This window comes from Microcaecilia unicolor, chromosome 1, assembly GCF_901765095.1.
Source record: "Microcaecilia unicolor chromosome 1, aMicUni1.1, whole genome shotgun sequence".
Lineage (NCBI taxonomy): Eukaryota > Metazoa > Chordata > Amphibia > Gymnophiona > Siphonopidae > Microcaecilia > Microcaecilia unicolor.
The window spans coordinates 641,116,013-641,260,191 of NC_044031.1; the positions used below are offsets into that span (position 1 = coordinate 641,116,013).

Sequence of the window (144,179 nt, forward strand, 5' to 3'; positions counted from 1 at the left end):
GGAAAACTCTCTATGGACTCAAAACTTAAGAATTCTAAATTTTCCATGGAATGATTTCATGTCACCGAAAGAGATGTTTTTTAAATTTTTGAGAGAGGAGTTTAAATATTCTGAACAAATGTACCCTCCTGTTCAAAAAATTTATTATTTGCCAGTTAAGCAGAAAAAGACACAAGAACAGGAACGAGGAACAACTAGTCAAGCCACAGATCAAACACCGTGCTTGGACTTAACTGCCTTCCTGGAACAATCTATAGAAGAAGAAAAAAAGAAGAAGATAAGTGCATAAGTGCATAAGTAATGCCACACTGGGAGAAGACCAAGGGTCCATCGAGCCCAGCGTCCTGTCCACGACAGCGGCCAATCCAGGCCAAGGGCACCTGGCAAGCTTCCCAAACGTACAAACATTCTATACAAGTTATTCCCGGAATTGTGGATTTTTCCCAAGTCCATTTAGTAGCGGTTTATGGACTTAGGAAATAAGTACATAAGTACATAAGTAATGCCATACTGGGAATTTTGTTTTTCTTCAAGACAAGGAAGCTTTCCTGAAACTGTATTTTCAAAGATCCAAGATTGATTTCTTGGGAGGTAAAATTCTTATCTTCCCTGATGTATCTAGATGGACACAAATCCGAAGAAAGAAGTTTCTTGAATTTAGGCAAGAGGTGGTATCACTCCAAGCAAAATTTCAATTGCATTTTCCGTGTAAATGCGTTGTTATGTATAAGGACAAGAAATATATTTTTTATGAGGTTGAGCAACTTTCTGACTTTATAAAGGCCAGGAGGCAACCTGGACAATCCTCTTAGTAATTTGGGCTATAAGAGATAAGAGAAGCCATAATGTTTATTTGATATATTTTTTGTTAATTACCAATTCCTCTTGGTTTATATTAGGACACCTTGGATCCTATAATGTGGGCTAATTAGAGTTTCTGAGTTATTATATTTTTTGGAAATATTTTATTAAATTTATGAGTATCATGAACTCTGTAATATTCCTTCAAAGATATTTATCTTTGTAATTCAGTTGATTAAAATGAATAAATAAATAAATAAAAATAAAAAAAACAAAATCTCTTTCCAGGGAAATGAAAGATAATACTAAGCTCAGAGAAGTAAAATGTGCCTGGAGTATAAGGACATTTCTAAGCTGTTTCTTTTTCTATTGAATAGATAGAACTCCCAGAAAGGCTTTAGAAAAGGTGATGAGAGAGACGCAGCCTCCACCTTTCTATAAATTGTATTATTGTAAGAAACAAATCAAACTCAATAGAATTTCTTTCAGCTGGATGAGCTCCTGAAGTTCATTTTATATGCTGGGTTGACAGTTAATCTGTTTACTATTTTTATTTGCTACCAAGAAATCTGATCCAATAATTGCTTTGTTGTTTTTTTCCCATCAACACAGTGACTTGGCACTTTGTGCAGTGTGAACCCTTCTCTAGGACACAGCGCATTTCCTGGTTATCCATCTCAAAATGTGGGAGGGAGGTTGCTTTGCAGCAGTACTTTGTGGGGGTTTTTTTGGTTTGTTTTTTACTGCTTGATGTATGACCAATTGTTTTTGCCCAGGTGAGCATCAGGCGGGTTACTTTACATACAGTTTTAAAGGGTCATTTTCAGCGTGGTTTAAATGTAGTGTGTTATATCTAGCAAAAAAGGTGCTGGTACTCAGTACCCCCAAGTACCCCCTCAAAAAAGCCATGTTTAAATGGGCAGGGGCGGCTCTTTCCTGCCTAAACCATGCTGCGGAGGTCATCTCTGGATTATCAGCAACAGTTAACTGTGCAGTGCTGCAGAAAATCTGGTGTGACCGCCACAGCACTGCTTGGTCAGTGTAAGCTTGGTCTGGGAGCAGAGTCATGGCAGATCCGGAAGATATGTTGGCCCTTCAGTAAATGTGCATTATTTAGGGAAGCAATAGCCAAGCCTCTTCACCTCACTGTAGTGGTTCCTTGGCCAGTGAAGTAGGAGCTAAAGGAAAAGATACAGTTTTTCTCCAAGAGTCGCCTCCTCCTAACACTGTCAATTACAGGCACTTAAAACAACCCCCTGTTCCAAAATCTGTGGGAATAGTCTACAGTCAAAAAAATCAAAAAGTACTTCCTGGTAAAGTCACTAGATGTCTCTGCACATCCCTAAAGGAGCAGAACCTGAGTGTCTCTGCATCAGTTTCCTGTAGTTTAATTATTGTATTCTTTATACTGCCTTTTCAAATGTAGAAAATAACAAACAATTCACAACAATAATATGCAGCTTTAAATATATATATAGTTGAACGTCACAGAGTGCCCTGAAGAAAGCTTTCTTTTTAGATTAATTTGCATATTGGGAAGGATCCATTCATCTATTTGTGTGTCCATCTGTACACATAAATACAAAGACCCACAATACAGACACAGATACACACACACACATGCTTAATTGTTATCTAAACCTCCTTGATTGATAAGAAAGGCAGTAAATCAAGTTTTTAATAAACGCAAACATATACACACACACATCCACCCATGAAGGAAAATTCTATAAAAGGCATTCACTTTAATTGGGTGTTCTGTCCTTGGAAAGTAATACTTATACTAGGCTTGACATTCAGTTTAAAACACAGTATAGAACATTGTACTGTTCTAGGCAAAATATAGTGTAGCTTAAACAGCCAGCATAAACCATCCCCAAGCAGAAGCTTCACCAGTAGACTCTCAATTCTTAAGCAAATCTTCTTTGTTGTAGTACTCAGAATAAAGAAAGAAAATCCAACTTACAGTTCAGTTGCTCGTAAAAGAATTGTGGCCTTCTACCCATAGAGTCTGTATCTAGCCACCTTGGAGGCAAGGGGATGGCCAGAACCTCAGCCCAGCTGAGAGGAAAAGCTGTAACACTCAAGGAAAATAAAGGGGAGAACTCAGAGAAAATAAATGGGGAATGACATGGGGTAAGATGACTTTGGGAGATGTCTTGAGAAATGTCTTGGGGAATGACTTTGGGAGATGGTGAAAAATCTTGATGGAATTACAGTAGATTAAGGAGGGATCAGCCCCTAGAATAGCTGCCAATCACAAAGGATTGCTAGGAAGACTGGGCTCTCTCAGAAAGCCATTGTTGCCAGGTAGTTGTGGGGAAACAAGCACATTTTGCCTAAAAAAACAAGCCTAAAACAAGCGACGTCAGTTCAAATGGAAGCCCAAGAATATATCCAATTATTTTGCATGATGTGAAATTTAGTCATACGCTAAAACACTCTTTAAAACATTAAACATGTTTATATATATAAACATAATATATCTCAAGTATATCGATTGCACATTCTCAGCCCAGGCCAATCGTAATCTATGTCAGTCACAGAGAGGGTGGTGGACGCTTGGAGTGCCCTCCTGCGGGAGGTGGTGGAGATGAAAACGGTAACGGAATTCAAACATGCGTGGGATATGCATAAAGGAATCCTGTGCAGAAGGAATGGATCCTCAGAAGCTTAGCTGAAATTGGGTGGCGGAACAGGTGGGGAGAAGAGGGGTTGGTGGTTGGGAGGCTAGGAAAGGGGAGGGCAGACTTATACGGTCTGTACCAGAGCCGGTGATGGGAGGCGGGACTGGTGGTTGGGAGGCGGGAAATACTGCTGGGCAGACTTATACGGTCTGTGCCCTGAAAAAGACAGGTACAATTTCAAGGTAAGGTACAAATTCAAGGTAAGGTATACACATATGAGTTTATCTTGGGCAGACTGGATGGACCATGCAGGTCTTTTTCTGCCGTCATCTACTATGTTACTATGTCAGTCAATCAAAATGTCCAAGACATCGTTATCATCAGTATTGTCTGATGCAATACATCTCAATGTAGCCAACTCAAACACTGGCTATAATGAAAGACTTATAAGCTTGCCTCCCCCTCCTCTCCCCATCCATGGTCTGGCATCTTTCCCTCCACTCCACTTCCCTGCCCACTGTCCGCCCTCTCTCCCTTATTCTCAAACCACCTCCCTAAATCCAGCCACTTGGTGTCACTTTTTCACATTGACTGGTACTCCAGGTCCTAGAAGATGCATGCTTGCAAGCTAAGGCATATCTCATCTACATAAATACATTTTCTGGACTGAGTAACTTGGAGATTGTCTATAAATTGAAAAGTGCTGGAGAAAGCACTGATCCTTGAGGCAATGCATTCTTCTGATGTTTCCAAGTGCTCACTTTGTTATCAAAATGACCTTGAACTGACAGTTGCAAATTAGGAATTCCAGTGCTCTGATAACCAAGTAGGGGATGTTTCAATCAGCTGTATCACTAGACCAGTTTGCCAGATGGTGTCATAGGTTGCTGTGAGATAAACACTATGCCAGATCTGAGGTTTTTCTGGGATCTGTTTTCAATAAGGTCAGCACCTGATCACCAGTGCCACATTCTTTACAAAAGCCAACTTGGTGTACTGATAAGACTAGATTGGTTTGGCTTTTTGGCCAGGGCTTGGGATCCTGGTTTCTTAGGCAAAAACAGTATTTTTCTTATATTTTGCTCTTTGTTATTATTCCTTTCTGCTCTAAAATGTTATTTTTTAAACTTATAATATGGAATTGTAAACTACTATGATGCCTGCCATTTTCTTCCTGCCTCTACCTTGTTGTAAAGGTACAGGGAGGGGCAGGGGTCGGGTGCGGGAGGGAGCGGTGTGTGCCTGTGCAGGGGAAGGGGTTTGCGCCTGTGCAGGGGAAATAAAATGATGCGGGGGGGGGGGGGGGGTTGTGCTTTATTGGACCACCAGGGAAATTTAAAACAAAATCAGGGGGGGGGGGGGGTGCTGGGAGGTAAGAGGTAGGAAGCACAAGCTGGCAGCCTTTATAGCTTCCTGCTTGTGCTTCTCTCCTGTCCGACAGCTCCACAGCAGTTGTAAAATTTGCTTGTTAAATTAGGGCTGCTGTGGAGCTGTGCATCCCCTGGAACACACATTAGATTACGAATGAGTCCATTGGAATACTAATGAGCTCATTGGAATACATTTGCATGGGGTTCTTATCTAGATTGTAAGCTCTTTGAGCAGGGACTGCCTTTTTGTGTATGGTGTACAGCACTACGTATGCCTTGTAGCGCTATAGAAATGATAAGTAGTAGTAGTAGTTCTCGGTGGCTGCTAATGGCATACATTAGAGCCACAGAAAACCCTTTTGTGCATTCCTGGCTATAAAGCAAGCATTAATAGCAAAGTAAGCTTTGTGAATCTGGCCCACTGTTCTGTCACAGCCCCTAACCTGCCCTTGCAACTCCCATGGCCATGTCCCCTTTTGAGTTGTACACTATGAAATTTAATCCGTTGTCATAGATCTGGGTGCAATTTCTAATTTTTGCCAGTTAAGTGCTTGCTAATTCTACTTTATTTATTCATTTTGACATTTATACTCCACATTATCCCAAACATACTTGAGTTCAATGTGACTAATAGTAAATAAACAACAGACAAGGTTTACAAAGCCATAAACAAAATATCAAATATAGACTATCGATGGCCAGTTGCAATCTAAGATACTCCATCAATGGATAGAAATCTCTCAAACAGGAAAAATTTCAGCCTTTTACAAAATACCAAGTAATCAGACTGACCCGTGATTGCCATTGTCAGGGAATTCCACCACCTAGCACCCTGGTATCTAAAGTCATCAGAGTGAACTTACTTATAACACACTCTCTTGCAATCTGGAAGATGAAGTAATCTCTAACAACTGTTAAATGTAAGCCACATTGAACCGAAACTTGTTTTTGGATAATTGTGGATACAAGTATGGATAAATAAATAAAGTCTAAAGCAGTCCCTACGACCAGAGTTTATATTGTGTAGGGGAATAGTTATTAAGGGCTGCAAATAATCCAGAGTCATGCCGTATAATATTAGAGAGATCAAAACATATAATTTAAAAATAATCCTGGCTTTAATGGGCAACCAGTGGAGTTTGCATAATAATGGAGTGACTCTATACCTTGAAGACAAACCTAGCAGCAGCATTTTGGGCCTGTAAGACACCCAAATCAGGTTTGGGCGTGGGTGGGTAAATAATACAACCAGACAGAAGGTATAACTTCAACATAAAAGTATTTATTTACAATAACACAGTTCCTGGTCCTGTTAACTCACAGGGCCAAGTCATAGTAAGGTCTTTCTTAGCACACATCCAAGTTCTCTATAATTCAAGAACATAATTATTAGTTTTATATTCAAGTTTTATATTCATGTACTCTTGGGCTTGTTTCCTCACAGAGTCTGAGGCATACAGAGGGGCGCCACACTGGCGGTTCAGCAAGCAGCCGTAAGCCAGCCTCTGGCGGCAGCTCACAACACAGTTTGCGGCTGTGGGGTTGTCACGCGCAAACCACAGACTCTTACTTCTGCTTCATGGGTCGAGTCTCACCCAAGCCTGGCCTACAGCACACTTATATAGTTCATTGTAAGCAGTACCAACCGTTCCAGTTCCATATATGAAAATAAGAGGACTCAGTTCTACCATGTAAATCTACCGGAGCCCTGAAGGGTGGGAGGCATTCGTTGTAAGGGAATGCAGGTTAAAAAAAATGTTTGTTCAGTTTCTCATGTTATTTGTATACCTTATTTTGCTTTATTTATTTACATATGCAAGTTTGGTCTGATTGGGTTTTTTAGGATTTGTAAACAGTACTAATAATGCAGTACTCTTATGCAGTTTAGTTCCTTAACTTTCACATGCACACGGGCTTATCACAAGTGTAGAGTAATTACATATCCTCTGGGCTTTACCCCAGCTATACACTAGTATTTATACTCAAAGCTTATGGTAATTTTCAAACAGGTCACAAACAACTCAGAGATACTCCTAGCTTACCTCAGCCAGGCCTCATTACTCCAGTCATCTCAATTCAGGCACTGCTTTCCCTTAGGTTCACTTCTCCCTCTCCAAGGTCTCTGATCAGGACCTTGCTCCTCCTGGGCTCGCTCCTCCCGAGGCCTCTCTCTCCTGCTCTGTCATAGGGCTTTTGACTTCTTGTCTATTTGGAAAGCCACTCCCCCCTCAGTTCCTCATAATGCACCGGTTCCTCCCATTGTAGTTCTGCAGTTCAGCCAGGGACAAAGCAGATGACCATCCAACACCACCTGCTGTAGGATGGCCTCATAGGGTCATTTGTAGCCTTAATTTGATTCTTAATTTGTAATTAACTAATAAGTTTGTGCATGGATCTGGGATCCTCTCCCCCATTTGAGTGACCTACATAGAAGCCAGGAGTTGTTGCTTTGATAGGCACCTACTGAAGAACAGCACACATCGTTGTGCAATAGTATATTCATGAATTTGCTCACAAATTAATCATAAATAATAGTTTAATAGTTTAAAACACTTGCGGGCTCATTTCTGAAAGAGGACGCCCATCTTTCGACACAAATCGGAAGATGGGTGTCCTCACAGGGTCGCCCAAATCATCATAATCGAAAGCCGATTTTGGGCGTCCCCAACTGCTTTCCGTCGCGGGGACAACCAAAGTTCACAGGGGCATGTCGGAGGCATAGCAAAGGCAGGACTTGGCGTGCCTAACACATGGACATCCTTGACCCATAATGAAAAAAAGGGCGTCCCTGACGAACACTTGGACGACTTTACCTGGTTCTGTTTTTCTTACGACCAAGCCACAAAAAGGTGCCCGAACTGACCAGATGACCACTAGAGAGAATCGGGGATCACCTCCCCTTACTTCCCCAGTGGTCACTAACCCCCCTCCCGCCCTCAAAAAACATCTTTAAAAATATTTTGTGCCAGCCTTAAATGTCATACTCAGGTGCAGCACAGCAGTATGCAGTTCCCTGGAGCAGTTTTAGTGGGTGCAGTGCACTTCAGGCAGGCGGACCCAGGCCCATCCCCCCCCTACCTGTTATACTTGTGATGGTAAATGTGAGCCCTCCAAAACCCACTGTACCCACATATAGGTGCCCCCTTCACCCGTAAGGGCTATGGTAGTGGTGTACAGTTGTGGGTAGTGGGTTTTGGTGGGCTCAGCACACAAGGTAAGGGAGCTATGTACCTGGGAGCAATTTCTGAAGTCCACTGCAGTGCCCCCTAGGGTGCCTGGTTGGTGTCCTGGCATGTCAGAGGGACCAGTGTACTACAAATGCTGGCTCCTCCCACGACCAAATGGCTTGCATTTGGTCATTTCTGACATGGACGTCCTTGGTTTCCGTTATCGCCGAAAATCAGAAACAACCAAGTCTAGGGACGACCAAATTTAAGGATTTGGATGTCCCTGACCATATTATTGAAACAAAAGATGGACGTCCATCTTGTTTTGAAAATACGGGTTTCCCCACCCCTGGATAGGGACGTTCTGCGAGGACGTCCAAATCGAAACGAGGACGTCCCTTTCGATTATGCCCCTCCATGTGTTTTTGCCTCTAACATAATTTTCTTTTTAAAGTCTGTCTTTGCCTTCCTTATCAGTGTTTTATATTTGACTTGCCATTCCTTATGCTATTTCCTGTTATTTTCAGTCGGATCCTTCTTCCATTTTCTGAAGGATTTTCTTTTAGCTCCAGTAGTTTCTTTCACCTCGCTTTTAACCATGCGCCTGTCGTTTGGCCTTCCTTCCTCCTTTTTTAATACATGGAATGTATCTGGTAATTTTGTTGACATAGCTTTGACTATTTTACCCAGCACAGACATCAGGCTCACAGGTCTCCTGATATTTGTTCATACCTTGAGCCAATTTTAGAATTTAGTTACTATTATCCTTTTGTCCTCAGGTACAGCGGTAGCTTTGCATAATGGATTACAGCTTACCAGTAGCAGTTCTTCAATTTAATTTGAGTTCCTTTATATCTCTTGGATGAATTCTATCAGTTCCCATTTATTTGCTATTATCTAGCTCATCAGTTTTCTTTTGCACCTCCTTCATATCTATTGTATTTATTAAAATTTAGCAAATGTCATACAGGGAGTCACAAAAGCCCAAAACAAATATTACAAATATTTCATGTACAACTAACAATATTTAAATACCAATAGATAATCACAGAGAGGCTCTTTTATGAAAAGGCGGTAAGCCCAATGCGGGCTTACCGCATGCTATTACGGGACTACCGTCAGCCCAATGTGGCCACCGGCGGTAGATCCGGGTCAGCGTGCACCACTTCTGTGGAAAAAATAAAAACTATGGGAATGGTTAGCATGGCGGTAACCCGCTGGTAATTGGGCATTGCTGTACGCTGCCCGGATACTGTGGGAGCCCTTACCGCCAGCCCAGGGTAAGTGCTCACTGCCGCATGGCCACGCAATAAGAGTTATCTTATCGTGTGGTCATTTGGGAGGGGGCTTTTTACCCGCTGTGGTAAAAAGGGCCCTGGTGCACAAGAAAAACGGCTCCCACCACTACCCAAGGGCCCCTTTTCCCGCAGCTTGTTTAAAGGATCCCATAATAACCAAAGCACAATTAAAAGAAAGAAAAACAAATCCCACACAAATAGTAAAATTCCAATTGTGAGCATAAATTATTGTTAGCACATAGACCTGTTCCAGTCTATCAGTTTAATAACTGATTTCAATGCTCGTAGGAAAAACTAAACCTGGACCTCAGCTTCACTAAAGAAAAAGAGATTTGCCCTAATACAGTGAACTAGGATAGAGAAAAAGCAGATAAAAACATCTTTTTTTTTCTCTATCTCAAATAAAATATAAAGACCCAAGAAGCATTGTCGGCATTGCTGTGGTGGGAATCGCTTGCGTGGTTTGGTAAATGAAGCCCTTAATTGCTGACTAGTGCGTGACAACTGCAAAATTAACACTGGTGTTTTCCCTGTATCATGTATTGCAGGCCATGTGTTAATATTCTGATTAACACATGGTACCTGCTCCCCGTTAATGCAGATGCACTTAGCACCTCATATTTGGGAAGCAGGAAGTGATCCCAAATTAACTGTGTGTTAGTCAGTTGGTATACGATAAGTGCATCGTGTTAACTAATGCTTCTACATGCACTCTCCACTCATTTATTTATTCATGACATTTATATCCCACATTAGGCTGTGGCTTACAAACAAACAATAAAGTGAATAAAACATAATAATGTACAGAATATAACACAAATTACAATAAGTTGAAGAAGCAAATTAATACATGTGCAGTAAGTAACCAGGGATTTAGAATATCTCAAGGACATACAAATAATTAAGGATGGATAGTTGAAAGCATAATTAGGCAGGACTAGATGAGAAATGAGATTAAGAAAAGGGTGTGGGCAAAACTCAAATAGATTTATTTGTATTCAGAAAGGCCAGACTGAAGAAATGTGTTTTTAGAAGACTTCTAAAAGTTAGGTAATCACCTGTAAACCACTTTTGTCTATTGTTCACTGTGTGAACATGGGGGTGAGTGACGTTCCCAGCTGTGGATAGCTTGAACAATCTTGGGAGGCAATGTGGTATCTGCACCAGTTAGAACCAGTTCTACCCTGAACCATTTTGAGGGACGCATCTGGAACACTGACCATCATGGAACTGGTTTTTCAGACTCTTGATCAGTGCAGTGAAGATCAACAGGGCCACCGATAGGGGGGGACGGGGATAAAACAGGAAGTTGCAGTAGAGAGTGTGGGACACGGCAGAAGGAAAGCCTCAGTGACGGCCTCTGACTGAATCGCTGCCAGGTGCAGGAACCTGTAGGTGAGAACAGTGGGGAGGAGGAAGAAAGGGGAGAAAAGCAGCAGTGTCGGGAGGGGGGGTGGGAGATGGTGAAGGCAACAGCAGTGGGTTGGGGGGGCAGCGGCATTGGGGCCCTGAAGATCTTTTGCCCTGGGTCCAGCTTTGTCTCTTGGCAGCCCTGAAGATCCAGAGTCTCAGCTAGGCAAGAGAAGCTGTTTCTATCCTTTTTGTCATCAGACAGGTTCTCAGAGGAGTTGCATGAAGAACTTGGTTGACACTCTGGATTCTGTGCCACATCAGAATAACTAAGATTTTAGCCTCTCTTTAAAGGTTGCTTGACCAGGAACAGAGAAGACACTGCAGAAGTGATTACAAGTGCTGAAGACAAAAAGAGATTTGTAGTTAGGCCTCTGATCCCCATACACCAGAGAAGATTGAAATTCCTGGCACAGTGGAAAAAGTCTTCATTGTATTCCTGGCCATCCTGTTATGGCAGTCTTTGCTCATTCTTCTAATACCAGCTACAGCCAGGAGGATTGACCCCATCTGACTTGGAGATGTGAACAGTTCTTGTACTCAGTAACCCACAACGTTGAGCCACGATCACACCTATCGTTTTGGAAAAGCTAGAGATCTTTTTTGGACAGACAAAAGTGAAGTTAGACTAATTGGCATGTGTGGGCTGCGTAGTTTCACTTGCACTGGTAATGTTTTTATTTTGTGTGTTACAATCCACTGTTAGGAATTACCCAATTGTTATAACAAATCAGGAATTATTAGTGCACAGTAACAAATCAGTGTGCTGCTGCGGCTAAGAAAGCAAATAGAACGTTAGGTATTATTAGGAAAGGAATGGAAAACAAAAATTAGGATATTATAATGCCTTTGTATAGCTCCATGGTGCGACCACACCTCGAATATTGTGTTCAATTCTGGTCACTGCATCTCAAAAAAGATATAGTGGAATTAGAAAAGGTGCAGACAAGGGAGACAAAAATGAGAAAGGGGATGGGACGACTTCCCTATGAGGAAAGGCTAAAGCGGCTAGGGCTCTTCAGCTTGGAGAAAAGGCAGCTGAGGGGAGATATGATAGAGGTCTATAAAATAATGAGTGGAGTTGAACAGGTAGATGTGAAGTGTCTGTTCACGCTTTCCAAAAATACTAGGACTAGGGGGCATGCGATGAAGGTACAATGTAGTAAATTTAAAACGAATCGGAGAAAATATTTCTTCACTCAACGTGTAATTAAACTCTGGAATTCGTTGCCGGAGAATGTGGTAAAGGCAGTTAGCTTAGCAGAGTTTTAAAAAGGTTTGGACGGCTTCCTAAAGGAAAAGTCCATAGACCGTTATTAAATGGACTGGGAAAAATCTACTATTTCTGGGATAAGCAGTATAAAATGTTTTGTACATTTTTGGGATCTTGCCAGGTATTTGTGACCTGGATTGGCCACTGTTGGAAACAGGATGCTGGGTTGATGGACCTTTAGTCTTTCCCAGTATGGCAATACTTATGTACTTATGTAGATCTATATTTTGTGATTTATTTGTTGCAAAAAAAAAAAAGATATTTTTGTACACTGGCTTTACAATTTGTTGATCATATCTTCAATAAAACAAATTTATTTTTGTATCTGAGCAAGATCCTTCAGTAGATCAGATGTCTATTTGAACCTGCAGGGAACTTTTATTTTTAGTAACGTAGCCCTAGACATTCCTTGTGTGCTAATTGCTCCTTAAGGTAATTACACTACACCCTTGTGTTACTGCAGATCAGGGGAGGTAAAGTAGATACACAAGTTGCATTTTCAAATCTATATACAGTAAGTGCATAAGTACATAAGTAATGCCACACTGGGAAAAGACTTAAGGTCCATCAAGCCCAGCATCCTGTCCACGACAGCAGACAATCCAGGCCAAGGGCACCTGGCAAGCTTCCCAAACGTACAAACATTCTATACATGTTATTCCTGGAATTGTGGGTTTTCCCAAGTCCATTTAGTAGTGGTTTATGGACTTGTCCTTTAGGAAACCGTCTAACCCCTTTTTAAACTCTGCTAAGCTAACCGCTTTCACCATGTACTCAGGCAATGAATTCCAGAGTTTAATTATGCGTTGGGTGAAGAAAACTTTTCTCCGATTTGTTTTAAATTTACTACACTGTAGTTTCATCACATGCCCCCTAATCCTAGTATTTTTGGAAAACGTGAACAGACGCTTCACATCCACCTGTTCCACTCCACTCATTATTTTATATCTCTATCATGTCTCCCTTCAGCCATCTCTTCTCCAAGCTGAAAAGCCCTAGCCTCCTTAGTCTTTCTTCAAAATTCTATCAGAACAAAAATCAAGCAAATAAATAGTTGGCATCCACAACAATTTTATAAGTATATAAGCATAGACCTACTGGGACAGACCAAAGGTCCATCAAGCCTAGTATCCTGTTCCAACAGTGACCAATCAAGGTCACAAGTATCTGGCAGATTCCCAAAGAGTAAAACAGATTTTATGCTACTTATCCCAGAGTGGATTTTCCAAAGTCCATCTTTAAATCCTGATTCACTAACTGCTCTTACCACATTCTCTGGCAACGAATTCCTGAGCTTAATCTCTTGTCAAGTGAAGAAAGATTTTCTCTGATTTGTTTTAAATTTACTACGTAGTAGTTTCATTGCATGCCCTTGTACTTTTGGAAAGAGTAAACAAGTGATTCATGTTTAACTATTCCACTCCACTCACAATTTTGTAGACCTCTATTTCTCTTCTGTAAGCTAAAGAGCATCTTTAGCCTTTCCTTATAGGGAAGTTTCCCTTCCCTTTTATCATTTGGTCGCCTTTTATGTACTTTTGAGAAATGGTACAAAGTCTATCAGTAAGATACACAAAATTGGCATTAATTAAATCAATATGAGATTTGCCCACAGTACTGTAAAGGAAAGAAATTAGTCAATCAGACAGCAGTAGGCAACTTGATTCATTGTAAGTGTTTGGATGGAAGATAGGACAGATTTGTGCTGAGATTGGACATGGCACCTACTATGAACAACTATGTTGGTATACTAAGAGAGACAGAGAGCTAAACTTGAGACTGAAAATGGAAAACAAGCTAGCAGAGAGAATTCCAGATTAGAGTGGACTTCTGATTGGTCGGCAGGTCCACTGATACCAGTTGCCCGGAGCAACTTGAAAACCTCCCTTAACTGTAGCTCGTTGTGAAATTTCATTGATATCTGCCACATGACCGTAGGCTGGAGCATCCTTCACAAGGAAAGATGGCTTGATACACAGTTCAATTAAGCGACTCATTAACCCAATATTGCGAACCTCAGGTAGAGTATATCCCATCCTGTACTCTGCAGACTGTTCTGTTACGGCCCAACAGACAGGGTTCCCATCTGAATCCACAGCACTAAAACTAGGGAAGTGGTGGATACAGCGCTGTATATAACGCAAACTGCGCTCATTCCCTCCAAATCCCCAACCCTGGTTTACTTGATCGGCGTGGCACTCCTTCAAGGGAGCTATTCGAAAGATCTGACCATCTCTGCAAAACAAATAAAACAACAAGTCAGACTCTGCCCAGTGCTGAACAAGGAAAGGCAGGAATGAGGAATACCATAGTACAGAACTTTATTACTGGTCAGTCACTGGATAAGTTTACTCTAGTAAGTACTATGAATAAACACATGACATTTATCCAGACCAGGGTTACTGAAGTGCAGCCTGCTTACTGTGACTATATGATATGAAAAGGAGCCTTTAATTTAAATGTATTAACTGTGGCTATTTCTATTAGAAAAACTAACCCCCCAATATTCAGAAGGCAGTGGGCAGCACTTTGACTGCCTGCCGCCGGTGTTAAACCCAGATATTCAATGCCAGGCCATTTCTGGTGACTGACTGAATATGCGGGTTAAATTGGCCACTAAACATTTAACCAGTTAAGCCAATATTCAGCAGCTGACCGGTTAAGTTATAGCGGTACAAGATAGGACTGCTATTTATGTGGTCCAATATAACCACTAATCATATCCGGTCTGGTGCTGAATATCCACGCCTAACTGGATAAGTCATGCAACGTAGCCAAAAGTGTGATGAGATTATGAAGCTTTATTTTCCAGCAGCAACAGAAATAATAAGACAAATCAATTGAAAAGTGAATTATAAATATTTTAGAAGAAAAAGATCTTGGTGGGTATGATGATACAACTACATAGTCAGAAAAAATGCCAAACTATGTAGTTACCACACTTGTGGTCAGAGAGGAAATTATTTTTTTTCTGTGCTATACAATATGTCAATTTTCCAAATGATTTAAGGTGGCAGTGGGTTCCAAGTGCTTGCATGCTTTCAGATTTTAAAAAATGCCAATCTATGGCACAGATAACAGATGGCTTTTGAAGTTTTTCAAAGGCCAAAAGTTATGTATTTTTGATTTGTATTCAAAATGTGTATAGCACTTGAAAGAGTGCAAGAAAACAGCAGGGTAATCAATCTACAAACTCCAAGATGGACACCAAACGAAGCAGATATGTATGTGGAAAACAATATTTAATTGATATGGATATCTATATCAATTAAATATTGTTTTCCACATACGTATCTGCTTCGTTTGGTAGCACTTGAGAGAGACAATTTGGAATCATTCATATTTGCTTGCTTTTTATTTAAATATAGCCACTTCTCCCTTTTTCACAACTTCTCTATAAGGATCTTTTAACTTTCCACTTTCCCAGTATCTGTTGAAGATACTTCACTCCAATGTGCCATTGAGCAAGTGTCACCATTCACCTGTGCTCTAATTAGATTAAAAGCTCTGTCGAGCAGGGACTGTCTCTTCATGTTCAAGTGTACAGTGCTGCGTACGTCTAGTAGCACTATAGAAATGATAAGTAGTAGTAGTTTAAAAATGTTTTATCTCCTTTGAAAATGTGAGCAGATGCAGCTGGGTTCTAACTCTTGTCAAGATGAAGTGCATTGTTTTAAATTAGGCTCTCCTTTCTCACAAAAGGTCCTTTGATGCCTAACAAATGTATAAGCCTCTTCTCTGCACCATTGTCTAATCCATGCATTGAAACAACAGCATTTAACTTTTGGAGAAGGCGGCCATTTTGCTCTCTTCTTTCACCACGTGCTGCTAGCCGGCTATCAGATCAGCCTTGCGGTCACGATACCTCGCGCTACACGGCAGCCACGTTTTGGCCGTCTTTCGGAGAGGCCGGCCATTTTGTTTTCTTCACTCACCACGTGCTGCTATACCCTTGCGAGTCACGGTACCTGCACGGCAGCCACGTTTTGGCTGTCTTTCTGAGAGGTCGGCCATTTTGTTTTCTTCATTCACCACATGCTGCCATACCCTCGCGGGTCACGCAACCTCGCGCTGCACGCCAGCCACGTTTTAGCCGTCTTCCGGAGAGGTCGGCCATTTTGTTTCCTTCATTTACCACGTGCTGCTATACCCTCGCGGGTCCCGCTACATCTCAAACATGCCTCGTCGGCCGCGCGACACAAAGACCAATTCCAGCCTGGCTGCAGCAGCGCAACCACAACGTGCATCCTCAAGGCAGATTAAACACTCACAGCGGTTTACCAACTCCGACTGCCCCCCGCTGCCACGTGCCTCTATACCGCTGACATCAGACATGCCTGCTTCCTCTGCTCTTCCCTGCCAGCCGGATAACACTGTACCAGGTGCTGTGTTGTCTGGTAGCGATGCAGCTGACACGCTGCGCCCACATGACCTACCAGCCAATCCCTGCCTACATGGCTCCAACATCAACCCATGTGACGGCGGCGGACCGGTGCTCGAACCCGGCCCAGGTTCGCAACCTTCATCCCGACCTTCCTCAAGCCGCAGATCATCATCCTCAGGCAGGCAGGCGCTGCACGTACACAGCTCCAAACGAAACAGACACAGGTCGGTTTCCAGATCCAGTGTGGACAGGCCACTGCACAGACACCACAGCGATTGGGATGACGGCCTTCACTTCAGCCACGGTGCAAAATCCTGCAGCTCCAGAAGCAGCTCTGGCGCCTCCAGGTCCCGCCGCTGGCACCACAGATCGCCTTCCACCTGCAGGCATCGTACTTGCTGCACGTCCCATCACTGTCGCAGATCCCCTCCCTCACCCACACAAGTCCGGCTTATGGCTACAGCGGCGAATTGGGAGCGTCTCCGGTCTTCTGCCTCACCACATCGCAGACCTGCAAGCGCGCCTTCCCGGCCGGCATAGGCGCCCGGTATGGGAGGCTAAGCCTCCCCAGCCAGAAGTGCAGCAGGGGCAGTGGGCGGACCGTGCGATCCCCGTCTAGTGCGGTATCGCTTCTCCCCCGCCGCTCTTGTCACGTCGGCTTTCAACTTCGAGGCTTCCGATCTTTGCCCCCCCCCCCCCCCCCCCGTCTGGTGCGGTGTCGCTTCTCCCCCTCCGCTCCTGTACGTCGTCTTTCAACTTCGAGGCTTCCTTCCGGCAGCAGCAACATCAGCAATGATGTAAACGCTGCTTTCAGCCTGCCCCGGAAGCACTCTCTGTACAGCTTCCCGCGTAGGAGGGACGCTGTCCAGAGAAGGCTTCCGGGGCAGGCTGAAAGCAGCGCTTACATCATTGCTGCTGCTGCTGCTACCGGAAGGAAGCCTCGAAGTTGAAAGACGACGTACAGGAGCGGAGGGGGAGAGCGATACCGCACTAGTCCGGTTGGTGGGTGGGGGTGGGAAGCGATGCCAGCCAGCCAGCCAGCTGCCAGACCAAAGGGAAAGGGGGGTGGAGAGAGGAGGATGTGAGATGCCACATCTAAAGGGAAGAGGGAGGAAGGAAAGCAATGGCAGGGCATTTGAATAGGAAAAAGGAGGGGGTGGAGAAAGGAGTGAGAGTGATGGAAGCAAGAAGGGGAGGCAAGAGAAAGGTGGGATGCATGAAGGAGAGGAGAGATGCATGAAGACGCTGGAGGAGAGAGAAAGAGAAAGTGGACAAATGCAGGGGAGAGTCAGGGACATGGAAAAGAGCAGGGGAGAGCCAGAGAGAAAATGCTGGATGGAAGAGGGGTACAGAGAGAGAGATTAGTGGAAAGATGGGGAGAGAAAGAAGGGACATGGGCAGGAGAGAGAGAGAGAGAAGCTACTGGGGGAGACCCTAGCTGTCAGACGGAGAAATGCTGAATGAAAGGAGGGAGAAAGAGGGAAAATGCTGGAAGGAGGGGGCAAAAAGAGGGAAGACACTGGACTTAAGGGTAGGGAGTGAAAGAGGAAAGACACTGGAAGGATGGGGATAGAGAGGACATGCTGAATGGAAAAGGGTCGAGAGAGAGAACTGTTTAGAAGGAAGGGGAGATAGAGGGAGACAATGGATGGAAGGAGAGGGAGACAATAGACAAAAGGATTGGGAGAGGGTAATGGGTAGAAGGATCGAGAGAGAAAGAGGGATGACACTGGATGGAAGGGTAGAAGAGAAAGAGGGAAGGTGCTGGACATGGATGGACGGAGGGGAGGAAAGAGAGGAGAAATCTGGACATGGATGTAGTGGAGGGCAGGGAAGACAGGAGAAATGTTGGATAAGGATGGAGGGAAGGAAAGACAAAGGAAGGAGATGTACACGGATGGAGTGGAAGGGAGAGAGGAGAAATGCTGGACATGGATGGAGGGGAGGAAAGACAGGAAGTACATGCACATGGGGAGGGGAGAAATGCTGGATATGGATGGAGGGAAAATTGCTGAATTTAAGGGCTGGATTGGAACACTTTGAGGGCAGATGCTGAAACTGGAGAAAGGATAGGGACAGGGCTACAGGTGGTAGACAGGACGCATAAGGACACAGGAGGATGGTGGACAGAGAAAAAATATCAAATGGAAAGAAGACACTGGGACCAAAGCGAATAGAAAAACTAAATGATCAGACAACAAAGGTAGAAAAAAGTATTTTATTCAGAATTTATTAACTGGAATATGTCAGCTTTTGGAAATATGCATCTGTGATATTGCTGCATGCTGAGTCTGACTTCTTGAGGTAACTTTCCAGTTTTGCCTTCATATCAGTTGTGTCATGTGTTTTTCATGTGTAATCAAGGTGCAGTATTCTACTAGTGTGTAGTATTTACAGCCCTTTTTGGTTTGTTTGTTTTTTGTTTCACTTGGTTGTGTACTGGTGTTTTAGAGCCCAGAGTAATTACAGTGCTGCCTTTCCACGCATAAGGTTGTAGCTCGTCCTGTCCTTGGAATTAGTGCTGTTATGGTTTGCTAAGGTTATGAGTGTGTTTTTGCACAAGTTTGTGTATAGTGTTTTGCAGTGGAGAGATTGTGTATTGGCTTTACTGAGGTGGCACCAAAACATCGGAAAGGGTTTTAGAGCCTAAATCATGACACACTACCTCTTGAAGGATCTACATATAGTCGTTAATAAAAGGAGCTCATTGTGAACACTATCCACCCTAAAAGGGTGTTTTGTGGCTCTACATGAGAATTGTGATATTATGATCCCTTGTTTCATATTGTCTGCATTTTCCATATGGGTGGTATATTGGTGTATTAGGGTCTGCCTAGTGTTATGATACAGTAAGGTTCTGAGTGTGTTTTTGCACAAATTTGTGCATAGTGTTTTACAGTTGAGTGATTGTGGTTAGTATATGCTTTGAGCAACCACTTTATTCTTTGACATATGATATATATCTAATATCTAAATTTAATAAAAGGTATTAATTGTGACTATTTTATTTTTACTTATTTTTTTTCTGTTAATTGTGGCTATAAGCTCCGCCCCTGGCTCCACCCCTAACCCCGCCCCTTTAGCCTCCCCAAACAGTTGGGCCACCGACCGCCTATGCCGGCCGGTGAGCCACAAAGCTGCCACTTTTGCAGATCAACGTCAGGGCCTCCCAAGCCCTATGACAGACAGCATTCTTGACTCCCAGCGGCTCAACCATCAGGCGCCTAAACGGAGGAAGAAAGGTAAGAAGCCCAAGCACTCCAGGCGGTCCAGTACCTCCTCCTCCTCTGATGCTTCCTCCTCCTCTTTGTCGTCCTCCTCCTTTTCCTCCTCTCTATCCCCTGCCAGAGGACGGCATGCTATTCCCGTTGCTTCGGCACTCTCATATGCTATTCCCCCAGAGCGCTTATGGCAGCGGGTCCCAAGGTCCCTGCGAAGAAAGGTCCTACGGAGGCAGTACTTCGACATCTTCAAGCTGGTCGAAGGAAGACGCAGACGACAAGCGAAGAACTGAGCAAAAAAGGGCGATCTACTACCAGAACACAACAAAATATTGCCATGCAACTTGGCGTGTTGGGTCACATCCTATGCGTGCATGGTGAGCATCGTGCATAGGAAACAGCCTGACCAAAATGACCCCATGCTCTGCTACCTGGAAACAGTGCTCACCATCTATCGGGAGCATGAAGGCTATGCCTGGCTGGCGTACGATGAGCACTTAAGGGACAAAATGGAAGCTAATCCTACCATGGCGTGGGATATGGATGACGGAGGTCTATGGTTACGCAATGTCCTCACCAGACCCAGCACCTCTACCGTGCATTCCACCCAACTCAGGGCACCTCCCCTCCCCGGAAATAAAAAAAGGGAGGCCTGTCATGCTCTCCCGAGAGGTGTGCTGGAAGTACAACAAAGGCAGCTGCACCCTACAGGACTGCAAATACAAGCACCTGTGCGCAACGTGCGGTACTCCACACCCCCTTGCACAGTGTCCTAGAAATGTTGCTACCCAACACGCCGTCCCCTCCAAACCTTGACCTCTTCAACAAGGCACCCACTCCCATCCGCTTAGATGCAATGAGGCCCTGGCTGGCGCGATATCCAGACCAGCAAGCTGCAAACCTAATCCTCCAAGGCTTCCAGGACGGGTTTCGTATACCATTTCAGGGCCCCATCCCTCTATGTGACCAAGCCCTGACAGCACGCTCCAGAACCCGCCTGTCACACATCATCTCAGCCAAACTCTCAGTGGAGCATTCAGCTGGCCGAATCGCAGGCCCCTTTCTCCATCCGCCCTTCCCGAGAATGTTTGTCTCGCCCCTTACAGCTGTCCCCAAGAAGGAGCAGGGCAAATTCCGCCTCATACACAACTAATCATATCCTCCTGGACACTCTGTGAATGACTCCATACCGGAGGGCGCTGCAACAGTCCAGTATATGTCTTTTGACTCCGCTGCGTCCCTGGTTCGTGCAGCAGGGCGCAATGTGCTTATGGCCAAAGTAGATATTGAGTCTGCCTTCTGACTACTGCCAGTACACCCTGACTGTTTCCCCCTACTTGGATTCCGACATGACAACCACTACTTTTACGATAAATGCATGCCCATGGGGTGCGCAGTCTCTTGCAACCTGTTTGAGGCTTTCAGTACCTTCTTGCATTGGGCGGTGTCTCAGCGCTCCACTACAAAAACCATCGTGCATTACCTCGATGGCTTCTTCTTCGTTGGGCCTCACCAATCTAGTACCTGCAGAGACCTCATGGATGTCTTTCACACTGTTGCCCTGGACTTCGGAGTACCCGTCGCCAGCACCAAAACCTCTGGCCCATGCACGACCATCACCTTCTTAGGTATTGACATTGACTCCACAACCCTTACCATCAGACTCCCAGAGGACAAGTTGCTCGGCCTTTCACAAAAGATCCTACACGCCCTACACTCGCCCAAGCTCACCCTATACCAGATGCAGTCCATTATTGGCTCCCTCAACTTTGCCTGCAGGGTCATCCCTATGGGTAGAATATTTGTTCACAGGCTCGCCGCCTCAACTGATGGCATAGCGCGTAAGCACCACCACCTGCGCATTTCACGCCCCCTCCAGCTGGACCTGCACATCTGGCTTCGTTTCCTGAAGGACTTCAATGGTAGAGCCATGATACAATCTCCCCCATCGTCCAGCGTCGACCTTTGCCTCTATACTGACGCTGCAGGATCCTCTGGGTGTGGAGCCTATTTCAACGGTGATTGGTTCGCAGCCCCTTGGCCACTACATTGGACCCACTCCGCCCTTACCAAGAACATCACCTTCCTTGAATTGTTCCCCATTGTTGCTGCTGTACATGTTTGGGGCCTCGCACTGGCCAATAAAAGTGTTGTTCTTTGGTCAGACAATGCCGCGGTCGTTGACATCATCAACAGGCAGACGGCGCGCTGTCCTCACACTGCTGCACTCCTCCGGCATTTTGTCCTCCGGTGCTTGCAACTTAACCTGACTACCCGCACGAAGCACGTGCCCGGAGTTGACAACCGTATTGCTGATGCCCTCTCACGTTTTCAATTCTCCCTCTTTCGACAGCTGGCCCCCACGGTGACCAGGCAGCCGACTCCACTTCCCGAACATCTATGGCACCTGACCTCAACACCATGCACCTACTCATTACAAGCTCATTAGCTCGTTCTACACTATGAGCCTACCAGAGTGTGTTTCAACATGTTTCTCAATACCTGGTACGCCAAGGATGGACAGAGGGTGCGGTTCCCAACCTTCTCATTGCACGTTACGTCACGGATTCCTTCGAGCAGGGCGCCTCGAGGACAACGGTCACTTTGCGCATCACAGGCTTCTCCTTTTTTGCCAAGCTCCGCAGCTGGGGCAATCCTCGTGCCAGCTTCCTGATTCGAACTTTGTTGCGAGGGTGGGCACACCACAACCCGACGCCACTCGACACCAGGCGGCCTGTCACCCACGAACTCCTCCATTGCCTTTGGCTTGCCCTCGAGAGAGTGTGCAGGGATAGCTACGAGACTGCATTGCTCAGAGCGGCCTTCTCTCTGGCCTTCTTCGCTGCCCTACGCATCGGCGAGTTCACCGCGCACTCCAAGGCCAAACCATCGGGCGGCCTGCGGCTTGCTGATGTCTCCATTACACAGGATACCATCTGCCTGCGACTCACCAGATCCAAAACTGATCAGCAGGGAAAAGGTCACACCATTACCCTACATGGCGTCCCTAGTTTGCCCACTCGCCAACCTCAAAGCATACCTAAGGATAAGGCCTGCTGGATCGCTCCTTCTCCTACATCTGGATGCAACTCCGCTCACGCATTTCCAGTTCACGGCTGTCTTCCAACAAGCTCTCCTCGAAGCTGGCCAGTGCCCCAACAACTACGGGACCCATTCGTTCCGTATAGGCACAGGAACGACCGCCTTTCAACAGGGTCTCCCCCCATGCCATACAGCACCTGGGACGATGGCGGTCCTCTGCATACCAAACGTACATCAGGCCACAGCACTAAACTAATCATTCCCTTCCCTTGCAGGTCTACAGTCGCTGACAGCTACAGAGTGGATAATTGGCCACTTATACATCGCCCATGCCTGCATGCGCTTGACGTCCTGGAGACCAGGTTTACACCTTGGCCTAGATGCAAAAGGTGTAGTGCTGACATAGATTGGCATCCCCAGTATAAGATGGCACCAGCTCCTTCCCGCTGTCCGCCGCTTGCTCCTCACGGCATCCCAGCCAGATGTCCAGCTCATTCACCTGGGTGGCAATGACATTGGACACACCTCATGCCGCCGCCTCATCACCATGGCCAAGCAGGATCTCCTGCAACTGTCCACCTCTTTAAAAGACACCACTATCCTCTGGTCGGATATCATCCCGCACTGGCATGGATTCGCTTCCAGACTGTGGTCCAGAGGTGTCACTAAGGTCAACCGACAGCTTGGCATGTGGGTGCAGCACCTCGGCGGCGACAAAATCTTTTACCATTGAGCTTCCCCGCTCACCCCAGGGCTCTTCTACCCCGATGCTATCCATCTCTCGGAGGTGGTGGACTTCCTCCTCCTTAATGACTTCCAGGAGGCACTAGAGTAACACTTTTGAGGGGGAGCAAGGGGGGGACCCGGGGACCCTAATTCTCAGGCTCCCCGGGTTGTGGCGGAGGCACTCGAGCCTGGGAACTCTGGGATGTGTTGGAGCAACAGCCGAAAGGCAGATCACCCGATTCAGGCAAAGGGCTGGCTCGCACTGCTCGCAGACCAATCAACTCGCTGGTTCAGGCATGGCAGGTGGGGCTCTGGTCTATGGGGGGCTGCCCCAGGCAGATGGAGGATGGGCCACGCTGGGGGCGGAGTAAGGCTGGCCGTAGCATGGGCTGGGATGCTTGCTCTCTAGCTGGATAAGCTATGGCGGAGAACGTAAGCATCCGCAACGGCAAACCCAAGGCTCAGGTGCTTCCTAGGGATTGTTTAATGTCTTTTCAATAAAAGCTGTGGCCATTTATTCCCAAAACCTGTCTCATGTTTGGTCTGTCAGTGCGCTAGGGGAAAAGTGAGGGCGGGAGCGAGAGGGAGTGCAGCCTGCCTATGTTAATGAATAGGCAGCACTAAAAATAGTACATTGGTTCCTAAAGCACCAACACACCTACCACAGGTAAAACAGAACAAGTGGGACAGACAGTTACAGATCTCAGCACAGAAACTACTGGCAAACAGAATACCACACCTAGATACTGACCTGGGAAGGAGGGTTGGAAGAAGAGATGCCAGAAACCGCGGAATGGAGGGGGGGGGGGGGGGCTGGAAGAAGAAATGTTGGAAACTGTGAATGGGGATAGGGAGGAAAGAGAAGAGAAGACAATGAAGGAAGATATGCTGTACTGCCGTCAGAGAGGAGGGGTGTCGAAGACAGTAGAAAAGAATGGTAGAGATATGCATGCATTGCATCTTGCTCCTGCTTGCCGCTTTTCTGTGCAGCTGTTGAGCACTGAAGATTTCAAATTCTGTTTTCTCCTTTTATTAACTTTCTGATTAGGATTCAGCTCCTAGAAAAGTGCCACCTGTAGGCCCCCACCTCAGCTGACCTAATGACAGAGCTGCCCATAAGTATTTTATGACTGTTGTGTCCTTCCATAGGTATCCATATTTATTGTGCTTCAATACACAGAACACCTATTTTTATTATAACACAGACTTTGCAGAAATGATGTTCTGAAGACTTTAGTATCTACCAAATGCAAAATAGCATTACTAATGATGGAAATACGCACGTGCTTTGAAGAACATGGGGGATTTTTATTCCTTCCTTTGCCTCTGGAGCATTATGTTCTTTAGTCATATCCAATGGGTCTATGGTCTTTTCTTTGAAAAACAGAATATTCTTGGCTATATCCATCTGGACCATCTTGCTTGCAGCGATGTCCTTCAGCACTCTGTCCACACTCGACTGGAATCCTGGCAAGACACGGCAAATACTGAATTATAAACAACAGATAGTCAATTAACTATGGTGAAGATATGGTGAAGAGAGGTTATCTATCAAGAACCTCAGACATTTAATTTATTAATTTAAAACATTTAAATCCGGACCATCTATGATTCTGGGCAGTCATCACAATTAGATGGTGACATGCGTAAAATATATACTGAGAGCTTTGGAATAAATACATCTAAGAATCACTTCACTACTTACAAGATATTGCCTCTGCACCATACTACTCTGCTAAGCAAGAACACTGTATCTGCAGTAAATTACATTTCAAGGAATGTGAACATTCCTTCGCTAACCTGACATTATATTTTCTTTCCAAAGGTTTTCATAAAATACTCCCCCAGAAAAAAAAATAAAACCTTTGGAAACAAAATGCATTGTCAGGTAACCACAGAAAGGTGGTATATCAAATCCCAAATGCTAAGACCCCCATAGGTATAAGCTGAGCTTCTTAGCATTTAGCACACCCTAAACTTTAGTAAAAAGGCCCCTCAGTAACTGCATAACTTTGTCTGTCCTACAATAGTTATTTCTATGTACAATGTAGTAGGACAAAGCTACACATAGAGAAATGGGAAGAGAATAATAGTATTTCAAAATACAGGAAGGTATAAAAGACATCACACTTATTTCTGTATATACAGTGGGGAAAGGAAGTTAACCAGATAGATCAAAGTTTTCATAAATGGTCTATGGCTCATTGGCTAATAAGCTGCAGTAAAAAGTGGCTTTAGTGTGCCCTTATGCTAAACAGGATTACATAAAAGTCAGTCATATCTCTTTGCAGTTTACCATAGCCAGTTAAGTGCTGAATGTCACACTTATAAGAGTAGCCATACTGGGACAGATCAATGGTCCATCTAGCCCAGTATCCTGTTTTCCAAACAGTGGCTAAGCCAGGTCACAAGTACTTGGCAGAAACTCAAATCATAGCAACACTTCATACTACAAATCCCTGGGCAGCAGTTGCATCCCATGTCTTTCTCAATAGCAGACTATGGACTTTTCCTCCAGGAATTTATCCAAACCTTTTTTATACTCAGATACACTAACCGCTGTTACCACATCCTCTGGCAAAGACTTCCAGAGCTAAACTATTCATTGAGTGATAAAATATTTCCTCCTATTTGTTTTAAAAGTATTTCCATGTAGCTTCCTCGAGTGTCCCCCCAGTCTTTGTACTTTTGGAACGAGTAAAAAAAAAAATCGATTTACTTCTACTCGTTCTACACCACTCAGGATTTTGCAGCCCTCAACCATATCTCCCCTCATCCTTCTCTTTCCAAGCTGAAGAGCCCTAACCTCTTTAGCCTTTCCTCATATGGGAGGAGTTCTATCCCCTTTATCATTTTGGTCGCTCTTCTTCGAACCTTTTCTAATTCCACTATCAGGCTTATGTTCGAAAGAGAAAGACAACCATATTTCGACCCAAATCTGGAGATGGGCGTCCGTTTCACGTGGGCGCCCAAATCGGTATAATCAAAACCTGATTTTTGGCGTCCTCAACTGCAGTCCGTCACGGAGACAAACAAAGATCACAGGGGCGTGTCAGAGGCGTGGCAAAGGTGGGACTGGGGCGTGGTTATCGGCTGAGGAGAGATGGGCATCTTTAGCTGATAATCGAAACAAGAAGGGGTTTTTGACGAGAATTTGGTCCGCTTTATTTGGACCCTTTTTTTCAGGTCCAAGTCCCAAAAAAGTGCCCCAACTGACCAGATGACCACTGGAGGGAATGGGGGATCACCTCCCCTGACTCCCCCAGTGGTCACTAACCTCCTCCCACCAAAAAAAACCCACTTTACAAACTTTTTTCTCCAGCCTGTATGCCAGCCTCAAATGCCGTACCCACCTCCATGACAGCAGAATGTGTTCTATCCTGTGACAGCCTTTCCCTGGTTCTGATGTGGGTCTCGGGTGAGTGTGACACCTTTTCTGTTAAGGGCACTGCAGAGTCACATCAGCAATGCATTGTGGTGGGTGTAGGGTATTGGGCTCCGTGATTCCACTAGCTTGTGTTAAATGCTCACGATGTTGGTAGTTGGTAGGCTATACTCCCATGGTGCTTTTCCCTCTGCTTACTGGGTCAGAGTGTGTCCTGTTTTGTTTCTGGTAGTCCATGAGGTAGTGGCCATTTGTGTAAGACAGTTTTAGATCCCTTTCATGTGTTAGCCACGTTACAGCACTTAGTTCTTACCTTGAATGTTGCTGAAAGAGGGCATTGTACACCATTCTGCCAGCTCGTACCTACTGCTCATCTCAGTACCAGCAAGACTTGTTGCCAGTGGGGCACAAACTCTGATCTGCAGTTAACTGTGAGTAAACGTGCTTATTCCAATAAAGGACTTTTCAGCAAGATTAGTCTTCAGGTGTGAACTTCTGTGCCAAGGTTATACACCAGCAACAAGTCCTGTCCCTGGAGCACCTTCAGTGGGTACTGCAGTGCACTTCAGGCAGGCAGACCCAGGCCCATCCCCCCCCCCCCCCCACCTATAACACTTGTGGTGGTAAATGGGAGGCCTCTAAAACCCACTGTACCCACATGTAGTTGCCCCCTTCACCCCTAAGAGCTATGGTAGTGTTGTACATTTGTCCCTCCCATGACCAAATGGCTTGGATTGGGACGTTTCTGAGCTGGGCGTTTTTAGTTTCCATTATCGCTAAAAAAAAAAAAAAAACCCGCCCATCTCAGAAGGGACCAAATCTATGGCATTTGGTCCGTCCAAACCGTATTTTCAAAACGAAAGATGTACACCCATCTTTTTCGATAATACAGTCTGTCCCACCTCTTCACATACCCGTTTTCGGACATAGACGTCCATGGAGATGGGCGTTCGCGTTCGATTATGCCCCTCTATATCTTTTTTGAGATACGGTGACCAGAACTGAATGCAATACTCAAGGTGCGGACACACCATGAAGTGATGCAAAGGCATTATACTATTTTCAGTCTTATTCACCATCCCTTTTCTAATAATTCCTAGCATCCTGTTTGCTTTTTTGGCTGCCACTGCACACTGAGCATTGTATTATCTACAATGACATCCAGGTCTTTTTCTTAAGTGCTGACCCCTAAGGTGGACCCTAGCATCAAGTAGCTATGATTTGGATTATTCTTTCCAATGTGCATCACCTTGAACTGGTCCACATTAAATTTTATCTGCCATTTGGATGCCCAGTCTTCCAATTTCCTAAAGTCTTCCTGCAATATTTCACAGCCCACACGTGTTTTAACAACCTTGAATAGTTTTGTATCATCTATAAATGTAATCACCTCACTCGTTGTTCCAATTTCCATATCATTTATAAATATGTTAAATATGACTTCCGGTGATGCTGTGAGCGGAGCAGCAGCAGCTGAACTTGGCTCCGAGGTTTCCCGCCCCTGAATGCGAAAATTAATCGCAGTTACAAAGTCATAAACCGACTAAATCATGAATGTGCGACGAATAATTTATGGAAAAGTTCTTACAAAAAACTCCACCTGGGATGGCACAGAAATCAACGCGGAAAGAGAAGAACAAGGCAGGAGGTGGCAAATCTAAAATGGCAGACAACACTACGATGCCGACTCCGATATTCACTGACGCTCAGTTGGAGTAGTTAACCGCGGCAGTGATAAAAGCGCTGGACCCGCGCTGGAGTGCGCTTTCACAGCAAGTGGAGGAAATTAAAACCGGCCTCGATGGGCTGGGAATCCGGACAGGGGACCTGGAGACGAGAGTAACAGCACTCGAGGATGATGTCCGCTCGCAGGCCCCTGATATAGTGAGCCTTAAAAAACAAGTGGCAGCACAAGCTATGAAACTGGAGGTCGGAAAGAGGAAGCCAAAAATCGCCCCAGAGTAATAGTAGCAAAAATCCTCAATTTTAGACATAAAGTGGAAATTATGAGGGGCTTTCGCATCAAAAGAGAAGAGCTCAGATATGATGGACATAAAATTTTAATCTTCCAGGATTATTCACAATCTGTCCAAGAACAGCGAAGAAGCTTTCACCCAGTGTATACCTGGCTAATCAAAAAGAACATAAAATTTGCCCTAATTTTCCAGCCCGCTTGAAAATTCTGCACCAGGAGAAATGGCACCATTTCACAGCAGTGGCTGAGGTGAAATCCTTTTTAACAGATAAGGGGTATGAAGTTGAAAGCTGAAAGTTATTTGTTTGATGAATGTTTCACTGCCATGTTAAAGGTTTACCTGTTTAAAAGCATTGTCGGTTTACTACTACTACTACTACTTAACATTTCTAGAGCGCTACTAGGGTTACACAGCGCTGTACAATTTAACAAAGAGAGACAGTCCCTGCTCAAAGAGCTTACAATCTAATAAAGTGTAGACAAAAATGTTATCGGAGGGACACGGGGGTGGGAGCCTCTTGCCTCTAAAGGGAGTGGTCATTTTGCGAGTAGCACCGCGAAATGAGAGGGGTGATAGAAGAGGGAATGAGAAAGGGATAAGGGCTGTAGGGGGGCGGTTTAGATCAGAAAGGGGAATAAAAGGAAAGGGAAGTTTAGGGACGAAGATGGGGGAGGGATGGGGCGGAGGGCAGTTAGGGGGGAGGGATGGGGAGGGAAGAGGCAGGGAGGATTGTCGGAACAGAAACACAAAAAAAGGGGAGGATAGAGGGACAGAAGCAACCTTGCACCACTCAAAGCAATATGATGGAAGTTTAGAAATCATGGAGGTGATACTTGAGGGGGAGGCGGGACTCCCGAGGGAAGGCTTAAATATTGGGGACCATTGTTGGAACTTGCATTTAGCTACCTGTACCACAAATTAAAAAAATTCCTTTCACTTCATGGAATGTGGGAGGAATCACATCTCCTATAAAGCGGGCAAAAATTTTGTCGGCTTTATGCCGCCAAGGGATTGATATAGCATGTATACAAGAGACCCGCCTCTCCGAGCTGGAGCATTAAAAATTAAAAAGGTCATGGGTGGGAGAGGTCTATTCAGCGTCAGCAAATGGGCGGAGAAGAGGAGTGGCGATATTGATAGGACGGGGGGTGGCCGCTAAGGCTGAGCTACTCTCCAAGGACCCTCAGGGACGATATGTGCTGGTGCGGCTATGGCTGCAGGGGAGGCAAATGGTGTTATTAGGCTTATACGGCCCCAATGTATATGATCCGGGCTTTTATCGGTCCCTTGTACGGCAATGTGCAGTATTAAAATACCCACTAATAATAATGGGCGACTTTAACTTAGTGGCGGACCCAGCACAAGATTGCTCGAGACCGAATGGAGAACAGAGTGGCGGCCAAAGAGCACGGGCCCTACGTACGTTTATGCGTACCCTGGGAGTCCTGGATGCATGGCGTACACTACACCCAGGCGAGAGGGACTTTACTCATGTATCCAGGGCTCATGGGACCCTTTCGAGGATTGACTACATCATGGTTAGCAGAGAGGTATTCCCAGAAATAGTACGAGCAAAGATAGGCCCAGAAGAGATATCCGACCATAGCCCGGTGTGGGTGGATGTGGAGGCCCCTAGTTACTACCAAGCGGGTAGGGGATGGAGGTTTCCGGGGTACCTATACAGGGATAAAGAATTTTCACAATACCTAAATCAAAAATGGGAAACCTATGCAGTATCTAACGCGCAACATATAGATAACCCTAGTCTCTACTGGATGACTGCAAAGGCAGTTTTAAGGGGTGATGTGATAGCGTATGTGGCAGCACGAAATAAAAAGATAGCTAGAGCCATTACACAATTAGAAAAACAATTTCAGAGAGCCAAACGGCAGTATGTGGGCAACCCAAATAAAAAGACCTGGGAACGGCTAAAAATGACACAAGTAGCTCTTAACTCCCACATACATGAGAGAGCTACCAGAGCGATGTTTTATCACAAATACAAGCTGTACAGGTACGGCAACAAAGTGGGCTCAATGTTAGCAAAGCTGGTATCGAATTGGAAACCTCATAGGGTGATTACAGCGGTGAAAGATAAGCAAGGGAAGATAAAGACTAAAAATGAAGAGATAAAGCAGATATTTGTTCAATATTACTCTCAACTATATAAAAAACAGCAAGGGCCCAGAGAGACATCGTTAAATGATTATTTACGGGAGGTGGGCATCACGCATTTGACAGACCAGGAGATACAAAGGTTGAATGAACCCATCCAAGGGAAAGAGCTTCAGGGGGTGGTCCGAGGGCTGGCGCTGCACTCAGCGCCGGGCCCGGATGGGTTCTCGGGAGAGTTTTATAAGTTGTTGCCAGCGTCATTTATGGGAACTTTGGGAGCCTACTTTGACAGTGTAGTTCAGACTAAGAGTTTCCCCCGTTACGCAAATAAGGCACTCATCACCCTATTGCCGAAGCCGGGTAAATCAGAGGACCAAGTGGAGGCATATCGGCCCATTTCTTTATTAAATGTAGACAATAAGATTCTAGCGAAAATCCTAGCAAACAGACTATCAAACATATTGCCTAGGCTGATAGGAGAAGAACAAACGGGGTTTGTGAGACAGAGGCAGGCAGGAGGGAATGTCCGTAAACTATTAATAGCAATGGCTCGGAGTAAGGCAGAAAATGTAACAACATTACTCCTCAGTCTCGATGCTGAAAAAGCTTTTGATAAAGTAGATTGGAGGTTCATGTTTGGCACACTGCAACATATGGGGTTTCAAGGGTGGTTTTACAATGCCATAAGGGCCCTCTACACTGAGCCAACAGCTGAAATACTTATTAATGGGGTGAGAAGTGAAAAGTTTGAGATTTGTAGAGGAACGCACCAGGGATGCCCCCTTTCACCCTTATTATTTATTTTGACCTTAGAGCCCTTACTTAGAGCAATAAAATCGGAGGAGGGGATACAAGGGGTTAGGTTGGGAACTCACAATATAAGAGCGTTGGCATTTGCGGATGACCTGCTGATCTTAATCACGAACCCGGATAGCTCCATACCGAGTCTGTTAAAAATAATCGACAAGTACAGTAAGTTATCGGGTTTCACTTTAAACTTCACAAAATCAATAGCTATGATGGTGCAAGGGGAAGGGGCCAAATGGCAAAGAACTCTTAGGATGACCTGGGCGGAGGAAGAATTCAAATATCTTGGGGTCCGGGTACCAAAGGATTTATCACAACTATACGCATTAAATGTTACTAGGCTAATGGGAGACACATGTGCTAGGTTACAGCTTTGGCAGGCATACCCACTTTCTTTAATAGGGCGTATTGCCATAATAAATATGATGATAGTGCCAAGATGGCTCTACGCATTTCAGGTATTGCCACTATACCTTTCCCTAAAGGATGAAAAAACATTAAACAGGGCCATTAGTAGATTTCTCTGGCGGGGGAAAAAGCCCCGAATACCCCTGTCGATTTTACATACACCAGTGGAGTATGGTGGCCTGGGACTCCAGAACATAAGATATCTGACGGTGGCAAGTGGCATGCGCCACATAAATGACTGGTTGAGAGGCACTAACTATTTCTCAGCCACCACATTGGAGCAGTCAGCACTGCAAAATATGCACTTTGGATATCTGTTACATGCACCAAGGACAAAAGTTCAAAATGAGTTTGAGGACACAGGTATTTTTACAACAGCACGCGCAGTTTGGAGGTGGGTTTGTAGATTGCACCGATTCTCAGCAAGGACAACACCATACCTACCTATTAGTGGGAACCCAGACTTTCAGCCAGGACAGCTACATAAGGCCTACCGGAGATGGAAACAACAGGGCTTGGTGTATCTGGTACAGGTGCTGACAGAAGATGGGAAAATTAAACCCTTTCGTCAACTACAGTCTGTATATCATCTACTGTTGTCGGATCTGTTTTACTATTATCAGCTGAAACATTACATAGCTAGCTTACCCTGGGATTCCCTGACAGAGGATGTCCAGGAGGAACTGGCAGAAGCATTCACTATTAGATCACAACAGAAAGTACTACTCACATTCCACCATAGACATATACAAGATACAATCCCTGAGCTGGACTATAAGAAATTAGCAGAGGTGTGGAGTGGAGAACTGGATGGGACTATAATGGCAGCAACTTTGAAAGACTACATCCTAGGGTTGAGGCGGACGACTGCAATGGCAGGGCATTGGGAGCTCCAATACCGGATGGTGATGCGAGCCCATATACCGCCGAGGAGGGCCTTTCACATGGGGCTTTCCCCGGATGGAGCATGCCCAAAATGTGGAGCTGAGGGAGCTACACTTGGGCACATGTTCTGGACATGCCCAGCCACGCGAGCATTTTGGGAGAGACTGTTACAATGGATCTCAAGCATTTGGCAACTCGACTGGTGCCCTGGACCGGAGATGCTGTTTGGGAAACTACAAATGCAAGGCCAGGTGGCTCCGGGCATGCGGGAGTTTGCGGCTTGGGCCATCATTGTGGCCAAGAAAACTATACTTACAGCTTGGTTGTCCCCGAAACCACCTCAAAACCAACTCTGGCGAGGGGAGATGATACAGCTGATGAGATTTGAAAGATTAGAAATTAATCGTTGGCCCCCAGACGGAGATCTGAGATTTCAACGCAGATGGGGCCCCTTTCTAGACTCTATGTCACCTGCGGCCAGAGGATACTTATTGAATATGTAAAAAAAAATCAAACAAAAATGGACGTCTACAAAAGGACAATGAAACCTGCCTCTAAATGGGGGGGGGGGGGGGGGGAGAAGGGAGGGGGGATGGGTAGTAGACCCTGGGGGGGGGGGGGAGGGATGTTTAAATTGAGGGAGTGGGTGTTATGAAATTAAGTTGTAAAGAGAGTCCAGACACTGATAAAAATATAGAAGTGACTGTATTAGCGGAATACATTGCCTGGACATTATGCATTATAAGTATGTTGTGCTAAGTGAAAAGTTAATAAAAATCATTTAAACATAAATATGTTAAATACCACTGGTCCCAATACAGATCCCTGTGGCACTCCACTGTTCACCCTCCTCCATTGAGAGAAATGACCATTTAACCCTACCCTCTGTTTTCCTTCCAATAACCAATTTCTAATCCCCACCAGAACCTTGCCTCCTATCCCATGACTCTAATTTTCTCAGGAGTCTCTCATGAGGAACTTTATAAAAAGCGTTCTGAAAATCTGATACACTACATTTACTGGCTAACTTTATCCATGCCTTTAAAGAAATGAAGCAAATTGGTGAGGCAAGACTTTCCTTGGGTGAACCCATGTTGACTGTCTCATTAAACCACGTTTGTCTATGTGTTCTGTAATTTTATTCTTTATAATAATTTCCACCATTTTGCCTGGCACCAACATCAGGCTTACCAGTCTATAATTTCCCAGATCACCCCTAGAACCCTTTTTAAAAATTGGCATCACAGCGGCCACCCTCCAATCTTCAGGTACTACGGATGATTTTAATGACAAGTTACATATTACTAACAGCAGATCACAATTTCATGTTTGAGTTCTTTGTGTACTCTTGGATGTATGCCATCTGGTCTAGGAGATTTACTACTCTTTAATTTGTCAATTTGGATCACTGAGATTTCTTTCAGTTCCTCTGCATTATCACCCTTAAAAACCATTTCTGGTACATGCAGATTTCTTACATCTTCTTCTGTAAAGACAGAAGCAAAGAATGCATTCAGTTTCTCCGCTATTGCCTTCTCTTCCCTGAGCTCCCCTTTTGCTCATTTGTGAGCTAACGGTCCCATGGATTCCCTCGCAGTCTTCCTGTTTCTGATGTACCTAAAAAAGTTGTTACTGTGAGTTTTAGCCTCTGCGGCAAGTTTCTCTTCATATTCTCTTTTAGCCTTCTTTATTAATGCTTTGCATCTGACTTGCCAGTGCTTATGTAGCTTCTTATTTTCTTCATTTGGGTCCTTTTTCCATTCTTGAAGGACAATCTTTTGGCTGTAATGGCCTCTTTTACTTCACCTTTTAACCATGCTGACTGATGTTTTCTCTTCTTTCCACCTTTGCAAATACGTGACATGCTTCTGGACTGGGCTTCCAAGATGGTATTTTTGAATAACGTTCACGCTTGATTTAGTGTCCTAAACTTTGCAGCTAATCCTTTTAGTTTCTTTTTTTCCTCTTTTTATTGTAGTCGCCCTTTTGAAAAGGAGGAGGAGGTTTTTTAGGACTGATGAAGAAGTAGGGCAGGTCATTAGTCCAAACCTTATTTCAGACATGACCTAAGCCACTGAAGTCCTTTTTCCTCCTTTTACTTTTATTCTTAGCAAATTGGATGTTACTTGCTCGTACTTTATAGTGATACACTCAAGACAAATTTTCCCAGAAATCAAATTTTCATGTAATATTTCTTCTTCTCAATCACTTGAGACTCCACTATTTTCCCGTGGGGCTCTCCTCATTCATCCTCAGCTCTAGCTGCCCTTTGCTGACAATTACAATACTGTAATCTAAATTATCTCCAGCTACACACATCAATATTTCCCAAGTGCTCCCTGTTAACCAAAAATATGAATTCTGTCAGATTTTGATAATTTTGAGGTTTTACAGGGGTCAGTAGGACACACACATCCACTCTCATCAAAGTCTACCTCCCAACTGCCAACTTCTTCTTCAATGACAGTTTAGAATACTGACCCGGGGAGTCAGCGTATATGAGGCATCTCATGACAAGCTACATTCCATTGTGTAACAGCTTGCCTCTCAAACTTTCTTTTACTTCTGCATCACAACTGCTCAAGACGAACACTTTTAAATAAATAAAATAAAACTTCCCTTCCCCATCCTGCCACATACCTTGCTAGGACGTTACATCAGTTCCTGAGCTGTCCACTTGCTACTGTTTGTGCTGGCAGTGAGCAGCATGCTTTCCTGAACAGCTCTGCCCTTGCTCGCTCCCATATAACCTTAGGCTCGTGCATGCTCCTCCTTTCATGGCCACATTTCCCAGAACCATGGGGCTCTAACATTCAGCAGCTTCTTCTGGGTTTTCCCCTAACTTGGCTGTCATGTCCACCATAAAAATAGGGCTGTTCCATGGTCCAAAATCACCCCTCCTGCAAAGCTCCTAGTGTGAACCAGTCCTTCCACTGTGCAAGCACCAGCTCCATGTGCGTACGCACATGTGTTTGACATCATGGCACATATGCATCACACTCACCCATGCCGACAGCCACGAGGGAAACCTGGCCACAGAGCCCTGCACACACCACTGACTTCAAGCTCCACTTGCCTGCTCTTCTCCCCACAGACCGGACATACACCCCGCATAAGTGTGATCCACTTCCAGGTTTGAGGGGAGAATACAACAGTGTCTGCTTTGGCCTTCTGCAGCTCAGATCTTCCCTAGGATGCCCACCTGGCAACAGCTGTTTTTTTTAGGATCCTTTGGGTTTATGGCCATTTGGAAGTAACCAGCTGTGAAGTCATAAACAGAAAAATACCTTGCTCTCCCTATGGCATCGATTCATGGCAGGGGATAGGCATATTTAATGGTTATGAATTAAGCTTGCGATAATCACCACAAAACCTTATGCTTCTGTCCTTTTTCTTAAGGATCCCTTGCTGAACTAAATCAGAGATGTGCTTCTTGAATTTATCGAAAATAGTGGTGAAACTCGGTGATGCCACTGTTTAATAGGCTCCGGTAAAAATGCTGTGAGTTACCACATTTGTATATGTAATTGTCATGGTTGTGACTGTGCCCCTGCATCCAGACTCACCTATTTTCAGTGGTCTGGCTCTGAGGCTTCTCTGGACTGCTTTGTCCCTGCATTGCTGCATCTGCTGTTCAAGCTTCGCTCTGGTGTTTTCCTGTTGTCCAGGCCTCATTCTGGTGTTCCTGCTGTCCAATCAAGACTCATTCCAAGTTGTGACATCATCAGCAAAGTCCTTTATAAAGCACCTTGGAACTTTCATGCTTTTGCCTTTGCAAAGAGGTCTTTTAACCTTGTCTTTGTGTTTCCTGTTTAGATCCATTTCCTGCTTGGCTTTGCTCCTGTATGCCTTGATTCCAACCTAGCTTTGTTCCTGTGAGTCTGTCCCTGAATGTCTTATTTCTGAACCATGTTCCTGCAAGCCTTTGTAAACCTTGCTCCTGAAGCTTTACTCCTGTGCAGTTTTGTTCCTGCTTACTTGTGTTTCTATGAGTCTTGTATCTGAAAGCCTTGTTTTAATAAACCTTGTTCTTGAAGCTTTACTTCTGTGTAGTCTTGTCCCTGCCTATCTGTGTTTCTATGAGTCTTGTTCCTGAAAGCCTTGTTTCTGTGTGTCTTGTTTCTGAACCTTGTTCCTGAAAGCTTGTCTATTGCTTTATCCAAACCCTGCTCTTTGTTTCTGTTACAGTTTGACTGTACCTCTGGCTCCTGCTTTAGTCTAGCCCTGCTCTTGACTCTTGCTACAGTTAAACTCTGTTTCTGCTTTTTGTTAAAACCAAGCTCTGTTCCTGTTCCTGCTATGCCAAGTCTGTTCCTGAATCCTGTTCCTGTTGCCAAGCCAAGTCTGTTCCTGGTTCCTGATCCCGCCAAGCTAAATCTGGCTACTGCCTTGTCTATAGTATAGCTTCTTTCTTGCCCATCTGTCTTGTCCATTTGTGCCTAGCCTTGCCTCAACTCATCTTGTCCTGTCTGGATCCAGTCCTTACCTTGTCTTGCCCTTTTCTGGACCGAGTTTTAATCTAGTTCCGTGTCTTGTTATGCCTTGCCTGGTATTGCCTGGGTCCCAGTCTCAGTTTTAATCTAGTTCTGAGTAATCTTATCCTGCCTGGGTTCCAGTTCTGGCCCTTTGCCTTGCTTTCCTTGCCTCGTCTGGATCCAGTCCTTGTCATGTCTACTGTATCTGGTTACCTCTGCCTTGCTTTAAGTCCTGTCTTGTCTAGCCCAGTCTTGCTTTGTCTTGCCTAGTCCTGATTTGTTCTGACACTTGCCCTGTGCCAGCCCAGGTTACTTGTCTGCCACAGCTTTGGCTGTGGTCCAAGGGCTCACTATCCCCGAATCTGTGACAGAATCCCCGAATCCATGACAGTAATATTTGTGTCAGACTGTGAGAATACCTGCTTTTGCTTTTGTAACAAGGCTCTTAATTGTTCAGCTTCAATCTGTAATGATTATAATATACAGGCAAATAGTTGGAGTATTCACCAAACAAGTCAGTTATTTTTGTACTTTTATGACATCAGAAATGACATTATCATGTGAATTAGAAATTGGACCTGATATTTCAAAGTTTTTTATGTTTACAACTTATAAATGGCTGTTATATGTAGAAAATATGCTGAAATTTTCTGCCCAGTGTGCAGTGGTGGCCAAAGAAGCAAACAGGATGCTAGGAATTATTAGGAAAGGATGGTAAATAAGACCAAGAATACTATAACGCCTCTTTATCGTTCCATGGTGCAACTTCAACTTGAGTATTACATTTAGTTCTGGTCGCTGTTATCACAAAAAAGATATAGCAGAATTAGAAAAGGTTCAAAGAAGAGTGACTAAAATGATAAAGGAGATGGAACTCCTCACATATGAGAAAAGGCTAAAGAGGTTAGAGCTCTTCAGCTTGGAAAAGAGACAGCTGAGGGGAGATATGATCAAGGTCTACAAAATCTTGAGTGGTGTAGAACTAGTAGAAGTGAATAGATTTTTTTTTACTCTTTCAAAAAGTACAAAGACTAGGGGACACTCAATTAAGTTAAATGAAAATACTTTTAAAACAAATAGGAGGAAATATTTTTTAACTCATTGAATAGTTACACTCTGGAACTCTGCCAGAGGATATGGTAACAGTAGTAAGCTTATCTGGGTTTTAAAAAGGTTTGGACAAGTTCCTCAAGAAAAGGTCCATAGTCTGTTATTGAGATGGACATGGGGGAAGCCACTGCTTGCCCTGGGATTGGTAGCATGGAATCTTGCTACTATTTGGGTTTCTGCCAGGCAGTGGCGTAGCCAAGGGTGGGCCCAGGTGGGCCCAGGCCCACCCATTTTGGGCTCAGGCCCATCCAGTAGCAGTACACCTATGATGTGGCTGGCAGGCATTCTTCCCAAGCCCCACCAGCTGAAAACTCCCAACAAGTGTCCCTCCTGCATACCTTGTAAATAGAACTTCACCTGCAGCAAAGTAGCCACTGATACATGCTGTAAGGCCAACATGAGCAGTGTGTATTAGTTGCTTCTCGCTGCCAGTGAAAATCTATTTAAAAGGTATCTGGGGGGGGGGGGGGGGGGGTTTGAGAGACCATATGGTATGTAGGCAAGAGAGGGAGAGACCAACTCACTTGTGGGACAAGGCGGAGTTCTTCTGCCCACCCATCTTGTGCCCAGGCCCACCTAAAATTGGGTGTCTGGCTACGCCCCTGCTGCCAGGTACTTGTGACTTGGATTGGCCACTGTTGGAAAGAGGATACTAGGCTAGATGGACCATTCGTCTGACCCAGTGTGGCTATCCTTATGTTCTTATATATGACTTTTACCTAATAACCTACTGCTGTGAGTTATATGCATAAAATCTATAGGCTCTACAGTAGTTCAAGTGACCCTTAAGGTTACCTCCCCATTCTGTCTCTGTTTTGATGAACTGCATCTTCTTTTCTCTGGTCCCCCTTACCTCCCTGTCCCTCTCTCACTCACTTATCTTCCCTTGATATGTTCCTCAGTCACCTTTATACCTGGGCTCACTCCCTCCCCTCCTAGTACCTCTTCATCACTAGCATCTTCTCCCCGGTACCATGCATTTATTTATTTAAAAGGCTTAATATACTGCCAGAGAACCATCTCATGCCATTTTTAAATGAAATTTGAGATGCCTAAAACTGTTGCTGATGTCCTGGATCACAGAGAAAACTAGTAAGAGCAGATGTTACTTCCCTCCCTTGTCTCATACCCAGGGCATGATGCCTTCCCATCTCACCTTATGTCTCTATAGAGACAGTGGTTACAGATGTTGCTTCCTTACCTTGTATCTGCAGGACTTGCTTCCAGTTAATGACATCTGTTTTTGTCAACATTTCTCGCAGATTTTCTGGGTCTTTGGTGAACATGAAGTAACTATTTGTGTAATTATCCAAGTCATCTTTCATTTCCTGAGGGAAAAGTCATAATGAAATCAACAGAGAAAGAAGACTGAGCACATGCAGTGTCTCTTCTTTACTCTTCACAGGCATTATTATTAACGAGATCCCATTGCATTATATGGGACCTCAATAAAATAACGTATGTCAACGGAGTTAGTGCACAGTAAAGCAGTGACACATAGTTCACCTAGCTGTACGTTCCATCATCACAGAAGACATAACAGGTATAGCAGAAAGGACAGCAATAGGGGAGAGAAAGAAAGAAAAAGCTTATCCCACATGAGGTCACAGATCTTAGATCCACATGTAAACTAATTAATCAATGTATGTGCTAACAATCAATTGTTGGCATTAACAAGCACTTGGCAGTAATTAGGCATTACACGTGGATCTGCCCTACACCCTATTCTATGACATGCATGCCTAAATTTCATAGTGTGCAACTGAAAAGGGGGTATGGCCATGGGAGGTTCATGCATGGGTCATGCAGATTCCCAATGTTACAGGCATGCAAATGCTAGTATTCTACCATCAGTTGAGTTTGAGCATTTACACCAGCTTTTGGCAGCCATAAGTGCTCGCACCCAAAGTTAAGCACAAGAAGCTAGTATTCTATAAAGGGCACTCAGAGCGCCCATTACAGAATACTTGCTTACCATGGATTTTAGCAGCATCTAACTTTGAGCACCATTTACTGACTGGCCCTATGTGTGTATCATACTTAATACTGGATGTATTTAAGCAGCTCTGGTGCCTTCTAAGAAGGCAATGAGAAGAACTGAAGTGAGGCAGGTAACACTAGGGTTACCATATTTTGTCTTCTCAAAAAGAGGACACATGTCCCGCCCCCTGCCCCGCCCCTTTTGCATCCTCACCCCGCCCCCTTCCACATATTCCCCTCCCCTGGGTCACATATTCCCCTCCCCTTAATATCTACTGCCCTGGTGGTCTAGTGACCTCTTCGGGGCAGGAAAGAGCCCCCTCTTTCCTGCCCGGAGCGCTGTCCTTGCCCTACATCCTGTTGCTGTGACGGTCTCGGGATTCAAAATGGCCGCCGAGAGTTGCAGTCTCGCAAGGCCGCGTCAACTCTCGGTGGCCATTTTGAATCCAGAGACCGTCACAGCAACAGGATGCAGGGCAAGGGCAGCGCTCCGGACAGGAAAGAGAGGGCTCTTTCTTGCCCCGAAGAGGTCACTAGACCACCAGGGCAGTAGATAGTAAGTAAGGGAAGGGGAGGCTAGGATAGGCCCGCCGCCTGCCCGCCCATTTGTCCAGAAATCCGTACAAACGGGCAGACTGGCAAAACCCGTCCGGACGCCCGCACATGTCCTCAAAAAGAGGAAATGTCCGGGTAAATCTGGACATATGGTAACCCTAGGTAACACTCTCTAGCAAGGAAACCTCTTGTTACTTCAGCTGGCACCTTAAGTATCCCTTGTGTTCTCCACAGCTCTAGGGCACAGCAGGAGAAACTGGAGAAAGAAAGTGAAAGTAATAGATAAACAGAACACAAAGGTGATTACACTTTCATGAGGCCTAGTGATCACAGTGTTGAACTGGGGCCAGGAATCCACCACCACTTCCAGGTTGAAGGGATTTCCATGATTAATATAATAAACAGTGCCATAAACCTGCAGGAAAAAACACAAACAAACAAGCATCAATCTCAATGTCTGTGTGCTCTGTAGTATGTATCTATCGTATGTCTAGGGGTGCAGTAAAATTTGAAACTATGTGTGTCCTGTTGTTAATTCTTGTTCTGCTTTTACACAGGAGATGACATTTGCTGTTTGCTGAGCTGTTAGCTACTGATGCAAATAAAAAGCTGCTGATATACTTGTCTAGATCAGTTCTTGTGCAAGCTGATGCTCCCTACAACGATGAAGCAGAAAGTTGTGCCATAAGGGGATGGGACACAGCAAAGAGCAGGCTCCAGTGGATCGTTGCCACTGCCGTTGACTTCTGCATAGACATAGGGGAGATGCCAGTCCATGGGCGGGGCGAGAGGGGTTGAGAGAAACAATGCCTGATCCAGGGGTGGAAGAGAGAAATGTTGGACACATGGGGTGCGGTAAGGGAAGGAAGAGAGATGTTAGACTTGGGAGTGGAGGGGAAGGAGAGAGAGAGAGAGAGAGATTGAATATGCAGAGTGGAAGGGGAGGTAGAGATGAAGAGAACTTAGGAGTAGTGAGGAGGGCGGGAACAGAGAGGGAGAGATATTGGACCATGGGGAGGGAGGGGAGATGTTGGACTTGGAGGGGGAATAGAGAAAGAGGGAGGAGATGTTGGACTTGGAGGGGGAAGAGAGAGAGAGATATTGGACCCCATGGGGTGGAGGGGATAGAGAGATGTTGTTCCCTGAGGGAGAAGAGAGAGAGAAAGCGAGAGAGAGAGAGAGAGACAGAGAGAGATGGACTTTGAGGAAGGGAAGAAGGGAAAGAGGGAGAAATAGATATATTGGCTCCTAGGGCAGAAGGGAGGGAGATGTTGGACCCAGGGGAGGGAGAGAGAGGGGGAGACAGAGAGATATTGGACCTGGGGATAGAAGGAAGGGAAGAGGAAGAGATATTGGACCTAGGGACAGAGGGAGAGATGCTGGAGAATGGGAAAGAGGATGAGAGAGACATGTTGGACCTGGAAGCAGAAGGGAAGGAGGGAGAAATACTGGACATGGGAAGGAGAGAAGAAACAGATGTAGGACAGTCTTTGTATTTTTGGAACAAGTAAAAAGTTAAAGTAAAAAAAGAGATGGAGAACTGGAAGGTGTGAAAGAGAAAGTGAGATATGAGTGGACAGAAGCAGAAAAGAAAAAAAAAGGAAGAGCTAAACGGAAAGCTCAATGTGTCAAAGGTGGGTGTAGTGACGGAATGAACAAGGCAGGAGAGAGGAGGAGGCAGAACCCTGGAACCAGCATGATAGGAAAATAAAATGTCCAGACAACAAAGGCAGAAAATAAGTGCTTTATTTTGAATTTGTTAACTGGAATATGTTAGGTTTGGGAAATGTGCATTGCAAATAGCTTTGTATTAACTCACTTTGAGCTATTACAGAAAAGGTGTGTGCAAAATCCAAATAAATAAATATTAGGCCAAGTTTGACTTATTGGGGTTCTTTCAATTTTTGATCCTTTGCTCTGTATTTGATGAGGGTCTGTTTGTGATTTGGATATGACTGAAGTGTGGTATTCTGTCTGCATGTAGTTTCTGTATAGAGATCTGTAACATTGCCACTTGTTCTGTTTACCTGTAGTAGGCGTACTAGTGTTTTAGGGCACAGTATTGCCTATTTATAGGTAGGATTCTTGTTGTTTGAATCATAGGATTAGTGCTACTGTCATATGCATGTTTGCTACAAGTATGTTGAGCTAGGATTTTTTCAGGTTTTTGTATTATTTCATAACGTGTCCGGTGTTGGAGACATTTATGTTGGTATTGCTCAGATGACAAGAGATTCAGATTTTTTTTTATGGTGACTTCCATAGATAAATTTCCTAGTCCTGGTATGCATCTGTTCTTGGGGGGAGGTTGGAGTTTTGTGAATGCAGAGCATGTTTACATTTAACTCATAAGAACTGCTATACTCTGTCAGACCAAAGGTCTATGAGGGTCATGTATGCAGTGTGTCACTTAATAGGCCTTTTACAATACCTCTTACATTAAAAGAGAGCACATTACAGGCTAGCTAACTGTTGCAAGTGTTGCCGTCCAGATGTACATCTTAGGTGGTGAACCAGATTAAACAAAATAGTAGTTTTCCTGGAATTATAAGCTATTTGTGTCTTACTACTATTTATCATCACCTTATCCCTAATAGCTATCTCCATTACCTAGATCAAATAGTTTGACTCCCATTCACAGTTTACAGTTTATTAGATTTGTTGTACTGCTTTAGATAATTCAAATATCAAAGCAGTTTACAATACTCATTCATACCATACAAAAACTTAAACATGGCCACCGTCTGTACAGCTTAACTCTCCATCTAGAGAAGATGAGGTACTTTCTGTAGGTTCACCCTCCCCCCCCCCCCCCCCCCCCCCCCCGTTCAAGTTCAGGTTTTTGGACTCAAAATCACGTTCAATGTAATTCACTCGTATATAAAACTGTCTGCTGAATAAAGAAGTCTTCATTTACAGTTGTAAATCAAAAAATGTTTGCTACTTTTGCTAAGAAACAGCAGAAGCAGCTACTGTCTTCACTTACTTGTACCTGTACAGTATTTTCAAATGACTATGGTCCTCATTTTCAAAGTAACCTATGGTACTTTGTGTGTCTAAGTGCTTTGAAATAAGCCCCAGTGGAGGGGCATAATCGAACTGGGCGCCCATCTTTAGGGGCGCCCTGGCGAAGGGGCGGGGCATCCCGTATTATTGAGACAAGATGGGCGTCCATCTTTCGTTTCGCTAATACGGTCGGGGACGGCCAAATCTCAACATTTAGGTCGACCGAAATGTTGAGATCACTGACCTTAGAGATGGCCGACCTCGGTTTTCGCCTATATTGGAAACCGAGGACGGCCATCTCAAAAACGACCAAATCCAAGCCATTTGGTCATGGGAGGAGCCAGCATTTCTAGTGCACTGATCCCCTCTCACATGCCAGGACAGCAACCGGGCACCCTAGGGGGTACTGCAGTGGACTTCACAAATTGCTCCCAGGTGCATAGCTCCCTTACCTTGGGTGCTGAGCCCCCAAACCTCCCTAAAACCCACTACACAACATTACCATAGCCCTTAAAGGGTAATGGGGGGCACCTAGATGTGGGTACAGTGGGTTTCGGGTGGGTTTTGGAGGGCTCTCATTTACCACCACAAGTGTAACAGGTAGGGAGGGATGGGGCTGGGTCCGCCTGCCTGAAGTGCACTGCAGTACCCACTAAAAACTGCTCCAGGGACCTGCATACTGCTGTCATAGAGCTGGGTATGACACAAATGAAAAAAGCAACACTAGGCCTTCAGGAAAGAGTGATGGAGTGATGGAGCTGGGTATGACATTTGAGGCTGGCATAGAGGCTGGAAAAAATGATTTTTAATTTGTTTTTTGGGTGGGAGGGGGTTGGTGGCCACTGGGGGAGTAAGGGGAGGTGATCCCCGATTCCCTCCGGTGGTCATCTGGTCAGTTTGGGCACCTTTTCGAGGCTTGGTTATGAACAAAAAGGGACCAAGTAAAGTCGGCCAAATGCTTGTCAGGGACGCCCTTCTTTTTTCCATTATCGGCCGAGGACGGCCATCTCTTAACTACGCCCTGTCCCACCTTTGGTACACTGCCGACACGCCCCCTTGAACTTTGGTCATCCCCGTGACAGAAAGCAGTTGGGGCCACCCCAAATCGGCTTTCGATTAGGCCGATTTGGGCGGCCCTGATAGAAGGATGCCCATCTCCTGATTTGTCATCCTTTTCTTTCGAAAATGAGCCCGATAGTCACTTATCAGTTGTTGCTTTAGTAAAACTAGCAATGATATAAATTGGCAAACTTTGCCAGGACAGTTCCCATCATTCTGCTTTCACTTTTTCCATAATGACTATGATTCAGGACAGGCACAGAACTTTAAATATTAGTGGATGTAGCAGTGTTTGCCCTGCTGCCAACTTCGTTGTAACATGGTGTGCTTGTTCCTTCTTCAGGGCTGATTCAATTTGTAAATTGAGTAAAGTTGGCAGCCATTGCTCAAGAAACTGAGGGGCCCTTTTACAGAGCGGCATTAAGCCCAATGCAGGCTTACCACTCTTTTAGGACTGCCGCCGGTGGTAATCCTGCTCTGAGTGCGCGCACCATTTCTGGGGGAACCCCCCCCCCCCCCAGAAATGGCTTATGTGGAGGTAACCCGGCAGTAGTCGGGCATTGACACATGCTGCCATGTTACTGCCGGGTTAGCATGGGGGCCCTTATTGCCATCTCAATGGGTGGTGGTAAGGGCTCCCTGTCACACTGCCACACGGTAAGAGTTCTCTTATCACATGGTCATGTGTGCTGGGGGGCTTTTTTACCCGCTGCAGTAAAAAGGGCCCTGGCGTACAGGAAAAATGGGCCCCACTGCCAGCTCAGGGCTCTTTTTCCCGCAGCTTCGTAAAAAGGGCCCCTGAATCAGTTTAGAAAACCCTTTAGGAGGCCAAGTAACTTCAGGTTATTTATGCAGTCTCTATCACCCATATCTTTCATCACAGATTCAAAGGCTTGAGGAAACTTATGGTCAGTATTTTGCTGTCCTGCCACCTCGTCTATGAGCTGATCTTTGTCTCTTGCACCCCCCTCCCTTTTTTTTAAATAACATTTAAGAACAAGGCAAAAAAAAAAAAAATAGTAACAGGGGTGTGAATATTTTCACATTTCAACTTTATTTGATATACCACAAATAAATAAAATTATATTTATCTAAATGGTTTACATTAAATTTAGGGGCGCAGAGAAAGGGAAAGGACTGATTAGGAGGCCTGGGTTACAAAGAATGATGATAAGAGGTGCAAGTCTACCTAAGATACAAAGGGGAGGGGAGGGATTGCCTTAAGAGACAACAGACAGTGACAAATACAGACAAGCTACTGCCAGAAGGCCTATATCCAAAGTAAAAAAAAAAATATAAGCAAGCCCACTTAATATCACATTCAAAGGGCCGTTCAAATCATGTGACATTAAGGGGAGTTGACATTAACAGAAGTAGACATTTACAGTGCACAACAAGCAGAGAAGACAGAACCAGAGGTTGTTTTTCATATTTCAGCTTTTATTCAACTGAGCTGATACACTATATAGTGGTATAGAAATGTTAAATAGTAGTAGCAGTAGTAGTAGTAGTATACAGAACATGAAAGGGCAGTAACATTCAAATCAAATACGCTGATCTGCAGCGGAAAAAAAAATTATGTGTGTGAATACAAGCCACAGCACTGAAAACATCCTCCTGTACATCTGTGAAACTACCAATAAAAGCACCTACCATTTTGAAAGCAGTCTCAGACTGAGCAAGTTAACAGTGGTCGTTTTGCTAAAGGTTCACTTTAATTTACAACTGTTTGTGTGTTGCGCAATCACCTTGCAAGTTCTATGCAGATTACAGTATGATAAAGCCAGTCACTGGGAATAACTCATTTGAACCTACAATATACAAGACTTTTAGAGAATTACACTGCCAGATATTTCATAAAGAAATACATTTTCAGTGCTTTCCTAAATAATAAATAATTCATTATAACTCTAATTTGGAGAATTCCAAATGACCGGTGCTGGATACGTGAGATGAAGTAAAAATGGATTTATATCTCAACCCCTTCAGTATGGGAAAATATATCATACTGTCTCGAAAATATGAACAGATACAATGGAGGATGACCATAAAATATTTTTTAAACTATTATACATACCTGAAATAAATAAATAAATCAAACAAACAAATATGGGCTTCAATCAGCAGCCAATGCAAACGTAAGAAAAGGGAACTATCATGTAAATGTGTATGGTATATTAAACATTCTGCTATATTTTGAATAATTTGAACTTCAAGTAATCTTGTGGAAATACTTTTTAAAACAAATAGGAGGAAATATTTTTTCACTCAAAGAATAGTTAAGCTCTGGAACTCGCTGCCGGAGGATATGGTAACAGCGGTTATCATATCTGGATTTAAAAAAGGTTTAGACAAGTTCCTGGATGAAAAATCCATAGTTTGTTATTGAGATGGACATAGGAGAAGCCACTGCTTGTCCTAGGATTGGTAGCATGGAATGTTGCTACTAATTGGGTTTCTACCACGTACTTGTGACCTGGATTGGCCACTGTTGGAAGCAGGATACTGGGCTACATGGACCATTGGTCTGACCCAGTATGGTTATTCCAATGTTCTTTTTGGCTACCGGCATAAATACTATTACTAGATCTAATAAAAATAAACTGTGCACCACTAAACTGAAAACTGGCGATCTAGAGGATAGCGAATTCTTCTTAGTTTCTTCAATACAAAGAAGGATTTTTTTAACAAGTATATTGAGTTTCCAGTGTAAAAAGGTTGACCCTGAAAAGGGTGATGTCAGGGATCATGTGAGGGCCATGGCTTCATCAGTAGCCCTCTTGAGGTCAGCCTCTAATGAGATTTGGAAGGCGGTAACATGGTCTTCAGTCCACACATTCACATCTCACTACTGCCTTGAGCAGGATACTGACGTGACAGCTGGCTTGGTCAGACAGTACTGCAGAATTTGTTTGGTGTCTAGAATCCAACTCCACCCTCTTAGGCCCAGTTTTCTTCTGTTCCAGGCTGCACCTCCACAACTAGATTATATATAGTTTAAGGTTGATTGACTACAAGGCATCGACGCTTCGAGTCCTTATTATCCTAGCATTGTTGTTTTCAATGAACCCGATAGCTAGGGATACCCAGTTCTGAGAATACCAACAGACTGCTTGTCCTCGGAGAAAGCAAAGTTATTTACCTGTAGCAGGTACTCTCAGAGGACAGCAGGCCAAGTATTCTCACATACCCTCCCCTCTCACCTTCCCTATGAGTTGTATTCCTTCCGCTATATTATCCTACTAAGAAACCTGCTGCTAGAAATTTCTAACAGCTATATATGCTAGGCAGCATCTGCACCAGGCTCAATTGGATGACATCACCCAGATGTGAGAATACTCAGCTTGCTGTCCTCGGAGAACACCTACTAAAGGTGAGTACCTTCATTTTATTTGAATTTACAGCCATATTTTTGATTTTGGCTAAAAATAACTACATGTTTTTGTTGGAAGCCAAAAATTTGTGCTTTGTCTCTTTATTTCCCTCCTTCTCCCCTCTTGAATGCCTCTCTCACTTATTCATCCACCTGTAGGTCCCCCTGGGCCTATCTTATGATCTCTGGTGGTCTAGGGTTGTAGTAGGAACAGTCACTCCTACTAAGGTCAGCTTTGCTCGGGGGGGTACTCTTTCCTTTCATTTGTTTTTTTGCAATGTGGTTATTAGTAATGCAGTTATAATCTTGCATAGTACCAAATATGGTAAATAGAGTGCTCCAAATAAATGCTTTTGATACAGGAATTAAAATCTGTATATCTGGGGTGATAACTTCATCCCTAAGGAGGTTATGACGTCAGCTGTCACTTTGAGTGTGGTTCAAAGTCAGCCATTGTAAATGCACTGTAGCAGTTTCAGTTGTAATTAGCTGAGATCCATGGGTGTCGAGACTATTTTGCTTGGAGGTAAAATACAGTCTTTTATTATCTAAATTATCATATTAATTCTGGCATGGATGTAATTTGTGTTATTCTAAAGAATTTCCAGGCGCTGTTGGGTAGGAGGAAGATGCAGCACTTTTCACAAACTTGTGGCATGCAGAACCTAGTTTCTATCTGAGAGGAACATACAGCGATTCTTTTCACAAGTACTGCATAGCTTATATTGTTAGTAGGGAAATCATATTACAGTGAAATGATGTGTATATATTAGAAAATAAACTGAGAAGTGTATTGCTCTTGATTATAATTTTCAGAGCATATTTTTCAATTCATTTCATTTATTACTATTGTATACTGCCCTTATCCAGAGTGGTAAAAAACAAACATCTATATATATAAAACGCACCTCCAACGTTCTGAAGCCTTCACAAATCCCAACGTTCTATCTGCATGGTGGTGAAACCACAATTTGCCCATGACTGTTTGCCTCGCCCTCGCGTCAAACGTGATGACGTCGAGGGCGGAGCAAACACTCATGGGCAAATCGCATCACCCACCAAAATGTGACATCAAACAACCCACAGAGCACCCACCCCACCGGTGAAACAACCAAGCCACTCCGCAATGGCACATCAAACAAGCACCTATCCCCCCCCCCCCCACACACACATCACGCAAGCCCCTCCCCCGGCACATAACCTCCCCCCCCAGCAACATCAACCCCCCCACCACTAGCAGCAGCAAAGACTAAGGCTCTCTGGCCGCTGCTGCTTCTCCTGCTCAGCAGCAGCGCCACCCGTACAAAAACAAAAAAGCAAAACATGCGGAAATAGGAAGTTGCGTCAGCAGAGGGCGGGACAGATAGCGCGAGGGAAGGCCCGACGGTCCACATTTCTTTTACGTGCAGGGCAGGCGCGAGACGCTGTGCCTCGCCTCGGATTCCGATATTCTTTTTAAAGGTAGGGTGCGGGAGCTGGTCGGGGGAGGTGTCGATGCGCCGAGGGGGGGGAGCTGGCAGGTAGCACCCCCCCCGAGCCGACACCCGGGGCGGACCACCCCTCCCACCCCCCCTTGCTACGCCACTGGCTACAAGGCATACGCAGCGCTGTACACAACCCCAACTAACTGAATAATAATCACATCAGGAAATGCTAAGGAGTTAAGTTCCTAGATGAAATAAATAACTGCTTCATAGAGCAGTTGCTTCAGGAACTGACAAGTTTGGGGGGGGGGGGCTAATTTAGATTTAGTTCTTAGTGGACTACAGGACTTGGTGGGAGAGGTAATGGAGTGGAGTCCACTTGGCAATAATGATCATAACATGATCAAATTTGAGTTAATAACTGGAGTGAAGACACTAAGGAAATCTACCGTTATCAGCATTTAACTTTCAAAATGGCAACTATGATAAAATTAGGGAAACTGTATAAAAAAGTGAAAAGGAACCGCTGCAAAGATTAAGAGCTTAAACTAGGTGTGGCCATTGTTTAAAAACATCAACTTGGAAGCCCAGGCCAGAGGTTCAGCTTCCTTCCATCACTTTTTAATATGTGGAATACAATAGCCACAATGGTTAAAATTTAGATGAAAGAGAGCCTGAATGTAACTCACCTTGAGCTACTACTGAAAATGGTGTGAACAAAATCCAAATAAATAAAGAACATTAAAAAAAAATAGAACAATTACTGTTTTCTTCTATCAGATAGAAGAAAACAGTAAACAGCAAAAGCACTGGCAAGATAGATGAAAAGTACTGATAAGGAAGGCTAAAGGAGAATTTGAAAAGTTGCTTGCCATAGTAGCTTGCGGGAATGTAGGAATGTCTCTGGTATGGTCTTAAGAATTTCTTTATTGTTAGTTTATTTGGGTCCTTCCTCCTGAACCAATAGATTTTCTGCCTCGCCTCCCATTAGGATATTTTTCGCTTGTTTTAGATACTGCTTAAAGAAAATATAAAGAAATAATGCTACAAGATGCATCTGTAGAAATGTACTGTAATTTATGCCTTGTAAGGTCCAGCATGACCAGGTCTAAGGATCTGAAGTATTGAATAAAAATAGATGGCTTGTAAGTTCCCTTGGTGTGTTTGGCCAGCTGTGGGCAATCATGTGCTGGAGACATAAGCTATGCTGGATAGATAAGTCGTTAATAGCAAACAAGACAAAGGGACAGTCTGAAGAAATCTCTAGGGCAGTGATGGCGAACCTTTCAGAGACCGAGTGCCCAAACAGCAACCCAAAATCAAATTATTTATCGCAAAGTGCCAGTACTCATTATGGGCGGGGTCACCACATATGACTCCACCCCTATGATAGCCACACCCCTTACACCAGCCATGGCGCATATAAACAGACTAAAGAGAATCCACATATAGTGGAGAACTCAATAGATCCCACGGGTCGTGAAACAAAAAATAAAAAAGGTGGGAAAAAAAAAAAAAAGTCAGGCTATCCAAAGGATGGAACCAAATGTTTTTTTGTAAAAAAACAAAATGTATTAATCTTTAAACAAATAATGATATAATGATATAATAATAACACATTAAAATTGACTCGACACAACGTTGTGTTTCGGCCGAAAGGCCTACATCAGGAGTCTTATTAGTCAAATTGAGATTAAGTATGTTAATTCAAAAATAATCTCGTAACGCAGCTAAAAGATTCCAAAGATCTGCAAGTAAGATCTTAAAAATGGTCTTAAAAAAGACCGTTATGCAAATGGACCGTCTGGCGCGGTGATCTCAAAGGTACAACGTTGTGTCGAGTCAATTTTAATGTGTTATTATTATATCATTATATCATTATTTGTTTAAAGATTAATAAATTTTGTTTTTTTGCATATAAACAGACATCATTGAAAATATTATACTAGTATAGGAGAAAAAAATAACATAATTTTCTTCCATTATAAATCATTTCTGTAAGCTGTTACAGCTCCAGTATACCCAGTGCAAAATAAGATAGCAGATGTAAATTCTCAAATTCGATATATTCCAAACACTAAAATGAAAATAAAATGATTTTTCCTACCTTTGTTGTCTGGTGATTTTGTTTTTCTATCCATATTGGTTCTAGCCGCTGATTCTGCTGCTCTCTATCTGTTCTCTTAACTCCGTTTCCAGGGCTTCCTTTCCATTTATTTCTTTACTTTCCTCCTTTCTTCTTCATTTCTTGCCCTCCATCCATGTCCAGCAACCCTCCTCTCCCCTCCAGCCACAAATGTCCAGCCACCCTCCTCTCCCCCCTGCCCTCCCTCCCAGCACCCGGCAGCTCCCAGCACCTACCATCGGGCCTCCCTCCCACCCAGCACCCAACACCAGGCCTCCCTCCCACCCAGCACCCAACACCAGGCTTCCCTCCCTCCCAGCACCCAGCACCCACCATCGGGCCTCCCTCCCACCCAGCACCCAACACCAGGCCTCCCTCCCTCCCAGCACCCACCATCAGGCTTCCCTCCCTCCCAGCACCCAGCATCAGGCCTCCCTCCCTCCCAGCACTCAGCATCAGGCCTCCCTTCCACCCAGCCCCCAAGACCAGGCCTCCCTCCCACCCAGCACCCACCATCAGGCCTCCCTCCCACCCAGCACCCACCATCAGGCTTCCCTCCCTCCCAGCACCCAACACCAGGCCTCCCTCCCTCCCAGCACCCACCATCAGGCTTCCCTCCCAGCACTCAGCATCAGGCCTCCCTTCCACCCAGCCCCCAACACCAGGCCTCCCTCCCACCCAGCCTCCAACACCAGGCCTCCCTCCCTCCCAGCACCCACCATCAGGCTTCCCTCCCACCCAGCACCCAACATCAGGCCTCCCTCCCACCCAGCCCCCAACACCAGGCCTCCCTCCCACCCAGCACCCACCATCAGGCTTCCCTCCCACCCAGCACCCAACACCAGGCCTCCCTCCCTCCCTCCCAGCACCCACCATCAGGCTTCCCTCCCACCCAGCACCCAACATCAGGCCTCCCTCCCACCCAGCACCCACCATCAGGCTTCCCTCCCACCCAGCACCCAACATCAGGCCTCTCTCCCACCCAGCACCCACCATCAGGTCTCCCTCCCAGCAGCACACAGACAGCACCAGGCCGGCCTCCCGCCCTCCCTTCAACCCAACAAGCATCAGGCCGCCCGCCCGTCCTCCCTCCCTCCCAGTACCAGGAACCCCCCTCCTCCTAAAATTTAAAAAGCGTACCGTCCTCGGAGTCGGGGTTATAGGCGGGACCAGAGCTTGAGAGACAGGAAAGGCCGAAGGCGCATCGAGCGAAGAATACGCGCTTCGCTGCCGCTGCCGACGCACGTCGCCTTAACCCCGACTCCGAGGACAGTACGCTTTTTAATTTTTAGGAGGAGGGGGGTTCCTGGTGCTGGGAGGGAGGGAGGGAGGACGGCGGGCGGCCCGATGCTTGTTGGGTTGGAGGGAGGGCGGGAGGGAAGCCAAAGGAAGGGAGAGTGGGCGGACCAGCGACGGCGCGCATGCCAAGGGAGAGGGCTCTGCGTGCCCTCTCTGGCACGCGTGCCATAGGTTCGCCATCACTGCTCAAGGGTATTGTGTGTAAGAAGATGGAGCAATCTAGGTGGTTAGAATAGAATGAGCCAAGTATGCGAAATGACAGGAACATATGTTTATGCAAGAGGGGGAAGCAGAGGTGGTGGAGCAGGTGAGTGGAAAAGCACATCTTTCTGTCTCAAAGTTATGTTTGAAGTTGTTGAAATGAAAATACAACAAATACAAAGTAAAAGGATTAGTGAACATACCATGATGTTAAACAGGAGAACATATTTGTTTAATCAATGCATAATTAAGCACTGGAAGTCAATGCCAGAGGATGTGGTACAGAAAGTTCATATAGCTGTATTAACAAAAAAAAAAGTTAATAAACCATTATTAAACAAGGCTACCCATCTAAAGTAGTTCGTAGGGAGATGAAACGGGCCCGAATGGTTCCATGCTTCTGTCCCGGCTGAGACTGGGACGGCGTCTCATCTAACTTGTGTTTTGCCATATGCACACGTCTAAGAAGGTAGTGCACATTGTTAGAAAACATTGGACGATATTAACTATGCATGCCCAATTTCAACAAATGTCTATGTTTGCTTTTACCAGAAGTAGTAATCTAGGGGAGAAATTGTTCCCCCGTATCACTACTGAATGTGTGAATTCAAATGTAATCAATGCATATATTGCCAATATGCTATACAAACAGCAGAGGTGCATATTCCTCATACACATAATAGCTGGTTTAAATTGTATGGGAAGACAGATTGCAATTCATCACAGTGTGTCTATGGTGTGCGCTGCCCTTGTGGGTTATGGTACTTGGGCCAGACCATACATAAAATTAAACGAAGGATCGCACAATATTTGAGCAACCTACAATTGCAACGGGTGGAGGCTCCCTTGGTTGCACATTGGTTGGAAGCACGACATGAGGTGCATGAGTTAAGGTTTAGTGTCCTGCAACAGGTAGTGGCCCCGAGAGGTGGTAATATATCTTTAATGTTATTGCGCAGAGAACAGCGCATGATTTTCAATTGGAATACTGTGGCCCCTATGGGGCTTAACAGGGAAATTGATTGGATCAGCGTTTAGGGAGTGACGTATTTAAGGAGTGATTTCCCGAGGCACCTCATGTGCATGTGCGGGCGTTTGTCCGTTTGGAACCCCGCCATCTTCTATGGTGTGAGAGGCATCCCAGGCGATCCAGAGTGGCTGGTAAAGTTTGGTTGTTTGTATTTTTAGTAATTTGTGTTTTGTGATGTATGAGAATATGAGTGGTTAAAGGGTATTGTGTTATTTCATTGTTATGTTGTAGGTGGTGACCCCTGATGACGCTTTTGGTGGCGAAAGACAGACTGTGTAGGGTCTGATGGGCCAAACACATGCAGTTAATCATGATCATTATCTGGAAGGCATTATAGCAGAAGATGAAACTAAAGTAATACTGAGACATGGTATCAAGCAATTACGGTGGGAGAATTACATTGATGAACACAATTGTTGTTGACATCAGTGAAACTGTTGGAAGTGATTTACACAACCGGGGAGGATTGTGTCATCCAGGGGCATATCTGCGTGGGGCCACAGGGGCCTGGGCCCCCGCAGATTTCGCCCTGGACCCCCCTACCGCCGCCAACCCTCCCCCGCCATTGCTGTCGCCTACCTTCGCTGGCGGCAACCCCTGCCAGCCGAGGTCCGCTTCCTCCTGCCGCTGCCGGCTGCCTTTAAAAGAATTCCTTCAGCTGGCGGGGGACCCCCAACCCCCGCCAGCCAAGCCGAGGTCCTTTCAGACTCAGACTCAGAAGAAACTTTTGGCGCCAGCTTTGCAGACTGCAGTGGAAGAAATGAAAGGACCTCGGCTTGGCTGGCGGGGGTTGGGGGTACCCCGCCAGCTGAAGGAATTCTTTTAAAGGCAGCCGGCAGCGGCAGGAGGAAGTGGACCTGGGCTGGCGGAGGTTGGGGTCCCCCGCCAGCAAAGGTAGGCGACAGCAACGGCGGGGGGAGATTGGCAATGGCAGCGGCTGGGGGGAGGGGGATCGGCAATGGTGGCAATGGTGGCGGCAGCGGCGGCTGGGGGGGGCTATAATGTGCCCCCTCACTCTGGCCCTGGCCACCCTACCGCCGCAGTTCAGATACGCCCCTGGTGTCATCATATTGGAATGCTTAACAACAGGTCGAACCATAGGCGCCCGGTATAAGAGGCTTGGACAGGCTAAGCCTCCCCTGCTATGGTCTGAGAGGTTTAAATTGTTGATTTACCTCCATCCTCACAGCAGGAGCTGCAGTGAAAGCCCTCTCTAGCCTTGTGTAACCAATTGTAGAAATTGGTTTATGGTTTGTTTACCTTACTGCTGGGAGAGCAGGGGGAGGGGAGGTTGGCTGGGTTGCCAGGGAGATATTTAACGAGGATGACTTCCTGACCTGCACTGAGAACAGATAGCAGCAGAATCGGACAACCAGACAACAAAGGTAGAAAAGATCATTTTATTTTCATTATAGTGTTTAGAATATGTCCACTTTCAGAATCAGGTGCTCAACATTAAAAGTTTATATTTTCTTTATTTACTTATTTATGGCATTTTATCCCACATTAAACATGAATTAGGGTCTGCATTTTCCGTATGGGTGGTATATTGGTGTATTAGGTTCTGCCCAGTGTAATATTTATGGTACAGTAAGGTTCTGAGTGTGTTTTTGCACAAAGTTGTGCATAGTGTTTTGCAGTTGAGCGATTGTGCTTAGAATATGCTTTGAGCAACCACTTTATTCTTTGACATATGATACATATCTAATATCTAAATTTAATAAAAGGTATTAATTGTGACTTTTATTTTTATTTATTTTTTTTGTGTGTTATCAGACAATTATGGATTTAAGCTCCACCCCTGGCCCCACCCCTAACCCCGCCCCCTTTAGCCTCCCCAAAAAGTTGGCCCACCGACCGCCTATGGGTCCAACGGATGTATTAGGATTTGATGTGTATGTGAAAACATCTAAGGGACAGTCTGATCCAAGGACTTGGTCTCTGTATATATATATATATGTGTGAACACTGTCAAAAGAATTATTCAGCTTGCTGAATTGCCAACATGATGAAAGAATTTATGTAATTGTGCTGATTGGAGATATGTGATCTCCGTGTTTTTGCAATTTGTGCCATTCAGTATCTTAACAGTTTGAATTAAGGGGGTAAATGCAGAGATGTGTGTGGGTAATTGTTGATTGGATGCATGTGTTGTGTTGGGGGGAGTAGGAGTGGTGATAGTGGTATGTATGAGGTATGAGTGGTTTATGGGTGTAACAGAGTACTATTGTTAATGTATAATTTACAATAAATAAGAGATTGATCAATAGTTGTCAGAGATTTTGTATTTTAATATCCTTAGTGAGATATGGCCACCAAAACTGAACAAAATACTTGAAGTGAGGCCTCACTAATGACCTGTTCAGGGGCATTTCTTCTGGTAATGCCTTTTTTTCTATGCAGCCTAGCATCTTTCTGTCACACTGTTTTGCTGCCTTGAGATCATCAGACACTAATACCCAAGGTTCATCTCCTGGTCCGTGCATATCAGTCTCTCACCCTCTATCACATACAGCACCTTTGGATTTTTACTCCCCAAGTACATCACTCTTCACTTATATGCATTAAATTTTATCTGCAAAACATTAGACCTTTCTTCTAATTTTTGCAGATCACTTTTCACACTGTCCACTCCTTCTGTGGTGTACACCCTATTGCAAATCGTCAGTCATCTGCAAAAAGGCAAATTTCCATCCAAACTTTTGGCAATATACTCCCTGAGGCACTTCACTACTCACCTGTCTTTCCCCTAAGTAAATTCCATTTACCACCACTCAATGTCATCTGTCAGTTAACCAGTTTCTAATCCATTATACCACTTTGGGTCCTAACTTCAGCCCATTGAGTTTAATAATGAGCTTCCTATGAGGAACTGTGTCAATGGCTTCACTGAAATCCAAGTACTACATCTAATGTGTTCTTGATCCAGTTCTCTGGTCACCCAGTCAAATAAATCAATTGGATTCATTTGGCACAATTTTCCTTTGGTAAAAACCATGTTACCTTGGATCTTGTAACCTCTTGTAACCCGTTGAATTCTAAAAAGTTCACTATCCTTTCCTTCAGCAGTGCCTCCACTACTTTTCCAAGCACTGAAGTAAGGCTTACCAGCCTATAGTTACCCACTTCTCTATCATCATTCTTATGAAGAGGAACCACATCTGTTTCTCTCAAGTCCTGCAGAACTTTTCTTATATCTAAGGATTTATTAAACAAATTCTTAAAATGGCCTGCCAGAACCTCTCTAAACTCCCTCAATATCCTGAGAGAGAGAGAGAGAGAGAGAGAGAGAGAGAGAGAGAGAGAGAGAGAGAGAGAGAGAGAGAATGGCATTTGTATAGACAGTGCATGACATGTGAATGCATTATCCCATGAATATACTGTAGATATCTTGGGAATTGCAAAGTATGTGGTATTTACATTTGTTTTCTAGAGCAACAGAACACGTTGCTGTGGACAGAGTCTGGCTAATATCCAGATTTGTTAGAAGGATGTTGATGGTCAGCAGTGAATGAATGAGAAACAAAGTGGTTAAACTGAAGAAAGGAAGAAGAGAGGGAGAAAATGAAAGAGGAGAGAGAGAGGAAAAGAGAGAGGAAGACTGTGTTTGGTACTTACTTTCAGAGATTCAGGAAAGCTTTTCATCAGAATCTTCTCCAGAGCAGCCAATTTCTGAGAACAATGTAAGAGCATCATACTGGGAATGAACAGGATCAGTGAACCTGGAGGAAGCGGAAGGTATTCAGAGAGGGAGAGAAAGACAAATTATATAAGAAAGCAATGTAATTAGTTAAAGTAATTCTTACAGTGTAATTCAGAGAGTTTGCCAACTAGATGAAAGGATGACTTTATCAATGCTCTGTGAAAAAGTGTTAGATATTCAAAGTGATTTAAAAAGCCAGGAGAGGCTCCTGACCCTTGAAATGGCTTGTGTGGAGCTATCCTGGGATATTCAGCAGCACTGTCTGCTTAAGTGTCTCCTCTAACTGCCCATGCCAAAACCAGCTAGTTTGTGAGCAGTCTGGGTGCAGAGTTAGAGTGGAGTGGAAGCTTGGCCAGTTAGTGGCAATTTTCAGTCCATCAACTGGTTGAGTAACTGCATAAAGTTAGGAATGTGGGGAGTTAACTGAGCACTGGTCTGAATATCAGCCAGTACCCAGTTAACTTCAGGGTCCCAGCCTGAAGTGTTGCCAACCCCCACTCCCTCCAGTTCTCCCTCTCTTTCACCCCCCCTGGAAGCACATCATATCCCCACAATTCCAATCTCCCTCCCTCTCATCCCCTCCCACCTAGAAATCAAGACCCCCCCCCTCCCCATCTGATCCCTCTCCCTCCCACTGACCCAAATGCACATAGCACCCCTTCAAATCCCCCTTCCTCTCTTCCACCCAGCCCCACCCCCACCTCATGAAATTCTTAGGGAACAAGGAAAGCAGCAGACCTTTTCTAAGGGCATTGATTAATAAGTGCCACAAAATAGCAGGATATTTCCACTGGAATTTGAAATGTGGATAATCAACAGAATTAAACTCAGAAAGCTGCAGAGGGACCTGTGTACCAGGTCATTCAAGGTGTTAGCAACAGATGGAATTTCACTTATCTGATACTGGAAGAAAACTAGTGATTACAGTGGAGCAAAGGACACAGAGGCAGACGGGCAATGGGGAAACCACAGGGAGAAAAAGTAGACATACAGGTGCCCTGTCAACTACCATTTCATCCTCTCACCTTTATCCACCAGTCTACAATGGGCACCACAGACCATCTTTATTCACACAGGCTATAGCTACAGTAATAAGTGGCAGAGACAAACATCAGTCTGTGGCATACGAGACCCCTACATACTTTTCTGTGAGAGCTTTAAGCCATGGTCATAGACTTGTTGACATAATGCAGCTCTACAGATAGGTTACAGCAAACACATTCCAAAGGTCTTAAGCTTTCCCAGAAAAATGAAAAAAAAAAAAAAACCTGTTTATATCTACTCTGCTAATATTGTGATTTGCTTGCTGGTTTGATATCTGTTTAATCTGAAAACTAGATATAATTACCAAAAGAATTAGATCTTTTTTGTTTGCTTCCTAAAAGTGTGCTGAGCCCTCCCCCCATCTGGCTTTGTAACAGACAATTTGTAGGCTCAGGTGTGGCTGATAGCTCTGTTGAAGGAGGTGCATTTTTTTTAACCCACATGGTCTTTTCTTGACTCCTGCCTAAAGGACACTCACAAGATAAGAATTGCTCTGGCTTTAATTTTGCATTTATATCTTTATATCTTTCTAAAAAAAAAACCTGTTATCTACTCTGCTAAAATTGTGATTTGCTTGTCCCAATCCTTAGAGCTGTGGACTTGGACATTTCTTCTGGTACATTTAAATGCAGCTCTACAGATAGGTTACAGCAAAACACATTCCAAAGGTCTTAAGCTTAAGCCCACCCACCCTACCCCACAACCCAGCCACCCCAAGACTGACACTTCATAAATAACTTTCCCAGATACACTACTTATCACAAATTAACTCCACCCAAATTACAACTGTCTCTGAAAAGAAAACCCCTCATTATCACAGGAATCCCCAGACTTCTACTCACCAGCTAAGGAATACTGCTCTAGATAATGAGGACCTCTGTTAACATATCCATAGGCTGCTATTCTCACTATATATCACATAGGATACCATTATACCTTCTCTTCCTTAAACTTGTTCATCAAGCTTCTCTCGCTGTTGGCAGTACCATATTGGCAGGATAATCAAAAAATCATTGTTAATCAACTATACCCATAGATCTACTATCTTTCCTTTCCTGCCTAGCTCTTATAGAGAATAGACTTTATAACTGCTTCTGGTCCTGTAGCATTCTAACTTTGAGGAAAGGCTCTACCAGTCCTAGTTATATTATAGTGCAATTTGAAAGTTAAATCAATTGAAAATTCTTGATCAGACTGTAACAGTTCTGGTCATACCTAGAGAACTTTTTAACACAGCACTTGGCTGACTCAATGGGAGTAATAATCCCACCCACCCAGGGTTTTCCAGTCATATATAAAGCGAAAACTCGTTGGCTTTACTCCTCGGTCACACACAGGCAGTCTTCCAGACTAGTAACTCTATCATAGTACACCTGTTCATACCCATCAGGATCAACCAATCAGGATGACTTTTATTCTCTGTAATAATTGTGATGCTTTTGTTTCAAGACCAATCATCTGGAGACTTAAGGCTTGTCCTATCTGTCTACAGCTCACTAGATTAAAACACGAGCTCAGTAAAGTAAAACAGGAACTAGATTCACTTAAAGCAACATCTAGGACCGCACAATAACATACTGCACAGAATCATACCAAATTATCACCACTACCACAAAGGATAAAACCACCTAAGAATAGATGGATCACGGTAGGTTCAGGCAGACTTCGTTATGTGACAAGAAAGCATCCGCCCTCACAAGTGTTGCCCCTACAAAATTCTTTTGCTCCATTACAGCACCGTGATGTTCTTGAAAACAGAACGGAAGCCGAAGAAAAAGCAATGAAAGTGGAACAAAAAGATATGAAGTTACCCAAAGAGAAAAGAAACCCCCAAATCACTAATGTTGAAACGCATACCAGGAAATGTAGATGGAAAGCGATGACCACAAATGCTCGCAGTCTAAGCAATAAAGTTCATGACCTTCAGGCCCTGATGTTGGAGGCAGACTTGGATGTTGTTGCAATCACGGAGACGTGGCTCAATGGTTCCCATGAATAGGATGCAAACATACCAGGCTACAGTCTATTTAGGAAGGGTAGAGAGGGTCATAAAGGTGGAGGAGTAGCTCTGTATGTGAGGAATGATATCACGGCGACTGAAATGACAGGGACCTGGGGAAAGGAAGAAGCGATATGGATCACCTTAAAAAGAGAGGATAGAACCTCTGTCCATATGAGTGTTGTCTACAGACCCCCAACACAATTAGAGGAACTAGATAAAGATCTGATCGCAGATATTCAAAAATTGGGAAAGAAGAAAGAGGTTCTGTTGATGGGAGATTTCAATCTGCCGGATGTAGACTGGAAGGTTCCTTCTGCGGAATTGGAAAGAAGTAGACAGATAGTGGATGCTTTTCAAAGTGTTCTGCTCAGACAAATGGTGACGGAACCCACGAGGTAGGGAGTGACGCTGGATCTGGTGCTCACAAATGGGGATAGTGTGTCAAATGTCCAAGTGGGTGCCCACTTGGGCGGCAGTGACCATCAAACGGTTTGGTTCAATATGACAGCTAAAGTGGAGGGCGGCCGCTCAAAACTCAAAGTCTTAGATTTCAAGCGTGCTGATTTTAGTAAAATGGGGGAATACCTGAGGAAGGAGCTGATGGGCTGGGAGAACGAACATAAAGTGGAAGGACAGTGGTCCAGGCTAAAAGAAGCTATAAATAGAGCCACAAGCATTTATGTAAGGAGAGTAAATAAAAGCAAGAGAAAAAGGAAACCGATATGGTTCTCCAAGCAAGTGGCCAAGAAAATAAAGGCTAAAGAGTTGGCGTTCCTGAAATACACAAAAACTCAAGAAGCCGAACACGGAGAGGAATACCGGAGGAAACTGAAAGAAGCCAAGCGAGAGATATGTCTGGCGAAAGCGCAAGCGGAAGAAAAAAATGGCTAGAAATGTAAGGAGGGGTGACAAAAATTTCTTCAGGTATATTAGTGAAAGAAGGAAGACAAATAAGGGAATTGTGAGACTGAAAGACGCTGCGAGCCGCTATGTGGATAATGATGAAGAAAAAGCAAATTTGCTAAATAGATACTTTTGTCCTGTTTTCACAGAAGAAAATCCTGGAGAAGGACCGTGATGGACTGGCAAAAGTACAAATGAAAATGGAGTAGATATAGCACCGTTCACGGAAGAGAGTGTGTATAAACAACTTGAAAAGCTAAAGGTGGACAATGCCGTGGGACCTGACGGGATCCACCCCAGGATATTAAGGGAGCTCAGAGAGGTTCTGGTGGGTCCTCTTAAAGATTTGTTTAATAAATCATTGGAAACAGGAGAGGTTCCGTGGAATTGGAGAACGGCGGATGTGGTCCCTCTTCACAAAAGTGGTGATAGGGAAGAAGCTGGAAACTACAGGCCGGTAAGTCTCACTTCAATTATTGCAAAAGTAATGGAAGTGATGCTGAAGGAAAGGATAGTGAATTTCCTGGAACACAATAAGTTGCAAGGTCCAAGACAACATGGTTTTACCAAAGGGAAATCGTGCCAAATGAATCTCATTGAATTCTTTGACTGGGTGACTGGAGAATTAAATCAGGGATGTGCTATAGACGTAATCTACCTAGATTTCAGTAAAGCTTTTGACACGGTTCCCCACAGGAGGCTCTTGAACAAACTGGATGGGCTGAAGATAGTACCCGAAGTGGTGAACTGGATTAGGAACTGGTTGATGGACAGACGCCAGAGGGTGGTGGTGGTAAATGGAATTCGTTCGGAGGAGGGAAAGGGAGTAGTGGAGTGCCTCAGGGATCGGTGCTGGGACCAATTCTGTTCAATATATTTGTGAGTGACATTGCTGAAGGGTTAGAAGGTAAAGTTTGTCTTTTTGCGCATGATACTAAGATTTGTAACAGAGTGGACACCCGGGAGGGAGTGGAAAACATGAAAAAGGATCTGCGGAAGCTAGAAGAATGGTCTAAGGTTTGGCAATTAAAATTCAATGCGAAGAAATGCAAAGTGATGCACTTATGGAGTAGAAATCCACGGGGGACGCATGTGTTAGGCGGTGAGAGTCTGATAGGTACTGACGGGGAGAGGGATCTTGGGGTGATAGTATCTGAGGATCTGAAGGCAACGAAACAGTGTGACAAGGCGGTGGCCCTAAGTAGAAGGTTGCTAGGCTGTATAGAGAGGGGAGTGACCAGCAAAAGAAAAGAGGTTTTAATGCCCCTGTATAAGTCGTTGGTGAGGCCCCACCTGGAGTATTGTGTTCAATTCTGGAGGCCGTATCTCGCTAAGGATGTAAAAAGAATTGAAGCGGTGCAAAGAAAAGCTACGAGAATGGTATGGGATTTGCATTACAAGACGTATGAGAGACTTGTGGACCTGAACATGTATACCCTGGAGGAAAGGAGAAACGGGTGATATGATACAGACGTTCAAATATCTGAAAGGTATTAATCCGCAAACGAACCTTTTCCGGAGATGGGAAGGCGGTAGAACTAGAGGGCATGAAATGAGATTGAAGGGGGCAGACTCAAGAAAAATGTCAGGAAGTATTTTTTCAGAGAGAGTGTGGTGGATGCTTGGAATGCTCTCCTGCGGGAGGTGGTGGAGATGAAAATGGTAACGGAATTCAAAGATGCATGGGATAAACATAAAGGAATCCTGTTCCAAGGGAATGGATCCTCAGAAGCTTAGCCGAGATTGGGTGGTGGGAGGCGGGGATAGTGCTGGGCAGACTTATATGGTCTGTGCCAGAGCCGGTGATTGGGAGGCAGGGATAGTATAAGGTCTGTGCCCTGAAAATGACAGATACAAATCAAGGTAAGGTATACACAAAAAGTAGCACATATAAATTTATCTTGTTGGGCAGACTAGATGGACCGTGCAGGTCTTTTTCTGCCGTCATCTACTATATTACTATCCAGCTTATTTTCGAAAGTGATCGCCAGCAATCTTCCGACATAAATCGGGAGATGGCCGGCGATCTCAGAAAAGCGGCGAAATCGGTATAATCGAAAGTTGCTTTTTTGACAGCATCGCCGCTTTCCCGTCACCTCGCCGGGGAAAGTTCAAAGGGGCGTGTCACCGGCGAAGCGAAGGAGGGACATGGGCGGGCATGGGCGTGGCTACCAGATGGCCGGCTTTTGCGGATAATGGAAAAAAAAAGCGGCGTTAAGCAGTATTTTGCCGGGTTTACTTGGTCCTTTTATTTTCACGACCAAGCCTCAAAAAGGTGCCCCAACTGACCACTGGAGGGAATGGGGGATGACCTCCCTGTACTCCCCCAGTGGTCACCAACCCCCTCCCACACGAAAAAAATAAAAATAAAGCACTTTTTTGCCAGCCTGTATGCCAGCCTCAAATGTCATACCCAGGTCCCTGACAGCAGTATGCAAGTCCCTGGAGCAGTTTTTAATGGGTGCAGTGCACTTCAGGCAGGCAGACCCAGGTCCATCCCCCCCTACCTGTTACACTTGTGGTGCTAAGTGTTGAGCCCTCCAACCCCCCCCCCCCAAACCCACTGTACCCACATGTAAGTGCCCCCCTTCACCCATACGGGCTATGGTAATGGAGTACAGGTATGGGGAGTGGGTTTGGGGAGGATTTGGGGGGCTCAGCACCCAAGGTAAGGGAGCTATGCACCTGGGAGCTTTGTTTGTATTTTTTTAAACATTTGTAAAAGTGTCCCCTAGGGTGCCCTGGCATGTGAGGGGGACCAGTGCACTAAAAATGCTGGCTCCTCCCACGACCAAATGCCTTGGATTTCGCCGGGTTTGAGATGACCGGCATTTTTTTCCATTATTGCTGAAAAACAAAACCGGCCATCTCAAACCCGGCGAACTCTGGCATTTGGCCGGGCTATACCGTATTATCAAAAAAAAGATGGCCGGCCATTTTTTTCAATAATACGGTTCTGGCCAGCTGTTGCGCCGCCGCCAAAATAGATCGCCGGCGATCTATTTCGCCGGCGACGTTCGATTATGCCCCTCTATGTATAACAAGGTATATAATTCCACAATGTGGCCAGAGCTGGCAAAGGTCACCCAAGATTTCTGTCCTGACCTCCTGCTAGCATCCCCGGTGAATGGATATTTTGAATGGTAGAAGATATCATTTATGCTTATTAAAAATTTGCTAAACTGCTCTTCCTGTGACATGTGAAAGTGATTTACATATTATAGCAAATAAAACAAAAAAGCACGTAGAGAACATACTAAGAGTAGGAAGAAAATTTGGTGTGTTGCTCACCAGGATAGCTATCTGCTCAGGTAACTCCCCCCACTAAACCAATGTAGAAAATATGTTTTTAAACCTATATAAACACTTTTAGAACTGGTTTTATCTCTCAGATGCTAAGGTACCATCAAGCTATGCTTTTGCCGCTGTAGGAATCACAAGATGATTTTGATCCTGCTAATGAAGATAGGTCGTATGGTATAAATATGTCAAATAAATCGGTAATATGGTTTGAAATGCTTTATGTGATATACTTATTTTAAATCTTATACAGTATTAAGTTATTGGAAGCCAATGATATTGTTTGAGCAAAGAGGTAAAATTTATATGAGTAATTAAGGTTACCATACTTTACAATATTTGGATATTTATTTATTTATTAGGATTTATTAATGCTAACGAAAGGAAACATTAAGATTATTGTATAATGAATTACAGTAGTCAAGCCAGTTCTTCAAAGCAGCATAAAATAAATAGAGCAGACATCAAGAAACGATTAACACTGAGCATGCACAGAGTGCCGGTATCAGTGGCTGAAGTATGCCGCCACCTTCCTCGCTGCTCAGGGACAATGGAGCTCAGGGCTTGGATAGCGGACCTCTTCAGCTGGTGAGGCTTTGGCAGCCAACCACAGTTTTGGAGATTGTTTATGCATGTAGCTCTCCTGTTAGTTCGCTTTGGCACACAGTTTGGGAATTGCTGCTGTAGTGGGTTGGGGAGAGGTGAGAATTTCTAGTGTGAAGGAGGGGGCAAGAAGATGGAAAGGAATTCTGGAAGGAGGGGAAGAAAGATGGTGTGAAAGATCTGCTGGAGATTGAGAATCAGTATAAAGAGACAGGAACGTGGAACAACAGAAAAAATGTGGAAACGAGACTAGGGAGAAGTTGAAAGAGGAAAAGTAGGAAGCTAGGTAGAGGGTAAAAGCAAGGACAAAGGGCCTAGGTAGTAGAGGGAGATGACTTACAGGTAAGGCATTGGGGCTGGTTAGAGAATGAGAATCAGAGGAGGGTAGATGAGGACTTGGGAAGTGGTGAATACAGAGGATGGAAGTGGGAGCCCAGGGAGGGAAGGAGTGAAAAAGGGAAAATAGGCTGGGAAAGGAAAGCGAGAAAGAGAAAGGAAGAGGACAATGTGAAGAGGGGCATTAGTGCATGGCCAAAAATGAAACAAATATTTTAAAAAGGCTATTTTACAGCCGTTGCTAGATATGGGCTTAGCGCGCAGGAATGTCCTCGTAACAGATTGCTAAGCCCATTTATTAGTGCAGCTTAATAAAAGGTCCTCTAAATGTTTAGAGATTGGGATGCCTCAGCTTTGGGAAAATGCTTCTTTTCTATTTTTGCATTTTACAGAGTACATAAGAACATAAGAACATAAGAGTAGCAATACTGAGTCAGACCAATGGTCCATCTACCACAGTATCCTGTTTTCCAAACAGTGGCCAAGTCAGGTCACAAGTACCTGGCAGAAACCCAATTAGCAGCAACATTCCATGCTATCAATCCCATAGCAAGCAGTTGCTTCCCCATATCTGTCTCAATAGCAGACTATGGAAGATGTAATGGGGCGATTTGACAAATTGAAGAGTAGCAAATTGCCTAGACTGGATGGCATACACCCCAGAGTACTGATAGAACTAAAAAATGAATTTGAAGAGCTATTATGTAATTTAGCTTTAAAATCAAGATGATACCAGACATTTGGAGGATGGCCAATTTAATGCTAATTTTTAAAAAGGGTTCCAGAGGTGATTCAGGAAATTATAGACCAGCGAGCTTGAAGTCGGTGCCAGGCAAAATGGTAGAGACCGTTATAAAGAACAAAATTACAGCAGAGCATATACATAACCTTTTGTGACATGTCTCTTATTATGAATGTGTATTGTTCCACATCAGGATTGTAGACAGGCGGGTTATAAATGTTTAAATAAAAAAATGTTTCTAATGACAGAAGGAAGGCTATTCCAGGATTCTGGGGTGGTGCCTGAAAAAGTGCATTTTTGGGGGGTACAGCTTAGATGACAAACAATCAATGAAGGAAATGCCAACAACAGTTCAATCGCAGATCTTAAACATCTAGAGCAGTGGTTCCCAAACTTGGTCCTGGAGGCACCCCAGCCAGTCAGATGTTCAGGATCTCTATAACGAATATTCATAAGAGAGATTTGCATGCACTGCCTCCACTGCATACAAATCTCTCTTATGAATATTCATTGTGAATATCCTGAAAACCTGACTGGCTATGGTGCCTTCAGGACCAGGATTGGGAACCAGTGATCTAGAGGGTTTGTACACACTCACCAATCTGGTCAAATATGCAGGCCACAGACCATGTACAATTTTGAAAACAAAAGAAATTTTAAATTCAATTCAGGCCCGAATAGACAGCCAGTGCAAATCCTGATAAAACGGTGTTGCATGATCATATCTGCTAAACTGGTACTGAATTATAGTAGACGCATTCTGTAATACTTGCAAGCTGTGCAATCGCTTTGCAGGTATCCCTAGTAAACAAATATTTCAATAATCGAAAGTTGTGAGAATAACTGCCTGGTTATCATCTGAAAATAACATCTCTCAGTCTCAGCATTTGCTGAATGAAATTTACTGTGTATATGAAAGTTTTTGGGAGGCCAACTATATAAAGGTTATTTCATTGACTCCAATTGATACTATCTTCCAGCTCACTTTTCAAAGAAGTAATAAGCTTGTAATGGGCAACTGGCAAAAAAAAAAAAAAAAAATCCAGTTTCTCCATGGAAGAGCAGGATATAAATCTGCCACCCACATGGGTGATATCACCCTATATTGAGCCAGGTCAGACCCACTCTACTGGAGCCCAAAGAAATCTAGTAAACTCTAGCATTTGTGAGTGAATCCTTATTTGCAATCCTTGCTTCTCCTCTCCCCTAGCAAGACAAGAACAGATCTGTTCTCTCTTACTCACTACTACACTCATTTAACTAAAAATGAATAGAGTTAAACCTGCGCTTCACCTAACGGGCTCACTAGCTGTACCAATTTGTTTAAAATTGGACAAAGCTACCTTGATGTAAAAAAAATAAAATAAACTCACAACTCTGCCCCATCCCATGGCTTATTTCTAGGATACTATCAGGCTCACTTTTGAAAGAGAAGGACGTCCATCTTTCGACATACAACGGAAGAGGGACAACCTTCTCACACAGACGTCCAAATCGGTATAATCGAAACCCGATTTTGGACGTCTCCAACTGCAGTCCGTCACAAGGACGTCCAAATTTCAAGGGGGCGTGTCGGAAACGTAGCAAAGGTGGGACTTGGGCGTACCTAACGCTTGGATGTCTTTGGCCCATAATCGAAAAAAGCAGGATGTCCCTGACGAACACTTGGACTTTTTCAACCGGAGCTGTTTTTTTTAAGAATAAGGCACAAAAAGGTGCCCGAAATGACCAGATGACCATCGGAGGGAATCGGGGATGACCTCCCATTACTCCCCCAGTGGTCACTAACCCCCTCCCACCCTCAAAAAACATCTCTAAAAATATTTTGTGCCAGCCTCAGATGTCATACTCAGGTGCATGACAGCGCATGCAGGTCCCTGGAGCAGTTTTAGTGGGTACTGCAGTGCACTTCAGACAGGCGGACCCAGGCCCATACCCCCTCTACCCCCTTTACATTTGTGGAAGAAACTGTGAGCCCTCCAAAACCCACCAGAAAACCACTGTACCCACATATAGGTGCCCCCTTCACCCGTAAGGGCGATGGTAGTGGTGTACAGTTGTAGGTAGTGGGGTTTGGGGGGGTTTGGGGGGGTTTGGGGGGGTTTGAGGGGCTCAGCACACAAGGTAAGGGAGCTATGTACCTTGCAGCATTTTATGAAGTCCACTGCAGTGCCCCCTAGGGTGCCCAGTTGGTGTCCTCGCATGTCACGGGCACCAGTGCACTAGAAATGTTGGCTCCTCCCACGTCCAAATGGCTTGCATTTGGACGTTTTTGACATGGACTTCTTTGGTTTTGAAAATCGCCGAAAGTCAAAGACATCCATGTCCAAGGACATCCAAATTCAAGGACGTCCTTGGTATTTTCAAAATGAAAGATGTACGTTCATCTTTTTTTGAAAATATGGTTTCCCCGCCCCCGGATTTGAACGTTTTACAAAGACGTCCAAATCCAAACATAGACGTTTCTTTCGAAAATGCCCCTCTATATTATCAGGCATATTTAGACAATCCAGTGGGATATTAACTCAACCTTTCACTGTAAGCCACCAGAGTACAATACAAGATAATTATATATTGTTTACCTAAGCGGTGCAACTCAATTAACTTAATTGTAATCAATGGGATTTATAGCACTCGTCTCCTTATCGGCAAATCAATATGAAACTTTTAGGTACATTTTAGAAAATATTTTATATTGATAATTCAAAATAAGCTTATAGGCTTATATTTAACTCATATTCACTGATCTTCTTCTAGGAGACTGTTTTGATTAGGGGTTCAGAGACCCCTGAGTTCTGTCCGGTACTGGAGTTCAGCTGTCCAGTAGCGGAGAGAACCTCAAAAGAAGGCTGATTGGACCTCGAATCTGACTACATCTCCACATAGAATATTAATTACCATTCCTTAACCAACCCAAGAGATTACTAACAAATATTAGTGAAGACAAGGGAAGACATTATAGCTCCAAAGATTATGAATTTATTTACTCGCCCAAAGACACCAAAGGATATACAAATGGCATGTACAATCAATTGGTTCTAGGAATATAATTCTCCAGCTGCAAACAGGTGTTAGCTAGTTCCTAATCTTTTATAATTTCTTTTACCACTTAAAGGTTTTACAAGGGAAAGCAATTAGGTAATTTGTCAATTCTGCTGGTCACATTGGTTTCCCTTGGAGAGAGAGAGTGGCAACCCTTCTCTCTAGCTTAAACCAGGAAATACACTAACTTTTATATGTTCATACAGGGTATCAGTAATATGACAGTAAGCCCATCTGATTGGATCTAATTTATGTCATGGTTGTCACTGATTGGCTTATGCTAATGAGTAGCTTCATCTCGTGAACATGTTCTCATCTTTAGCTTGCTTAACCACAAACTTAAGCACGACCTTATACCTAGTATGAGGAGCCATTTGTATCCTGTTTATGAGGTTTCTGCACCCTAACTTCTTCCTCATTCTGCTGCATGGTCCTTCCTCATTTAACTCTGGAGCTTGCTGGAACTTCAGAGTTCAAATTTCGGCTAAAGGCCTGTACTTTTCCTGTCATTTTTAGAGCCTGAACCTAAGTCTCAGGCCTGGGCTTCCAAATAATTATACAAGACCCATCATTTAAAGATGGAAACAATTGCCGGTCAGGGACTCATTATCCAACATGAATGTTTAGCTATACCAAGTTGTCTCAAGGACTGTCTGCTTAAAATATCAAGCAGAGAAGAAAGTTACACAAAACTCTGCCCAATCAAAAAACCAAACTAAACCCTAAGAAATTTTATCATATACCTTTTGCATTACGATGCAAATATGGCGACAGCATCTATTGTACCTAAATACTACATGCTGACCTAATACGTAACATTTGGCTCCTCCCACGGTCTTTAATTCAGAGTAAAGTCATCTACTCAGTTTCTAAATTCAGCCTCCACATTGTCACTGAATTAAGTTGGAAAATCCAATGCTGTTATCTGAAATTCAATTGTCTTTCCAGAAAACCTCCCTCCCGCCCTTCATTTAAATGATCAATAACCCGCCTGTACAGTATCAGAAAGTACATGTTTTTTAGCCAATGTTTTTTAATGGCGCCTGCTCATGTTGAGATGAAATTCTAGATTTATGTTCAGTCAGACGGATACATATAGGTTGATTGCTACGCCCCACATACACCTTGGTAGCCTAGTGGTTAGTGCAGTGGACTTTGATCTTGGGGAATTGACTTCAATTCCCACTGCAGCTCCTTGTGACTCTGGGCAAGTCACTTAACCCTCCATTGTCCCTGGTACAAATAAGTACTTGAATATACTATGTAAACTGTTGTGATATGAATTATTGAAATATGTAGCAGAATTATTGATTGTGCTGAATCAGATACAAATATATACCAATATAAAAATACAGTTTTAAAAGATGTCACATCCTTCGCTCCCTCTGGCTGCTCCTCTGCGGGAAGCAAGGGCCGGGAGGAAGGACCCGCAGCCAGAGAGGACTTACCCGACGGTTCCCCGGATGGACGCCTGTCTCGAGTGCAGTCGGGGCCGAGCCAGTGTCCCTTGCGGCGATGGTCGGCCATTCTGAGGCCGCAGCTGAGAGCCAGGACCCGTCGCAGCGGTGGCCGCCTTGTCCGGGGCCAGGCCTGTGGGCCGGCGATCGCAGCTTCCGGGCTATCGGTCGCCGGCTGCGGAGTCCACGCTTGCACCAGCAGGGAAGATGGTGCCGAGACGCAATGGCCGGCGTTTTCTCCACGTTCGGGCGTGGGAACCCGAAGCTTCACCTCAGAGGAACCAGATTGGGATGCCGGTACTGTAGTCCCGCTTGGGAGGCCGCACGGAACCAACCAGAGGGATTTCTTCAGTAGCCGAGTTCCGATTGGCCGGCCATGTCGGCTGGGGCTGGGCGGTTGAATGCTGACAGTATTTAAGGAGCAGGGCTGGAACAGGACGTTGCTTCAGGTTCTGTTTCCCGAGGCCAGTCTTCGTGTGTTCCTGTTCTCTGTGCGTTCCCTTGCTCTCCTGGTTTGACCTTTGGACTGTTACTGGACAACTCTGATAGCTGCCTGCCCTGACTTATTGCCTGTTTTTGGACGACTCTGATAGCCGCCTGCCTTGACCTGTTGCCTGTTTCTGGACTTCTCTGATTTCCACCTGCCCTCCCCGCTCCCGGTTCCGGTGCTGGGTCAGTCCGTCAATCCCGTGGTTCCGGAAATCCCGTTGGCCACCTGCAGCTGGGGGCTCAACCCCCGGTGAATGGCGGTCGCCGCGAGTGAAGACTTGGGGTTGCACGGCTGTCCTCTGAAGTCCTTCGGGGCCTTGCGGGACCTGAGGGCTCACCCTCTTCCCAGACAAGACAAAAGACTTATTGAAACTGCAACAGGGAAACTGATCTGAACTCCAAATCCCTCTTTCCCCCTCCCTCTGGGAACACTTAACAAAGACAAAAGGCACTGCTTCAAAAGGTTTTCCAAACTTCCTCTGCCCTCCCACCTAAAAGAACTGGTAACAAAAGCTGACTGGGTGGATCACCAAGACATCTCCAAAGATCAAAGACACAAGGAGACAGAAAGGCTGGAGAAGGTGTAGATCCAGCTATTGAAGACAAAGGCTTCAGAGGAAACCATAAACAAAACCATTTGCTTGTTATCAGATGTATATCTGCCCCCTCCCATCAGCTATCAGACAGGAAGACGCCAGGACATGTGCAGAAAGGAAAGAGATATAACATGTGATCATGTGAACAGACTACATTAACAATAATGCTTTGCAATTACCCACAGTCCAGTGCAAACCAGGAAGCAAGTGCATAGATTCATGTGATCATGTCTTCCTGCAACTTGCAATGTGTAAAAGGCAGAAGCTGTTCCACACAGAGACAGATTCTTCTCTTCGGCTGCAGCCCAGATTTTCTTCTCCTCTGCTGAAGCCCTGCTACTGCTACAGACTCTCTCTCTCCTCTTACCTCATGCTGCTCATCAATCAGCTGGACCACAGCATGCTTTGTAACAAGGACTTTCTTGTAAGTTAACCTGATTTAAACCTGTTGCCTTGCTTTATTTTAAGCACAAATTCTATGTTCTAAGATTCTTAAAACTACCTCTTGTTTGCAACATTGATTACATTAACCATATTATAAATAAACCCCTTTTCTGAAGCTAAATATATGGTATTTTCCTGTTCTTTGCACATGTTCTTAGACCTGGCAATGAAGGTTAATGTAATCTAATAAATATAGCATTTAATTCCTCTTATTCTTGCAATTGTGAATCTTATTGACTTAATAGGTAATTGGTGGAGAAATAACTAATAAATATATATATATATCTTTAAAAATATAAATACAGCGAATGCGCTGAGCAATTTCCCCAAATTAAATATTATTTCTTGTAACATAAACCACTTTGAATGTAGTTGCAAAAAACACAAAAAGGTAGTATATCAAGTCCCATTTCCCCTTCCCTTTCCCTTCCCTTATTACAAGGACATACTATGATGTAAACTACATTCTTACTATTGCAGGTCATATGCGAGCGTGACTTAATCTGCACCCGAGTCTGGCTATCAAACCAAGAGATGCCTGATATAATATAGGGGCACCATTGACAGTGCCCATATGGTTCATGAGAAAAAGGTGTTTTGGGCAATCCTACTTGTGGAGAATCATATCTCTGATTCATCAAGCAGTTGTAGGAATATCTGTAAAAAACATATGAAGTTGTACGATGTGCCAGTAAACTCTCATAATATTAACTAATCATTTAGAAATAGTAGAAAATGGCAAGACACAAGTTAGCAAATCTTCTTTCTCTTATGCTGATTCTTGTAATAGAAGATCTCTGTGTGCAAATCTTGCATAAAGCAGCATAAAACAGGATCCAGGGCTTGATGCAGTGGCATAACCAAGGGTGGGATTGGGTGGGCCCAGGCCCACCCACTTTGAGCTCAGGCCCACCAGTAACAGCACAACTATGATGTGGCCAGCAGAGATTCCCAAGCTGAAAACTCCCAACAACTGTCCCTCCTGCATACCTTATAAATAGCAGATCTTTGCCTGTAGGAAGCAGCGACTGATACATACTGCTTACACTGGCCCCACAGCCTTCCCTCTGACGTATTCCCACCTATGCGGAAACAGGAAGCTGCATCAGTGGCAAGGATGTGGGGCCTACATGAATAGTGTGCATTAGTTGCTCCTCACTTTAAAAGGTGTGCAGAAGAGGAGGGATATTTGAGAGACCATATGGCATGCAGGCGAGAGGAGAGACCAAATCACCTATGGGATGGGGTGGGGTTCTCCTGCCCACCCATCTTGGGCCCAGGCCCACCCAAAATTGGGTGTCTGGCTATGCCCCTGGCTTGATGGACTTTTGGTCTGTCCCAGCCTGGCAGTGCTTATGTTCTTATGATCACTTCAATGAACTCAGGCCTCTAGACTTTCCCTCTGATGCCAACCTCATTCTCCTTTCTCTGTCTAAACCAGAGTGAAAACTACTGCTAGCACAGAACTCAGGTCAGGGTGTCCAGCTCCTCTTCTAATACTTTCCAGCCTCCTCTGTTTCTTTTATCTACTCCAACGATTCCCAAAGCTGTCCTGGAGGAACCACAGCCAGCCAGCTTTTCAGGATATCCATAATGAATATTTATAAGAACAATTTGCATTCACTGATTCCTTGGTATGTAGATCTCTCTCATGCATATTCATTGTGGATATCCTGAAAAGTTGGCTGGCTGGGGTTCCCTCAGGATAGGTTTGGGAATGATCTACTCCCTCACATGGTGCCTACATATCACATAGGGGACTGTAGCACATAGTTCTGTCTGGTGGGTAAGCAGTTCACAATGTTAGAAAGCTTTCTTTATAAAGCGGATCTCCTTATACTCACAGTGAAGGGAGGATACTTTCTGTGGGGTTTGTTTTTTTCTTGGCATGCAAAGTAAAATTGTCTTGGTTATGATGAGAAAATAGAATTTCTGTGCAACGTCCATAGCTATGAGGGTTATGTAAGGCTAAGCCTAATCCATTTGTTTCTTCCTCACTAGACTCACACTTCTCTTCTTGAAATCAGACACCAGGCTGCATGCCATACCAAAATCCTCACACACTCAAAGATCAACTTCTCTGCTTTAGCAAGACAAAAAGTTTAAGAAATATACCATCATTTTACCTTCCCTGGATTGCTCTCAGAGACAATCCAGGGAACAATTAGGAGAAAGTTGGATTTAATTGACCTCTGGTCTTTTTTTAAGATAATCACCCCAATAGTTGTTTTATGGACATGCTCTGCATTTTAAGGCTGACAACTAGCTCTGTTTTCAGGACAGGATGATGCAGTCTTGGTTTCAACCCAGATGCATATGTGGACAAACAGCCCTCTTTCCCTAAGAAGTTAGACTTACTTAAGAATGCAGTGTGGTAAAAACCAGAACTGGATTCCTCTGTCTTGAAAAAATGAATCCATTTGGTGTCCTTATTTGTACAGTTTACATAATCAGAGGCCCTGTACTTCCAACAAAAGTGTCACAGAAAACTCTCACTCACGCTGCGTGGACTTGATCGAATTCCTGGAATCACTGCTCAGGAGCTGCATTCAAACACAGAAAAGAGTTTATCACAAACTGTCCAGCTTACCAAGCAGCTGAGCTTCTCTATGAGCTGGTGGTTAAAGTGGAGAAGTTGATCATTTTAATTCAGCACTTTAATCCCTTCTGAATTAACTATTAACAGAACAGGAGGTTTGCATTCACACACCTGGAAGGCTTCCCGCTAAGGAGAGTGCAGCACGATGCTGCTAAAATAGTGTCATGATTGCATAATTCTTTTGAGAAGCAGGGCCGAACAATAGAAACTGTACCTTGCCACCAGGGCAGAATATAATGGGGATAATTTTCCAAAGTACATGCTAGTTTGAAAGTCCACAGATCCATTAGTACCTGTGGAATTTAACATTAGTTTTTAACAAGAAATTGCTCATGTAGTTTTTCCTTTGAAAACTAGGATGCATGGTCTGTGGTTGCGAAGGTACCTGTGGACAACATCATGCGTGCATTTTGTATGGGGTGAGTCCAGTGAGGCAGCCTGCTTTCCCACAACTAACTTGTGAGCTCAGCAGCCCTAGAAGATGTAGACACTGAAAGGGGAGGGGCAAATTCAGAGTTATTGAGTTACCCAGTTCCAGGAAGATTTCAGGCCAGCCCTGGATTTCTGCCAGACCTATTCTGGTGCATCAAAAGACTTGCAGTGCTCATTTCAATGAGTGCAATCAGGGTGACCACACACTGCTTTAGGATGTAGCCAGTCAATCTGGTCAGTGTTTTATTTTTAATTCTTGCTGCAGTGGTAAAAAAAAATATCTGGCGCCCAATATTTAACAAAAGCTGAGCTCTTAAATGTATACTTCAAAATTCTGCCCTAATTTCAGCCAAACATTTGAAGTCTAAGCTTTTTTTCTTGTATCCAACATTATGGGTCTCTTTTATCAAACCATGCTAGCAATCCCAGTGTGGCAATACCAACAAAGCACATTCACTGTGGGCTTTGTCGGCATTGCCATGCAGAAACCGCTAGCACAGTTTGGTAAAAGAGGCCCAAAATTACAAGAGAACAAACAGCAATAAACAAATAAGAGAATAAGGAAAACAATACATTTAAAGGGGTCCTACTAAGCCATGGTAGGCATTAGCATATGCCTACTGCGTGCCAAAAAGCACTGCCACAGGGTGTCCTGAGGCATCCTGCGGTGATGTGCTGATCACCGCACGCTAATCCCACACTTAAAAAAATAGGTTTTATTTTTGTAGCGTGGGAGGCATGTTTATGGGCAGAGAGTAGGCATGCCCTGCAATAATCAGTTAGCATGGTTACATTGCTGCACGCTGCCCAATTAGCACAGGAGCCCTTACCACTTAGTAAATAGATGGTGGTAAGGGCTCACGCACTAATGGCCATGCACTAATTGGCAAATTAGCAAGTGGCCATTACCACTGCACTAAAAGTGTCCTCTGTGCCTGGGAAACCCATGTGCTAAAAGTAGCATGGCCCACTTTTTAGCTATAGATTATATATATATATATATATATATATATATATATATATATATATATATATATATATATATATATATATGCTTCTAACTATGACAAGAGCTTAGGGATGACTGTGTCATGAACACAGCAGTGGTAGTAAGCCCTTGAACCATAGCCACAACCCTGACTGTGGCAGACAAGTCCCCTGGGCTGGCACTTGGCAGGAACCAAGGCAAGGTGATCCAAGGCAGGAACTAAGACCCTAGCAGACAAGGCTAGGCAGTATACAAGACTAAAACTAAAACAGGACAAGGCAGACAAGACTAGGAAAGGCAAGGCAGGAACTAGAACAGGACAAAGCAAGACAGACAGGAACTGGAGAACTGGATCCAGATGAGGCAAGGAAAAGCAAGGCAACAGGGCTAGAACTGGACCCAGACAGGACAAGACAAGGAAACAAGGCTAGAACTGGGTCCAGAAAAGACAGGGCAAGGCAAGGCCACGACTGGATCTGGGCAGGACCTAACAGGACTAGACAGGACAAAGGACAAGACAGACAAGACTAGGACTAGACGCTGAAGGCAAGACAGGGCATGAAGCAAGGCAAGATCTAGACAACACAGGACTTGGCAAGGCAGGAACAAGGTCCAAGCAAGGCAAGGTCTGGAGGCAAGGCAGGATGGAGTTTGGCAGGAACTCGGAAGCAAGGCAGGACTGAAGCTTGGCGGAACTCAGAGGCAAGGCTGGGTGCAAGGCTAGGCAGGAACTGAAGACACAAGCAAGGCTGGAACTTGGAGCAAGGCAGGAACTTGAGACACAAGGCAGACCAGGGCAAGAAAGGAACACTTGCGAGGGCCTTACTTAAGTACAGTGAGGCAGGAAGAGATGCTCCCCGCAGGAACTTCCAACGATGCTGCAGCGAGACTATAAGACAAGTCCCGTCAGTGCGCACGCATCCTAGGGGGAGGCACATGGTGCACCACAGCTGACACACAAGAGCAGGCCACCACCTGAAGGATGCCATGTGACATGAGGGACCCGAGGTTCGCTGGGGTGAGAGTCATAGCAGGGCTATGACAGAGTGGTTCAGGGTGAATACTTCTGAACAGATGCTTTTCATATGTATATCACAGTGGTTTACAACATAAAATATAATAGTAGAGGAGAGAAAGAGCTAGAAAACAAGAAGAGGGCTAAACACTGTTTTTTTTTTGTCTTTTTTTTTTTTTTTACCACATGCCAGGGCCTGAATCAGCTCTCTCCAAACACCTTCCTGAAAAAAATATGTCTTAAGGGCACACTTAAATCTTGGTAGAGTGGGTTCCAGAAGAATGTGTTTGTGCAGAGTTCCATAAAAGAGAGACAAGATTATAAAATGCAGACTTTGGTTGTGGTCCACTGAACTTGTTTATGTTTATTTACGTTCTTGATATACTGCCATTTTTAATACAATAGATCACAGTGGTTTAAAATAATATACATTTCTTATACAGAGGCAAGAAAGGAACACCAAAATGAATAGGAAAGATTCGGGGGCAAGATGGCGTCTGAATAGGACGTGTGTGAAACAGCTCCTCACTCAACTCAACCGGAGAAAATAACCCTAGAAAAAATTTGAGATGCTTTGGAATGTTTAGAAGATTCTTTAACCCAGAAACTCTCTTCAATAGTTAAAGTTACTCAATCAAATCAAGCTAAAATAGCAGACTTGGAAAAACAGTTGGAACAATCTAAAACTTTTGAACAAACAATTATACTTGAAACAAATCAAATTAAAGAGAGTCAAATAACTTTAATAAAAGAAAATGTATACTTACAGAGGAAAATAGAAAATTTAGAAAATTTACAAAGGATGAAAACATTGAGATTTATAAATTTTCCTAAAGTTCCAGCAGTGGCTCCTTTAATAACATTCAAAAGATATCTTTCTGAAGTATTAAAAATTACTGAACAATTGTTTCCACCTGTAGCAAGGATTTATTATTTGGCTCCCTATGTTAAGAAACCAAGTGAGCGCATAATACCATCTATGGAAACCCCATTTGAGGAGCTAAATTTGAATTTATCACAAACAATTGAAGGTGAACTATGTGGAGTACAACCTGCTACATTAATTATAGACTTTGTTCTACAGCCAGATCGGGACTGGATCTTGAAAACTTTCTTTAAACATAGACATGAAGTCTTTCTGAATTGCAAAGTCAAAGTATTTCCTGATATTGCTAGACAAACTCAGAAAAGACGTCAATCTTTTTTGAAACTTCGTGATCGTGTATTGTCACAGGGGGGAATTTTCTGGCTTAATTTTCATTGCAAATGTGTTGTTAAATTTCAATCAATTAAATATGTTTTCTTTGAGAGTGATCAGTTAGCAAAATTCCTGGACTCCAGACAAGAACCAGCCATAAACTCTCTTGTGCTTCCTCCATTAGTATCTACTCCGTGATAGGATAAGTGGGAACATGTTCTACTCATTTTTTCCTATGTTAACCAATTTTTGAATTGTGCCTTGCCTATAATTGTGGACTTTAGCAGTAATTATCATTCAATAGATTTTCTTTATAAAATATTTTCTTGTATGGTATGGTAATACTCCTTTTCTGTACAAGTGTTTCTTGTAAAATTCATTAAAATTACAAATAAATTAAAAAAAAGGGAAAGATTCAAACACACCACACATACCAAGGAGTTAATTATTCACACATATTAAAATAGAAACACATCTATCACCATTATTTGCAACCTTCTCCATCTTAACCAGTTGCAGGGAAAGTAATCCTAAATGCCAATTGAAAATAATGAGTTTTAAGGAGGGGTTTAAATTTAACACAAGGTTCACTGAAGAACTGAAAAAAAACTCAAAACACAAGTTAGAAGGTTAGAACGTGCGTGGAATAAAAAGAAAGACAACCCAATACTTAACGCCTGGAAACAACTTCAAAGAAAATATAAATATACCATAAAGCAAACTAAAAGACTATTTTATAAAAATGAAATCGGACCGAACTACAAAGACACACACAAACTCTTCCAACTCGTGAATAAACTACTAGATACCACACCAATCACAATCAACAACAAAGACACACCAGGAGCAGACAATCTCGCGAGATACTTCAATGAGAAAATCGTACAACTGCGACTTAAAATACCAGTCAGCACCATCGAATACGCTGAACTCCTTGAACCAGACCCTGGTGTATACCCAGCAGACAGAACCTGGACCAAATTCGAGATATTATCGGAGGATCTTATCTCCCAAACGCTTAAAAGATTTGCCAAATCTCACTGCAAATTAGACATATGCCCAAATAACCTTATGACATTTGCCCTTCATCAATTTATAACAGACCTCACGAATCACGTAAACTATATGCTACAAATTGGACTCTTCCCAAAGGAGAAAGGAAACATTCTACTTACTCCTATACCAAAAGACGCAAAGAAGAGTGCCAGTGAACTAACTAACTACAGGCCAGTAGCATCCATACCCTTAATAACCAAATTAATGAAAGGGATGGTAACCAAACAACTCACAAACTATTTCAATAAATTCTCAATACTACACGACTCCCAGTCAGGATTTTGGTCTAACCACAGCACGGAAACGATACTAGTTACTCTCATGAATAAATTCAAACAAATGATTGCAACTGGCAACAACATACTACTGCTACAATTTGATATGTCTAGCGCCTTCGATATGGTTGATCATGGAATACTATTACATATCCTCGAGTATTTCGGAAGTGGAGGAAATGTTCTCAATTGGTTCAAGGGATTCCTAACCACACGATCATACCAAGTAACATCTAATTTGACTACATCAGCTACATGGATACCTGAATGTGGAGTCCCACAAGGATCCCCCCTCTCACCGACTCTATTCAACCTAATGATGATACCCTTGGTGAAACTACTATCAAACCAAAACCTTAACCCATACATATACGCAGATGATGTAACGATCTACATCCCATTCAAACAAGATCTTAAGAAAATTGCCAAGGACATCAACCAAAGCCTACATATCATGCACACATGGGCGGATGCATTTAAGCTAAAACTCAATGCAGAAAAAACCCAATGCCTAATACTCACCTCGCAACACAACACGGACAAATTCACCACCATTGACACACCAAAATTGAATCTCCCGATCTCGGACACCCTAGAAATTCTTGGAGTTACCATTGACTGACACCTAACACTTGAGAGTCATGCGAAAAACACAACCAAGAAGATGTTCCACTCAATGTGGAAATTAAAAAGATTAAGACCTTTCTTCCCAAGAACCGTCTTCCGCAACCTGGTACAATCAATGGTACTGAGTCATCTAGATTACTGCAATGCACTCTACGCTGGATGCAAAGAGCAAATAATCAAGAAACTTCAGACAGCTCAGAACACTGCAGCTAGACTCATATTCGGTAAAAGAAAATACGAAAGCGCTAAACCCCTACGAGAAAAACTACACTGGCTCCCACTCAAAGAACGTATCACATTCAAAATATGCACCCTAGTTCATAAAATTATTCACGGGGACACACCAGCCTACATGTCAGACCTGATAGACTTACCACCCAGGAATGCTAAAAAATCATCCCGTATATTCCTTAATCTTCACTTCCCAAACTGTAAAGGTCATAAATACAAACTAACACATGTGTCAACCTTTTCCTACCTGAGCACACAATTCTGGAATGCGCTGCCATGCAACTTAAAAACGATGTATGACCTAGCTAACTTCCGAATTCTACTGAAGACCCATCTCTTTAACAAAGCATACAACAAGGATTAACAAATATGAACTCCTGTATACATATCCAGAACTGCATTGACAATATTTGCTTCCTAACTTCTATCATGTTTTTCGTTAACAAGATCCTTCTGCCATTACTAAATGTATATTTTCTTATATAATTCTTATATATTTCTTAAATAATTCTTATTATATCTGCTTGTTAAATTACTATCATGCCTTATCATCATCATGTTACCAAAGACCCTGTTGTTATTACTAAATGCATATTTTCTCATGTATTTCCACTATTCATGATGTATTGTAAGCCACATTGAGCCTGCAAAGAGGTGAGAAAATGTGGCATACAAATGCAACAAATAAATTAAAAAAAAGTTTTGACCAAATGTAAGTAGGTAAATCATTCCACAGTTTTGAGGAAAGAAAAAAAAAGGCAGGCATTCTAGTTCAACACACACCATGATGACCTTGTAGATCTCCAAAAACAACATGCGGCTTCATAGCAGTGGTGCAAGAAGTTGTGAAGCTGCAGGTTGTTTTTCGATCTACAAGATCATCATGGTGTTTGGTAATTACCACTCAGACATGAGTGCAGACTCCTGATACAGGCCATTCAGCTATAGCATAGCCCATGTCGAGACATTTTGGAAGGCAACTAACACAAGCCAGCTATATACCATTGACTTACTGGTCATCTCCACTGCTTCTTGTGTGCGATTTGTGCTGTAGAGCTTGGTTCTCCTGCTGTTTGTGGTTCAGACATTCTAGTTGATTCATAATTTGCCTTTTTGTGTTGAGGAAGAACTAAGCGACAGCCATCTACAGAACAAACGGCATGGTTTCGAGTAAAGGGAATTGTCATTGAGTATTTGCTAGTGATTGGCTAGGATAGGTAAAGGGGAGTACTTAAGTGGAAAAACCTGTGAGCAAGATAAAGGATTTTAACCCACATACAGTAGCATACTGGTAACCAGTGAAACTTGATCAATAATAGGGTGATATGATGATCATATTTCCTTGCTTGACACAGAAGTAAGGCAGTAGAATTCTATAAACTTTGTAAGTGATGTAATTGATATTGAACTATGCCAGAACATATAGTGTTACAATAATCTAATCGAGATATTAAGAATGGTGAACAATTGTATGGAATAAAGCAATATGTAACAATTTCTTTATTGACAAAAAGTGGCGAAGAGAAAAGAAACCCTGTTTAATTACCTGAAAATTTTATTTTTCAAATGTGATTCAAAAATCACCCACAGATACTGGAATGATTCAAACACATGAATGAGTAAATTGAAAAGTAAAGGAGTAAAAGATGGCTTTGAATGCACCCCTTTGAACCAACAGGCTGTCATTTTAGATAGATTCAACATCAATCTGTACCTAGCTAACCTGTCAGAAACAGCCAACAGACATAATTGTAATGTCTCTAAGTTTGCGATATCAGAGAAGTTGGAAAAATTGAAAGAACATTGTCATTGTTGCTAAGGGTCTCAAAAAGATATTGAAATGTAGTGGGGACAAGACAGAGCCTTGTGATATGCCATGTTTCTACTGAGGCTGGATAAGGAGTAATGATTGAAAAAGATCAACCAATGAGATATGAAGAAAACAACTGGAGAGTACATAAGTACATCATGGAATCGTTTACATAAGTACATAAGTACATAAGTACATAAGTAATACCACACTGGGAAAAAACCAAGGGTCCATCGAGCCCAGCATCCTGTCCACGACAGCGGCCAATCCAGGCCAAGGGCACCTGGCAAGCTTCCCAAACGCACAAACCTTCTATACATGTTATTCCTGGAATTGTGGATTTTTCCCAAGTCCATTTAGTAGCGGTTTATGGACTTGTCCTTTAGGAAACCGTCTAACCCCTTTTTAAACTCTGCCAAGCTTACTGCCTTCACCACGTTCTCTGGCAACGAATTCCAGAGTTTAATTATGCATTGGGTGAAGAAAAATTTTCTCCGGTATGTTTTAAATTTACTACACTGTAGTTTCATCGCATGCCCCCTAGTCCTAGTATTTTTGGAAAGCGTGAACAGACGCTTCACATCCACCTGTTCCACTCCACTCATTATTTTATATGCCTCTATCATGTCTTCCTTCAGCCGTCTCTTCTCCAAGCTGAAAAGCCCTAGCCTCCTTAGTCTTTCTTCATAGGGAAGTCGTCCCATCCCCGCTATCATTTTAGTCGCCCTTTGCTGCACCTTTTCCAATTCTACTATATCTTTCTTGAGATGCGGCGACCAGAATTGAACACAATACTCAAGGTGCGGTCGCACCATGGAGCAATACAACGGCATTATAACATCCTCACGCCTGTTTTCCATACCTTTCCTAATAATACCCAACATTCTATTAGCTTTCCTAGCCGCAGCAGCACACTGAGCAGAAGGTTTCAGCGTATTATCGACGACGACACCCAGATCCCTTTCTTGGTCCGTAACTCCTAACGTGGAACCTTGCATGATGTAACTATAATTTGTTTTCATTTTTACCACATGCATCACCTTGCACTTGCTCACATTGAACGTCATCTGCCATTTAGCCGCCCAGTCTCGTAAGGTCCTTCTGTAATTTTTCACAATCCTGTCGCGAATTAACGACTTTGAATAACTTTGTATTATCAGCAAATTTAATTATCTCGCTAGTTACTCCCATCTCTAAATCATTTATAAATATATTAAAAGCAGTGGTCCTAGCACAGACCCTGAGGAACCCCACTAGCTACCCTTCTCCATTGTGAATACTTCCCATTTAATCCCACTTTCTGTTTCCTAACCTTCAGCCAGTTTTTAATCCACAGTAGGACATTTCCTCCTATCCCTTGACCCTCCAATTTCCTCTGTAGCCTTTCATGAGGTACCTTGTCAAACGCCTTTTGAAAATCCAGATACACAATATCAACCGGCTCCCCTTTGTCCACATGTTTGTTTACTCCTTCAAAGATCTGAAGTAAATTGGTCAGGCAAGATTTCCCCACACAAAAGCCGTGCTGACTTGGTCTCAGTAATCCATGTCCTTGGATGTGCTCTGTAATTTTGTTTTTAATAATAGCCTCTACCATTTTCCCCAGCACCGACGTCAGACTCACCGGTCTATAATTTCCCAGATCTCTCCTGGAACCTTTTTTGAAAATTGGCGTTACATTGGCCGCCCTCCAATCTTCCGGTACCACGCTAGATTTTAAGGATAAATTGCATATCACTAACAGTAGCTCTGCACGCTCATTTTTCAGTTCTATCAGTACTCTAGGATGAATACCATCCGGTCCAGGAAATTTGCTAATTTTCAGTTTGCTGAACTGCCCCATTACGTCCTCCAGGTTTACAGTAAAGTCAGTAAGTTTCTCCGACTCGTCCGCTTGAAATACCATTTCCGACACCGGTATCCCACCAAAATCTTCCTCGGTGAAGACTGAAGCAAAGAATTCATTCAATCTCTCCGCTACGTCTTTGTCTTCCTTGATTGCCCCTTTTACCCCTTGGTCATCCAGCGGCCCAACCGATTGTTTTGCCGGCTTCCTGCTTTTAATATACCGAAAAAAACTTTTACTATGTTTTTTTGCCTCTAATGCTATCTTTTTTTCGTAATCCCTCTTGGCCTTCTTTATCTGCACCTTGCATTTGCTTTGACACTCTTTATGCTTCTTCTTGTTATTTTCAGACGGTTCCTTCTTCCATTTTCTGAAGGCGTTTCTTTTAGCCCTAATAGCTTCCTTCACCTCACTTTTCAACCACACCGGCTGTCTTTTGGATTTCCGCCTTTTTTTTCTAGTTCGCGGAATATGTTTGGCTTGGGCCTCCAGGATGGTATTTTTGAACAGTGTCCATGCCTGTTGTACAGTTTTTACCCTCTCAGTTGCCCCCCTAAGATTTTTTTCACCGTTCTTCTCATTTTATCATAGTCTCCTTTTCTAAAGTTAAACGCTAACATATTTGACTTCCTGTGTATAGTTACTTCAAGGTTGATATAAAAACTGATCATATTATGATCATTGTTATCAAGCGACCCCAGTACCATAACATCCCTAATCAGATCATGCGCTCCACTAAGGACCAAGTCTAGAATTTTTCCTTCTCTCGTCGGCTCCTGCACCAGCTGCTCCATAAAGCTGTCCTTGATTTCATCAAGGAATTGTACCCTCTCTAGCATGTACCAGCAAGACCAATTGCTTGAAGAGATGATAGTGGGAGTGAATGATCCACTAGATAAATGCTGCAGGGAGATCAAGTGATACAACTTGTGATGGGGTAGGGAGTAATTGCTAGCAGTTTGTCATTATAGGAGTGAAGCAGATGATTGAAAACAAATGAGATTAGTGAGTCAAAATCCAGTAGATTACTGGGAGTCAGAAATATTGCAGAAAAAGTAATATGCTGTGCTCATAAGTGCAGAGCTCAATTGTAGCTGCTGTAGGGTTTTTGGCACGTGCATTTAAGTAGTAAGCTGCAATAACTGAGTCTGCTAGTGATGAGTGTATGCAATAGGGTATGGATGGCATCTTTTATAAACACGCTGCAGACTGAGCATATTTGCTGAAGGACATGGAAACAAGTTTGACCCACAGCTGAAGTATGGGATGTGTAGTCAGGAGTACCATTTGTCCCATAAGATGTGGAGAAGCAATAGGAGTAGCAGAAGAGACTGTTAGCCATATGGCCTGGCACTTGATAGGGTTGAGAACCATCTGATCATGCAGAGACCTTAGTGCAGTGTTCTTCAATGCAAGGTTCAGGAGTCAATGACGATCCTCGGAGACCTCTGTTTAGCGGCCCTCATCATCAATCTGGCATTTTTCTGCTACTCTCTGCCTCTCTAAACAAGTTCATGACAGAAAGGGGAAAGAGCCACATGCTTGATGGACAAGGCATTTCTTGATAGGTGAGGAGAATGTATTTGGAAATGCTCACCTTCTTGAGGATACACCCAATAAACAGCTTGAAGGTGGACTGATGAGGTGAATGTCATTGACACATACTGGTCAACAATATAATGGCCTCACATGGGAAGATATCTCATGGCTCTTCTTCACCTTATTGGATCCAAAATGGTCCCAATTTAAAAATTAGTGAAGACCACTGTCAGGGTATATATTCAGGAGGACAACTCCTAATATATACACGGAGGAGGAGCAGACACAGCAGGCTGGCGGGGGGCCACGCCAGCAGAAGAGACCTTCCTCCATCATTGCTCTTCTTTACTCTGCTGCAACATTGCCTGCCAAACAAGCAGCTGCTTTTCCCCTCAAGTTGCGCATGCTCGGTTTTGAAACTGAGCATGCGCGATGTGAGAGAAAAGCAGCTGCAGGGGCAGGCCATGCGGCAGAGTGAAGAAGAGCAGCTCTGGAAGAAGATCCCCACCAGCTAAGGTATTTACAGTTGTGGTGAGCGGGGGGGGGGGGGGGGCAGCAGCGGCGATGACGATCCTTGAGGGGGCGGCAGCCCTGCCCCAGGCCTGGCTCAGTCTCTCCGCGGCCCTGGGTCTGAATATCGGTCAGCACCAGGATAATTTCCGGCCGCTACTAGATATTCAGTGCTGGTGCTGGTCTTGGCTCCACTATAAGTGCCTGTACCATCACCAAGCCCTTCTCCCCTTTACAGTTCCTTTCTGTTTCTTCTAGCCTTTTAGAGCAGCATTCTCACTCCCAGGCAGTAACCCCTTCCTATTCCTCTCCCTCAGTGCATTTTATCTAGCAAAAAAGGTGCTGCTACTCAAATGCCAGGCCACCCTTCAGGGGTGGGGTAATCACTGAGGGACCCATCCCACAATAGCCAGGTACCCTGCAACTAGTCACAGAATCTATGACAAGGCAGAATTGGTATGTAGAGCCTGAGCTCTTTCATTAAAACTTGGGGTCCATGGGTCAATTTTAACAGACAATGGAAAAGGTGCCGGTACTCAGTACCCCCAAGTACCCCCTCAAAAAAAGCCCTGCTCTTCCTACAGCTCCACTCTCAGCCTGTTCCCATTACCCAGCTTCTCTTCCTCATACAGATCCTTTCTGTTTTTTTTCAGCCTTTCACAATAGAATTCTCTCTCCTTGTCCGTAACCCCTTTCAATCCCCTTCAACCCTTCCTAGTCACCTTTATCCCTATCCCACAGCTCTACTCCCAACCTCTGCTTACTGCTGGGTGATCATTTAAGGTTTGTAGAAAAGTTGGCAACCGTAGCTAAACCATTAATAAATCTCTAAAAAGATGATGCAGCGTATAAGTTTGGAAACTAGACAGCTAAGTCCTTTTGAAGAATGACTCCATAGTATACTAGAAATGGAAAAACAGATTGTCATCTATTTGCTCAATACGTATTTATCATAAAAAAACAAAATCTTGATCCAAGATGGCCGCTAGATAGGACGCTGAGATATTAGCGCTCTCACAGAGTTTGAAAGTTTCTATAAATTTAGTGGACAAGTTTACCTTCTGCTTGAGCTATGCCGAAGAGAAAGGGAAAGTTGAGGGGACCTCTTCCTTCCAAGACTGAAACTCCTTCTCTCCGCCAAACATCAATCTCAACGTTTATGGCTTCAACACCGATGGGCGCTTCCGCTGCTTGTGCTGAGGAGAGCACAAGCTTGGAGGGTGATTTTTCACTAAGCCCAGCTGGCCCATTGACTCCTCCGTTCCCGCAGCAGACCACGATGTTAGTATCGGGGAAAGAGAATTCTGTATCCACGAAGGAGAGGCAAACCACGGAAGAAGCGCGGGAGAAATGGAAGATTCCCAGCATTCCCAGCATTCTCTGGCTGCAGAGGTGATCCCGATGCAAGCAGTTACAATATCGCAAGCTGAAACAATGTTGCTTTTGGCAGGGACACAGCCTCTTGTAAGACCGACCGAGATTTTGATGGAAACTATTTGGACTGCGCTAGAAAGCCTCCATAAGGTCTGTTTATCCTTTATTTCTGTCTCTTTAAACAATGCAACGCAAGTAAAAAATATGAAAACGGAGTTTGAAACTATTTCAGTTAAACAAGTGGAATTGGACGGAGAGATAAGGAAGTTGAGTGAAGTCCAAACGCAGATAGTTAGTGAAAAACTGATGACTTTGAGAAAAATAGAAAATTTGGAAAACTCTCTATGGACTCAAAACTTAAGAATTCTAAATTTTCCATGGAATGATTTAATGTCACCGAAAGAGATGTTTTTTAAATTTTTGAGAGAGGAGTTTAAATATTCTGAACAAATGTACCCTCCTGTTCAAAAAATTTATTATTTGCCAGTTAAGCAGAAAAAGACACAAGAACAGGAACGAGGAACAACTAGTCAAGCCACAGATCAAACACAGTGGTTGGACTTAACTGCCTTACTGGAACAATCTATAGATGAAGAAAAAAAGAAGAAGATCTACATTGATAGTGAATTTTGTTTTTCTTCAAGACAAGGAAGCTTTCCTGAAACTGTATTTTCAAAGATCCAAGATTGATTTCTTGGGAGGTAAAATTCTTATCTTCCCTGATGTATCTAGATGGACACAAATCCGAAGAAAGAAGTTTCTTGAATTTAGGCAAGAGGTGGTATCACTCCAAGCAAAATTTCAATTGCATTTTCCGTGTAAATGCGTTGTTATGTATAAGGACAAGAAATATATTTTTTATGAGGTTGAGCAACTTTCTGACTTTATAAAGGCCAGGAGGCAACCTGGACAATCCTCTTAGTAATTTGGGCTATAAGAGATAAGAGAAGCCATAATGTTTATTTGATATATTTTTTGTTAATTACCAATTCCTCTTGGTTTATATTAGGACACCTTGGATCCTATAATGTGGGCTAATTAGAGTTTCTGAGTTATTATATTTTTTGGAAATATTTTATTAAATTTATGAGTATCATGAACTCTGTAATATTCCTTCAAAGATATTTATCTTTGTAATTCAGTTGATTAAAATGAATAAATAAATAAATAAAAATAAAAAAAACAAAATCTCTTTCCAGGGAAATGAAAGATAATACTAAGCTCAGAGAAGTAAAATGTGCCTGGAGTATAAGGACATTTCTAAGCTGTTTCCTTTTCTATTGAATAGATAGAACTCCCAGAAAGGCTTTAGAAAAGGTGATGAGAGAGACGCAGCCTCCACCTTTCTATAAATTGTATTATTGTAAGAAACAGTTCAAACTCAATAGAATTTCTTTCAGCTGGATGAGCTCCTGAAGTTCATTTTATATGCTGGGTTGACAGTTAATCTGTTTACTATTTTTATTTGCTACCAAGAAATCTGATCCAATAATTGCTTTGTTGTTTTTTTCCCATCAACACAGTGACTTGGCACTTTGTGCAGTGTGAACCCTTCTCTAGGACACAGCGCATTTCCTGGTTATCCATCTCAAAATGTGGGAGGGAGGTTGCTTTGCAGCAGTACTTTGTGGGGGTTTTTTTTTTGTTTGTTTTTTACTGCTTGATGTATGACCAATTGTTTTTGCCCAGGTGAGCATCAGGCGGGTTACTTTACATACAGTTTTAAAGGGTCATTTTTCAGCGTGGTTTAAATGTAGTGTGTTATATCTAGCAAAAAAGCTGCTGGTACTCAGTAACCCCAAGTACCCCCTCAAAAAAGCCATGTTTAAATGGGCAGGGGCGGCTCTTTCCTGCCTAAACCATGCTGCGGAGGTCATCTCTGGATTATCAGCAACAGTTAACTGTGCAGTGCTGCAGAAAATCTGGTGTGACCGCCACAGCACTGCTTGGTCAGTGTAAGCTTGGTCTGGGAGCAGAGTCATGGCAGATCCGGAAGATATGTTGGCCCTTCAGTAAATGTGCATTATTTAGGGAAGCAATAGCCAAGCCTCTTCACCTCACTGTAGTGGTCCCATGGCCAGTGAAGTAGGAGCTAAAGGAAAAGATACAGTTTTTCTCCAAGATTCGCCTTCTCCTAACACTGTAGTGTCAATTACAGGCACTTAAAACAACCCCCTGTTCCAAAATCTGTGGGAATAGTCTACAGTCAAAAAAATCAAAAAGTACTTCCTGGTAAAGTCACTAGATGTCTCTGCAGATCCCTAAAGGAGCAGAACCTGAGTGTCTCTGCATCAGTTTCCTGTAGTTTAATTATTGTATTCTTTATACTGCCTTTTCAAATGTAGAAAATAACAAACAATTCACAACAATAATATGCAGCTTTAAATATATATATAGTTGAACGTCACAGAGTGCCCTGAAGAAAGCTTTCTTTTAGATTAATTTGCATATTGGGAAGGATCCATTCATCTATTTGTGTGTTCATCTGTACACATAAATACAAAGACCCACAATACAGACACAGATACACACACACACATGCTTAATTGTTATCTAAACCTCCTTGATTGATAAGAAAGGCAGTAAATCAAGTTTTTAATAAACGCAAACATATACACACACACATCCACCCATGAAGGAAAATTCTATAAAAGGCATTCACTTTAATTGGGTGTTCTGTCCTTGGAAAGTAATACTTATACTAGGCTTGACATTCAGTTTAAAACACAGTATAGAACATTGTACTGTTCTAGGCAAAATATAGTGTAGCTTAAATTCGCCGATGACACAAAATTATTCAGGGTCGTCAAGTCGCAGGAGGAATGTGAACGATTACAGGAGGACCTTGCGAGACTGGGAGATTGGGCGTGCAAGTGGCAGATGAAGTTCAATGTTGACAAGTGCAAAGTGATGCATGTGGGTAAGAGGAACCCGAATTATAGCTACGTCTTGCAAGGTTCCGCGTTAGGAGTTACGGATCAAGAAAGGGATCTGGGTGTCGTCGTCGATGATACGCTGAAACCTTCTGCTCAGTGTGCTGCTGCGGCTAGGAAAGCGAATAGAATGTTGGGTGTTATTAGGAAGGGTATGGAGTCCAGGTGTGCGGATGTTATAATGCCGTTGTATCGCTCCATGGTGCGACCGCACCTGGAGTATTGTGTTCAGTACTGGTCTCCGTATCTCAAAAAAGATATAGTAGAATTGGAAAAGGTACAGCGAAGGGCGACGAAAATGATAGTGGGGATGGGACGACTTTCCTATGAAGAGAGGCTGAGAAGGCTAGGGCTTTTTAGCTTGGAGAAGAGACGGCTGAGGGGAGATATGATAGAAGTGTATAAAATAATGAGTGGAATGGATCGGGTGGATGTGAAGCGACTGTTCACGCTATCCAAAAATACTAGGACTAGAGGGCATGAGTTGAAGCTACAGTGTGGTAAATTTAAAACGAATCGGAGAAAATTTTTCTTCACCCAACGTGTAATTAGACTCTGGAATTCGTTGCCGGAGAACGTGGTACGGGCGGTTAGCTTGACGGAGTTTAAAAAGGGGTTAGATAGATTCCTAAAGGACAAGTCCATAGACCGCTATTAAATGGACTTGGAAAAATTCCGCATTTTTAGGTATAACTTGTCTGGAATGTTTTTACGTTTGGGGAGCGTGCCAGGTGCCCTTGACCTGGATTGGCCACTGTCGGTGACAGGATGCTGGGCTAGATGGACCTTTGGTCTTTCCCAGTATGGCACTACTTATGTACTTATGTACTTATGTACTTAAACAGCCAGCATAAACCATCCCCAAGCAGAAGCTTCACCAGTAGACTCTCAATTCTTAAGCAAATCTTCTTTGTTGTAGTACTAGAATAAAGAAAGAAAATCCAACTTACAGTTCAGTTGCTCGTAAAAGAATTGTGCCCTTCTACCCATAGAGTCTGTATCTAGCCACCTTGGAGGCAAGGGGATGGCCAGAACCTCAGCCCAGCTGAGAGGAAAAGCTGTAACACTCAAGGAAAATAAAGGGGAGAACTCAGAGAAAATAAATGGGGAATGACATGGGGTAAGATGACTTTGGGAGATGTCTTGAGAAATGTCTTGGGGAATGACTTTGGGAGATGGTGAAAAATCTTGATGGAATTACAGTAGATTAAGGAGGGATCAGCCCCTAGAATAGCTGCCAATCACAAAGGATTGCTAGGAAGACTGGGCTCTCTCAGAAAGCCATTGTTGCCAAGTAGTTGTGGGGAAACAAACACATTTTGCCTAAAAAAACAAGCCTAAAACAAGCGACGTCAGTTCAAATGGAAGCCCAAGAATATATCCAATTATTTTGCATGATGTGAAATTTAGTCATACGCTAAAACACTCTTTAAAACATTAAACATGTTTATATATATAAACATAATATATCTCAAGTATATCGATTGCACATTCTCAGCCCAGGCCAATCGTAATCTATGTCAGTCACAGAGAGGGTGGTGGACGCTTGGAGTGCCCTCCTGCGGGAGGTGGTGGAGATGAAAACGGTAACGGAATTCAAACATGCGTGGGATATGCATAAAGGAATCCTGTGCAGAAGGAATGGATCCTCAGAAGCTTAGCTGAAATTGGGTGGCGGAACAGGTGGGGAGAAGAGGGGTTGGTGGTTGGGAGGCTAGGAAAGGGGAGGGCAGACTTATACGGTCTGTACCAGAGCCGGTGATGGGAGGCGGGACTGGTGGTTGGGAGGCGGGAAATACTGCTGGGCAGACTTATACGGTCTGTGCCCTGAAAAAGACAGGTACAATTTCAAGGTAAGGTACAAATTCAAGGTAAGGTATACACATATGAGTTTATCTTGGGCAGACTGGATGGACCATGCAGGTCTTTTTCTGCCGTCATCTACTATGTTACTAAGTTACTATGTCAGTCAATCAAAATGTCCAAGACATCGCTATCATCAGTATTGTCTGATGCAATACATCTCAATGTAGCCAACTCAAACACTGGCTATAATGAAAGACTTATAAGCTTGCCTCCCCCTCCTCTCCCCATCCATGGTCTGGCATCTTTCCCTCCACTCCACTTCCCTGCCCACTGTCCGCCCTCTCTCCCTTATTCTCAAACCACCTCCCTAAATCCAGCCACTTGGTGTCACTTTTTCACATTGACTGGTACTCCAGGTCCTAGAAGATGCATGCTTGCAAGCTAAGGCATATCTCATCTGCATAAACACATTTTCTGGACTGAGTAACTTAGAGATTGTCTATAAATTGAAAAGTGCTGGAGAAAGCACTGATCCTTGTGGCAATGCATTCTTCTGATGTTTCCAAGTGCTCACTTTGTTATCAAAATGACCTTGAACTGACAGTTGCAAATTAGGAATTCCACTGCTCTGATAACCAAGTAGGGGATGTTTCAATCAGCTGTATCACTAGACCAGTTTGCCAGATGGTGTCATAGGTTGCTGTGAGATAAACACTATGCCAGATCTGAGGTTTTTCTGGGATCTGTTTTCAATAAGGTCAGCACCTGATCACCAGTGCCACATTCTTTACAAAAGCCAACTTGGTGTACTGATAAGACTAGATTGGTTTGGCTTTTTGGCCAGGGCTTGGGATCCTGGTTTCTTAGGCAAAAACAGTATTTTTCTTATATTTTGCTCTTTGCTATTATTCCTTTCTGCTCTAAAATGTTATTTTTTAAACTTATAATATGGAATTGTAAACTACTATGATGCCTGCCATTTTCTTCCAGACAGGCCTGAGGCAGGAGCTATTGCTCCTTCTCTCCTGCCTCCACCTTGTTGTAAAGGTACAGGGAGGGGCAGGGGTGCGGGTCGGGTGCGGGAGGGAGCGGTGTGTGCCTGTGCAGGGGAAGGGGTTTGCGCCTGTGCAGGGGAAGTCCACTGGACCACCAGAAATGTTTTTAAAAAAGGTTCTAGAGTCACGGGGGGGGGGGGGGGGTCATGGTCCACTGGACCACCAGGGGAAATAAAACGATGCGGGGGGGGGGGGGGGGGGGGGGGGGTTGTGCTCCATTGGACCACCAGGGAAATTTAAAACAAAATCAGGGGGGGGGGGGGGTGCTGGGAGGTAGGAGGTAGGAAGCACAAGCTGGCAGCCTTTATAGCTTCCTGCTTGTGCTTCTCTCCTGTCCGACAGCTCCACAGCAGTTGTAAAATTTGCTTGTTAAATTAGGGCTGCTGTGGAGCTGTGCATCCCCTGGAACACACATTAGATTACGAATGAGCTCATTGGAATACATTTGCATGGGGTTCTTATCTAGATTGTAAGCTCTTTGAGCAGGGACTGCCTTTTTGTGTATGGTGTACAGCGCTACGTATGCCTTGTAGCGCTATAGAAATGATAAGTAGTAGTAGTAGTTCTTGGTGGCTGCTAATGGCATACATTAGAGCCACAGAAAACCCTTTTGTGCATTCCTGGCTATAAAGCAAGCATTAATAGCAAAGTAAGCTTTGTGAATCTGGCCCACCGTTCTGTCACAGCCCCTAACCTGCCCTTGCAACTCCCATGGCCATGTCCCCTTTTGAGTTGTACACTATGAAATTTAATCCGTTGTCATAGATCTGGGTGCAATTTCTAATTTTTGCCAGTTAAGTGCTTGCTAATTCTACTTTATTTATTCATTTTGACATTTATACTCCACATTATCCCAAACATACTTGAGTTCAATGTGACTAATAGTAAATAAACAACAGACAAGGTTTACAAAGCCATAAACAAAATATCAAATATAGACTGTCGATGGCCAGTTGCAATCTAAGATACTCCATCAATGGATAGAAATCTCTCAAACAGGAAAAATTTCAGCCTTTTACAAAATACCAAGTAATCAGACTGACCCGTAATTGCCATTGTCAGGGAATTCCACCACCTAGCACCCTGGTATCTAAAGTCATCAGAGTGAACTTACTTATAACACACTCTCTTGCAATCTGGAAGATGAAGTAATCTCTAACAACTGTTAAATGTAAGCCACATTGAACCGAAACTTGTTTTTGGATAATTGTGGATACAAGTATGAATAAATAAATAAAGTCTAAAGCAGTCCCTACGACCAGAGTTTATATTGTGTAGGGGAATAGTTATTAAGGGCTGCAAATAATCCAGAGACATGCCGTATAATATTTGAGAGATCAAAACATATAATTTAAAAATAATCCTGGCTTTAATGGGCAACCAGTGGAGTTTGCATAATAATGGAGTGACTCTATACCTTGAAGACAAACCTAGCAGCAGCATTTTGGGCCTGTAAGACACCCAAATCAGGTTTGGGCGTGGGTGGGTAAATAATACAACCGGACAGAAGGTATAACTTCAACATAAAAGTATTTATTTACAATAACACAGTTCCTGGTCCTGTTAACTCACAGGGCCAAGTCATAGTAAGGTCTTTCTTGGCACACATCCAAGTTCTCTATAATTCAAGAACATAATTATTAGTTTTTTATTCAAGTTTTATATTCATGTACTCTTGGGCTTGTTTCCTCACAGAGTCTGCGGCATACAGAGGGGCGCCACCCTGGCGGTTCAGCAAGCAGCCGTAAGCCAGCCTCTGGCGGCAGCTCACAACACAGATTGCGGCTGTGGGGTTGTCACGCCCAAACCACAGACTCTTACTTCTGCTCCATGGGTCGAGTCTCACCCAAGCCTGGCCTACTGCACACTTATATAGTTCATTGTAAGCAGTACCAAACGTTCCAGTTCCATATATGAAAATAAGAGGACTCAGTTCTACCATGTAAATCTACTGAAGCCCTGAAGGGTGGGAGGCATTCGTTGTAAGGGAATGCAGGTTAAAAAAAATGTTTGTTCAGTTTCTCATGTTATTTGTATACCTTATTTTGCTTTATTTATTTACATATGCAAGTTTGGTCTGATTGGGTTCTTTATTATTAGGATTTGTAAACAGTACTAATAATGCAGTACTCTTATGCAGTTTAGTTCCTTAACTTTACTACTACTACTACTTAACATTTCTAGAGCGCTACTAGGGTTACGCAGCGCTGTACAAATTAACAAATGAGGACAGTCCCTGCTCAGAAGAGCTTACAATCTAAAGATGCACATGGGCTTATCACAAGTGTAGAGTAATTACATATCCTCAGGGCTTTACCCCAGCTATACACTAGTATTTATACTCAAAGCTTATGGTAATTTTCAAACAGGTCACAAACAACTCAGAGATACTCCTAGCTTACCTCAGCCAGGCCTCATTACTCCAGTCATCTCAATTCAGGCACTGCTTTCCCTTAGGTTCACTTCTCCCTCTCCAAGGTCTCTGATCAGGACCTTGCTCCTCCTGGGCTCGCTCCTCCCGAGGCCTCTCTCTCCCCTGCTCTGTCATAGGGCTTTTGACTTCTTGTCTATTTGGAAAGCCACTCCCCCCTCAGTTCCTCATAATGCACCGGTTCCTCCCATTGTAGTTCTGCAGTTCAGCCAGGGACAAAGCAGATGACCATCCAACACCACCTGCTGTAGGATGGCCTCATAGGGTCATTTGTAGCCTTTTTAGAACACCCTTCTTAAATCCAGCATAGATGGAATTGGTTCTTAATTTGTAATTAACTAATAAGTTTGTGCATGGATCTGGGATCCTCTCCCCCATTTGAGTGACCTACATAGAAGCCAGGAGTTGTTGCTTTGATAGGCACCTACTGAAGAACAGCACACATCGTTGTGCAATAGTATATTCATGAATTTGCTCACAAATTAATCATAAATAATAGTTTAATAGTTTAAAACACTTGTGGGCTCATTTCTGAAAGAGGACGCCCATCTTTCGACACAAATCGGAAGATGGGTGTCCTTCTCACAGGGTCGCCCAAATCATCATAATCGAAAGCCGATTTTGGGCGTCCCCAACTGCTTTCCGTCGCGGGGACAACCAAAGTTCACAGGGGCATGTCGGAGGCATAGCAAAGGCAGGACTTGGCGTGCCTAACACATGGACATCCTTGACCCATAATGAAAAAAAGGGTGTCCCTGACGAACACTTGGACGACTTTACCTGGTTCTGTTTTTCTTACGACCAAGCCACAAAAAGGTGCCCGAACTGACCAGATGACCACTAGAGAGAATCGGGGATCACCTCCCCTTACTTCCCCAGTGGTCACTAACCCCCCTCCCGCCCTCAAAAAACATCTTTAAAAATATTTTGTGCCAGCCTTAAATGTCATACTCAGGTGCAACACAGCAGTATGCAGTTCCCTGGAGCAGTTTTAGTGGGTGCAGTGCACTTCAGGCAGGCGGACCCAGGCCCATCCCCCCTACCTGTTATACTTGTGGTGGTAAATGTGAGCCCTCCAAAACCCACTGTACCCACATATACGTGCCCCCTTCACCCGTAAGGGCTATGGTAGTGGTGTACAGTTGTGGGTAGTGGGTTTTGGTGGGCTCAGCACACAAGGTAAGGGAGCTATGTACCTGGGAGCAATTTCTGAAGTCCACTGCAGTGCCCCCTAGGGTGCCCGGTTGGTGTCCTGGCATGTCAGAGGGACCAGTGTACTACGAATGCTGGCTCCTCCCATGACCAAATGGCTTGCATTTGGTCATTTCTGACATGGACGTCCTTGGTTTCCGTTATCGCCGAAAATCAGAACAACCAAGTCTAGGGACGACCAAATTTAAGGATTTGGATGTCCCTGACCGTATTATTGAAACAAAAGATGGACGTCCATCTTGTTTTGAAAATACGGGTTTCCCCACCCCTGGATAGGGACGTTCTGCGAGGACGTCCAAATCGAAACGAGGACGTCCCTTTCGATTATGCCCCTCCATGTGTTTTTGCCTCTAACATAATTTTCTTTTTAAAGTCTGTCTTTGCCTTCCTTATCAGTGTTTTATATTTGACTTGCCATTCCTTATGCTATTTCCTGTTATTTTCAGTCGGATCCTTCCATTTTCTGAAGGATTTTCTTTTAGCTCCAGTAGTTTCTTTCACCTCGCTTTTAACCATGCGCCTGTCGTTTGGACTTCCTTCCTCCTTTTTTAATACATGGAATGTATCTGGTAATTTTGTTGACATAGCTTTGACTATTTAACCCAGCACAGACATCAGGCTCACAGGTCTCCTGATATTTGTTCATACCTTGAGCCAATTTTAGAATTTAGTTACTATTATCCTTCAGTCCTCAGGTACAGAGGTAGCTTTGCATAATGGATTACAGCTTACCAGTAGCAGATCTTCAATTTAATTTGAGTTCCTTTATATCTCTTGGATGAATTCTATCAGTTCCCATTTATTTGCTATTATCTAGCTCATCAGTTTTCTTTTGCACCTTCTTCATATCTATTGTATTTATTAAAATTTAGCAAATGTCATACAGGGAGTCACAAAAGCCCAAAACAAATATTACAAATATTTCATATACAACTAACAATATTTAAATACCAATAGATAATCACAGAGAGGCTCTTTTATGAAACGGCGGTAAGCCCAACACAGGCTTACCGCATGCTATTATGGGACTACTGTCGGCCCAATGTGGCCACCGGCGGTAGATCCGGGTCAGCGTGCACCACTTCTGTGGAAAAAATAAAAACTATGGGAATGGTTAGCATGGCGGTAACCCGCTGGTAATTGGGCATTGCTGTGCGCTGCCCAGTTACTGTGGGAGCCCTTACCGCCAACCCAGGGTAAGTGCTCCATGCCGCATGGCCACCCATTAAGAGTTATCTTACCATGTGGTCATTTGGGGGGAGGGGGGCTTTTTACCTGCTGTGGTAAAAAAGGCCCTGGCACACAAGAAAAATGGCTCCCACCACTACCCAAGGGCCGTTTTTCCCGCAGCATGTTTAAAGGATCCCATAATAATCAAAGCACAATTTAAAAAAAAGAAAAACAAATCCCACACAAATAGTAAAATTCCAATTGTGAGCATAAATTATTGTTAGCACATAGACCTGTTCTAGCCTATCAGTTTAATAACTGATTTCAATGCTCGTAGGAAAAACTAATCCTGGACCTCAGCTTCACTAAAGAAAAAGAGATTTGCCCTAATACAGTGAACTAGGATAGAGAAAAAGCAGATAAAAACATCTTTTTTTCCCCCTCTATCTCAAATAATATATAAAGACCCAAGAAGCATTGTCGGCATTGCTGTGGTGGGAATCGCTTGCGTGGTTTGGTAAAAGAAGCCCTTAATTGCTGACTAGTGTGTGACAACTGCAAAACTAACACTTGTGTTTTCCCTGTATTTTGTATTGCAGGTCATGTGTTAATATTCTGATTAACACATGGTACCTGCTCCCCATTAATGCAGATGCACTTAGCACCTCATATTTGGGAAGCAGGAAGTGATCCCAAATTAACTGTGTGTTAGTCAGTTGGTGTACGATAAGTGCATCGTGTTAACTAATGCTTCTACATGCACTCTCCACTCATTTATTTATTCATTCATGACATTTATATCCCACATTAGGCTGTGGCTTACAAATAAACAATAAAGTGAATAAAACATAATAATATACAGAATATAACACAAATTGCAATAAGTTGAAGCAGCAAATTAATACATGTGCAGTAAGTAACCAGGGATTTAGACTATCTCAAGGACAAACAAATAATTAAGGATGGATAGTTGAAAGCATAATTAGGCAGGACTAGATAGGAAACGAGATTAAGAAAAGAGTGTGGGTAAAATTCAAATAGTTCTTTGTATTCAGAAAGGCCAGAATGAAGAAATGTGTTTTTAGAAGACTTCTAAAAGTTAGGTAATCATCTGTAAACCACTTTTGTCTATTGTTCACTGTGTGGACATGGGGGTGAGTGACGTTCCCAGCTGTGGATAGCTTGAACAATCTTGGGAGGCAATGTGGTATGTGCACCAGTTAGAACCAGTTCTACCCTGAACCATTTTGAGGGAAGCATCTGGAACACTGACCATCATGGAATTGGTTTTTCATACTCTTGTTCAGTGCAGTGAAGATCAACAGGGCCACCGAGAGGGGGAGACGGGGGATAAAACAGGAAGTTGCAGTAGAGAGGGTGGGACACGGCAGAAGGAAAGCCTCAGTGACGGCCTCTGACTGAATCGCTGCCAGGTGCAGGAACCTGTAGGTGAGAACAGTGGGGAGGGAGAAAAGCAGCAGTGGCGGGAGGGGGGGGGGGGGGGGGAGATGGTGAAGGCAACAGCAATGGGTTGGGGGTGAATTAATTTGGGGCAGTGGGGCCCTGAAGATCTTTTGCCCCGGGTCCAGCTTTGTCTCTTGGCAGCCCTGAAGATCCAGTCTCAGCTAGTCAAGAGAAGCTGTTTTTATCCTGTTTGTCATCAGACAGGTTCTCAGAGGAGTTGCATGAAGAACTTGGTTCACACTCTGGACTCTGTGCCACATCAGAATAACTAAGATTTTAGCCTCTCTTTAAAGGCTGCTTGAGCAGGAACAGAGAAGACACTGCAGAAGTGATTACAAGTGCTGAAGACAAAAAGAGATTTGTAGTTAGGCCTCTGATCCCCATACACCAGAGAAGTTTGAAATTCCTGGCACAGTGGAAAAAGTCTTCATTGTATTCCTGGCCATCCTGTTATGGCAGTCTTTGCTCATTCTTCTAATACCAGCTACAGCCAGGAGGATTGACCGCAGCTGACTAGATTTGAACAGTTCTTGTACTCAGTAACCCTCAACATTGAGCCACGATCACGCCTATCGTTTTGGCCAGACAAAAGTGAAGTTAGACTAATTGGAATGTGTGGGCTGTGTAGTTTCACTTGCGCTGGTAATGTTTTTATTTTGTGTGTTACAATCCACTGTTAGGAATTACCCAGTTGTTATAACAAATCAGATATAGATTTTGTGATTTATTTGTTGCAAAAAAAAAAAAGATTTGTGTACTCTGGCTTTATAATTTGTTGATCATATCTACTATAATAAAACGCACCCTCAACGTTCTGAAGACACTGACATCACTGCAGCCACTCAGACACCGTTTCGTAAGTTCATGGTGGTGAAGCCAGAACACTCACCATGTCTCCATGCCCCGCCCTCGCATCACACGTGATGACGTCGAGGGCGGAACAAGTACACAACAACGCAAACGAACGAACGGGGAGTAGCTTTCCAACGAATCGCTGCACACAGCCTAACAAAAGCAAGCCGCCGAGGACGTGCCCATCACCCCGCCCCTTTCGCGCCATCACCCCGCCCCATTCACGCTACCACCCCGCCCCCGGTCTCCCCCTCTTCCTCCCATCACCTCCCCTCCCCTTACGCTACTATCCCTGGTGGTGTAGAGGTATCTGTTCGCTGGGGGCAGGAAAGAAAGAGCCCCCGCTTTCCTGCCCGGAGCGCTGCTGCTAGCTGCCCTGCTGCATCCTGTGTGAGTCCGGCTCTCGGCATTTCAAAATGGCCGCCGAGAGTTGAAGCAGCCTCGTGAGACTTCAACTCTCGGCAGCCATTTTGAAATGCCGAGAGCAGGACTCGCACAGGATGCAGCAGGGCAGCTATCAGCAGTGCTACGGGCAGGAAACAGGGTGCTCTTTCTTTCCTGCCCCAAGTGAACAGGTACCTCTACACCACCAGGGATAGCAGCGTAAGGGAAGGGGAAGGGAGTCCTGTGCCCACTAGCGCCCATTTCATTTCACGCAGAAACGGGCCTTTTTTTACTAGTTTTCAATAAAACAAATTTATTTTTGCATCTGAGCAAGATCCTTCAGTAGATCAGATGTCTATTCGAACCTGCAGGGAACTTTTATTTTTATTAACATAGCCCTAGACATTCCTTGTGTGTTAATTGCTCCTTAGGGTAACTACACTACACCCTTGTGTTACTGCAGATCAGGGGAGGTAAAGTAGATATGTAAGTTGCATTTTCAAATCTATATGCATATCTTTTCTGCAAAATTCTACCAGAACAAAAATCAAGCAAAAGTGACTATAAATAGTTGGTATCCACAACAATTTTATAAGTATACTAGTGAAAAAGGCCCGTTTCTGACACAAATGAAACGGCCTCTAGCAAGGTTTTCCTTGGAGTGTGTATGTTTGAGAGAGTGTATGTGAGAGTGACTGTGTGTGAGAGAGAGAGTGAATGTGCGAGTGTGTGTATGTGAGAGAGTGAGTCTGGGTGCGAGTGTGTCTGTGAGAGAGAGTGTGTGCAAGTGCGTATGTGAGACACAGTGTGAGAGAGATTGTTTCACACAGATACAGTGTGTGCGAGTGTGTGTGTGAGAGACAGACTCTCTGTGAGACTGAGTGTATGACACCAAGAGAGTGTGTGAGTGACTGTGTAACACATAGAGAGTGAATGTGATACAGTGTGAGACACAGAGTGTGTGAGAGACAATGTGTGAGTGAGAGAGAAAGACATTGACTGTGAGAGAGAATGTGTGTGTGACAGAGATACCTCCCCTCCCCCCCACTCTGGTGTCAGGCCCCCCCTCCCTCCCTCTCTCTGGTGTCTGAGCGTTACTGTGCAGGATGCTGAGCTCTGGCTGTGCTTCAAGGAACTGACCAATCCTATTTAATAGAATGCACCTCCAACATTCTGAAGCCGAGAAACCTCGTGTGGTTGATCACTTCTGCTTGTGACGAACCCGGAAGTACGCAATGTCAATTTAGGAGATGGATACAGAGAGCAGGAATGCCTCAGCCATGCAGTCAGCTTCAGAATGTTGGAGGTGCGTTTTATTATATAGACTAGTAAAAAAGAACCGTTTCTGTAGGCAAGGAAACGGGTCTTAGGCAGGCAATTCCCCCCCCTCCCCCGTGCTACGGCCCCCTCGAACCCCCCCTTCCGCGAACCTGTCAATCCCACCCCGGAACGTCGAAAACCGCAACCCCCCTCCCGCCACTGTTGTGCACTACCTTCGGGTCGGTTCTTCAATCATCTTGTCTGGAAGTTCCTCTGCGTGCGTCTGACGTCAGACGCACGGAGTTAAACTTTCTGAGAAGATGATTGAGGAACCCACCCGAAGGTAGTGCACAACAGCGGCGGGAGGGGGGGTGCGGTTTTTGGCATTCCGGGGGGGGGGGGGGGGGTGACAGCTGATTCTGAGGCAGTAGGAGTAGGGAAACCTACTCCTCCCCTTGCCTTCGAATCAGCTGTGTTGATGTCAGTGACGTCCGTGCGTGTCTGCCTCGCAGACCACTTGCAGCCAGGGAGCCACGGTCCCAAGCATAGAACGTTGGAGGTGAGAATTATTATATAGGATAAGCATAGACCCACTGGCACAGACCAAAGGTCCATCAAGCCTAGTATCCTGTTCCAACAGTGGCCAATCAAGGTCACAAATATCTGGCAGAATCCCAAAGAGTAAAACAGATTTTATGCTGCTTATCCCAGTGTGGATTTTCCAAAGTCCATCTTTAAATCCTGATTCACTAACTGCTCTTACCACATTCTCTGGCAATGAATTCCAGAGCTTAATTTCTTGTCAAAGAAAGGTTTTCTATGATTTGTTTAAAATTTACTACTTAGTAGTTTCATTACGTGCTTTCTATCTAGTCCTTGTACTTTTGGAAAGAGTAAACAAGTGATTCATGTCTTCCTATTCCACTCCACTCATTATTTTGTAGACTTCTATTTCTCTTCTTTAAGCTAAAGAGCATCTTTAGCCTTTCCTTATAGGGAAGTTTCCCTTCCCTTTTATCATTTGGTCACCTTTTCTGTACTTTTGAGAAATGGTACAAAGTCTATGGGTAAGATGCACTAAATTGGCATTAATTAAATCAATATGAGATTTGCCCACAGTACTGTAAAAAAAAAGAAATTAGTCAGATCACACAGCAGTAGGCAACTTGATTCATTGTAAGTGCTTGGATGGAAGATAGGAATGATTTGTGCCGAGATTGGACATGGCACCTACTATGAACAACTATGTTGGCATACTAAGAGAGACATAGAGCTAAACGTGTGACTGAAAATGTAGAACAAGCTAACAGAGACAATGCCAGATTAGAGTGGACTTCTGATTGGATGGCAGGTCCACTGATACCAGTTGCCCCGAGCAACATGAAAACCTGCTTTAACTGTAGCTCGTTGTGAAATTTCATTGCTCTCTGCCACATGACAGAAGATTGGAGCGTCCTTCACGGTAAGGAAAGATGGCTTGGTACACAGTTCCATTAAGCGACTCATTAACCCAATATTGCGAAGCTCAGGTACAGTATATCCCATCCTGTATTCTGTAGACTGTTCTGAGGCACACCAGCAGACAGGGTTCCTATCTGAATCCACAGCACTAAAACTAGGGAAGTGGCGGATACAGCGCTGTATATAACGCCGACTGCGCTCATTCCCTCCAAATCCCCAACCCTGGTTTACTTGATCAGCGTGGCACTCCTTCAATGGAGCTATTTGAAAGATCTGACCATCTCTGCAAAACAAATAAAACAACAAGTCAGACTTCTCAGTGCTGAACAAGGAAAGACAGGAATGAGGAATAGCACAGCACAGAACCTTTTTACTGCTCAGTCAGTGAATAAGTTTACTCTAGAAAGTACAATGAATAAACACATTACATTTATCCAGACCAGGGTTACTGAAGCACAGCCTGCTTACTGTGACTATATGATATGAAAAGGAGCCTTTAAGTTAATGTATTAACTGTGGTTATTTCTATTAGAAAAACTAACCCCCCCCCCCCCCCCCCCCCCCCAATATTCAGCCGGCAGTGGGCAGCACTTTGACTGCCTGCCGCCGGTGTTAAACCCAGATATTCAATGCTGGGCCATTTCTGGTGACTGACATTGAATATCCGGGTTTTTTTGGCCACTATTCAGCAGTTGACTGGTTAAGTTATAGCGGTAAAAGATAGGACTGCTATTTGTGTGGTCCAATATAACCACTAATCATATCTGGTCTAGTGCTGAATATCCATGCAGCATAGCCAAAAGTGTGATGAGATTATGGATCTTTGTTTTCCAGCAGCAATCGAAATAATAATACAAATCAATTTAAAAGTGAATTATACAAATTTTAGAAAAAAAAGATCTTGGTGGGTATAATGATACAGCTACATAGTCAGAAAAAATGCCAAACTATGTAGTTACCACATTTGTGGTCAGAGAGGAAATTAATTTTTTTTCTGTGGCTATACAATATGACGTCAATTTTCCAAATGATTTAAGGTGGCAATGGGTGCCAAGTGCATGCATGCTTTCAGATTTTAAAAAAGGGGGGCAGACTCAAGAAAAATGTCAGGAAGTATTTTTTCACGGAGAGAGTGGTGGATGCTTGGAATGCCCTCCCGTGGGAGGTGGTGGAAATGAAAACGTTAACGGAATTCAAACATGCGTGGGATAAATATAAAGGAATCCTATGCAGAAGGAATGGATCCTCAGGAGTTTAGTAGAGATCGGGTGGCAAAGCCGGTGGTGGGAGGTGGGGCTGGTGGTTGGGAGGCGGGGATAGTGCTGGGCAGACTTATACGGTCTGTGCCAGAACCGGTGATGGGAGGCGGGGCTGGTGGTTGGGAGGCGGGGATAGTGCTGGGCAGACATACGGTCTGTGCCAGAGCCGGTGGTGGGAGGCGGGACTGGTGGTTTAAAAATGTTTTATCTCCTTTGAAAATGTGAGCAGTTGCAGCCAGGGGCGTAGCCAGACTTTGGCGGGAGGGGGATCCAGAGCCCGAGATGAGGGGGCACATTTTGCCCCCCCCCAGCGCTAACACCCCTCCCGCCATTACCAACCCCCCCCCGCCCCTCTCGACCCCCCCTCCCGCCGTCGCTGTGGCTACCTTTGCTGGCGGGGGACCCCAATCCCCGCCAGCTGAGGAGGTCCTCTTCTTCCTCCGAAGGCTCCTTCGTTCTGTTTCTGACGTCCTGGAAAGGCTTTGTTCTGTTTCTGTGATTCTGACTACGTGTACGTGCAGGACGTCAGAAACAGAACGAAGGAGCCTTCGGAGGAAGAAAAGGACCTCCTCGGCTGGCGGGGAATGTGGTCCCCCGCCAGCAAAGGTAGCCCACGGTGACGGCGGGGGAGGGTTGGTGGCGGGAGGGGGGGGGGTCGACAGGGTCGTCGTCAGGGGGGTCCAGGGCCAAATCTACAGGGGCCCAGGCCCCATGTAGCTACGCCACTGGTTGCAGCTGGGTTCTAACTCTTGTCAAGATGAAGTGCATTGTTTTAAATTAGGCTCTGCTTTCTCAAAAAATGTCCTTCGATGCCTAACAAATGTATAAGCCTCTTCTCTGCACCATTGTCTCATCCATGCATTGAAACAACAGCATTTAAACTGACTCTGGGATCCTGCATATGGAACAAAGAACATTTCAGGTATTAAGACAAATGGCTCCTTCTCAGAACTTTTTTTTTTTGTTAAAATCTCTTTATTGGTATTACTTAAAAAAACAATTAAACAACAAAGAACCATAAGAGCAGTGGTGTGCTGGAGCAGGCTCTCACGGGCTCGCGAGAGCCGTTTGTTAAGTTTTTAAGAATTTTGGGAGCCAGTTGTTAAAGTAGGCCTCCCGATGGCTACTTTAACAACTGACTCCCAAAATGTGGGCTTGGGCCCCCTCCTGAATTCATTTTTACTTTGCTGGCAGTAATGCTGGCCCCACCAGACAAGTAAATAGACTGCTGCTGCTGCTCCCTGCTCCTTGTTTCTGACTCTGAGCATCAGGCTGGGACTTTTCATGCAAGCGCAAGAAGGTTCCATCATGCTGCTCAGAGCCAGAAACAAGCAGCAGAGAATGGGGGCAGTCCATTTATTGGCTAGTGGGGTTCCGCAAAGGTATGCCTAGCGTGCCCGCACGAGGGGAGAGAGAGGCATGTATTCCCCCCCCCAAAAAAAAAAAAAATTTCAGGGTCGGCTATGCCCGGAGAGAGAGCCCGTTGTTAAATATTTACCAGCACACCCCTGCATAAGAGAAACATAAATGCAACCTCACATTGTGTGCAATTCTAGTGACCATATCTCAAGAAAGATATAACAGAATTCAAACAGGTTCAAAGAAAGGAAACTGACACTATTAAAGGGATGGAACTCCTCTCATATGAGGAAAGGCTTAAGAGGTTAGAGCTTTTCAACTTGGAAAAGAGAAGACTTAAGGGTAATATGACAGAGGTCTTCAAAATCTTGACATGAATTGATTTTTCACTCTTTCAAAAAGTACAAAGACTAAGGGGCACCCAGGGTCTCTTTTGCTAAGCCGGGTTACTGATTCCCGGTGTGGCAAATGAGAGGAAGTACATTCAATTCCTATGGGCTTCCTCTCATTTGCCACACGGGAATCACTAGCGTGGCTTAGTAAAAGAAGCCCTCAATGAAGTTACATGGTAATATTTTTAAAAGGAATAGGAGGAAATATTTTTTCACTCAATGAATAGTTAAGCACTGGAACTCGTTGCCGAAGGACGTGGTAAGAGCGGTTAGCATCTCTTGGTTTAAAAAAAGGTTTGGACAAGTTCCTGAAGAAAAGTCCATAGTCTACGATTGAGACATGGGAAAGCCACTGCTTGCCTCTGGAATTAGCAGCGTGAAAGCATGCTACTGTTTGGGATTCTGAGACAATAAAGAGGAGTGTCCTAACCGAGCAATAAAAGTAGTGGAAATCATACTTTAACAACCTACAAGAAAAACTCTTTAAAGTAAATCTATCTTGGCGGCATCATATAGCAATTGTATCAGCTATATGATCTCCTATAGCTCAAAGCTATTCCAATGCCTCCAATGCCATACTGTCTTTTTTTTATTGTATTATAAACAAAACTTAACTGTTAACTTCTGCTCTTAATAGATTTGTCTAGTTTAAACCAATAGTTTTTGCAAGAGCACAGGTGACATTGTTGTTCATACTTAAGCAATAAACAAATCATATTCCACTATTGCTGCATAGTAAGAGTACCTTTCCGTTGAGTAATAATCAGCTTTAGGGCCACAGTAATCAGAAAATCAGTCTATCTGTCTTAAAAATAGGGGTTTCTAGTCCCAGAGATTTCCATATAATGATCCCGAATGTAGGTGGCTCTCAAAGTTCCAATACATCAGAAATTTGAGACCAAACATGCTGCTAATAATTCAAAAGGAAACAGCAACAGCGAACAGCAGAGGCAGTCCAGAGAAAGAGAAGACAACCATGGGTTTGCCATATGCAATTTATTAAAGAATGACTCAACCAAGTTTCAGAAGATAGCCTTCATCAGGGGTCAACAAGGTCTTTGAATGTAGAAAAAAGACAAATGGCAAACATAGATACTCTTCTTGTAAATCTACTTGCTGCACGAACTCCACCAATATCTCAGAAGTTTTATGTAAAATAAGGAAATAACATTAGCATACAATATGTGATAAAGTACCCATCTGTGTCTTGCAAGTCCAACAAATATGCACAGCAGAAATAAGAAGAAACCCTTTATGAAAAAACAAAGGAACCAAAGTAGGAGTAGCTGATGACGCAATGACAATCCACCAGGGAGATAAAGTTCAAAACATGTGATGTGATGGGTTCTCTTCAAGGAAACAAACCTTCTTTAGATTCCTCTCATACCACGAAATGGGGCTGCTAATCAGAGCACCTGGGAGCTTGCTATCCGATTAGCCCTCACCCCAGTTTCCTTGAACACACCCCATTCAACTCCAGATCCTACTACCTGATGGGAAATGTAATCTATACTTCTTAAGGTAGCCTACACTTCAAGCTTCTTTGTAGACATTTCCCATCAGGGAGTAGGATGGGGTGTGCTCGAGGAACCTGGGGTGAGGGCTAATCAATTAGCAAGCTCCCAGGTGCTCTGATTAGCAGCCTCATTTCATGGTATGAGAGTAGAGGAGTGTGGTAGCCGTGTTAGTCCACTCTTAAGGTTATCAATAGAAATCAAACAAAATAAAACATGGAAAAGAAAATAAGATGATACCTTTTTTATTGGACATAACTTAATACATTTCTTGATTAGCTTTCGAAGGTCACCCTTCTTCCTCATCTGATTTTTCCGATCTGAGGAAGAAGGGCGACCTTCGAAAGCTAATCAAGAAATGTATTATGTCAATAAAAAAGGTATCATCTTATTTTCTTTTCCATGTTTTATTTTGTTTAATATGGTATGAGAGGAATTTTAAAAAGCTTTGTTTCCTTGAAGGAATACATCACAGCACAACATGGGTAAAATGAGGAATAATTCTCCAAGATAGTGGATAATTAGCAACTGTAGTAAAGTTCCCTTGCTTTCCTTTCTCTTTTAGATTCAGGGAATTATATAGTATCCTCAATAAGTAACTGGGAGCCCAAGAAAAGAGGAGCCATGTCAACAGTTCAAGAAGAGGCAGATAGAGAGGAATACCGGATGAAACTGAAAGAAGTCAAGAGAGATATACATCTGGTGAAAGCACAAGTGTAAGAACAAATGGCTAGAACTGTAAGGAGGGGAGACAATAATTTTTTCAGATATATTAGTGAAAGGAGGAAGGCTAAAAATGGAATTGAGAGACTGAAAGATGCTGTGAACCATTATGTGGAGAATGATGAGGAAAAAGCAAATATGCTAAACAAATACTTCTATGTTAAAAAATTTTTTTTAAGGTGGGAGGGGGTTAGTGACCACTGGGGGAGTAAGGGGAGGTCACCCCGATTCCCTTCGGTGGTCATCTGGTCATTTAGAGCACATTTTTGTGACTTGGTCATAAAAAAAAAAAATAGGACCAAGTAAAGTCGGCCAAGTGTTCTTCAGGGACGCCCTTCTTTTTTCCATTATCAGCCGAGGACGCCCATGTGTTAAGCACACCCCAGTCCTGCCTTCACAATGCTTCCGTCACGCCCCTGTGAACTCTGGTCATCCCCGCGACAGAAATCAGTTGAGGACGCCCATCTCCCGATTTGTGTCGAAAGATGGGCGCTCTTCTCTTTCGAAAATAAGCCTGCATATTTTTCACTCTGCCCTATTCCCGTGCTGGCATCTGATTCCCCACCCCCCATCTCCTCGGCTATTTGTTAAATGTGCAGCCCTAGAAATAATATAAGACCTGCAAAAAATCCTAACTCAAACATGTCATACACCTAGCACTAATCCTATAGTACAAACAGCAAGAACCATACATATGAATAGGCAGCACTAAAAATAGTACACTGGTTCCTAAAACACCAACACACCTACCACAGGTAAAACAGAACAAGTGGGACTGTTACAGATCTCAGCACAGAAACTACATGCAAACAGAATACCACACCTAGATACTGACCTGGGAAGAGGGGTTGGAAGAAGAGATGCCAGAAACCGTGGAATGGAGGGGGGGCTGGAAGAAGAAATGTTGGAAACTGTGAATGGGATAGTGAGGGAAGAGAAGAGAATGAAGGAAGATATGCTGTACTGCAGTCAGAGAGGAGGGGTGTCGAAGACAGTAGAAAAGAATGGTAGAGATATGCATGCATTGCATCTTGCCCCTGCTTGCCGCTTTTCTGTGCAGCTGTTGAGCACTGAAGATTTCAAATTCTGTTTTCTCCTTTTATTAACTTTCTGATTAGGATTCAGCTCCTAGAAAAGTGCCACCTGTAGGCCCCCACCTCAGCTGACCTAATGACAGAGCTGCCCATAAGTATTTTATGACTGTTGTGTCCTTCCATAGGTATCCATATTTATTGTGCTTCAATACACAGAACACCTATTTTTATTATAACACAGACTTTGCAGAAATGATGTTCTGAAGACTTTAGTATCTACCAAATGCAAAATAGCATTACTAATGATGGAAATACGCACGTGCTTTGAAGAACATGGGGGATTTTTATTCCTTCCTTTGCCTCTGGAGCATTATGTTCTTTAGTAATATCCAATGGGTCTATGGTCTTTTCTTTGAAAAACAGAATATTCTTGGCTATATCCATCTGGACCATCTTGCTTGCAGCGATGTCCTTCAGCACTCTGTCCACACTCGACTGGAATCCTGGCAAGACATGGCAAATACTGAATTATAAACAACAGATAGTCAATGAACTATGGTGAAGATATGGTGAAGAGAGGTTATCTATCAAGAACCTCAGACATTTAATTTATTATTTAAAAAAATTTAAATCTGGACCATCTACGATTCTGGGCAGTCATCACAATTAGATGGTGACATGCGTAAAATATATACTGAGAGCTTTGGAATAAATACATCTAAGAATCACTTCACTACTTACAAGATATTGCCTCTGCACCATACTACTCTGCTAAGCAAGAACACTGTATCTGCAGTAAATTACATTTCAAGGAATGTGAACATTCCTTCGCTAACCTGACATTATATTTTCTTTCCAAAGGTTTTCATAAAATACTCCCCCAGCAAAAAAAAACCAAACAAAAAACCTTTGGAAACAAAATGCATTGTCAGGTAACCACAGAAAGGTGGTATATCAAATCCCAAATGCTAAGACCCCCATAGGTATAAGCTGAGCTTCTTAGCATTTAGCACACCCTAAACTTTAGTAAAAAGGCCCCTCAGTAACTGCATAATTTTGTTATTGCTTTGTCTGTCCTACAATAGCTATTTCTATGTACAATGTAGTAGGACAAAGCTACACATAGAGAAATGGGAAGAGAATAATAGTATTTCAAAATACAGGAAGGTATAACAGACATCATACTTATTTCTGTATATACAGTGGGGAAAGGAAGTTAACTAGATAGATCAAAGTTTTCATAAATGGTCTATGGCTGATTGGCTAATAAGCTGCAGTAAAAAGTGGCTTTAGTGTGCCCTTATGCTAAACAGGATTACATAAAAGTCAGTCATATCTTTTTGCAGTTTACCATAGCCAGTTAAGTGCTGAATGTCACACTTATAAGAGTAGCCATACTGGGACAGATCAATGGTCCATCTAGCCCAGTATCCTGTTTTCCAAACAGTGGCTAAGCCAGGTCACAAGTACTTGGCAGAAACTCAAATCATAGCAACACTTCATACTACAAATCCCTGGGCAGCAGTTGCATCCCATGTCTTTCTCAATAGCAGACTATGGACTTTTCTTCCAGGAATTTATCCAAACCTTTTTTATACTCAGATACGCTAACCGCTGTTACCACATCCTCTGGCAAAGACTTCCAGAGCTAAACTATTCATTGAGTGATAAAATATTTCCTCCTATTTGTTTTTAAAGTATTTCCATGTAGCTTCCTCGAGTGTCCCCCAGTCTTTGTACTTTTGGAACAAGTAAAAAAAAAATCGATTTACTTCTACTCGTTCTACACCACTCAGGATTTTGCAGCCCTCAACCATATCTCCCCTCATCCTTCTCTTTCCAAGCTGAAGAGCCCTAACCTCTTTAGCCTTTCCTCATATGGGAGGAGTTCTATCCCCTTTATCATTTTGGTCACTCTTCTTTGAACCTTTTCTAATTCCACTATATCTTTTTTGAGATACGGTGACCAGAACTGAATGCAATACTCAAGGTGCAGACACACCATGGAGTGATGCAAAGGTATTATACTATTTTCAATCTTATTCACCATCCCTTTTCTAATAATTCCTAGCATCCTGTTTGCTTTTTTGGCCACCACCGCACACTGAGCAGAAGATTTCAGCGTATTATCTACAAGGACATCCAGATCTTTTTCTTGAGTGCTGACCCCTAAGGTGGACCCTAGCATCAGGTAGCTATGATTTGGATTATTCTTTCCAATGTGCATCACCTTGAATTTGTCCACATTAAATTTTATCTGCCATTTGGATGCCCAGTCTTCCAATTTCCTAAAGTCCTCCTCCAATATTTCACAGTCCACACGTGTTTTAACAACCTTGAATAGTTTTGTATCATCTATAAATGTAATCACCTCACTCGTTGTTCCAATTTCCATATCATTTATAAATATGTTAAATACCACTGGTCCCAATACAGATCCCTGTGGCACTCCACTGTTCACCCTCCTCCATTGAGAGAAATGACCATTTAACCCTACCCTCTGTTTTCCTTCCAATAACCAATTTCTAATCCACACCAGTACCTTGCCTCCTATCCCATGACTCAGGAGTCTCTCATGAGGAATTTTATAAAAAGCTTTCTGGAAACCTGATACACTACATTTACCGGCTCAACTTTATCCATGCCTTTAAAGAAATGAAGCAAATTGGTGAGGCAAGACTTTCCTTGGGTAAACCCATGTTGACTGTCTCATTAAACCATGTTTGTCTTTGTGTTCTGTAATTTTATTCTTTATAATAATTTCCACCATTTTGCCTGGCACCAACGTCAGGCTTACCTGTCTATAATTTACCAGATCACCCCTAGAACCCTTTTTAAAAATCGGCGTCACAGCGGCCACCCTCCAATCTTCAGGTACTAAGGATGATTTTAACGACAAGTTACATATTACTAACAGCAGATCAGCAATTTCATGCTTGAGTTCTTTGTGTACTCTTGGATGTATGCCATCTGGTCCAGGTGATTTACTACTCTTTAATTTGTCAATTTGGATCAGTACATCTTCCAGGTTCACTGAGATTTCTTTCAGTTCCTCTGCATTATCACCCTTAAAAACCATTTCTGGTACATGCAGATCTTTTACATCTTCTTCTGTAAAGACAGAAGTAAAGAATGCATTCAGTTTCTCCGCTATTGCCTTGTCTTCCCTGAGCGCCCCTTTTGCTCGTTCGTGAGCTAACGGTCCCATGGATTCCCTCGCAGGCTTCCTGTTTCTGATGTACCTGAGTAGAGAGGTGTGGTAGCCGTGTTAGTCCACTCTTAAAGGTTATCAATAGAATCAAACAAAATAAAAAATGGAAAAGAAAATAAGATGATACCTTTTTTATTGGACATAACTTAATACATTTCTTGATTAGCTTTTGAAGGTTGCCCTTCTTCGTCAGATTGGAAATAAGCAAATGTGGAAGCAGATAGTATATATAAGAGAAACATCAAAGCATTACTTTGACAGTCTGACAGAGTGGGAGGGTGGGGGTATGCATGGGGACATCAAAGCATTTCATTGATATTCTAACAGGATGGGTGTTGGTAGGTGAGAGGAGGGTAATAAACAGAGAAATACAGCTTTATGGTTTATAATGGGTTATAAAACCCAGATCCTTATTAAGTCCTGTCTGTTGGGTGTCGAAATATTCAATCATTCTAACTTCAAAGGTCTTATGTTCTTGTATTGTTTTAAAGTTACCTTTCAGGATCCTTACTGTGAAATCACTGGTGCAGTGTTCTGGTCTTGTAAAGTGTTGGCCCACAGGGGTGGGGGCTTGACTGGCACCGGCTATTTTCATGTGATGTCTGTGCAGATTGAATCTTGTCTTAAGCATCTGGCCTGTTTCTCCAATATAGCATCCTTCGTTACATTTTTTACACTGAATGATATATACCACATTGGAAGATGAGCATGTAAAATAGTCCCTTATGTTGAATATTGAAAAAGTTGTTACTGTGAGTTTTAGTCTCTGCGGCAAGTTTCTCTTCATATTCTCTTTTAGCCTTCTTTATTAATGCTTTGCATCTGACTTGCCAGTGCTTATGTAGCTTCTCATTTTCTTCATTTGGGTCCTTTTTCCATTTTTTAAGGACAATCTTTTGGCTGTAATGGCCTCTTTTAGTTCACCTTTTAACCATGCTGGCTGACGTTTTCTCTTCTTTCCACCTTTGTAAATACGTGGCAAGCTTCTGGACTGGGCTTCCAAGATGGTATTTTTGAATAATGTCCACGCTTGATTTAGTGTCCTAAACTTTGCAGCCAATCCTTTTAGTTTCTTTTTTTCCTCTTTTTATTATAGTCGCCCTTTCGAAAAGGAGAAGGAGGTTTTTTAGGACTGATGAAGACGTAGGGCGGGTCATTAGTCCAAGCCTTATTTCAGACATGACCTAAGCCACTGAAGTCCTTTTTCCTCCTTTTACTTTTATACTTAGCAAATTGGATGTTACTTGCTAGTACTTTATAGTGATACACTCAAGACAAATTTTCCCAGAAATCAAATGTTCATGTAATCTTTCTTCTTCTCAATCACTTGAGAGCCCACTATTTTCCCATGGGGCTCTCCTAATTCATCCACAGCTCTAGCTGCCCTTTGCTGACACTTAAAATACTGTAACCTAAATTATCTCCAGCTACACACACCAATATTTCCTAAGTGCTCCCTGTTAACCAAAAATATGAAGTGTCAGATTTTGATAATTTTAAGGTTTTTCAGGGATCAGTAGGACACACACATCCACTCTCATCAAAGTCTACCTCCCAACTGCCAACTTCTTCTTCAATGACAGTTTAGAATACTGACCCGGGGAGTCAGCGTATATGAGGCATCTCATGACAAACTACATTCCATTGTGTAACAGCTTGCCTCTCAAACTTTCTTTTACTGCTGCATCACAACTGCTCAAGACAAACACTTTTAAATAAATAAAATAAAACTTCCCTTCCCCATCCTGCCACATACCTTGCTAGGGTGTTACATCAGTTCCTGAGCTGCCCACTTGCTATTGTTTGTGCTGGCAGTGAGCAGCATGCTTTCCTGAACAGCTCTGCCCTTTCTTGCTCCCAAATGACCCTCGGCTCGTGCATGCTCCTCCTTGCATGGCCACATTTCCCAGAACCGTTGGCTCTAACATTCAGCCGCTTCTTCTGGGGAGCCTTCTGGTTTTCCCCTAACTTGGCTGCCATGTCCACCATTAACATAGGGCTGGTTCCACAGTCCAAAATCACCCCTCCTGTAAAGCTCCTAGTGTGAACCAGTCCTTCCACTGTGCAAGCACCAGCTCCATGTGCGTACGCACATGTGTTTGACATCATGGCACATATGCATCACACTCACCCATGCCGACAGCCACGAGGGAAACCTGGCCACAGAGCCCTGCACACACCACTGACTTCAAGCTCCACTTGCCTGCTCTTCTCCCCACAGCCCGGACATACACCGCGCATAAGTGTGATCCACTTCCAGGTTTGAGGGGAGAATACAACAGTGTCTGCTTTGGCCTTCTGCAGCTCAGATCTGCCCTAGGATGCTCACCAGGCAACAGCTGTTTTTTTAGGATCCTCTGGGTTTATGGCCACTTGGAAGTAACCAGCTGTGAAATCTTGAGAAGAAAAATACCTTGCTCTCCCTATGGCATCTAAGGATTTTTCGATTCACGGCAGGGAATATGCATCTTTAATGGTTATGAATTAAGCTTGCTATAATCACCACAAAACCTTATGCTTCTGTCCTTTTTCTTAATAATCATGGCGGGGAAGACCAAGGACTACTACTATTTTTCAGGATCCCTTGCTGAACTAAATCAGAGATGTGTTTATTGAATTTATCGAAAATAGCGGTGAAACTCGGTGATGCCACTGTTTAATAGGCTTATGGGCTCCAGTAAAAATGCTGTGAGTTACCACATTTGTATATGTAATTGTCATGGTTGTGACTGTGCCCCTGCATCCAGACTCACCTATTTTCAGTGGTCTGGCTCTGAGGCTTCTATGGACTGCTTTGTCCCTGCATTGCTGCATCTGCTGTTCCTGCTGTCCAAGCTTCGCTCTGGTGTTTTCCTGTTGTCCAGGCCTCATTCTGGTGTTCCTGCTGTCCAATCAAGACTCATTCCAAGTTGTGACATCATCAGCAAAGTCCTTTATAAAGCACCTTGGAACTTTCATGCTTTTGCCTTTGCAAAGAGGTCTTTTAACCTTGTCTTTGTGTTTCCTGTTTAGATCCATTTCCTGCTTGGCTTTGCTCCTGTATGCCTTGATTCCAACCTAGCTTTGTTCCTGTGAGTCTATCCCTGAATGTCTTATTTCTGAACCATGTTCCTGCAAGCCTTTGTAAACCTTGCTCCTGAAGCTTTACTCCTGTGCAGTTTTGTTCCTGCTTACTTGTGTTTCTATGAGTCTTGTATCTGAAAGCATTGTTTTAATAAACCTTGTTCTTGAAGCTTTACTTCTGTGTAGTCTTGTCCCTGCCTATCTGTGTTTCTATGAGTCTTGTTCCTGAAAGCCTTGTTTCTGTGTGTCTTGTTTCTGAACCTTGTTCCTGAAAGCTTGTCTATTGCTTTAGCCAAACCCTACTCTTGGTTTCTGTTACAGTTTGACTGTACCTCTGGCTCCTGCTTTAGTCTAGCCCTGCTCTTGACTCTTGCTACAGTTAAACTCTGTTTCTGCTTTTTGTTAAAATCAAGCTCTGTTCCTGTTCCTGCTACGCCAAGTCTGTTCCTGAATTCTGTTCCTGCTAAGCCAAGCCAAGTCTGTTCCTGAATCCTGTTGCCAAGCCAAGTCTGTTCCTGGTTCCTGATCCTGCCAAGCCAAATCTGGCTACTGCCTTGTCTATAGTATAGCTTCTGTCTTGCCTGTCTGTTATCCATTTGTGCCTAGCCTTGCCTCATCTCATCTTGTCCTGTCCAGATCCAGTCCTTGCCTTGTCTTACCCTTTTCTGGACCTAGTTTTAATCTAGTTCCGTGTCTTGCCTTGTTATGCCTTGCCTGATATTGCCTGGGTCCCAGTTCCAGTTTTAATCTAGTTCTGAGTATTGCCTTGTCCTGCCTGGGTTCCAGGTCTGGCCCTTTGCTTTCCTTGCCTCATCTGGATTCGGTCCTTGTCTTGTCTATCGTACCTGGAAACCGCTGCCTTGCTTTGTTTAAGTCCTGTCTTGTCTAGCCCACTCTTGCTTTGTCTTGCCTAGTCCTGATTTATTCTGACACTTGCCCTGTGCCAGCCCAGGTGAGTTGTCTGCCACAGCTTGGGCTGTGGTCCAAGGGCTCACTATCCCCTAATCTGTGACAGAATCCCCAAATCCATGACAGTAATATTCATGTCAGACTACGAGAATACCTGCTTTCGCTTTTGTAACAAGGCTCTTAATTGTTCAGCTTGAATCTGTAATGATTATAATATACAGGCAAATAGTTGGAGTATTCACCAAACAAGTCAGTTATTTTTGTACTTTTATGACATCAGAAATGACATTATCATGTGAATTAGAAATTGGACCTGATATTTCAAAGTTTTTTATGTTTACAACTTATAAATGGCTGTTATATGTAGAAAATATGCTGAAATTTTCTGCCCAGCATACAGTGGTGGCCAAAAAAGCAAACAGTATGCTTGGAATTATTAGGAAAGGATGGTAACTAAGACCAAGAATACTATAACCCCTCCTTATCGTTCCATGGTGTAACCTCAACTTGAGTATTGCATTTATTTCTGGTCACCGTATCACAAAAAAGATATAGTGGAATTAGAAAAGGTTCAAAGAAGAGTGACTAAAGTGATAAAGGAGATGGAACTCCTCACATATTACTACTACTATTTATCATTTCTATAGCGCTACATGGCATATGCAGCGCTGTACACCAGGCAACCTAAAGCATTTGCCACACTCAGTACATGGAAATGGTTTTACTACTCAATGGCTATTCTGGTGCATAGTAAGTGTTTCCTTGTCAATGAATGTTTTACCACACTCAGAGCATCTAAATGGCTTCAACTCCTGCATGGATTCTCTGGTGTTTTGTGAGGTTTACCTTCCTACTGAAGCTTTTATTACACTCACTGCAGATAAATGGTTTCATTCCTGTGTGGATTCTCTGGTGTTCTGCGAGGTGTACCTTCTGACTGAAGCTTTTATTACACTCAGTGCAGATGAATGGTTTCATTCCTGTGTGGATTCCATATGAGGAAAGGCTAAAGAGATTAGAGCTCTTCAGGTTGGAAAAGAGACAGCTGAGGGGAGATATGATCAAGGTCTACAAAATCTTGAGTGATGTAGAAGTGAATCAATTTTTTTTACTCGTTCAAAAAGTACAAAGACTAGGGGCCACTCAATTAAGTTAAATGGAAATATTTTTAAAACAAATAGGAGGAAATATTTTTTAACTTAATGAATAGTTACGCTCTGGAACTCTTTGCCAGAGCATATGGTAACAGTAGTTAGTTTATCTGGGTTTTAAAATGGTTTGGACAAGTTCCTGGAGAAAAAGTCCATAGTCTGTTATTGAGATGGGCATGGGGGAAGCCACTGCGTGCCCCAGGATTGGTAGCATAGAATCTTGCTACTATTTGGGTTTCTGCCAGGTACTTGTGACTTGGATTGGCCACTGTTGGAAAGAGGATACTGGGCTAGATGGACCATTCGTCTGACCCAGTGTGGCTATCCTTATGTTCTTATATATGACTTTTACCTAATAACCTACTGCTGTGAGTTATATGCATAAAATCTATAGGCTCTACAGTAGTTCAAGTGACCCTTAAGGTTACCTCCCCTTTCTGTCTCTGTTTTGATGAACTGCATCTTCTTTTCTCTGGTCCCCCTTACCTCCCTGTCCCTCTCTCACTCACTAATCTTCCCTTGATATGTTCCTCAGTCACCTTTATACCTGGGCTCACTCCCTCCCCTCCTAGTACCTCTTCATCACTAGCATCTTCTCCCCGGTACCATGCATTTATTTATTTAAAAGGCTTAATATACTGCCAGAGAACCATCTCATGCCATTTTGAAATGAAATTTGAGATGCCTAAAACTGTTGCTGATGTCCTGGATCACAGAGAAGACTAGTAAGAGCAGATGTTACTTCCCTCCCTTGTCTCATACCCAGGGCATGATGCCTTCCCACCTCACCTTATGTCTCTATAGAGACAGTGGTTACAGATGTTGCTTCCTTACCTTGTATCTGCAGGACTTGCTTCCAGTTAATGACATCTGTTTTTGACAAAATTTCTCCCAGATTTTCTGGGTCTTTGGTGAACATGAAGTAACTATTTGTGTAATTATCCAGGTCATCTTTCATTTCCTGAGGGAAAGGTCAAATGAAAGCAACAGAGAAAGAAGACTGAGCACATACAGTGTCTCTTCTTTACTCTTCACAGGCATTATTATTAATGAGATCCCATTGCATTATATGGGACCTCAATAAAATAACTTATGTCAACGGTGTTAGTGCACAGTAAAGCAGCGACACATAGTTCGCCTAGCTGTACGTTCCATCATCACAGAAGACATGACAGGCAAGCTCTCTGATAGCAGAAAGGACAGCAATAGGGGAGAAAAAGAAAGAAAAAGCTTATCCCACATGAGGTCACAGATCTCAGATCCACATGTAAACGAATTAATCAATTAAGTGCTAACAATTGTTGGCGTTAACAAGCACTTAATTGGCAGTAGTTAGGAGTTACACGTGGATCTGCCCTACACCCTATTCTGTGACATGCACACTTAAATTTCATAGTGTGCAACTGAAAAGGGAGTGTGGCCATGGGAGGTTCATGCACGGGTCATGCACATTCCCAGAAATTAGGCACAATGTTATAAGCATGCAAATGCTAGTATTCTAACTGCCATCAGTTGAGTGTGAGCATTTACACCAGCTTTTGGCAGCCATAAGTGCTTGCACCCAAAGTTAAGCAGGAGAAGCTAGTATTCTATAAAGGGCACTCAGAGCGCTCATTACAGAATATTTGCTTACCCTGGATTTTAGCGGCATCTAAGTCTGAGCACCATTTACTGATTGGCCCTATGTGTGTATCATACTTAATACTGGATGTATTTAAGCAGCTCTGGTGCCTTCTAAGAAGGCAATGAGAAGAACTGAAGTGAGGGAGGTAACAGAATGGAGGAGTGGCCTAGTGGTTAGGGTGGTGGACTTTGGTCCTGAGGAACTGAGTTCGATTCCCGGCACAGGCAGCTCCTTGTGACTCTGGGCAAGTCACTTAACCCTCCATTGCCCACCGCATTGAGCCTGCCATGAGTGGGAAAGCGCGGGGTACAAATATAACAAAAAAAAAAAAACACTCTTTAGCAAGGAAACCTCTTGTTACTTCAGCTACCACCTTACGTATCCCTTGTGTTCTCCACAGCTCTAGGGCACAGCAGGAGAAACTGGAGAAAGAAAGTGAAAGTAATAGATAAACAGAACACAAAGGGGATTACACTTTCATGAGGCCTAGTGATCACAGTGTTGAACTGGGGCCAAGAATCCACCACCACTTCCAGGTTGAAGGCATTTCCACGATTAATATAATAAACAGTGCCATAAACCTGCAGGAAAAAACACAAACAAACAAACATCAGTCTCAATGTCTGTGTGCTCTGTAGTATGTGTCTATGGTATGTCTAGGGGTGCAGTAAAATTTGAAACAATGTGTGTCCTGTTGTTGATTCTTGTTCTGCTTTTGTTGAGCTGTTAGCTACTGATGCAAATAAAAAGCTGCTGATATACTTGTCTAGATCAGTTCTTGTGCAAGCTGATGCTCCCTACAACAATGAAGCAGAAAGTTGTGCCAGAAGGGGAAGGGACACAGGAAAAAGCAGGCTCCAGTGGATCGTTGTCACTGCCGTTGACTTCTGCACAGACATGGGTGAGATGCCAGTCCATGGGCGGGGGAGAGGGGTTGAGAGAAGCAATGCCTGATCCAGGGGTGGAAGAGAGAAATGTTGGACACATGGGGTGTGGTAAGGGAAGGAAGAGAGATGTTAGACTTGGGAGTGGAGGGGAAGGAGAGAGAGAGATATTGGATATGCAGAGTGGAATGGAAGGGGATGTTGAGATGAAGAGAACTTGGAAGTAGTGAGGAGGGAGGGAACAGAGAGGGAGAGATATTGGACCATGGGGAGGGAGGGAAGGAGAGATGTTGGACTTGGAGGGGGAAGAGAGAAAGAGGGATGAGATGCTGGAGTTGGAAGACACAGAGAGAGAGATGTTGGACCCCATGGGGTGGAGGGGATAGAGAGATGTTGTTCCCTGAGGGAGAAGAGAGAGAGAAAGAGAAAAAGAGAGAGACAGAGAGAGATGTTGGACTCTGAGGGAGGGAAGAAGAGATATTTTGGTTCCTGGGGCAGAGGGGAGGGAGAGAGGGGGAGACAGAGAGATATTGGACCTGGGGGTAGAAGGAAGGAAAGAGGAAGAGATATTGGACTTAGGAACATAGGGAGAGATGCTGGAGAATGGGAGAGAGGATGAGAGAGATGTTGGACCTGGAAGCAGAAGGGAGAAATACTGGACAATGGGAAGGAGAGAAGAGAGAGATATAGGACAGTCTTTATATTTTTGGAACAAGTAAAAAGTTAAAGTAAAAAAGAGATGGAGAACTGGAAGGTGTGAAAGAGAGAGTGAGATTTGAGTGGACAGAAGCAGAAAAAAAGAGAATTACACTGCCAGATATTTCCTAAAGAAATACAGTTTCAATGCTTTCCTAAATAATAAATAATTCATTATAACTCTAATTTGGAGAATTCCAAATGACCGGTGATTGATAAGTGAGATGAAGTAAAAATGGATTTATATCTCAACCCCTTCAGTATGAGAAAATATAATATACTGTCTCGAAAATATGAACAGATACAATGGAGGATGACCATAAAATATTTTTAAAACTATCAAACATACCTGAAAATAAATAAATAAAACAAATATGGGGTTCAATCAGCAGCCAATGCAAACGTAAGAAAAGGGAACTATCATGTAAATGTGTATGGTATATTAAACATTCTGCTATATTTTGAATAATTTGAACTTCAAGTAATCTTGTGGAAATACTTTTTAAAACAAATAGGAGGAAATATTTTTTCACTCAAAGAATAGTTAAGCTCTGGAACTCGCTGCCGGAGGATATGGTAACAGCGGTTATCGTATCTGGATTTAAAAAAGGTTTAGACAAGTTCCTGGATGAAGAGTCCATAGTTTGTTATTGAGATGGACATAGGAGAAGCCACTACTTGTCCTAGGATTGGTAGCATGGAATGTTGCTACTAATTGGGTTTCTACCACGTACTTGTGACCTGGATTGGCCACTGTTGGAAGCAGGATATTGGGCTACATGGACCATTGGTCTGACCCAGTGTGGCTATTCCTATGTTCTTTTTGGCTACCGGCATAAATACTATTACTAGATCTAATAAAAATAAACTCTGCACCACTAAACTGAAAACTGGCAATCTAGAGGATAGTGAATTCTTCTTAGTTTCTTCAATACAAAGAAGGATTTTTTAACAAGCATACAAAATGGTTAAAATTTAGATGAAAGATAGCCTGAATGTAACTCACCTTGAGCTACTACTGAAAATGGTGTGAAAAGTACTAATAAGGAAGGCTAAAGGAGAATTTGAAAAGTTGCTTGCCATAGTAGCTTGCGGGAATGTAGGAATGTCTCTGGTATGGTCTTAAGAATTTCTTGATTGTTAGTTTATTTGGGTCCTTCCTCCTGAACCAATAGATTTTCTGCCTCTCCTCCCATTACTTATGTTTTAGATACTGCTTAAAGAAAATATAAAGAAATAATGCTACAAGATGCATCTGTAGAAATGTACTGTAATTTATGCCCTGTAAGGTCCAGCATGACCAGGTCTCAGGATCTGAAGTATTGAATAAAAATAGATGGCTTGTAAGTTCCCTTGGTGTGTTTGGCCAGCTGTGGGCAATCATGTGCTGGAGACATAAGCTATGCTGGATAGATAAGTGGTTAATAGGAAACAAGCCCAAGGGACAGTCTGAAGAAATCTCTAGGGTATTGTGTGTAAGAAGATGGAGCAATGTAGGTGGTTAGAATAGAATGAGCCAAGTATGCGAAATGAGAGGAACATATGTTTATGCAAGGCAGGGGGGAAGCAGAGGTGGAGCAGGTGAGTGGAAAAGCACATCTTTCTGTCTCAAAGTTATGTTTGAAGTTGTTGAAATGAAAATACAACAAAGTAAAAGGATTAGTGAACATACCATGATGTTAAATAGGAGAAAATATTTGTTCAATCAATGCATAATTAAGCACTGGAACTCAATGCCAGAAGATGTGGTACAGAAAGTTCATATAGCTGTGTTAACAACAACAAAAAAAGAGTTAATAAACCATTATTAAAGTAGATCTGGGGAGAGTTGCTGTTTATCCCTGGGGGTAAGTAGCCTAGAATGTTACTGCTTCTTGGGATCCTGCCAGCTACTTGTGAGCTACATTGTAAAAAGAATATTAGAGTCTTCCATTTACGGGACACATCCAGTATGGCATGTTCTGATGTTTAAAAACTATCAGTTCTAGAAAATATGACATGACCACAGAGGATTTGATTTCTACATGTAAAGGAAGGTCAGATCAACTAGGTCCGTGTTATTGTAACCAAAAATAACTTTGACAGATTAGAGAGGTGTTATAGTCCTCATCTACTATCGTATTCTGTCACTATTTCTATAATGGAGTATAAATGGCATGGGATTTCTGACTACAAATACTTAAGCTGAAGTTAAAAATTGTTTAAAAAACAAACAAACAAACAAAAAAAAACCCTGAAGCCGCATCCAAAGAGCGCAGACAGGACTCTTAAAAAAAAAGAAAGAGAGGCAGTACTATATCTCTCTGTGTCACTGAAAACGGACTCATAAAAATCTCTCCAGTTCTCTGGTTATGGGTCTAGGAGCATAGTGAAGAAAAAAAAAAAAAAAAGAATCCAATCAAGACAGGACAAAGATACAGGCAGATAGTTATTGTTTCTTTCCTAGTGTCGCACAAAACTGAATTGTAGGACTTTCAGGCTACAAAAGGTTAGGGCTCTTCAGCTTGGAAAAGAGACGGATGAGGGGAGATATGATTGAGATCTACAAAATTCTTAGTGGTGTAGAAAGAGTAGAAGTAAATCAATATTTTATTTGTTCCAAAAGTACAAAGACTGATTGGAGATATGTGATCTGCGTGCTTTTGCAATTTGTGCCATTCAGTATCTTAAAAGCTTGAATTAAGGGGGTAAATGCAGAGATGTTTGTGGGTAATTGTTGATTGGATGCATGTGTTGTGTTGGGGGGAGTATGAGTGGTGATAGTGGTATGCATGAGGTACGAGTGGTTTATGGGTGTAACAGAGTACTATTGTTAATGTATAATTTACAATAAATAAGAGATTGAGCAATAGTTGTCAGAGATTTTGTAGTTTAATATCCTTAGTGAGATATGGCCACCAAAACTGAACACAATACTTGAAGTGAGGCCTCACTAATGACCTGTTCAGGGGCATTTCTTCTGGTAATGCCTCTCTCTCTATGCAGCCTAGCATCTTTCTGTCACACTGTTTTGCTGCCTTGAGATCATCAGACACTAATATCCAAGGTTCATCTCCTGGTCCGTGCATATCAGTCTCTCACCCTCTATCACATACAGCACCTTTGGATTTTTACTCCCCAAGTACATCACTCTTCACTTATATGCATTAAATTTTATCTGCCAAACATTAGACCTTTCTTCTAATTTTTGCAGATCACTTTTCACACTGTTCACTCCTTCTGTGGTGTACACCCTATTGCAAATCGTCAGTCATCTGCAAAAAGGCAAATTTCCATTCAACCTTTTGGCAATATACTCCCTGAGGCACTTCACTACTCATCTGTCTTTCCTCTGAACAAATTCCATTTACCACCACTCAATGTCATCTGTCAGTTAACCAGTTTCTAATCCATTACACCACTTTGGGTCCTAACTTCAGCCCATTGAGTTTAATAATGAGCTTCCTATGAGGAACTGTGTCAATGGCTTCACTGAAATCCAGTGCTACATCTAATGTGTTCTCGATCCAGTTCTCTGATCACCCAGTCAAATAAATCAATCAGATTCATTTGGCACAATTTTCCTTTGGTAAAAACCATGTTACTTTGGATCTTTTAACCCATTGAATTCTAAAAAGTTCACTATCCTTTCCTTCAGCAGTGCCTCCACTACTTTTCCGAGCACTGAAGTAAGGCTTACCAGCCTTACCCACTTCTCTATCATCGTTCTTATGAAGAGGAACCACATCTGTTTCTCTCAAGACCTGCAGAACTTTTCTTATCTCTAAGGATTTACTAAACAAATTCTTTAAACGGCCCGCCAGAACCTCTCTAAACTCCCTCAATATCCCGGGCTTGGTCTTTGTTTTCTTCTGATCAGTATGGAGAATATAAGGTATACAAATAGGCTTTCACCAGTATGGCATTACTTATGTACTTATTTCCTAAGTCCATAAACCGCTACTAAATGGACTTGGGAAAAATCCACAATTCCGGGAATAACTTGTATAGAATGTTTGTACGTTTGGGAAGCTTGCCAGGTGCCCTTGGCCTGGATTGGCCACTGTCGTGGACAGGACGCTGGGCTCGATGGACCCTTGGTCTTCTCCCAGTGTGGCATTACTTATGCACTTATCTTCTTCTTTTTTTCTTCTTCTATAGATTGTTCCAGGAAGGCAGTTAAGTCCAAGCACTGTGTTTGATCTGTGGCTTGACTAGTTGTTCCTCGTTCCTGTTCTTGTGTCTTTTTCTGCTTAACTGGCAAATAATAAATTTTTTGAACAGGAGGGTACATTTGTTCAGAATATTTAAACTCCTCTCTCAAAAAGTATGTGATATTTACATTTGTTTTCTAGAGCAACAGAACACGTTGCTGTGGACAGAGTCTGGCTAATATCCAGATTTGTTAGAAGGATGTTGATGGTCAGCAGTGAATGAATGAGAAACAAAGTGGTTAAACTGAAGAAAGGAAGAAGAGAGGGAGAAAATGAAAGAGGAGAGAGAGAGGAAAAGAGAGAGGAAGACTGTGTTTGGTACTTACTTTCAGAGATTCAGGAAAGCTTTTCATCAGAATCTTCTCCAGAGCAGCCAATTTCTGAGAACAATGTAAGAGCATCATACTGGGAATGAACAGGATCAGTGAACCTGGAGGAAGCGGAAGGTATTCAGAGAGGGAGAGAAAGACAAATTATATAAGAAAGCAATGTAATTAGTTAAAGTAATTCTTACAGTGTAATTCAGAGAGTTTGCCAACTAGATGAAAGGATGACTTTATCAATGCTCTGTGAAAAAGTGTTAGATATTCAAAGTGATTTAAAAAGCCAGGAGATGCTCCTGACCCTTGAAATGGCTTATGTGGAACTATCCTGGGATATTCAGCAGCACTGTCTGCTTAAGTGTCTCCTCTAACTGCCCATGCCAAAACCAGCTAGTTTGTGAGCAGTCTGGGAGCAGAGTTAGAGTGGAGTGGAAGCTTGGCCAGTTAGTGGCAATTTTCAGTCCATCAACTGGTTGAGCAACTGCATAAAGTTAGGAATGTGGGGAGTTAACTGAGCACTGGTCTGAATATCAGCCAGTACCCGGTTAACTTCAGGGTCCCAGCCTGAAGTGTTGCCAACCTCCCTCCCTTCCTGCCACTCCCTGGAACATCCCAACCCCCACTCCCTCCAGTTCTCCCTCTCTCCCACCCCCCTGGAAGCACATCATATCCCCACAATTCCAATCTCCCTCCCTCTCACCCCCAACCTAGAAATTCAAGACCCTCCCTCTGAACCATCTCCCTCCCACTGACCCAAATGCACAGAGCACCCCTTCAAATCCCCCTTCCTCTCTTCCACCCAGCCCCCCCCCCCCACCTCATGAAATTCTTAGGGAGCAAGGGGCATTGATTGATAAGTGCCACAAAATAGCAGGATATTTCCACTGGAATTTGAAATGTGACCATCAACAGAATTAAACTCAGAAAGCTGCAGAGGGATCTGTGTACCAGGTTATTCAAGATGTTAGCAACAGATGAAATTTCACTTATCTGATACTGGAGGAAAACTAGTGATTACAGTGGAGCAAAGGACACAGGGGCAGACATGCAATGGGGAAACCACAGGGGAAAAAAGTAGACATACAAGTACCCTGTCAACTACCATTTCATCCTCTCACCTTTATCCACCAGTCTACAATGGGCACCATAGACCATCTTTATTCACACAGGCTGTAGCCACAGTAATAAGTGGCAAACATCAGTCTGGCACACAAGACCCCTACATACTTTTCTGTGAGAGCTTTAAGCCATGGTCATAGACTTGTTGACATAACAGGGTATATAATTCCACAATGTGACCAGAGCTGGTTTCAAAGGTCACCCAAGATTTCTGTCCTGACCTCCTGCTAGCGTCCCCAGTGAATTGGTATTTTGAATGACAGAGGAAAAAATTCGCTAAACTGCTCTTCCTGTGACATATGAAAGTGGTTTACATATTATAGCAAATAAAACAAATAAGCAAGTAGAGAACATACTAAGAGTAGGAAGAAAATTTGGTGTGTTGCTCACCAGGATAGCTATCTGCTCAGGTAACTCCCCCCATTAAAACCAATGTAGAAAATATGTTTTTAAACCTATATAAACACTTTTAGAACTGGTTTTATCTTTCAGATAACAAATTCACAATGCAGATGCTAAGGTACCATCAAGCTATGCTTTTGCCGTTGTAGGAATCACAAGATGATTTTGATCCTGCTAATGAAGATAGGTCATATGGTATAAATATGTCAAATAAATCGGTAATATGGTTTGAAAAATGCTTTATGTGATATACTTATTTTAAATCTTATATAGTATTAAGTTATTGGAAGCTAATGATATTCTTTGAGCAAAGACGTGAAATTTATATGAGTAATTAAGATTACCATACTTTGCAATACTTGGATATTTATTTATTGGGATTTATTAATGCTGAAGAAAGGAAAAATTAAGACTATTGTATAATGAATTACAGTAGTCTAGCCAGTCGTTCAAAACAGCATAAAATAAATAGAGCAGACATCAAGAAACGATTAACACTGAGCATGCACAGAGTGCCGGTATCAGTGGCTGAAGTATGCCGCCAACTTCCTCACTGCTCAGGGACAATGGAGCTCAGGCCTTGGACAGCAGACCTCTTCAGCTGGTGAGGCTTAGGCAGCCAGCCACAATTCTGGAGACTGGTTATGCATGTAGCTCTCCTGTGAGTTCGCTTTGGCACACAGTTTGGGAATTGCTGCTGTAGTGGGTTGGAGAGAGGGAGAGGTGAGAATTTCTTCTTTTTTTTTTTATTTGTAAATTTCAAAATATACATTCATTTAGTAAATAAATGTCAGAAAATCAGGCAAAACTACACACTGATAAAGCATAATCCTTCTCTATCATATACATAGTCTAGGATAAGAAATGTCATTGTTACTTAGACCCAGTGGTGTGCTGGTAAATGTTTAACAGGCTCTCTCCCTGGTCCCCCTCTGCGCCCCCGTCCCCCTCTGCGCCCCCCCCCCCCCAAATTGCAGAGCTGGCTATAGCCGGGGAGAGAGCCTGGGGGGGGGGGTGGCAATGCATTCCTCCAGGAAAAAAAAACTTAAATGATCCCAGGTTCCAATCCAATTCATGTTTAATGTGCAATAAAATGCCATAAATAAGTAAATAAATATAAACTTTTAATGTTGACCACCTGATTCTCAAAGTGAACATATTCCAAACACTATAATGAAAATAAAATGATTTTTTTCTACCTTTGTTGTCTGGTGACTGTTTTTCTGATCATGCTGGCCCAGTATCCGATTCTGCTGCTATCTGTCCTCTTAACTCCGTTTCCAGGGCTTCCTTTCCATTTATTTCTTTCCTTTCTTCTTCATTTCTGGTCCTCAGCTTCTGCCTATTTTCTTCATCCATGTGCAGTTTTTCTCCTCTCTTCCTTTTCCCTCAACTCATCTCCTTCCTCACTCTTCCCTCCCCTCCATCCATGTCCAGCATTTCTTCTCTCTCCCCTCTTCTCCCCTGGCCTCCATCCACCCATGTCCAGCAGTGACCCTCCTCTCCTCTGCCCTGCATGCACCCATACCCAGCGCGACCCTTAGTTCTCTCCTCTCCCTCCACCCATGCCCAGCGACTCCCTTCTCTCCCCTGCCACCCCCTCCCGAGTTGTCAGCGAATTCTCCTCCCTCCCTCCGGATCCAGTCCCTCACCAACTCCTTGTTCTTCTAATTCTTCGGGGCAGGCAATCTTGCCTGCCCGCTGCCAATTCATGTTTCAAAATGGCCACCAAGACTTCAGCAGAAGTCTCGCGAGGTCGCCTCTGGAAGTCTCGGCGGCCATTTTTAAAGCATGAATCGGCAGCGGGGGAGAGTCAGCTGGCAGCGGGCAGGCAAGACTGCCTGCCCCGAAGAATTAGAAGAACAAGGAATCGGTGAGCGGGACTGGATCCGGAGGGAGGGAGGAGCGCCAGAGCCGGCTTGCGATATTTAACAACCGGCTCGCAAGTCGATAGAAAGAATAACAACCGGCTCTTGCGAGCCGGTGCGAGCCGGCTCCAGCACACCACTGCTTAGACCACACATAGATCAAGATACAAGGTAACTTATTAAGGAAAATACAAGAGAGTAACCTCCAAAAAAAAAATACAATGAGAGGATAAGGGCTGGATCACTGCCAGCGGTTTCAGCTAGCTTCGGTTGCTGTCAAGGCAGATCCACCACTGTTCTCTTTTGCTATTAGAAATTGTTTCAGTTTTTCTGGGTCAAAGAATACAAAATAAAACTGTACGCAAAGAAATAAGACATCTGCATGCAAATTTCAACTTAAAAGTCCCACCTAAGGCTAGAACCCGGGATTTAAGTCCCAGAAACTCTCTCCTTCTTCTCTGAGTAGATTTACTGATGTCTGGAAAAACTTGTATCCTGAGGTGAGAATTTCTAGTGTGAAGGAGGGGGAAAGAAGACAGAAATTCTGGAAGGAGGGGGAGAAAGATGGTGTGAAAGATCTGGAGATTGAGAATCAGTATGGAAAACAAACCAGTAGATCAGTATAACATCCAAAAAATTTTTATTGAAGATACTGTGTATGAAACAAATGCCCGACACAGGCCGTGTTTTGCCCAACAATAGGGCTGCGTCAGGGGCTAGTCTGTATCTTTCTTAAATAAGATCGGTATCAAATTATATATCAGAACAAGGATATAAGGAACCTTCTTCATAAAAAACCAGCATGAGCAGCATAAAATAGAATATCCTGGATGACGCCAGATAAACAATGAATAGTCGTTAGGGCAGTTATGGTGTGGTGAGTTTGCGATATAGTTTCTGAATGTCTGCTTGCAAGGTTTTGTTACATTTTGCAGTGTCTGGCAATAAAAAGAGCATGTGCTGTTCCTGAGGTAGCATCACAGTTTCAATTTTCTTTTTTTGTATGTGGGGAGTTGTAAGGTGGATAGCTCTATTGTTAGGTAGGAATGTGCATTCATCAGCATATGTCTGGTTCCTGTGGATACCTAAAGAATTTTTGCAAGTATTTGCACGTATAAAGGCATGCATTTACAATGAATGTATGAAAAAACATGAAAGAAAGCAAATCTCACAAAGATTGGAGACATCTGCAAACAAACTTTTTTTGTAGCTGTGCATATGCCTGTCTTTGGGGAATATGTTGTATGTTTACAGAACTGGAGGAACAGGGTTTTTATTGAAATAATGGCCAAAACAGCTCCTTGTGACTCTGGGCAAGTCACTTAACCCTCCATTGCCCTATGTAAGCCGCATTGAGCCTGCCATGAGTGGGAAAGCGCGGGGTACAAATGTAACAAAAATTTAAAAAATCCTGTAGAGAATCCAAACATCACTCCAACATAAAAGAGTTTCTCCGAGGACAACAGGCTTGTATCTTCTCACAAATAGGTGATGCCGATCCGCGTCGCATGGTCTGGCATTTGTCATAGTAAAAAAAAAAAAAAAAAAAAAAGAGAGCTTTGTGGAATGTTGCTACTAATTGGGTTTCTGTCAGGTACTTGTGACCTGGATTGGTCACTGTTGGAAGCAGGATACTGGGCTAGATGGACCATTGGTCTGACCCAGTATGGCTATTTATGTTCTTATGTCCTAATACGCTTTATAACAAAGATTACTGAACATTTCAGTAGCTGTCCTCTCATCCTGCTTATATGTTTTTGAAAGTGCAGTCTCCAGAATTGTACACAGTACTCTAAATTAAGTCACACCAAAGACTTATACAGAGGCATTATAACCTCTTTTTTCCTGCTGGTCATTCCTCTCCCTAAACACCGAAGAATCCTTCTCTCTTTTGCCTCATCTTTTCTACCTGTTTGGCCACCTTACGATTATCACATAAGATCACACCCAAGCCTTGCTCCTCTTTTGAACATAGAAGTAATTCACCCCTAAACTGTATACTCCCTGGGGATTTTGCAGCTCTAATGCATTATCCTGCAATTTTGAGCATTAAATCTTACCTGCCAAATCCATTCAAGCTTCACTTGGTCCCTCCTCATGCTATCCACTCCATTAGAAGTGTATAACCTACTGCAGATTTTGGTATCATTTGCAAAGAGGCAAACCTTACCAGAGAGCCCTGCGGCAATATCGCGTACAAAAATGTTTTAAAAAGATGGCCCAAGAACCAAACCTTGCGACACGCCACTGGTAACATCTCATTCCTCAGACTGGTTCCATTTACCACTACTCTCTATCACCTTCCAGTCAGTCACTTTAGGGCCCATACTGAGGGCACTCAGTTTATTTATTAGTCGCTTTTGTGGAATAGGGCTTGGTTCTTCCTTCCACTATTACTACTGTTCCTTTACCCTTTCTGCAGTTCTATAACTTTTTGTTTCCCCAACAGTACACAGAGTAAATGATTGCTAGACCACCTAGCCCCCAATTATCAAAGTGTCCTCCAGGATAACAGTTTCTTAAGCTAACTAATGGTACTTACAGGACTGATTCAAGGGATTGTGGTGCCCTGAGCCAGTTTGCATCAGTGCATGTTCCCCCCTCCACCACCCCCCCCACACATCAGTTCTGCCCCTCCTCCCCATGAGTCCAGACTCTCTGCCCCCTCCGCACCCTGATTTCTCCTGGATCTGGTGTCACTCCTCCTCCTCTCTTCCTCCCACCTCCATCCTTAACCTATGTGCAAGTTACCAGCAGCATCAGGCTGTCTTTGACCAGGCCCTGAGTCTTCCCTCTGCCATGCCCACCCACATGAAATTACAACAGAAAAGGCAGTTTGTGGCAGATTGAAGAACTAGGGCTTGGCCCAAAGGTGGCCTGAGGCCGATGCTGCCAGTAATTCACACAGAGGTTACAAGACTGAGGGGAGGGACAGGGAGCAACACCAGACCTGCCAGGGGTTTGCAGATGGGGGGGGAGAGAGAAACCGAGCCCGAGGATGGAGAGACATGGGGAGAGAGAGAACTGGACCCATGGTGAGAAGGGGGAAAAGAAGGCTTAACAATTAGACCAGGTAACGTCAAAAGCTAGGGATTTTGGTTCCCTTTATCGCTGGTGCCCTGAGCCAGTGTCTCACCTGGTCCAATGGTTAAGATGACCCTAGGCATTTAGAATACTGGGCAACCTACTGAACTGCACTGGTGAAATCTTTGTGGATAATTCCTGCCTAACACAAAAACCCAAAACATTTTGTCCTCTTTGCCTTGAGGTCTCCATATCATTGTTGATACTGCTTTGTACTTCCGGTGCCTTAGGCTGTTCCTGCCACTGTTCATATCCTCTGCTACTGTTTTGGTACCTTAGGGTTTCATATCTCTCTTTTGATGCCTTGGATTGCTATTGTCTCTGTGGCAGATGCATTTCTAAGGCAAATTTCAGTACAAATGGATACAAAACCCAGTTGTTATAGTGCAAAACTGCTTGTGCAATTAAATTTAATGGACCCGAATGAACCAAATGATCTGAATAATCCAAAAATGAACCAAATGGGTGACTGAACCAAACCCGAAAAGTTTTGACGTGCACATTCCAAACGCAGCTTATAATTAATGTCTCCACATGGGTTAATTTTATGCATAACAAGACCACCAAACAGGGCAAAGCAAATAGTGACATCAATCAATAAAGAAAAACATAGTGGCCATGAAAAGGTCTCAGTACTTTTAATGCCCCTCAGCTATGTAGCTGATAAATTGTCAGGCTAATAATTTCAATCACAAGCCATAAAAACTCTTCATAATAATTTAACGCATGAAGTAAATTTATAATAATGCACAAAAGATTTTTTAACAAAAAGCCCAGCTAACAAGTGCATCTACATTAAAAAAAAACTTCATTTATCTAAAGAGCTCATTAAGCAATCTGAGGCAGCAAATTCCCCAACTACAGCTCTAGTTTTGCAGATAGCTGCTTCAGGAATACCCAACAGAGGCAGTTGCTTGGTAATGTTCCAATGTTTACAAAGCTTTCAGTGGATAAGACCTGTAGTCTTTTCGTATAGACATTTTGTACAATCAGAGCTCTGCAGCCAGTTATGAAATAAGCAACCACTGCCAGCAATTTCTTAGAGATCTACACATCTTAAAAAAAAAATCAGTACTTGCTGTGAACTGTCCTGGGCTGCAGCTCTCTCTCTCTCTCTCTCATCCTCAGGTTTCAGTTCACCTCCCTTTAATCACCGATTTGTTATAGTTCCTAGATTATTACTTGTATATCCCACTGTATCGATGCATTGGTCACTTGCTTTTTCTTGTTTGCTTATCTAAATTCTAAAACTCTTTAAGCTTCTATTTTCCAAATTCTGTTGCTTCCTTTCCTATGTGTAGCAGTTAATTCTCACTAATTGTTTCTGCTCAGCAGCATGCTTGTGCAAGTTTAATATTCCTGATTGCCAGACAATACAACTTAATACCCAAGGGGAGGAAAAGTAGAAAGAAAAGTCAGAAAGTGTGTCTTTGTTTTGAGCTATGAATGTCAGCAATAACCTCCACTCTAGCTGCAATGTGTGAGAAAGTCCCTTTTCAAACCAAGCACTCAAAAACACAAAGGAGTGCAAAGAAAAGGGAGAGTTTCAACTTTACTCACATTAGAAAGCTCAAGTGTAAGCCCCCTTTTTTTAGGGTGCCTAGGCAATGCCTAAACACAGCCCAGAAAGTGGGAGAAGGGGTATATAAGTTGTTTATTTAGTGGGACCAGGACTGGGACCCTGGGGCAATCTTAAGACTGGAGGGCAAGGCATCAGACCACACCATGAAATACCTTAAAACTGGAACTTTACTGTACTGTCAATGGATGAAGCACAGGTAAAGTGAAAACAAAAAAGTTATGTCAAATGCCAACTTATATACACTTGGACTTATTAAAATCAAGGCTACTCAGGGTAGGCTGATATTACCGAGTTACGTGTTAATTACAGTTCAGTAAGATGTCACACTTAAACAAGTTGATATAGATAAATACCTTTACTGCTATATCCTGTTACAGTGAAGGATGTTTTTATTTTCTTAACTTTCCTCCACTCTGCCACAGATGTAGGGTCCCATAAAAATGGTGAAGGGCTGCCGCCTGGCAGTGGCTGCAGAGAGCCGATTAAGGCATAGACAAACTAGGCATATACCTTGAGCCCACAGGTTTGGGGGGGGGGGGGGGCACTGTCAGATATGCTCAGGATTCAGGAGGCTAGTATTTCCAGCTGTCTAGATTTTTTCAGGATTCTAAAAATGTGTCAACTACAAGTCTTAAAGACAGAAGGATAGCTAAGTGTGTGGATATTTTTCAGAATTTAGTCCACTCCTGTGCTCCACACTCCCCCCTTCCAATGCAGAGGCTGTGGTAGAATCCAGTCAACTGGAAGGCTGCTAGCACAGGAAGAAGGGATTTTAGAATTTGCTGTAAAAGGCCATGGGGAAAGCTGAGTTCTGTGCAGGGTCTTTGGAACCAGTGAGTGTTTCTTGGGGGGGGGGGGGGGGGGGGGCTATCATTGCAATGGAGTAGGATTGAAGAATAGGGGAAAGTGTGAGGGGTCTGCTGTCAGCTAAGGAAAAGGACTGGCAGCAAACGCCAGAATTGTATTTGATGGTAGGCAGAGGTGGTGTGGGGGCACTTCCTGAATGAACACATAAGCAGCGGGACAGCACTGGAAAACAGAACTACAGAGTGTGTTTACTTGTGTATGTTTCTGTGCCTCTGGAGAGAGCAGTCTCATATAAATAGTTTGCCTTTGAAAGACTGGTTTGGAATGAAGAAGTTTAGTGAAGAGAACTTTTCAGCCCAGGGAATTTACCCTGTTAACTATTAAATTAATTGGGCAAATTCCTTTGAACACTGCCCTAATACTGCTTCCACTCTGCCTATATTCTTTCAGAAGCATCAAAAAAGCTAAAATATTTTCTTTTCCATTTTTCAGTTTGTGAACCTTTTTTTTAATATGTAAAAGAAGGCTACCAGCCACTAGTGAGATACTGGCACTGACACACTATTAGGAACAGCAAGGGGAAAAATACATACAGCCATATACTGTATATTTTACCTTACTGTTACACAAGCTTGAGGTACTTACTCCCATCTCAGCACTGTTACAAACACAGTTCGGTGCAAATGGGGGTTTGGCAGGCTGCCAGCTGCTTGCTTTGTTCTGGGTGAGTGTAAACTGCCAGATTTTTTGTTGAAACAAGCTTTAGTAATGCTTGGATTTCTTGCCTGTGACCTGGAACAGTGAAAACCCTGAAAGGGGAGGGAGGAACTGCACTGGCACTGAAATTCCAGAGCAAACCCTTGTCCTTGAACTGGGGAAAAGGAAATGTACTCTGCCACCCCCCTCACCAGCTGAGGTTTCTTCCTGCAATACAGATCAGCAACCCTGCTCCACCAGCCAATACACAGGGAAGCCTGCTGGACTGGTCTGGCAAGGTGGTTTAAGAGCCGACTTTTGATAAATGATTGGGGGTGCCAAACTCAAACTCGGTCCCAGATGCACAAAACCTAACGAGCCAGCCTAGTTCTAGCTGGTTTAGTGAGCAAGGAGTACAGAAAGACATGCACAAAAGAGTTCTCTGACTCTTTTCCTATCACGGTAGCAGCTAATGAAAATGGAATGCAAAGCTATTATAATGAGCTAATTACTATACAAATGTGCATGCAAAGCGATGCACAGCCATTTTCCTACCTGATGAACAGAAGCAGCTCCTACCTTTACCATGGAAAATTTAACCGGAGGTCTGGAGCTGTCTGTGCTTCATTGTTGCAAGTAGAAGAGGAAAAACAAGGCAGGGAAGACGCTGGAGCACAAAAAAAAAAAAAAAAGTACACCGACTTTAATACACACAGTGTGGGGCGGTCCTGTGCCAAGCTTCTCTTTCAAAAGACATTAATTTTACTGGCAAGAAATTGGGGGGGAGGGAGAATTGCAATTACACACTGCTAGAAGCACAGCGACGACAGGATGTCCTACCCACTCATTACTGGAGGAGGACACCAGGAAGTTCGGATCCAAACAGCTCTGCTGTGTCATTGGAGGTGGTGGCTTCAGTATGTCTTCAGGAAAGCCCTGCAGGGAAGAGAAGTTGGGACAGCATCCAGCCAATGAGAGTTCACCTTCAGGGAGATAGGGCATTTCAGGATGTCAGTAGGGCAGGTGGTGTGGGAAAGTCTCATGTGGCCAAATCGAAAGCTTCACCCCTTGCAGCCCCTCCACATCATACCCTCTCCCCCTTTGGTCCACCCACAGTGCACTCCCCCCCCCCCCCCCCACCAATTTCTCTCTCCTCACAGACCTCACTCTCTCTTTCTGCATTCTCCCTCTTTCCCCCTTACACCTTTTAATTTGACTCCTGCACAGGCATAATTTCATGTTTTATATTTGGAGGCAGGGAGCTCTCTGCTTCAGGGCTGGCCCAACATATGGACCAGATGAGGCACTGGTGATAAAGGGTGCCAAAATCCCTGTCCGGTCTACTTCAAACTCCTTAAAAGGATAGATCCTAGACTGGGATTTAGGTAACCTTTATCATCGCCCTGAGCCATTGCCTTAGCTGGTCCAGCAAGGGGGAGGGGACACGAGAGAGAGGGGTAAATATTGGATTACAGGTGAGAGTGGTAATGGAGAGACAGATATCGGATTGCAGGTGTGGGGAGGAGGGGGGTCCAATGCAAAAGTTGGCTCAGGGCCCCACGGTCTCTTATGTTGGCCCTGCTTTGCCTGCTCCACTCCCTACATTTTTTTAGCCTGCTCTGTTTCTCACGGCCTGCTGATCCAGCCTTGTGTTTTTCTCCTCTCCCTAACAGGTCCAATGCACCTCTCCACATCCAGTTTCCATTCCAAACGGGTTTGGCTCAGCCATCTCTTCAATGCTTTTCTTCTCTGCAAATGAGAATTCCTTTCATTGGTAGGTTTAATTGATCTTTTAATTGTGACTCCACATCTCTCACAGGCTTGGATCATTTCCCTGGCTCCAGGCATATTCCTGTTTTCTGGGACTTGTTCTTTTTCCCCTGCACTGCCGCATTTGTCAGAGTACTTATAAATTCCAGGCCGGTGGCAACCTCCTTCCTCCAGAGTCCAAATGAGATTCTCTGCCACATGACCAGTCTACGCCCTGGCAGCCCAGCAAGGATCATAAGAACATAAGCGTTGCCATACTAGGACAGTCGGAAGGCCCATCAAGCCCAGTATCCTGGTTCCAACAGTGGCCACTCCAGGTCACAAGTACCCGGCAAGATCCCAAAACAGTAAAACAGATTTTATTCTGCTTATCCTAGAAATCAGCAGTGGATTTTCCCAAGTCCATCTTAATAATGGCTTATGAACTTTTCTTTTAGAAAATTATCCAAACCTTTTTTAAAAGCCTTGCTAGGCTAACTGATTTTCCCAATTTCTCTGGCAACGAATTCCAGAGTTTATTTACACTTTGAGTGAAGAAATATTTTCTCCAGTTTGTTTTACATTTACTACCTACTAGCTTCCTAGTATTTTTGTAAAAGTACATAACTGATTCACATCTACCAGTTCCAATCTTCTCAGTATTTTATAGACCTCTATCATATCTCCTCTCAACTGTCTCTTCTGCAAGCTGAAGAGCCCTAGCCACTTTAGACTTCTCATAGGGAAATCATCCTATTCCCTTTATCATTTCTGTTGCCCTTTTCTAATTCTGCTATATCTTTTTTGAGATGTGGTGACCAAAATTGCACACAGTTTTCTAGCTGCAGTCACACCATGGAGCGATACTATGGCATTATAATATTTTCATTTTTGTTTTCCATTCCTTTCCTAATAATTCCTAATACTCTAGAATGTTGCAAGTGACGTGACCACATCACACCACTTTTGCAAAAACTTAATTGGCTACAAGTACAATACAGTGCTAAATTTAAAACTCTGTCTGATCTTTAAGGCCTTTAACGGAAATGGCCCCATGTATTAGAAGAACAGGATGACTCTCTACACACCACCAAGGACACTAAGGTCCTCTCAAGGACTATCACTAACCACACCCTCTCCAAAAGACATTACATGGATACCTGCAAGCAAGACTTCTCTGGAATGCACTGCCTGAAAGGCTCCGCTTAACAGAAGACTATCTCTACTTCAGGAAAAAGGTGAAAGCTTGGCTTTTCAGCCAAACCTTTAATGGAAGAAATAACTAACTTGTTAGTGTCAGTCACACACACACACAAGGAGTGACACGGGCTGCATATACTGCAGCAGGACATGTTTATCCACTCCTACCGTAGCTGAGATAATATTTAACCATCTCTCTGACCTCATGTACACCTTTCTTTAAATTAGTCACCTTACTTTACTACTACTACTACTTAACATTTCTAGAGCGCTACTAGGGTTACGCAGCGCTGTACAATTTAACAAAGAGAGACAGTCCCTGCTCAAAGAGCTTACAATCTAATAGACAAGTGAACGGTCGGTCCGATAGGGGCAGTCAAATTGGGGCAGTCTGGATTCACCGAACGGTAAGGGTTAGGTGCCGAACGCAGCATTGAAGAGGTGGGCTTTAAGCAAAGACTTGAAGACGGGCAAGGAGGGGGCTTGGCGTAAGGGTTCAGGAAGGTTGTTCCAAGCATAGGGTGAGGCGAGGCAGAATGAGCGGAGACTGGAGTTGGCGGTGGTGGAGAAGGGTACTGAGAGGAGGGATTTATCCTGTGAACGGAGGTTACGGGTGGGAACGTAAGGGGAGATGAGGGTAGAAAGATAGTGAGGGGCAGCAGACTGAGTGCATTTGTAGGTAAGAAGGAGAAGCTTGAATTGAATGCGGTATCTGATCGGAAGCCAGTGAAGTGACCTGAGGAGAGGGGTGATATGAGAATATCGGTTCTGGCGGAATATGAGACGTGCAGCAGAGTTCTGAACAGACTGAAGGGGGGATAGATGGCTAAGTGGGAGGCCGGTGAGGAGTAAGTTGCAGTAGTCCAGGCGAGAGGTAATGAGAGCGTGGACGAGAGTTCGGGTGGTGTGTTCAGAGAGGAAAGGGCGAATTTTGCTGATGTTAAAGAGGAAGAAGCGACAGTCTTTCTAACTCTTCTTACCCTCTTACCTATGTATATGTTCTATCTTTGCTTATACTCTTCACTGTCAATTATAATGTTCTATTAAGTATTGTCCTGACATTGTAAGTAGTATACCATGCCATAGTTTGTATTGTTATTTGAATATTTCTGCCGCTGTAATTGTCTATTGCTCATGTTTGATTTATTCTTTATTGTACACCGCCTTGAGTGAATTCCTTCAAAAAGGCGGTAAATAAATCCTAATAAATAAATAAATATTTGTTTTCTTAGCCTCCCCTACATATTGAGCAGAGAGTTTCAATGTATCATCAACGATGACAGCTAGATCCTATTCCTGGGAACATTGCATCACGTATATATGGTTTGGATTCCTCTATCCCACATACATCATTTTGGATTTGCTCACATTAAGGGGCCCCTTTACAAAGGCGTGCTGAAAAATGGCACATGGCAGTGGCCCAAGGGCTCACGAACCTAGTTTCTGCCTTGAAAACCTAACAATTACCTCCTATCCCATGATTTTCGAATTGTCTCAGGAGTCTTTCATGAGGTACTTTGTCAAAAGCCTTTTGAAAATCCAGAGGCTCACGTTTATCCACATGTTTATTCACATCTTCAAAGAAGTGTAGTAGATTGGTGGTGCAAGATTTCCCTTGACTAAATCCATGCTGGCTTTGTCTCATTAATTCATGCTCTGTAATTTTGATCTTTATAATAATCTGTACCATTTTGTCTGGCACTGAGTTGTGCTCACCGGTCTATAATTTTCCAGATCACCTCTGGAACCCTTTTTAAAAATTGGCATTGCATTGGTAACCCTAAAATATTCCAGTACCATACTTAATTTAAAAGACTAATTAAATATTAAGAACAGTAACAGTTCCCCTACACTGAATTTGTTCACACCGGAGTCTATAACCACCTCTCTGGAACTATGTAAGCCACTTTGAGCCTACTAATAAGTGGGAAAAGGTGGGATACAAATGTAACAAATAAATAACTCTGCAAGTTCATTTTTCAAGTCTATCAGAACTCTGAGATGTGTACCATCCCGTCCAGGCGATTTGCTACTCTTCAGTTTGTCAAATTGCTCCATTACATGTTCCAGGTTTACAGAGATTTCTTTCAGTTTCTCTTGCTTATCAGGATTGAATACATTCCAGAGCCCAAAAATCTTGCCTTAATGAATTTCTATCACTTTCTCAAAGATGGGTCTAAGTATATGTCATTGTTTGACTTGGGGGTGATCATGTTTCATAATCTCAAGGTGGACAAACAGGTAAAAAAGCCAACAGCCCAAGCCCGAAGGATGCTCAAGTGCATAGGGAGAGGAATGTTCAGCAGGAAAAAAGGTGATAGTGCCCTTGTATAATCTCTGGTGAGGCCTCGTTGAGAATACTGTGTGCAGTTCTGGAGACTACACCTAGGAAAAGATATAAGCAGGATGGAGTCAGTCCAGATGGTGGATACAAAACTGGTCAGTGGTCTTAAGGATTTCAATATATATATACTTTGGAAGAAAGGCGGGAGAGAGGAGATATGATAGACACTTTTAAATAGCTCTGTGGCGAGTCTCTTTCTAGAATGAGGGGGCATAGGATGATGGCGACAGACTCAGAAGTAACCTGAGGAAATAGTTTTTCTTGGAAAGGGTGCTGAATTCGTGGAACAGCCTCCCGGTGTAAGTGGTGGAGGCAAAGACTGTATATGAATTCAAGCAAGCAACGGACAAGTGCATAGGATCTCTAAGGGAGAGGAAGGGATAGTAAAAAGTATGGATGGGGAAACTGGCAGTAGAAGGAGTGTATGCTGTTCCTGAGGTAGTAATCAGAATTTGAATATTTCTTGTGTGGCAAGTTGTAAGTGAGATAACTCCACTGTTGGGGAATAAGATGTTTGTGATATTGAACTTGGAGGTACAGGGTTTATATTGATAGTCTCTGCAGTCCTGTAGAGAATGCAGACTCTAGTCTCACACAGAATTTGTTCAATGAGGCTATCAATTATAATGGCAGTTTTACTGGGAAGCTGAAACTGACTGGAAGTGGGTAGGGTTTCTTTATTGTATTGAAGGCCCTGGTGACCATATTGCTAATACTCTTTCACAGAAAGGGTGGTGGATGCGTGGAATGGCCTTCTGGTGGAGGTCATGGAAACAACGACTGTGTCAGAATTTAAGAAAGCATAGGGCAGGCATGTGGGATTCCTTAGGAAAAGGAGGAGTTACTGGTTACTGAGGATGGGCAGACTGGATGGGCCATTTGGCCCTTATGTACCGTAATGTTTCTATGTTTGTAATTTAAAAGTGGGGCAAAAGAGAGGTATGATGTGCTGAAATGTCATTTTATTTATGCATTTGCACCCCACATTTTCCTTCCTAGTGGTAGGTTCAATGTGGCTTACAGTTATTAAAGAGAATAGCAGTTTGCAGGTTCAAAGGCATAGATGGAAAAGATGAGACGTGTTTTCTTTTGGGGGATCAAGTGTTCTGAGTCTTCCGGTGTGATTGAGTCAGGTCCAGTTTCTTTTTTTCCATTCCTCTTTTTGTTCGTTTGGAGGTTCGTGATTATAGGGGTGTTGTCCGATTAGTTGCGTGGTTGTGGGATCGTCAGGAGGGTAGGTTATTTTGTAGAAGTGGGCTTTCAGGTGTTTTCTGAATTATAGGTAGTTCTTGTATTTTAGGTGTCTTGGGAGGGAGTTTCAGTTTTTGGTGCATATGTAGGCGAAACTTGTTGCATATGAGGTTTTTTATTTTAGGCCTTGGCACTTAGGGAAGTGGAGTGTGAGGTAGGATCTTATGTTCTTGTTTGGCTTGCCCCCTCCCATAGGTAGCTTGCCCCACTGCTGACACCCCAAATATTTTTGTCTGGAGGCACCGCTGAACCACAGGTCTGCGATGAACATCCGCCACTCCACAGCATCACTAGGTTCCAGGCCAGTGACCCCTTTTTCCTTCCATAGATTTGAATTTCTTTAGGGCTAGTTCCTTATATAATGGGACCGGTAAAGTATTCCAAAGTGAAGGAGCAAGAAAGAAAAAAGCTGAACTATCTGTTGATTCCAAATGTGCATGAATGGGGAACGGGAGAACTAAAGTGTTTGTTCATGGCCTGGAACATGGGGAATTGTCAGTGAGGAAAGACAGGTGGGGGGATTTGTTCATAAAGAGCTCTACTACTATCTTAAACTGATAACCGCATTGTACAAGCAACCACTGTAATTTCCAGAGAATAGAAGAGATATGTTCAAATCTATGAGCCTTGCTTAATAACCTTGCTGCTGTGTTTTGTAGAATCTGGAGATGTTTTAGTTGATATTGAGTGATACCTGTAAGGACAATGTTATGAGCATAGTTGTCTAAGTGCTAAGAAACTGATTTGCATAATTGTTGAAACATAAAACTTGAAAGATAAGTCTATATCAATATAAGTCTATATTTTAAATACCCAAGTATTTAAAAGAGTTTGCTATCTGCATTGGGGCGTCTCATAGGAGTGGGGTGATGGTGGGAGGACAACCCTGGCACATAGTCTCTAAGGATATTGAGAAGCACTCTTCAGTACTTACCAGATAACAGGTGCTGTGAATATCAACCTGTCAATTTTAGATGATGAGGGTTCTCTGTATGCTGTCTCCACTTCTCTGTTCCTCAAT

The 144,179-nt window shown here is 43.4% G+C and overlaps 2 protein-coding genes across 10 annotated transcripts in view; both read right to left on the reverse strand.

Annotated features, from left to right (window-relative positions):
• Window positions 1–13,748: 13,748 nt before the first annotated feature.
• LOC115482199 (glycine N-acyltransferase-like) lies at window positions 13,749–76,238 on the reverse strand. 5 transcript variants are annotated; one of them, XM_030221832.1, is made up of 7 exons: window positions 76,178–76,238; window positions 75,694–75,736; window positions 58,151–58,254; window positions 41,323–41,430; window positions 39,682–39,808; window positions 24,603–24,786; window positions 13,749–14,181 (listed from the first exon to the last, which is right to left on the reverse strand). In XM_030221832.1, the coding sequence occupies exons 3-7, from the start codon at window positions 58,226–58,228 to the stop codon at window positions 13,764–13,766; spliced, it is 915 nt and encodes a 304-aa protein (XP_030077692.1). In that variant the 5' UTR covers window positions 58,229–58,254; window positions 75,694–75,736; window positions 76,178–76,238; the 3' UTR covers window positions 13,749–13,763. The 5 variants fall into 5 exon arrangements, with proteins under 5 accessions (XP_030077692.1, XP_030077699.1, XP_030077683.1 ...); XM_030221839.1 differs by lacking the exon at window positions 76,178–76,238 and adding an exon at window positions 75,904–76,094; XM_030221823.1 differs by lacking the exons at window positions 75,694–75,736; window positions 76,178–76,238 and adding an exon at window positions 75,784–75,871.
• Window positions 76,239–104,137: 27,899 nt separating this feature from the next.
• Window positions 104,138–144,179, reverse strand: part of LOC115482242 (glycine N-acyltransferase-like protein 2) — a 51,480-nt gene continuing 11,438 nt past the window's right edge. Inside the window, exons 2-8 of one of the 5 annotated variants that reach the window (XM_030221911.1) lie at window positions 137,459–137,550; window positions 137,170–137,281; window positions 127,060–127,163; window positions 121,434–121,541; window positions 120,171–120,297; window positions 111,322–111,505; window positions 104,138–105,004 (exon numbers count right to left, since the gene is read on the reverse strand). In XM_030221911.1, the coding sequence (XP_030077771.1) occupies window positions 104,584–105,004; window positions 111,322–111,505; window positions 120,171–120,297; window positions 121,434–121,541; window positions 127,060–127,137 (918 nt within the window). In that variant the 5' untranslated portion in view covers window positions 127,138–127,163; window positions 137,170–137,281; window positions 137,459–137,550 and the 3' untranslated portion in view covers window positions 104,138–104,583. Of the gene's footprint in view, window positions 105,005–111,321; window positions 111,506–120,170; window positions 120,298–121,433; window positions 121,542–127,059; window positions 127,164–135,464; window positions 135,574–137,169; window positions 137,282–137,454; window positions 137,551–144,179 lie in introns of those variants that run through there. The other 4 variants (XM_030221902.1, XM_030221895.1, XM_030221918.1 and 1 more) reach the window with 4 other exon arrangements.

Excerpts from the sequence above, each read along its gene's own strand:
- LOC115482199 (XM_030221815.1), bottom strand. The coding sequence starts at position 75,742 with ATGCAGCTCCTGAGCAGTGATTCCAGGAATTCGATCAAGTCCACGCAG. Across the intron at positions 58,255-75,693 it reads TTCGATCAAGTCCACGCAGC|GTTCACTGATCCTGTTCATT; the intron begins GTGAGTGAGAGT and ends CGCTTCCTCCAG. Across the intron at positions 24,787-39,681 it reads GCAAGTCCTGCAGATACAAG|GATTCCAGTCGAGTGTGGAC; the intron begins GTAAGGAAGCAA and ends GTGTCTTGCCAG.